We start from the raw sequence: 144,179 nt of genomic DNA on the forward strand, positions 1-144,179 counted from the left end.
GTATGAGTTAATCATCGCCAGAATGCCCCTGGCACTTGCTTTTGGACTGAAGCCAGGGGCTCGCTCAGGAGTGGAAACCATGCAGAGCCCACGAGTCCACACTCGGCACTCCGTTACTATGTGTTGGTGGCAACCGGACGACTGGATTTAGGTAAGAGTTTAATGAGGCGTATTCCAACTGCGTGACAGCCTTAACAAGAGAAAGGGGCAGGACCCAGGAAACTAAACAGGCAAAGGGCTCCTGGCTGCCTGACGCTTCTTCATGCTAGAAGATGAGTCACCGAAGGCAGGAATGTTTGGGGGAATTTCTAGCTGCAGGATATCCAGCAAACTGTGCAAGGGTACTTTGCCTGAAGAAGACATAAGTGTGGCAGGTGTGGAAAACGCAGTGTAGAAACCACAGTGGAGGTAGTCCACACACAGCTACGCAGGAGTCACTGAGGGCTTGAGGAGAGAGGAAGATGGGGAGTCCGGGAAGGTCCGCTTTCAAACGCCATGCAGAGTTGGCGTCCAGTCGTGGAGGTATTATGGAAAACCCCATGGTGGTGAAAAAAAACAAAACAAAACACCCAGTCCAGTGTTGCAGAAACAGAAAACTGAGGCAAAAGCCACTTACTTGCTTGTCTATCGTGTCCTTAAATCCCACTCATGAGAGAATCTTTCATCTGGTGACGTGAGAGTGAAACACGACTGATTCTACTAGCACCAATATTTTAAGAACATATGCCAAAAAGCATAAATGCTAACTTAACATTCAGATTTTTTTTTTTTTTTGCTTTTAATTTAACATTTGAACAGGCAGCACAGTGCCATGGTCCAGGGCACACAATCAAAAGTTGATCCCCCATCGGGGCCACTCTGTTTCCTTCCCTTTAAGCACACCACTGTCACCAGTGCAATATGTATCTTTTCTGTGATACTTCAGTGGGTCAGCTGGTAAAGAAGCCACCTGCAGTGTGGGAAGATCCCCTGGAGAAGGGAAAGGCTACCCCCGGCTCCAGTATTCTGGCCTGGAGAATTCCATGCACTGTATAGTCCATGGGGTCACAAAAGTTGGACACGACTGGTCGATTTTCACATACAGATACATATTCTTCCTCTCTGCTTGTATAAGAATGACACCACTTTGTAAATGTTCTGCTCCTTGCACTTTTTTACTTAATGTATTTTGGAGATCTTCTACTAGTACACAGAAGGACTCCTCCTGTGTGTGTATGTGTGTGTGTGTGTGTATTGTATTCCTTGGGTGTATCACAGTTCATTCAAATAGTCCTCACTGATAGACATTTAGGTGATTTCCAGCCTTTTGGTATTATCAAAAGTGTTGAAATCCCTTCCACTATACATTCTTAATGGGATGATATTGCCCACCCCCCAAGGGGTAAAAGTGGATTCTTGACAGGGGCTGTGATTTATTTACAAAGCACAGCCATGCATGCAATACATAAGACACATATTCAGTCTAGACTTGGATACGGGCCATGGGATTTGAACATCCATTCAACTCACTTTGGTATCAGTAGCGGATCCCAGAACCAATGCTCTATGAATACCAAGGGTTGACTCTGCCAGGGGTATTAAAATTCCATGAGGGCAGAAGGATGTGATTAGGGAAAAAATATCTAAAATGATTCCTTAGGAAGCCAGCAATGAAAAAACCTGAACACTGTGTTGTAAGTTTAATCCCCAAGTCAACAGGATACAGGATGCAGTGACTGGCTTAGACCTGACACATTACTTTGCCAACAAAGGTCAGTCTCCTCAAAGCTATGGTTTTTCCAGTAGTCTGGATGTGAGAGTTGGACTGTAAAGAAAGCTGAGCACTGAAGAATTGATGCTTTTGAACTGTGGTGTTCGAGAAGACTCTTGAGAGTCCCTTGGACTGATCCAACCAGTCCATCCTAAAGGACACTGGTCCTGAATATTCATTGGAAGGACTGATGCTAAAGCTGAAACTCCAATACTTTGGCCAGCTGATGCGAAGAACTGACTCATTGGAAAAGACTCTGATGCTGGGAAAGACTGAAGGCGGGAGGAGAAGGAGACGACAGAGGATGAGATGGTTGGATGGCATCAACTTTTCTTCCAGGCAGTAAGCGTTTCTTTATTTCATGGCTGCAGTCACTATCTGCAGTGATCTTGGAGCCCCAAAAAAGAAAGTCTGTCACTGTTTCCACTGTTTCTCCATCTATTTGCCATGAAGTGATGAGACCAGATGCCATGATCTTAGTTTTCTGAATGTTGAGCCTTAAGCCAACTTTTTCACTCTCCTCTTTCACTTTCATCAAGATGCTCTTGTAGAAAAGAAGGAGGAGCCTAAAATGCCTTTCCCTGAGGAAAAAAAGGTTAGGTTCCGGCTATATTTTGCTTTTCTCTCTCTTTTGTAACATCTTAATGTTTCCTCATGTTGAAGTGGAGAAGGACCCTGTGGTCATGGCCATCACCCCCTCACCCCCACGTCCTCAGCCTGCCTTTTGCCTGTGGGAGTGTTAGCCATTCAGTCATGTCTGACGCTTTGCTATCTCGTGAACGATAGCCCACCAGGCTCCTCTGTCCATGGGATTCTCCAGGCAAGAATCCTGGAGTGGGCTGCCTTTCCCTTCTCCAGGGGATCTTCCCGACCCAGGGATCGAACCCGGGTCTCCCGCATTGCGGGCAGACGCTTTACCATCTGGGCCAGCAGGGAAGCCCTGTGGGAAACTTCAGTCAAAGAATAATTTTCATCAGAGAAGTAAGAAAACACAGAAACAAAGGGAAATAGTCAAAGGAGACCTAATAACAATAATAACGTAGTCATCAAGCATAGTCGAGGACCTTTAGTTCCTTCTCAAGGGCTGGAGATAACATTCTGAGTCATATCCTGGGAGTTGTCTTATAGATACTGAATCCGACCCCCTCCCCCAAGGTGGAGAAGTCAACTATTATCACACGATGACCAGACTGTAGCCATGACAGAAGCTGCCACAGTTCTGAGAATTGGCCTCAAGCGAATGGGACCAAACCTTCCATGGAACTGAGGATTTAGCGCACTTAAGACAGGATGGTGCTGGTCAGACCACTGATGACCAATTTCAAGATGCCTCTCAGAGCTGACTGTGCTGTTTCTACATGTAGGCCCCTTCCTCAGCCTATGAAAGCGCTAGCCCCTGATTTTCTGGGTTGGGGGGCATCTCCTCTGCCTTTGCTGGCATCCAAAACAAAGCAGATTTTCCTTTCCACCAACCCGTCCTCTTTAATGGCTTTTGAGTGGCAAGTGGCTGGATTCCACTTTTGATTACAATGTAATCTTAAAAATTAAAAGTAGCACTGATGTGCCGGGGTCCAGCCCCGACTGATCCAGGGTATTCGAAGGAGAGACAGCGTAGGCGAGGATCAGGAAACAATTGCTTAATTAAACGTTAATCAAGGATATAAAGAGTAATAGAATGAGGATAGCTCAGTGAGGAAATTCAGTGGAGAAAAGAGGCTGAATAATTCAGCCAGCAGGTGAGAGAAAGAACGACATGGGGAGACCAAGTTTCGGTGAACAAGGCCCACACTTTATTTTCCAAAGTAGTTTTTATACCTTAAGTTATGCATAGAGGATAATGGGGGAAGGGGTAGAGTCATGCAGCAAGCCAGGCTTTCTTCCTGCAAAATTATCATATGCAAAAGCTTAGGTGATTTGCATCATCTTCTGGCCTGGAGGCCTGTTAACATTTTAAGACCCTTTCTTCAGAAAACTTATTTTTCTCTAAAGGTGATTGGTCAGGAGCCACCCTCCAAAAGCATTAGATAAAGTTGCATTCCTACAGGGCAAAGGTGTGGTGGGCTATAACAAGAAAAAGAATTAACTCAAGGGTCCCAGGTTACAAACATTAAAGCTACTACTTACACCAATTATATTAATCAATACACTGCCAGGGACACAGCAGGTAAGGGATATGGAGACTTAGCAGCAAACATTGGCCCAACAAGTGAAAAGCCCTTCACCAATACAATTTCTAATTAATCTTTTAACTGCTCAAAGGAATCTGTATTTAGACAGTTTAGAACATCTCCTGCCTCTCACAGTTGGGAGGCTCTGAGCAATCACATTTGGCCGGAAAAACCTATTCAGGCAGGCTAGAGGACTTCCAAAGGAGTTTGTAGGTTGAAACACTGTCACACCCAGGAATTATTAACTGGAGCTGTAAGCTAACTCTTTTTTTTCAGAGAGAGGTAGTGGGGGACAGCCCCCCGTAAAGTCAGAGGTGTAGGTGAAAGCACAAAGCAGAAAGTAGGCAGACTCTGGTTTTGGGGGTAGATGCTCGAGAATTTCCAGGGAGACTCCTGAGGCTTGATCCCGCCTTTGCGTATGCCAAGCCTCCTTCCTCAAGACCTTTGCCACGGGCGGAGCTCGCTGCCCGCACTGATGTGTGTGCAGCATAAGTGTAGAGGAGTGATTTTCAGCGTGGGGAAAAAATGATCATTCCCATAAGGAGCCTTGGTTAGATTTTGGTTTTTTCCCCTGGTTTTATTTTTTTTTAGTATCACAGATAATGGTGGCTCAGTCGGAAAAGGATCCATCTACCATTACAGGAGAACTGGGTTCGATGCCTGGGTCAGGAAGATCTCCTAGAGGAGGAAATGGCAACCCACTCCAGTATTCTTGCTTGGAAAATCCCATGGACACAGGAGCCGGGTGGGCTACAGTCCATGGGGTTGCAAGAGTCGCACATGATTTAGCAACTAAACCACCCACAGATAGACTGCATATCTGCTTGTATACTGAGGTCCTTTGCAGGGCGACAAATCACTGCAGTATCTCAGATTTATTCATGCATTCCCTGCCCCCTTCCAAGAAACAATTTCCTCCTCCCTGGGGGCCATTTCACCCCCTCTGAGAATGTGCAGTATGACTATATTCGTCTTCTAGGATTGTTGTAACTTATTACTACAAGTTGATGGCTTGAAACAATAGAAATTTATTTGCTCATGGTTCTGGGGCCCAACAGTCCAAAGATCGAGGGGCGCTCCCTCCAGGGAGGGCCCCGGGGAGACTCCCTCCTTGTCTCTTCCAGCTTCTGTGGCTCCAGGTGTTCATGGGCTTGTGGGTGCATCCTCCAGTCTCTGCTTCCGTCCTCATGTGGGCTCTCTTCCCTGTGTTCCCTCTTTTGTCTGAGCCGAATTTTCCTTCTGCCTTTCTCTTATAAGGACTGCTGTCATTGGATTTAGGGTCAGCTCCAATTATCCAGGAAATATCATCTCGAGACCCTGAAACTTTTCCAAACAAGGTCACACTTACAGGTGCTAGGGCTGGCATGAAAATGTCTTTGGGCAGCCATCACTGGGCCCCCTACAAGGACTGAAATATTTGGGGGAGGCTGGGGACATCATTCGTGCCAGTGACACAGCAAGAAAGCTTGGTGTGCATTTCACAACCCACACTGCTGGTGCAGGGCACTTGCTAAGTCCTGTGATGCTTCTAGCAGTTACAATGGTGTCACTGTGGAAAGCATGGGAGCAGACCCCTCTAGGATCTTACCTGGCCAAGAAAGGACTTTTCCAGCCTTCATCTTCCATCAGATGTAGCCCTTTGGCGTCCTCTAGGGGAACCTGTGTGAACTGCAAAGTTAATTTTCAGAGGAAATTTTCGATAGATTTGAAATGATTAGCTAGGCAGGACATAGGACAGAAATGAAACAACAAAAAAACATGACTTAGAGAGTCTGAATTATAACGCAGTTCAATTTACCATCCACCCTGGAGACAAGTGATACCAGGCACAGTAGGAGGAGATGCCTGCGTGTGAATTCAGGTTCTCCTGGATCTTGCCCTCCACGTTACACAAAGAAAACCAGTCAAGGGAGGTTACCTGCAGGAGGGAAATAGGATGAATATGGCCGGATAACCGCCCAATATCCCTGGAGAGGAGTGAGGCGCTTTCAGTCATAAAGAGATATTTGCAGACTTCTTCATTGTCAGTGATTTTGTTGTTGTTGTTCCTTTCCTTTTAATGTTTGTTTTTATTCTATTTATTTGGCTGCGCTGGGTCTAAGTCCCAGCGCGTGGGATCCAGGTCCCTGACTAGGGATGGAACCTGACCCCCTCCATTGGGAGCAAGGAGTCTTCGCCACTGGACCAGCAGGAAAGCCCATTTAGCCATCAGGTTTTCATAGCAATGTTACTTGGAAAGACTTCTGAAAAAAACCCGAAGTGAATTCCCTACCTGTTTCCTTTGCCAGGTTTTTATCATCATGTTCTCATGATGATATCTGTCTATCGGATGAAGGAAGATTCGTGGGGAAAGGCCCGTTTCCCAGACAACTGTATGCAGGTGGACCTGAGACAGCAGCAGCCCAGGGAGCACCAGCGGCCCAGTTACCCCCCTCCCCCACATCTGAGCGCTGCTCTCTCCTGGCACAGGGTCTCGATGAGCGTCCAGGTAGTGAGCGGACCTGCCCCTCGGAGGACACTGTGGTTTCTTTTCAGTGGTGGCTTGTGAACTATGGGCTTCCCTGGTGGCTCAGATGGTAAACAATCTGCTTGCAATCAGATTGGGAGATCTGGGTTCCATCTCTGGGTCGGGACAATCCCCTGGAGGAGGGCATGGCAAACCCCTCCAGTATTCTTGCCTGGAGAATCCCTACGGACAGAGGAGCCTGGCAGGCCGCAGCTGATGGGGTCACAAAGAGTTGGACATCACTGGGCGACTAACACTTGGGCACTTTCACCTACTAACATTTCCTGCTTCGTCACTTCCCGTGAGCTGCCCCCAGCGTAGAGCTCTCCTGCCTCTGTTTCTGGGGCACAGTTCCCCCCTCTGCAGGGTGGGAGTTTGAGGACCTTCCATGGGCCACAGAACCCAGTTCCAGACAGACCAATTTTCCTCTTGCTCACTTAGAGCTGTGTCCCAGCAGGGATTTCCCCTCCCTGTGTGCAGATGGGAAGAACCACGAAAGAGAACAGGGAAAACTTAGACCATGCGGGTGAGCCACACGGTAATAAACCTTTCACATACGTCTGCGTTGAGGCTGGTTTTCTCAAGACTGGCTCTGGATCATAACTCTTTTCATAATGTTGCTTTTAAGTCCCTCCACTAACTCAGTTCAGTTCAGTTCAATCGCTCAGCCATGTCTGACTCTCTGCAATCCCATGGACTGCAGCACGCCAGGCTTTACTGTCCATCACCAACTCCCGGAGCTTACTCAAACTCATGTCCATTGAGTCGGTGATACCATCCAACCATCTCATCCTCTGTCGTCCCCTTCTCCTCCTGCCCCCAATCTTTCCCATCATCAGGGTCTTTTCGAATGAGTCAGCTCTTCACATCAGGTGGCCAAAATATTGGAGTTTCAGCTTCAACATCTGTCCTTCCAATGAACATTCAGGACTGATTTCCTTTAGGATGGACTAGTTGGATCTCCTTGCAGTCCAAGGGACTCTCAAGAGTCTCCTCCAACACCACAGTTCAAAAGCATCAATTCTTTGGTGCTCAGCTTTCTTCACAGTCTAACTCTCACATCCATCCACGACCACTGGAAAAACCATAGCCTTGACTAGACAGACCTTTGTTGGCAAAGTAATGTCTCTGCTTTTTAATATGCTGTCTAGGTTGGTCATAACTTTTCTTCCAAGGAGTAAGTGTCTTTTAATTTCATGGCTGCAATCACCATCTGCAGTGATTTTGGAGCCCCAAAAAATAAAGTCTGACACTGTTTCCACTGTTCCCCCATCTATTTGCCATGGAATGATGGGACTGGACTCCATGATCTTAGTTTTCTGAATGTTGAGTTTTAAGCCAACTCAAACATGTACCAAATTGATTGCTATGTCAGGCATCATGCCAAGCTCTGGGTGTCCACTGGGGAATGAGACACAGATGGTGTCTGTTCTCTAGGGATTTACCAACAGGGAGACCAAGATTAAACAGTGTGAATAATCAATAAGAAGTGCTATAAAGGAAAGACACAGGGGGTGCCTAACAGGTGCACCTGATTTAATGCGGAGACGAGAGGAAAGTGGGCTGGGACAAAGGGCAGAGGGAGGCAGGCAGGCAGTGTGAGACCTGAACAGCCCTGCCGGGATGAACACAGCACATGCACACGCGCCTCCACTAGCTGTCATGACTTTTTGCTGCTGCTGCTGCTGCTGCTGCTAAGTCACTTCAGTCGTGTCCGACTCTATGTGACCCCATGGACTGCAGCCTACCAGGCTCCTCGGCCCATGGGATTTTCCAGGCAAGAGTACTGGAGTGGGGTGCCATTGCCTTCTCCTCGACTCTTTGACTAGCTCAGCTATTTCAGGTAAATGGACGTGGGAGGTCTTGTTCTAAATTTATACACAGGTTGGGGTGGTGACAGTTGGGGTTAACTTAGAATCACAGAACTCATGGAAGCCGCTTTGGTCTTCAAAAGCTCCTGGAGGCCATTTTTAATTTTGTCTTTTCTAGTTAGAGGATAACTACTTTACAATATTGAAAGTCCCTTGGACAGCAAGGAGATCCAACCAGTCCATCCTAAAGGAAATCAGTCCTGAATGTTCATTGGAAGGACTGATGCTGAAGCTGAAACTCCAATATTTTGGCCACCTGAGGCGAAGAACCAACTCATTTGAAAAGACCCTGATGCTGGGAAAGATTGAGGGCAGGAGAAGGGGACGGCTGAGGATGAGATGGTTGATGGCATAACTGAGGCAATACACATGAGTTAAACTCCGGGAGTTGGGGATGGACAGGGAGGCCTGGTGTGCTGCAGCCCATGGGGTCCCAGAGTCGGACACGACTTAGTGACTGAACTGGACTGGACAATGCTGTGATGATCTCTGCCACACCTCAGTAGGAATCGGCCATAGGTGTACATATGTCCCTTCCCTCTTGAACCCCCTCCCGCCTCCCTCCTCATCCTACCCTGCTAGGTGGTCACAGAGCACCAGCTTCTGACAGGTTCCCGACGTCATACATCAAACTCCCCCGGCTATCTATTTTTATCTATTTTACACACAGTAATGTATATGTTGGGCTTCCCTGGTGGCTCCTGCAATGCAGGAGATGCACGTTTGATTCCTGGATGGGGGGAAGATCCCCTGGAGGAGGGTGTGGCAACCCACCCCAGTATTCTTGTCTGGAGAATCCCATGGACAGAGGAGCCTGGCGGGCTATAGTCCACGGGTCACAGAAAGTCAGACATGACTGAAGTGACTTAGCATGCCACATACAGGGAAAAGCCTGTGCGGCAATGAAGACCCAGCATAGCCAAACATAAATAAATACCTACAATTATATAAAAAATAACCAGCCAACCAGTGAATTAAATGACCCTTTGACATTGTTCATTTGCTCCGTCTCTGACCTAGTAAAGACTTGAGTCTGGAAACGCTGATCATTTGTGTCCACTGAATCAGCTACCCCATTCCTTGTGGGCAAAATCTCCAGTTGATATGGGCAAAATTTGCCCATCCCATGAAGATTCAAACAGATCCTGCAAAACTTCGTTCCAGAATTAATCGAGATCTTATATAAATAAAGAAGCCCCTCAAGGCATAAAGCCCATAACGGAAGATTGCAAGACTCAAGGCCGCATAATCCACCCTCCTGACCCTTGTAACGCTCTGCTCTCCTTCTCAAGTCTCTTCACGGGAAGGCAGCATTCACTTGCTGAAGCTTTCAGTCTTGAAGGGACATAAGGTCCCGCAGAGAAAAACTGCAGTTTGCTCAAACCCAGGTTTGATATTTAGGGCATCCGATATTAGAACAAAATGCACACCTACATCTAGATGGACTTCATGGTGACCTGTTCTCCAGAACCCCAAACTGAATGCCAACTGTGAGGCATTTTCTCAGGCTGGTTGGTTCTTGGAAACATTCCTCTTCAATTGCTTTTGGCATTGAAGACCTCCAAGGGCTGGCAAGACCTGAATGAACACCCAGGGCCACCAACCTCACCATATAGTGAGTGGTCTGCCCAAGGCCATCCAGTCACTGTGAGGACCAGAGGCCAGGCCAGATCTCTCCTCTCCCTTGCTGTGGTGTCCTTCCTTTCTCCCTTTGCATATCAGGGCCACTCAGTGGGGGCTGGACTGACCACTAATCTTCTACGAAGGGCTTAGGCAACTCAGGAGGGTCAATGGGAGAGGCCCGCCACAGGCCATGGAGGTTGAGTGGGGGTCTGTCCCATTTATCATCGTGACTCAGCCACTGGATAATGACTCGTGATTAAAATGGCCCTTTCATTGGTGACGTAGGTCTGATGGGTGCAGTGCAGATTTTCTCTGGCTAAGGTTGGCCTTTCATCCCAGTTCGTAGGCCTTTCTTCTACTTCACTGCTCTCAGGTTAAGCAGTATTAACCTATTCCTGAACCTACTCTACTGTGCTGGGAGAGAGCTACGAGATTCCTTCTTTGGTTTAGTGAACTTGAGGACAAAAAATATTGCTTATGCCGTTTTGATTACTTTTAAGTCTTGAGTGAGCGATGAAATACCAATGAACACATTTAAGGCTTCTTGAAGTACTTTTTTCCTTGCCCTTGAAATAACAGAGGCTGTTGTTCACAGCTCTGGTGTGGACAGTTCCATTTACAGCATTTGCTTCATCTGGAGTCAAATTAGGGACTGTAGGGAAAACAGTGTGCTCTTCTCACCTGTCCTGGCAGTAAATTTCCACGCAGTGCTCACGATGCTACCAAAGAACATTGTCTAAATGGTATGCAAAAGAAATAACAAATGTGGAGGCTGAAAAACATTCAAGTAAATTCTGTACTAGTACCTAAGAGACAAGAGCAACTGGATGGGCTCCCTTTACTACCTCCCCCTTCCTTGCACGATCAGCATTAGTTTTTATTTGTTTAAAAAAAAAATTTCATTTAGAACAACAAAAAATTCAACTAATCAAATTTTCTTAAGGGGGAGGAAAATATAGGCAAAGCATGGGTGAAGAATGGGGAAACCCAGATGCACAAGCTCTGAAACCAACAGCTGGGCTTTAACATCTTGAAATAAATCTGTTTCCGGCAACCGAGGTTTCTGTTGTTCCCATTTAAATCCTGAATCACATAAAACTCGATGACCACTTTATTTTTCAAAGTCAGAATCCTTGTTTAGGATACTTAAATCTCTATCTGATACATGTAAGGCTTAGGAGAAATTCTTTTCAATCCTGAGAAGCTAAATAAGAGAGTTGTATTAGGTGGTAGAGAGAAGGCACAAGGAAACTGGATTTGAGCAAAACCTGAAAATATTTAGATAAATGTTCTTGGGTCAATTAACTGACCACATTCTCAACTTATATGAGAAAAAAAATCATGTGGGATTTTTAAAAGTTGGATTTAACACATAATTCAGCATTAGCACTAGGTCCTGTTTAGAAGAAATTAATCCAGATGGAAAACATTTGGCCACTAGGAAAACCAGAGTTTTGCTCAAAATGTAATCCTAACAGTAAATCAGAAGGTTGGCAGAATTTTCAGGATCCCATAAGGTTGTTCAGCGTGATGGCTTTCTCAACAGTGGTGGGAATGACACTGGAAGAAATAGACAAGACCCGTAACATAGAGGCACCTCTCCTTTTGAACTGGTAAACTCTAAAGCTCATTTTATTTTTCCCTTGACTCTTCAAGTGATTTGCAAAACATTCAAAAAGTGAAAAAATCCTTTTCCCCCCTATAGTTTCTACTACAGAAACTATTTGTAATTTCTTACGTGCATACATTCATGTATGCGTCATGACATAGGATAAGCAAATTTCAGGGTTAGTGTGGCCAATCAAAATTAGTGTTGTACAAGGAACAGGGAGAGGCTGTTTCTCTCCAGGCTGGATCCAGTGAAGCCCCAGGACTCGTTTTACTGACTTGTCAGAAAGGGGTGAACTGGCAACCAGGGATCATGCCCATCGCCAGGCGGAATGGACACACTATGGACGTTTCAGCTGATGCGCAACTTCCTCACGACTCTGATTTCAGTCAAAGTTAGTCAAGGTCACCTTGGGTGGCTGACTGTCTTTCCAGAAGTAAAATCTGAGGTGCGACTTCTCACCTGCCACAATCTGCATCATCCAGACTTTTTAAAAGGATCTGCTGCTTCTAAGCTGAACAACTTCTTTTGAGTTGGCTTCGAGGACGTCAGGGCTGTGTCTGTAGCCCAGCTCTGACGTGCATCTCTGTACAGTGTTCACTCCTGATTCAATACTGTTTTCTCCTTTGTTTCCCCTTTACTGAGCTCTTACTCATGCTATGCACATTTCACTGTGCTGCATGGTATGCAGCTCTGTAAAAACCTTCTGGGAAAAGGCAACGCCTAAACACACTGTAGCTAAGTTTTAGTAAAATCAGGATTAAAGTGAATCACGCTTACTATCACAGGCCAACTCAGGTCCAAGATCTCAGGGATTTAAACATGGAAACGCTTCTTGGCAAGTGTATATTCTCTGTACTCCGGAGGATAATACTCAACTTACAGAAATCTGAATTTCAATAGCTAAAAGTAAATTTAAGATGGATTCAAAGCGCCCCCAATGAATGTTTTTCCAGAAGCTTCTGAAAATCCAAAAGGTTCATTAAAAAATTGAATCATTCAGGTTTTTAAAAAAGTCTGTGTGGAGTGGTGCCTGGCCATGGTACATGATTAGCATACAGGATAACCAGAGGTGGAATCTTTATTTCACAAGTTTCAAGATACAGTACAAAACGAATCTGTACATCTCTCTATTAACAGGATTTGTTTACACAATTATATTACACTTCACCAGCCTTTATACTGAATTTAATTAAATACAAAATAAATTTACAAAAAGTCTACCATGGTGTTCTTTCCAATGTCAGTTTATGGTCTTTTAAAATGTCTCCTAAGTATCAATAGTGGTTACACCTTGATCGTATCAAATGTTATGATTTTTTTTTAAATCAAAGAGAACAGTGTCATCTTATAATTCCAAACAGGAAAACTGGTGCTGTGAGATGACTCTACATATAACCAAGACATCCTTCTCGTGCACACACAGGCTTTTCACTTGTGCAAATCATTTTTACGTGGAATATTTTCAATCTTCTTGAAATACCAAGTGGAAGGAGAAATTTAGCTTCTTTTTACTACACATTTAAAAGTCAGGTAGTGCCTCAGACAGTACAGTATTCAGAAAGTTTGTATTTTCACTTATATCTGAGACCAATGACTGATGAAAAATACTTTCATGAAAATAGAAGTTCTTTTGCTTTATTTCTTGCACAGTGGTAGTCATAATATTGTATAACATATAATTAAATTCACTTTTAAAACAAACAGTAGCTGTTATTGGGGTAAATGTAGCCCATGCTGCTCTTCTTGGTAAGGGGGGTGTTTAACGGCTGAAAAACTTTTGTTTTGAAATGTGCATGTGAAAAGTTAATCCAAACCTCTGAATAAGGTGTTTGCAGATGTAGCTAGACACTATAATACACATGCCACATACATGAAGACCTGTGGTCTCCATTTATAGGCTTGCATGCATACTTCCAAAACACTGGTTTGAAGAACATGAGGAGCAAAGAAAGGAGGTGAAAGAAAAAAAAAAGCTCATACAAAATTCTTGAGTTTCCTGGAGGCAACAGCAGCTCCTTAAATAAAGCAACAGATCATGGGCAGAAGTTTCTACAACTTCCCAGTGATAGAGAGATACAATGGCTTAGCAGTAAAACTCACAAATTAACCGCATATGCAGAAGGGGAACACATCCTCAAGAGTATTAGGATTAATGATCCGCAAGTTAATCTCCTTTAAGTGCTAAATCATTTTGGAAGAAAAGAAACCTGATTTTTCTGTGCCATTGAATAGAAACTAAGAACAAGGTAAGCCTTACCCAGAAAACAGAAACAAAAGCTCCAAGAACAAAAAGGAAAAAACAAACAAAACAAAACAGAAAACCAATAGCAAACCCCAAACACCAGTGCCACCTTCTTAGCAGAAAATAAAAAGCTAAAGAGTCTCCAGACTCTGGAACGGTTGGATAAGCAACAGACCAAACGCACAAGAGAACGGAAGCTGAGCAAAGGCCCTGCTGCCGCTGCCCCAGAGGCAGGAAGACAGCCTCTCACAGGGACGGGGAGCGGGGCTACCGCGGAGAGGTGAAGCCTGAGCAAAGGCCCTGCTGCCGCTGCCCCGAAGGCAGGAAGACAGCCTCTCACAGGGACGGGGAGAGCTGGGCTACCGCGGAGAGGTGAAGCCACACTCTACCTGCTAACTCTAAATCCTAACAGTAAAACTCCTGAATCCTGGAGTTGGTTTAATGTCACTGACATTAACTAGCTTGAGTTACTGTCATTGTATTCAAATGGATGCCATTTGATTAGGTTAAGTATTGAGCGTTATTTTAGGAGAAACCCCGTTCCTATTTGTTTAGGTATCAGGTCCCTTGTACAGGCCGAGGAAGGGAGCCAAGGATTTCAAGACAAGTCTTTGAATGAAGTCACAGGAACTAAACTATTTTAGGTTTACCATTCAAACTGCCAGTAGCAAATGAGCCTGTGTGAAACAGGAGGTGGACAAAGGCCAACAGAAAAAAGATCGATTTGGAAGATGAATGAAAAGGACATGGGCAAGAGGTACGCCAACAGGAAGTCTGTCATCACCTGGAGAACAAGACCGGCCTTTCCCGTCTGCCTCGGGGTAGAGGCCACTGTTGAAGAATTGTCTTTTTCCAAGTACTAAGAGGGAAGGAAAGATAAAGAGGTAAGAATACTGCTAAAGGAGAAATTAGGTGGATGACAGAAAAACATAGAAGTTATTTGTTAAACATTTAAATAAAATGAAACAGTTTCTTTGAAACGGAGAGTGGCTCTGACCGTGGATCATACTTATTTTGAAGGGTGGGGAGAAGAGGCAGGGGTGAAGACATGAACATCCTGTACCAAATGCAAGCGAATCTCTCACATAAGAGAGCGAACAGAAGTCTCAGTATTTACATGAGCTGCCCAAAGCAATATTACATTTCTGAGGGTAAAATGGCCTACCTTTCAGATGTGCATTTACACATGGTTCTCGCTGTGACCACCTCTTCAGGTTTAGAAGCAACTATCCAGGAGGAAAGTTTGCTCACCAGGTTTCTCATAATACTCTACACACACACACACACACACACACACACACACACAAAAGCACACAACTTCACATTTAGAGCCCTCAGCTTCCTTACGGACTGATTAGACCTAGTTCTAAATACAATCCCCACTTCAAAAACCAAAGTTTTATAAGTCTACAGGTAAGGAACTCTTCCAGTTTTCTGGCACATGAGGGGTTATGAAAAGAGTATAAAGATTAATAGAAACAGACGGAGGTCAGCAAGCGCAGAAAGCCTGCTCAGACGCTCAACGGGCCTCAGATTGGATACAGGCTGGCGAACGCTGCCATCCAACTGTAAAACAGAGTATGGGTTTGGCTGACGTGCTTCACTTGTGTATGTGATGTTCTCAGTGGTCTTTGTTGGTGCCGTGGTGGCTTTTCTCCGTACTCCTTAAGCAGACAGTTCTGAAGTGTAACAGCCTCGCTTTTCCTCCTGTTAACAGTGGGATGGTGATGAAACACGGTAGCTACGCAGGTGGTTGATTTTCTCCCATTACATCAAGCTGCAGAAATAAAAATCTATCTGAACAAGGAGACTTTAGTAGCTTTCTTCAACCACTGATTTTAATGCATCTCTGACTCGCTAGAGTTTTAGTATTGTAATGGTAGTTTCTGTCTGCCATAGCCTGGCAAGGATATTTCACATTTAAAGAATTCAGGAGGGTGGTCTGTTCTTTTGCAGTAAGAAATGCAAAGTATTAATAAAATGAATCCTGGGAACAGAAGCGTTAACTTTTGGGAAAGTGTGTCTGTGATCCTGGTACCCCACCCAGAGTCCTTCAATATTGCTTTCTAATTCTCCCGTTCAGTCCAGCCTCTGGCTCCAGATGAAGGCTCTGCATACTTGTAACAAACAAGCAAATTACAGTGAGTAGGTGGGGCAAGTTCATGTGTTAGCTCAAGGAGTCAGTTCACAAAGTTTTCTATATACTCCACTCCAAGGAAATGAAGTTCACATAAAACTCTTTAACAAGGCCTTTCAGTCTTTGAAGGAGAGAAGTATGGTATAAAGTATGACAATCAATCACCAATAATAAGAAACCGCCCAACCTTCCCTTTTAAAGGAACAAATACGCTGCATATGTATACTTGCACATGGACTGATCAAAGGTCCTTGGTTATCACAGTTCTGGAACACTTTGAGGACTTTTTTTTTTTCTTAACTTAAAAGGCAAGTTCTATTTTCAGACTTTCAAACATGTTAAGGTTAAATTTGCAACTAACTGGGTTTTCCTTTTTTCATTGATCAGTTCTAGTGTCAATGCATAAGACCTTCAAGACGGCTGACAGAACGGGAAAGAGTGACTGAAGGGACCCAAGAAAGACAGCTGGACACAGCGGACATGACCACTGCGAGTGCCTTGCAAATGTTTCCGGGGTGAAAAAAGGGGGGCGGGGGAAGCCACTGAGAGCTGTTATTCCGTACGGCACTGAAATGGACATTCAACTTAGTTTAGGTAAGAGTTACTTATCCCTGAAAATAAAGGCATCAGATTCCAAGCAGCTTTAGGAATTTAACGCTTCCTTGTGCCTCTTCCAGGAGGTGGCGATCACTGATCCAAAGTCCTACACCGAATGCAAGCGTTCTCAGCAAACCCTTTCCTTGTCTGTCACCGTCGGGGGGACGCGGCGGGTTACTGCGGCGGCGGCTGCTCTGGGGGCCCCTCCTGCTGCGGTGGGGCCGGCCGTGGCCCCGGGGGCCTGGGGACAGGCATGTCCTGGTGCTGCCGCTGCCTGTAGGCGATCACTGTTCCCAACAGCAACGCGATGATGGTCATGAGGTAAAGGTCCCACTCGGGTCCCAAGAGCTGGTCCATATCAAGTTGGGTGAATATGTCTCGAATCTTAGTGAGAATAATATAAAAATCATTATGATCACTTAAACGTAAAGCTAGGAAAGTTACCTCACAAATTAGGAGATAAATACAGAATTTATTCAAACAATTGGTTTTAGTAATATTTTGCAATGTCTTTTTTAGAAAAAAGATTTTACTATAAAAACTACCACATGACCCAGCAGTTCCACTGTTGGCTATTTATCTGAAAAAAACAAAAACACTTAATTCTGAAAGATACATGCACTCCGATGTTCACAGTAGCATAATTCATAATTGCCAAGATATGGAAGCAACCTAAGGGCCCATCAATTGGTGAATGAAGATGTGGTGCATATACACAATGGAATATTATTACTCAGCCATAAAAAGAATGGCATTTTTCCATCTGTAGCAACGTGGATGGACTTGGAGGACATTATGCTAAGTGAAGTGAGTCCGACAGAGAGACAAATGCTGTATGATATCACTGATACGTGGTATCTGAAAAATTTACAAACTAGTGAATACAACAAAAAAGAAGCAGACTCAGATATAGAGAACAAAGTAGTGGTTACCAGCAGGGAGAAGGAGTGGGAGGGGCGATACAGAGGTCCGGGATGAAGAGACACAGACTGTTACGTACAACATAAGCTACGACACGGAGAACGTAGCCACTAATGTCTAATAACCATACGTGGAGTGCAATCTAAAAAAATGATGAATCACTGTATTGTATATGTAACTCTAGAGTGCTGCACATCAAATGTACTTCAGTAAGAAATAAACTAAAAATTAAACCCCGCCAGACTTTAACACAGTAAACAATCTAATAAAATTAAGGACTAGACAAAACAATCAGTTCAACTGAAGAAATGAAAAGAACTTGGGTTTGATCTCTGGGGCAGAAAGATCCCCTGGAGAAGGGTATAGCAACCCACTCCAGTATTCCTGCCTGGAGAATTCCATGGACAGAGGAGCCTGGCGGCTACAGTCCATGGGGTCGCTAGGAGTCGGACAGGACCAAGTGACTAAACAACAACAAAGTATCTTTCAGGACTCCTTCCCGTCAGTAACAATGCGCTAATTTCCAACCATTTTCACAGGAAATATCTGAAACAAACACTAGGAACAAGGACGGGGCTGGGGAAGCAGTGTATGGGCACAACTATAACCTGTTTCCAGCGATGACTCACTCGCTACCAAAACGCTTTCTTCTAATGACGGCAGGGCTATTTTACTACGGTCGCCCGTTTATTGTAACTGAAGGTGTTAGTTCTGTATGTTTCATATGAATCATAGTTAGATTCATGTTTAACAGCTGCACAAATAATGATTTTAGTTAGGATTTAACTGTAATTGACTGCTAAAACTGAACTTTAAAATTATGTTCTTTGTATATCATATTTTAATGTTGCTTAAGTTATTCCTGGTATTTTCTGACTGCTACTTACCCACCAAGAAGAAAGGAAATATGGGGCATAATCCTTAATGTTTAAATAAAACTACATTTAAAAGGTCCCCACAATATACATTTGTAGGTATAGAATCTAATTTTTTCTGGAAAAAAATTATAAGAAACTAATAGTTTCCTGGGGTAGGACCTACAATAGGAGACTGTTTTTCTGTACTGTTTGACTTTCTTACCATCAGTACTTCTTACTCCTTTCACAGGGAAGGTGGGAGAATATCCAAGTGGTAAGATTATGGGGCATCTGATTGTTTTCCTATACCTTATTCCTTATTTAGGAGTAAGTTCCTAAAACACAACTTATTATGGAGTATTACACAACCAAATCCTAGACTGTGCTCAATACTGATAATTAGGTAAACATGGATAATAATGTAATACACATTTAATCAATAGTTTAGTTGAAATAGTCCTGAGAGAGTAAGAGCTGGTGGCCACACTGTTAGCTTTTCAGTGAAAGGAACAAAGGTCCTTTGAGTTACTGATAGCAGAGTGCACAGTGTACCCTGGATCCTACTACCAAACAATCCTACGTTGATTACGAGTGTATAAGCAGAGGACAGGACAGACGCCAGCACCTTCAGCCCTCAGGAGCCCTATAGGTGGAGAACCTTGGTACATCGCTAGGATTGCAAAACGAATTTCGTCTTCTGGATGCTGAAGCCCAAGGCCTCAATCTACATATGTTAACACTGAGTGAGGCCCCTTCTGGAATCTAACGGTGAAAGGGTGCATCAACTCGTCCTGAAAGATGCCAACAAAAGGTTGACATCATCCCTTCCTGGCCTGGAGTGAATTAAAGTTAAACAGCCCTTCTTTCTGCATACCTTTTAGGACTTTGAGAGTTAAATGCTGCACCAGTGAATCTGTTATGAGGAATGACAGGTACTGTAAGCAAAACAGACACCTGGAGAGCCCTAGAGCCCTGTGTTGGAAACTAAGCTGGTAGTTGTGAAGAGAATGGGTAACCCACCCACCTCCTAGCAAGGATCTACCGTTGAGCACATTTAAATAATTCTAGGTATTTTTAGAAAACACTTCCGGTGCTGTTTTTAACATGTTTCACTAGCAGAAGAATCTGAAGTACAATAGCCTGGGCAGGCTCTCAGGTTCCACTTCTTTCCATGTTTTAAATTCTCTTTTTAAGTGCTTGGTCTGAGTCACTGCTAGGCAGTCATCTGAGTAAATGCTTTTGAACTTAGTTAACTACTATTTCAAGTTGTCATGGGTTAGTCTCAGATTCCCCTAACCAGAAAACATCTGCACCAATGAAATGCACTAGCAATGGGCATACATGCATGCACGGTCACTCAGTCGTGTCTGACTCTGCGACCCCATGGACTGGAGCCCGCCAGGCTCCTCTGTCCATGGATGTCCTAGGCAAGAATTCTGGTGTGGGCTGCCACTTCCTATTCCAAGGGATCTTCCCGACCCAAGGTTTGAACCCGCGTCTCTGGCGTCTCCTGCATCGGCAGGCGGGCTCTTCACTGGTGTACCGCCTGGGATGCCCTTTAGCACCGGGGACCCGTCAGGCGCCCCTGGCACCTGTAAATGCTCTGCGGCACCCTCATCCCTCATCCGACGAGGTCCCTCTACCCAGGAAGAAGGGCAAAGACCAGTCACTTACTCTCCTCTCCCCCAACTGAGCAAAACCAAACCTGTGGGTTGAGGTTATAGCATGTGTATTTTCATTAGGAGATTCGTGGACCACTTACATTTGTTTCCCGTATGTACTGCAAGAAATAGACAACGCCCAACTTGCAGAGTGCCAGGAAGACTGGTACTTGAGCATCTGGGCTGGCTTCGGCTGCCATGTCATAAAAACGCTTTGCAAGATGAATATCCTATAACAGAGGTAATAAGCCAAGATTCATTTCTTGTTAAAGTAAAAATAATTACTATTTACATGTTCGGAAAGTTTATTTTACCTTTCAAGTTTCATTTTAAAATTTCCCTTATTCAAAGAAAGAACTCAAGCTTTAATTAGGGAGAATTTCTTTTAATTATCTAACTGCTTGCTTTTGAAGAATCTAATGGAAACAATTTGAAAGGTCACCTGTGTGTCCCTGACCTGACACCCCCTTGCTGGACACAGTTGTATGTGAGGTCTGTGCAGAACACTGTTAACCCGGAGACTTCTGGGGTGACCTGTAGGTCTCAAGTTAATTTTTTCCTACTTATAAACCAGTCAGCGTAAGGAATTTCTAGTTTCTGTCTGGAGTAGAGATCTTTATCCTGGGGTGGACATACTCAAAAAAGTTTTCTAAGGGGTGGTAGGGGTTTCTCAATCCTCTTTTTCCCTGTCTTAGATGTATTTCTGTAAAGGGGGAAACAAATTATTACTAACTGTGGCCCAGATGAGGGCGCTCTGCCTTCAGATAAATGGTAGAATGGGATGGTGTGAGTTGCAAAAATCTCATTTAACAACCTCACTTCTCTCATGCCCTGAGTATTGTCAAAGAATACTAAATTCGTAGGTAAGAATTCCATGACACGGCAAAGAAAGGCTAAACACTAAGACTGACTTTTTCTGCACAGTTAAATAGAAGCAGTTACTTCCGGCTCTTCTCTGTACTTGTCCCCAGGCAAGTCATTAGTTAAAAAGAAGAGAGCATCAAACAAAAGTGACAGGATGGTGAGTGTCTTTGATTTTTTTAAAAAAGTAACACATTTTACTTGCACTGTCATATTTTTCAAGATCACACATCAAACTTTATGTGATCCATGGCCTGTGTGTGGATGATTCGATAGAGAAATTAAATCTTATCAATCAAATCCTGAATTATTTATTCCAATTATCACCAATCCTCATCTTAATTTAATACTTAAATTTTTCTATCTATATTGGATGCTGGATTGCTTAGTTTTTAGAGTATGAATATGTCATTTATTTAAAAAACAGAAAACAAATAAGAAAAGGTGATCATAACGCCTTATTAAAACTAATGGAACTCCTTAAAAAATTAGGAATAAAACCACCACATGACCCAGCAATCCCACTCTTATACATATACCCTGAGGAAACCAAAATTGAAAAAGACACACGTACTCCAATGTTCACTGCAGCACTGTTTACAATAGCTAGAACATGGAAGCAACCTAGACGCCCATAGACAGATAAATGGATAAAGAAGTTGTGGTACATACACACAATGGAACATTACTCAGCCATAAAAAGGAATACATTTGAGTCAGTTCTAATGGGGTGGATGAGCCTAGAGCCTATTATACAGAGTGAAGCAAGTCAGAAAGAGAAACATAAATACTGTATATACTAATGCATAGATATGGGATCTAGAAAGATGGTACTGAAGAATTTATTTGCAGGGCAGCAATGGAGAAACAGACATAGAGTACAGACTTATGGATAAGAGGAGAGGGGAGGAGAGGGTGAGATGTATGACGAGAGTAACATGGAAAGTTACATTACTATATATAAGATAGATAGCCAATGGGAATTTGTTGTATGTCTCAGGGAACTCAAACAGGGCTCTGTACCAACCTATGGGGTGGGATGGGAAGGGGGATGGGAGGGAGGTTCAGGAGGGAGGGGGCGTATGTGTACCTATGGCTGATTCATGTTGAGGTTTAACTGAAAACAACAAAATTCTTGTAAAGCAATTATCCTTCAATTAAAAATAAATAAATTAAAAAAAATTATGGATACCAGCAGTCTCTCCCCTAACTCTAATCAAAGGAATACTATGCATTTCATTAGTCTTTATTCGTAAGAATTTGCATAAGCTTTGTATAACATTACAAATTAAATTTGTATAACATTACAAATTAAATTTGTATAACATTACAAATTATGACACGAAAAGCACTGATTTTCTTGTTGTACAGCTTATTATACAGATTTTTTTAAAAATTAAGAGTTTCATCACTTTAATTCTGATTGTCTTTGCAAATTATTACTAAATGTGTAAAAACCACAACTTATGTGTGATCTTTTTAGGCATCAAGCCCATTAATTTTATTTGAATTAACAAAGTCAGGCCTTCTGATAGAAACCGAGTCGGATTTGGCCGACTGGTTTGACAGGGCAAGGAGGCTTCAGCAGCTGTGCTATTCAGCAGACTGTCCACGAACTGAACGCACAGCCTGCAGCTCCGGATTCTTGATAAAACTATATTCAACATCTAATGTTCATATAAATGTATCAAAACTTACACACTGGAAATAAAATACTCAAATTCAATAAAATAAGCACTTTGACAAAAAAGCAGTGCATTAACAAAGTGAAATGAACCACCTTCTTTTAAGCACAAAAGGTCTCTAGGAGACTGAATGAGTAAGGAGTATCATTAGCTCCTTATCAGCCCTGGGAAAGCCTTTCAGATGTGACTCCCAGAAACTGAGAAAGCGTGAGTCCAGTGGCCAGGGAACACCTCTTTTTGCAAGTCTCTAGTTTCTAATTTGTTGTTTTCAACAGAACTGAAGGGGGGACCTACCCAAGTTATCCAGTGATGGATCATTAGAAATAACTTCGATGACAGATTCATCTGATTTTTGGCATATGTTACAGACTAAGTGTTTGCATTATCCCAATATTTATATGTGAAACTCTATGCCCTAAGGTATGAAGAAGTGAGGGCTTTGAGAGGTTATCGGGATCTGATGAGGAATTAACGTCCTCATCAGAATCCTCAAGGAGCTTGCTGCTCCTTTCTCCCTCTTTCCTCATGAGAGGCCACAGAGAGGAGAGGGCCTTCACCAGACACCAAACCTGCAGGCACCCTGGCCTTCAACTTCGCAGCCTCCAGAAATGGGAGAATAAACGCCTGCTGCTTAAGCCACTGCTCTGTGGCACTGTTTCAGAGCCCACACTGACCCAGACAGCACAGCACTCTAAAGCCATTTAAAGAGCCAATAACCTTGCTATGGAACTCTTCCCATTCCCATGTACTTACTTATGTGAACGAGGTTCCACTCATATATTTATAAAACAGAAAATAGAATGCTAAATCTATTCTACAATACTTACAATAATTTTTTAAAATGCTCTATTCATCTCAAAGATGCATTAGAGAAAGTAAAATTTTATAAAATCATGAATTTGATGAGATCAACAGTATATTCATAATTGACTATAATAATATACCCATAATATTTCTTAAAACAGCCTATAATCACAGGAAATAAAATTCAAATTCGAATTTACATACTTTTTGTTTCAGATAAGCATGACAGAGTGATCAGTATATTACACTGGTATATAACTTTTAGGAATAATGGACTAAAATATAAATTCAGGGAGAAAAGTAAAGGATACAATTTTTATTAACAAATTTGCCATGCTTTTTTTAAAAAGTTAATAATGAGGGTATCAAATTATTTTGGGATTTAAAGTAATTTAGTCATTCCATTTATAAAAATTTTAGTGTTTAAAATAGCTAGAACTTAGACTCTTTGAAACTTAAGAGAAATTTTAAATGTCAAATTAAAAATGTGTAAGAGGATACGTTTCTCAAAGTTATTTTAACACAGGTAGAAACTTGCATGACCACGGGTCTAAAGGATGACTTCAGTAGGAAGGTGTAGGAGTGAGAATAAGTTCAGCACTAGCAAACACTTTAATTCATTTCAAAGTAATTTAGAAATGACAGAATTTGGCTGTTGATGGACAGTTTCTCAAACAGGAGTTAACAGCAGAGGCAGCGATGGTTTTCCACTTTTATGGATCTGTCTTTGGCCTAATACCCTAAATAGCGTACGCACGTATGCTTGAGGGTGAGAGAGGTGGAGGGTACTCTTTCGAAATACTACAAGACTGGCTTCTAACTTAGCACCTAAAACGTGAGCACACTCCAAAGGAAGCCTATTTCCTATAAAAACGAAGATGCTTTCCCCCAAATCAAAATGGCAGCACGCATACATCTGAAGTCACGCCCACCTGTTTAATGCCCAGTCCTTTCTCATGCATGTAGCCCAGGTTAAACATGGCCTGTGCGCTGTGCTGCTGCTCAGACGCGAGACGATAGTGGATAAACGCAGTCTCGTAATCCACATCCGTGCCGAAGCCATAGAAGTGGTAGTCTCCAAGCTTGATTCTAGCCACAGTATAGCCTGAAATAGCGGTTAAATGTAAAACTGCCAATCAGAAACTGTGTTTAAAGCAGATGAAACTCTTATTTCTCCTCCTGCTAACATGCTTCCATAAAACAGAATGTTCATTTGTAACACAGCGTGCATGTGCACATTCAGTCATGCCCAGCTCTTTGCGACCCCATGGACTGTAACCTGCCAGCCTCCTCGGTCCATGGGATTTTCCAGGCAAGAATACTGGAGTGGGTTGCCAGTTCCTGCTCCAGGGGATCTTCCCAACCCAAGGACAGAACGCGAGTCTCCTGAATTGGCAGGTGGGTTCTTTCTCACTAGCGCCACCTGGGAAGTCCATCTTCTAACACACAAACTTTATAGCAATTTCTTCAGCCAAGCTACAAATTCAGTAAAAAATTAAAATCAGAAGAGTTGCCCTTCTGAAGAAGGCTTTTTAATAGTCAGAGAGAGACAAAACAAAGTGGGTGTAATCTCTATTTCACTAACAATACTCTTCAAATGATCACTGTATTCTATTGTGTCATCTAACATTTTATATAGTTCAACTGGAGCCAAGATGGGCAGATAACGTTGAGAGTAGTATGCATGAGAAAGAAATAGTCAAACAAAAAAGAGTGGGGAAAGGCTGAAATCTTACGTTTTACACCTATATTCTATTACACATTTTATTCAATTGTCATTTTACACAACACGCTAGACTCAAACTATAAATCAGAGTAAAGCATAGGATGATATAAATGTCCAGTACAAAGATCCTGCATTTCAATTTAAAAACCCTGGGATTAGAACTCATTCTAAGAATGAATACCAATCAGGCAAACAAGTTAAGCAACAGTATCTCTGTTTAAAGTCACGAATGAATCCTTATTATGGAAGATAAAAACAAAGATACAATAAAGAAAGGCCCCCAGGTTAAACTCTTATTCTAGAACTAACCAACCACTCACCTTGTGAGGCGGCCCGGTTCCAGTGAAGCAAAGCTCTGGGATAAGTTTCATTCTCACCTACAATGGTCGCTTCTCCTGCAAGGAAAATGAAACACAAACCAGGCGTTTAAGCAAAGGCACTCGAGTTTTAGGCTTCATCTGCAAACCAGGGTGGATACATGCAGCATAATTTAAATAAGAAATGGGATACAAAATATTAAATGAAAAAATTATTGACATTAAACGAGTATGGGAATAAAATACTGAGTTCAAAGGAACCATTGCATTCAGGACAATACTACTTTCCGAGGCATGTTCTGACCACAGAATTAATAATGAGACTAATTACTGAACCACTCAGTTCAGTTGCTTAGTCGTGTGTGACTCTTTGCGACCCCATGGACTGCAACATGCCAGGCTTCCCTATCTATCACCAGCTCCTGGAGTTTAATCAAACTCATGTCCATCGAGTCAGTGATGCTATCCAACCATCTCATCCTCTGTCGTCCCCTTCTCCTCCTGCCTTCAACCTTTCCCAGCATCAGGGTCTTTTCAAATGAGTCAGTTCTTAGCATCAGGTGGCCAAAGTATTGGAGTTTCAGCTTCAACATCAGTCCTTCCAATGAACATTCAGGACTGAATTCCTTTAGGATTGACTGGTTGGATCTCCAAGGGACTCTCAAGAGTCTTCTCTAACACCACAGTTCAAAAGCATCAATTCTTCGGTGCCCAGCTTTTTTTATAGTCCAACTCTCACATCCATGTGTGACTACTGGAAAAACCATAGCTTTGACTAGATGGACCTTTGTCGGCAAAGTAATGTCTCTGCTTTTTAATATGCTGTCTAGGGCTGCCATCTATGGGGTCGCAGAGTCGGACATGACTGAAGCGACTTAGCAGTAGCAGTAGCAGCTAGGTTGGTCATAGCTTTTCTTTCAAAGAGCAAGCCTCTTTTAATTTCATGGCTGCAGTCACCATCTGCAGTGATTTTAGAGTCCAAAAAAATAAAGTCTGTCATGGTTTCCATTGTTTCCCCATCTATTTGCCATGAAGTGATGGGACCAGATGCCATGATCTTAGTTTTCTGAATGTTGAGCCAGTTTTTTCACTTTCATCAAGAGGCTCTTTAGTTCTTCGCTTTCTGCCATAAGGGTGGTGTCTTCTGCATATCTGAGGTTACTGATATTTCTCCCTGCAATCTTGATTCCAGCTTGTGCTTCATTCAGTCTGACATTTCACACTGAACCACTAGGAATCTCTATGCCACTGGAAAAACAATATTTTTATATTTGCTGTAGTTTGACAAATGTATTTAACTGAAAGCAGTTAATTTTATGATCAATGTTGGATCTATTTCTAGTGTCAACTCCATAAAACTCACTTTGATGGCTTAGAGATCTGAGGTAAAATAACTTGAGCATGTGGGCTGTCCAGTTCAATAAAGAAGTATCTTTGTGGCTTTTCTGTTTAAACAAGTTAACTTGATGTCTTAAATTGATGCTTGTGAACTGTGGTGTTGGAGAAGACTCTTGAGTGTCCCTTGGACAGCAAGGAGATCCAACTAGTCCTTCCTAAAGGAGATCAGTCCTGGGTGTTCATTGGAAGGACTGATGTTGAAGCTGCAACTCCAATACTTTGGCCACCTCATGCGGAGAACTGATTCACTGGAAAAGACCCTGACGCTGGGAAAGATTAAGGCGGGAGGAGAAGGGGACGACACAGAGGATGAGATGGTTGGATGGCATCACCGACTCAATGGGCATGAGTCTGAGTGAACTCCGGGAGTTGGTGAGGGACAGGGAGGCCTGGCGTGCTGCGATCCATGGGGTCGCAGAGAGTCGGACACGACTGAGCGACTGAACTGAACCTGACGTGCACCCTGTGTTCCCACACCCAGGCAGGACGGGAGTGGGCCTCACTCTGGTCGAGGATGAAGGCTGCGTTGCTCTGTGCCACCTCGTAGCCCTGCTCGGCCAGCAGGAGGTACTGGGTCACGGCGGCGTTGGAGTCCCCGTCCTTGTAGCTGCTGTAAGCAGTCATGAGCCGCTCGGACCACCGGCCCCGCTCACATACATTCTTAAACAACTGTGAGAACAGGAAAAAAGACAGGTGTGTCAGAAATCATTTTTTGCACGTTGGCTACAAGCAATTGTTAAGCTTGCTGTCTGAATCTCTGGCAGTTTTATTAAAAAAAAAAAAATATATATATATAAATCTGGGATACTAATTTGAACAGTAACTCACTCACTCCTCCTGTGAGGGGCCACCCTCTTATGCGGTAAGTTCCAGTAACAGCTCCACTTTACGAGGAAGGAAACTGAGGCATAGAGAGGTTTAGAAACTCTGTGTGTGCATGCTCAGTCCTGTCCACCTCTTTGCAACCCTGGGGACAGTAGCCCGCCAGGCTCCTCTGTCCATGGGATTCTCCAGGCAAGGATGCTGGAGTGGGTTGCCATCACCTTCTCCAGGGGACCTTCCCAACCCAGGGATCGGACTCACGTCTTGCATTGGCAGGTGGATTCTTTACCACTGTGTCACCTGGGAAGCCCTGAGAAACTGTGCTAAGCGTTGAACAATGTTCCTCTGACGTGCCAATCATGAGAAAGCTAAAGAGGAAAGGCTCCAGCTGGGAGATATCAGCATTCCCCCTGCAACATTCATTTAACATATACTTTTTGATGCTATGTCTCAGATACTGTCTGAGGTGCCAGAGAGACCGCAGACAATAATATCCGCTCTTATGAAGGCTAATTCCAGGGGGACAGACAAACTGAATCAGTAAGTGCGACAGTCAGAGCCTTCCCTCATTGTCTCAGTGCCAGTCGACCGAGTCTGTCTCTACTCTAGAAGAAACCATACGAAGAGAACCAGAATCAGAACCGCAGACTCTCCTCCCGGGCAAGCGCAGAAGAGCCCTCACCTCCACCGCAGTGTGACACGATCGCATGACTCCAGTGCCACTGGCATGCATCTGAGCCAGGTTGTAGAAAGCCAAGATATGGCCTCCCTGCGAAGCTAGGTTAAAATACTTCAAGGCTTGTTTGTAATCCCTCTTGACTCCAATGCCGTCTGTAAGGAAAATCACATGAGAGGTCAGGAACAGTGTTAAGTGAGGTTTAGCTAAAGCATCAGAGAAGCCCTACCTAGGAATAAAACTAAATGAAACTCAGAATTCTTACTCCAGAATGATATGAATCTTATTAACATAGATTTGCACATTAATACAGATTAATACATTCTACAGGGCAATACAAGATGTACACAAATTATTGACTTGGAAGGACATTCATCAGATAGAAACTCAATAGCTCTCACTTCCACATCACAGTGACATCTAGAGGAAAACAGGGAATTTAGATGTGGAGTATCCATCATTACTTACTATAGTACATGGAGCCAAGCTGCAGCTGCCCGTCCACCCAGCCTTGTTCAGCAGCTTTCTGGAAATACTTCAGTGCCAAATCATAATTCTGGAGAAAAAGAGGTCACATGATCACACGATGAGAAGGCTCGAAAGGCTGACATATTCTGAAGTCAGGAGATTCATTCATAAAAAGAATTCACAAAGCACACAATATTCCTGAAGTCATTAAAAGACCTTCTTTTTAATAATACACAGATGGTAATATTTTTTCAGTCATGGTGGATTAACATTTAAGACCGTGCAGAAAAACAAATACATTATTTTGTGAAACAACTTGTATGTCTGCTCTCAGAAAACATAAAACAACACTACTAAAACAGCAGACCAAAAATTAAGAAACAGTCACAGCTTTTCTATTAATCAACAAACCCTTTTAAACCTCAATTTTTAAACATTAAATAAGAAAAATTATTCTGTCCTTATTAGTTCCTTCCCTGAACAGCTTATCAAACATTATTATCATATTTCAAATATACATATGCCCAGAGAAAAATGAAACAAATGACACTCCTGGATTCTACTACCCTAAAATGACTAGAAGGAAATCAGAATGAGACCACATCCCTGTCTTTAATGCTAGGGAATATCTACAGACTAGAATACTCTACCGAGCTCTTAGTCTGGGCCCAAATTAAAAGAATACATGGCTTGGGAGATCGGACAGAGGTGGGGACGGTGATGAGGATCCAGGGCCTCCAGTGTGAGTAAGAAGCACAGAGGAGTGAGGCGCAGTGGCCCCGGAAAACCCAGATGGCCCCGAGGAGGAGAGAGTCCAGGGAGGCAGAACCAGCGCCGTGTGGGCTGACACGGAGGTCACTGCTGAGCTGTGCAGCGCAGTGACAGGAGGTAGAAGCCTGACTGCTGAGAGCTGAGGAGTGAACGGCAGCAGCTCACGGAGCTCCTTCTCTGGAGAAACCTGGACTGAAGGAAAGGGCTGGAAAGGAGAGAGGTGGCAGCTAGAAGGGCAAGGGGTAGCACAGAGAGCTTTCCTCACTCTACACGACAGGACTTGAGAATTTTCTTAGGCCCGAGTGAAGATGCGGCCCGGAGATACTGAAGCCTGAGAGAGATGGGAGAGTAAGTGAGGCGAAGAGCAGAGATGGAAACATGAGAAACAGTTTCACGCCCTGAGAAGGCACCAGAGACACAGCCATGCCAAGAGGCAGCTGCTACGGTGGGACGGGGTGAGCGGTGGCAGGGAACCAAACCTAAGAGAGAATGGCCCAGGTTGAGCTCTGGTTACAAATGGAATGGCCTCACCTGGGCTGACTGGGAGCTAGTTAAGGAACACTTCCTACGTCACCAGCTGACTGCTTGTTGAAGTCAGAACATTAGGACTGAAAACTTACAACTTGAACTCCTCTCCCGTAGAGGTAAGCCATTCCAAGCCCACTCTGTCCAACTGGGTTGCCCTGCCAACCAGACCAAAATGAAAGGATTCATTAAAAAAAATAGGCAAGAAAAAGTGACTGCAAGAGAAATAATTTATAAGCATATTCAGAACATGTCTTAGTAAGTTTTTCAATTCAAAACAGAATTTCCTCCTTCCCATCAGACTACACAGGTTACTGAGTTTTGGAGACCTAACATTCAATATTTGCTGAAAAACAGTAACGAGTAAATTCACTTAGAATTAAATTTTGGTGACTTACCTTATGAATATCTGGCTCACAAATCTGTGATATGAAACATGACTGATATGTTTAATCTTTCCAAAATTAAAAGTAGGTCACTTTTTTTTGGTGGGGGGGGGGTTGGTTTTCCACTGGTAGCCTCCCACCCCAACAAAGAAGATGCTGCCACAGGGCAGAATCAACACATTGAGATCAGTGGCAAGGGTATGCTTAAGGTTGTTGGACTGTGTGGAACAAAGACAATCACTGCTTTGAAACCTTAAAGAGAAAAATCTAGTATCCACCTAAAACTCAGGAGAGAAGCATCTTTAAAAAAAGTGTCACCATGCCCCTTCAGGAAAAACTTAACTGTCGTTGTCGTTTGGGACAACAAGTACTAGTCGTACTAATCCACTTAGTAGTAGTACTACCAGCTAGTAACGTGTACTAGTTGACAGAGAGGTAAGCGCACACACTGGCGTCAGAGGGTCTTAAATACTCAAGAGGCAGCTTTCTCGGGGCCAAAGAAAGTCTAACTTGTGTGTTATAATGATCAAAACTAGTCAGTGAAGCTTTAAACCTCAAGTTGCAATACAAACAGGGTAAATTATATAACTCCCATTCTATTACTAATTATATAAATTATATATTTTATATATATATTTTAATATATATTAAATTATATATAAATTTATTGTATATATAATATATATTTTTATATATACTATATATATTAAATATATATTTATAATATACATTATATATAATATATATAAAATATTATATATATATGTATAATTATATAGAAATATATATATTAAAAATTATATAATTCCCATTCTATTCCTGGCCAGGAAACTTCTCAGTAAAACTGAAACAGACTTAATATTCAATGATCTGGTCCCTAATATACACATACATGCACGCACGCACACACACACATATATGTATATAGCTTTTTATTGAGAAGGTTTCTTCCTAATCCATTCATCCAAATGAATCAAAAGCACTTCCAATAATTTATAGAATAAGTTGATTATGATTAATTCCTTTAAAAACTTATCTCTTAAAGTAACAGGAATATGGCACACGTTTCAATACACTGAGTCAAGAAGGCTTACCATGTCAGCAGCCTTTTTAAAGTAGTGAAGAGCCGTCTCGTTACTCTGAGGTACAATATCACTTCCTTCTGAGTACATCTGGAAAACAGACAGACCCCAATTTCAGTATGAGCTGTAATCATCTCAGCAATTACATTTTCCCTAAGTCATCTCATGGTTTCATGAAATCTTTCAACAAAGGGTCATAGTTTCCCACAGGATATTTTAGAATTAAAAGCAAAATCTTAACAGTAGATATTTTTAATATATTCTTGGTCATGCCAAATTTACGACTTATCTATAAACATGACTACATAAAATCAGTTCACTAATCAATCTCAGGAGAAGTAATCTTAAACCCCAAGATAAATCTTTCTTCTCACGCTGACCGAGGGCAGTCAAATGGTCAATCAGTTGTTAGGAATAAGTGATTACATGAGAAAAAGGAGAGCTGAGAGCAATGTTGTCCACTGCTTTCCCCATAATAAGATGCAAGGACAGTCTTAAACTCAGGAAAAAAGGTAACTCAAAAAGTTATTTTAAAAGGTTCCAAGCACTGAATGATTACAGAGTACCAGGTATGGGACCTGATAAAAGGGCCAAGAGAAAGGAAGATTGAATGACCAGTAGTACTGTTTTTATCCATGTGTATATTGGGGAAATAAGGAAAGGAAATATTTTTTTGAGATAGGGGAAATCAGAAATTCAGAGCAAGAATCGAGAGGGCTGAAAAGAAAAGTTCTTAAACGCTAACAAAAATAGACGGGTGATACAAATTTCTACACTGCAATAGTTAGAATGTCTAAATGTAAAGTTCTCAGGCCCCAAATGACCGGTTGTGATCGTGTGGCAAATACTGATGAGATCCTTCTCTTTGTAAAGGCTTCTGAGACATATTCTAGCTGAGCCTCCTAACCCTAGGACTTGGCCAAAGATGAAAATACCCATTGGTTTACACTGTGTTAGTGTTCAAAATAATGAAAAAGGAAGTGGTGAGAATATGCCGTGACATATAGAATCTGTTCATTAATCTCTAGACTTAAATGCTTCCTTGGCTGAAAAAAGAATAGCACTGAGAAGTGGGTGATGGCTATCATACTTAAGACATTAAATAAGGTCTGCAGATAAATTTCAACACACTCTGATCGTCTCAATTCAACACGGAAGTGAACAGGCAATTATGACAGACTTAGCAAAACAGCACAACGTAAAGAGTAAATCCCTTATTACTGCATATCATACACCAAAAGCAGGGCCACAGACAGTGACAGTTAGCGTCAGTGGAGAATTAACATACTGATAAACAAATGCTACGTTCCCTCTAAGTTACCTAAGAAAATGTCTCAGGGTAGCACTTTAAAGGAGAAGGCAATGGCACCCCACTCCAGTACTCTTGCCTGTAAAATCCCATGGGCGGAGGAGCCTGGTAGGCTGCAGTCCATGGGGTCGCTAAGAGTCGGACACGACTGAGTGACTTCACTTTCACGCATTGGAGAAGAAAATGACAACCCACTCCAGTGTTCTTGCCTGGAGAATCCCATGGACGGAGAAGCCTGGTGGGCTGCAGTCCATGGGGTTGCGCAGAGTCCGACACAACTGAAGTGACTTGGCAGCACTTTAAAATATAATATGCTTGTATTGGAAATTTTATTTCCAGCTTACTTTTGTTAAATTGTAGATGATGAACACCATATGTGCTTACTAGGTGAGCACCTCCTGCTATCAAAGAAAACGCTCACAGGACGTACAGTACCTTTCCCAAGAAGGCCATGGCGTGGGAATTGCCAGCATTCGCTGCTAAGTTGAAGTAGTCAAATGCTCTCTGCGAGAAGGAATTTATGAAAAGAATCAGTTATTAACAGAATCTGCCCTTGGCTTTTAACCAGAATAGTTACTTCAGAAACATTAAAAAAAAAAAAAAAAAAATCTTGTTACACTGAAGCATACAAGTTGAAATAAATGGCAAGGCAACATTTGCTGGTTGCCATAGGTGCCCCCCAGTCCCTCTGGCAGCCAATCCAGCCCCTAGTCCTGTTTCCTTCACCGCCGAGCACGCCTGGAGCGCGTCTACGACCCTCCCTCCCCATGGCTCCAGTCGAAGCGGCGTTCTTTCCTGGCAAAACTTCTGCAAAGCACCCATCCCTGATCTTTCTGCTTTCATTGTTGGGGTCACCCAAAGCGACTGCTCTTAAGTCTCAACAGGCTGGACCTTGCGGCTCCTTGAAGCGCTGTAAGGAATAGATCAGACCCTTTATCTCAGCACTGTCTCACCTTTTGCTCACTGCTCTCCAGGTACACCAACACCATGTTCCTTCCTGCCTGACGACCTAGACACATCTGTTCTTTTTGGCCTGGGATGACCTTACCGCCAAGGTTCAACTTAAATGTCAACCACATTTCTTCAGAGACAAGTGCTACTTTCCAGTCAGGAACCTACCACCGGACACTTTAAGTCTCCTTTGTAACAATAATCACAATTTACTACACATTTGTTGGTGTGATTGTTTAAAAAAATAACTAATGCTTCTGTTAAACGTGAAGCTCTGCCAAGGTAAGAACCAAAGGTAAGGTCCAGCGTTGTATCCTGAATGCCTCGGGGGGAATGGGACACGTGGTACTACTCAGTGCTGGCTGAGTTCATGCGATTACGTATTGGGGATGCCTTCTCTTCCGTGAAAATCTATCCCTGTGTAACTGCTTCCCAGGCAGGTAGCATACAGCACCAAGAATATCCAAAAACTTGCTGTATAAAGGAAAGCAGAAAATTCTTAACCAGATTTCTGTTCTCTCACCTGACATTTTTACTCATCAGTTCATTTGGTGTGTTCACTGGCCTAACATGAAATTTTAATGACCGAGACACACTGAAAGTTGTTAAAATGCTGGCTGAATAGTAATTTTTAAAAAGCATCAATATTTGGTATAGTTTCAGTGATAAGTGCATTTTGTTATGCTCTAATTCTTAAAGCTGATGCATCATGGTGTATAAAATAACCTTAATTAGAACATATAACTGGCATGGCAGAAAAACAGGGTTTCTTTAGTAAGCATCACCAGCTGCAGGCAATGAGGTGGCAAACAAGGCAGACACAGCCCGTGCTGTTTCGAACCTCATATTCCCGCAGGAGAAACAACTATACTACATCCCTGACTAATTTACAGTGACAAAGGCCGTAGGGAACACAGACTTGCAGAACTCCTAACTGTGGTACACGACCTGTTCCTGCAGTGCGGTAGGGATCAGGGGAGATGTGTTAGGGGACGAGACACTGGACCTGACTTCCAGAGGATGAGTACGAACTGTCAGGCGAAGAAAGGAGGTGGGATAACAATATTCACTCTAGACAGAGGGACTGGCCTTCCAGAAGTTCCCAGACAGGGAGCTTCTTAGTATTTTCAAAGACCCGAGTAAAGGTCTCTGTGCCTGTGACTCAGAAAGCAAGGGGCTGGCGAGGGAAACAGCCATGTCCAAGGCCTTGGAGTTCAAGCTGAGGGTTTTGGCTTCCAAACTATCGGAAATCACAGACCACTCGGAAGAAATTAGAGCAAGGGAACTGCACCATCAGATGCCGTTTATATCTGCAGTAACCTGTACAAGTTACTGCTTAGGAAACGCAGGCAGGAAATTACTCATGTAAGTGACAGGTGTATGCGGGCAGAAGGGAAGAGATGAGCGATACACAGGACAAAAAGCTGATAAAAAACAGATTAAAAACTGGGGACTGGAAATGGATGTGGCTGCTACAGCTGCACACGCCTAATTTATAAAAAACTCAACACTGAGGTCTCCTCGGTTCTAGGAAATACTTTCCAGTAGGAGTTTTCAGACATATGTCTATCACATTCCTATAGAAAACCAAGACGTTGTTCTATGCATTTTTTGGCAGCACCGACCACTAGTTTTGGAATTAATAAAACCTTCTGCATCACTGCAAAGTATGACCACGTTTTTGTTCTTTAGGTTCCTCAGGGGTTAGATCTTGAAAGCTCATTTGTGATGGTGACTCAATTTCAAAGCTTGATATTGTCACTGACTTTGCAAGAAATACAACTGGAGCGTCACAGCTTGCCATGGCATGAAAAGCTAAGCCCAAAGATCAGGAAGGGTACCTGATGGTTTTGTTCCACTCCACGGCCGCCGTGCAGGTGCAGCTGTCCCAGACCAACCTGAAAATGAACAAAAAGGAGGCAAGGTTTGTAAATCACAGCACCTGCATCTGGCCTGTAATTAAATTAGCTCAACAAGAAACATTTGGTCACAAAAAGGGTTCTGTCCATAACACTGAATATTAAACACTTTTCTTAATTCTTTAAGATGCTACTCTACTTTAACTATATTTTTTAAAAAATTAAAAATGTCTGCTTTTAGTTGCAAAACATCCTTCTGAAAGAGGTGAGAAAACGCATTTCCACACAAACTAAAGAAAAGTTGACATCTTTTGAATTACAGGGTGTTCTTCAGGAAGTAAGAAAATTATCTTAGGAAGCTTGCAGATGAGACAAGAAATAAAGAACAACAGAAAGGTACATCTGTGAGGAATGCTATACTTACTGGATGGACTGTATTAAAGAATAATTATCTCGTGGGGTTCAAAAATACACAGGATTAAAATACAGACAGTCTCCAATCAAACAAAGGAGGGTATGAAAGGAGAGAAAAGGAAACACAGAAAAGCAAAATAAAAACAAGATAGAAAATTAAAACCCAAATGTGTCATTAATTACTCTAATTAAAAGACTGTCAGAATAGATTTTTAAAAATGAACAAAACTAGTCATATGTTACTCATAAAAAACATACCTTAAACATTAGAAGGTTGAAAGTACAAGACAGAAAAGATATTCCATGTAAATACTAACCAAAAGAAAGTAGGGCACTATGTCAGTATTAAGCAAGTTAGTGAGTTAAAGTTGCTCAGTCGTGTCTGACTCTTTGCAACACCATGGACTATACAGTCCATGGAATTCTCCAGGCCAGAATACTGGAGTGGGTAGCCTTTCCCTTCTCCAGGGGATTGAAAGCAAAAATATTTCTGGAGATAAAGAGGACATTTTACGATACAAAAGTTAGTTAAACAGAAAGATAACAGTATTCAGTCTGTATGCACTTATCATGGCTTAAAATATAAAGTCAAATTGACAGAACTGAAAAAAAAAGAAATCCACAGAGTGAAAAACTGCAATCATGTCGTCTCCGCGCCACACAGAAAAAGCAGACAAATTCAGTAGGGATTCAGAAGAGTTGAATAAAGAATGAAGAAACCCGATTCAATTGACACACACAGAACACTATACCCGACTGCAGAAATTCATGTTCTCTTTAGCATACGGACTATTTGCCCAAACTGACCAAGTGATGGGGGCATAAAGCAAGTCTCGAGAAATCCCAAACAACAAACAGCAAAGAGCATATTCTGACTACAATGGATTAAGAAAGACTCCATCAACAAAAAAGGCAAATAGAAAATTCATGTCCAGTCATCCCTTGGTATCCCCAGGGAACTGGTTCCAGGACCCCCCTCCCCTGCACAGACACCAAACTTCTCAGATACTCAAGTCTCTTGCATAAAATGCGTATAGCCAACACACAACCTCCTGTACATGTTAAATCATTTCCAGATTACTTATAAAATTTAATGTAAATGCTATGCAAATAGTTGTGAATACTATGTAAAGAGCTACTGAAGTGTAGCAAATTCAAGTCTGCTTTTTGGAACTTTCTGGGGAAAAAAAAACTTTTTCTGAATATTTTTGATCCATGGTTAGTATACAGAGGGCTGACTGTATACGGAAATGAAGCAATTCATTTCTAAATTATATAAGAGTGAAAAAAATTAATATCAGAGCTAAATATGATGAAAACATGATAGTGGGAGAATGTATTTATATCAGATATCAAGTTCTATAAAGCTATGAAAATTTGAGACAAGATTTGCAGAAGACGTATTATGCATGTGTGCATAATAATGCTGTGTGTGTAATAATGCTGTGTGTGTTATTATTTGTAATAGCCCAAATCTGGGAAGAACAAAATGGATAAATTGTGGTAGTTTCATACAACAAAATACTATATAGCAATGCAAATCAATGAATTATAGCTATGCGAAAACACATGGATTGATTTCAGAAACAATACTGAACAAAACAAGCTGATACCAAAAAAATGCCATAAGACTTTTTCTTTTTTTGCTTAAGACTCAAAACCTGGCCAAACTAATCTACAGTGTTAGCTTCTATTAGTCTTAAAATTAATTGGAAAAGTATCTACTGCTCATCCCTATACGTTTCTAAATCAGAAAAGAACTGTCAACTTAAAAAAAGATGGATGGTGAAGTTCTCTCTTTTAATATCATCAAAACCAACCATGACACAACAAATCACACATGCCACTTTGATGTACGTCACACAGTTCACATTAAACAGGCCTACTTCGGTCCCTGACCTTGAGAAAATTATAGATAAGATACGCAAAGGAAATGAATGGTAAATAGCTCTGAAGAGCATCTGAAATTACAAGTGTTCCAGAGACTTTCTGTTTAGAGGAAGTGACAGTTCTTATCTTGGTGACTCCAGGAAGAGCCTTCGTCATCACTGTAATGTCGCTCCACTGGAGCAACAGTTTCCAACCTCGGAGCACGCTGGAGTCACCCGGCCAGCTTTTAGGGCCCCATCAATGCACGGGTCACAACCCAGACGAATCCAAATGGAAGGTCTGGAGACTAAATGGGACTCGTTTATAGCTAATAATAGCTCAGTGAAAACGTTATAGCTCCGAGTGCTTGCCCCCGGAGGCTTAACACACAGGCAGTGAACCTTGCATGAGACCTTTAAACACATACCTGGGCTTGCACATCCCCCTTTTCAGCTAAGAACTGGTAATACTGAATCAAGTCTTCCTCGAGCATTCCGCTGTTCATTCCTGGGTTTTCGACCTCATCAGGCAGCCGTATTCTCTGCACCACTGAGCCTCCCGTCAGCGAGATATCACTAGCAACTGAAACAGGGGCAGAGCAACACGGGGATGAGTCAGAGGGGTGGTCCCACAGTGAGAAGTGCCGTTCCAGCTCCAAGTGCCAACAGACACGGTGTTAAAGGAACTTCTTCTATTGTGGTCTACGGAGTACGAAACAGTCATCTCAACGAAATTCAGTTGCTTTCCCACACAATATTAAGAAGTGGAATCCAAAACAGACTTTTTATTTTATTTTATTTTTTTTTTCAAACAAACTTTTTAAAAGTACTTCCTAATCAACTAGTGTAAAGACGATTCCACTTGAGTAAGCCAGTCACAGTATTTCAAGTAGTACAACAGATTTAAAATTAACTCTGTTTTTTTTTTTTTTTTGGTAACATCAAAGGCAAAAAAAGCAAGTACCATGATTGGCCACAAGACGATAATGAGTCAGTGCGGATTCACAGCTCTGGAGGACCCCGATGCCAGCCCAGTATCGGTAACCCTGTAATAAATACAACCTCAGTGAGAAGAGGGCAGTTTCACGTGCTCCAGTGGCATTCTAGTGGGAACAGATAAAGTTAACCACTCGCAGAGGGGAACAGTACTATCCTTTGATACAAACACATGGCCACCTCATTTATCCTGAGTGCCACATTCTGAGGTAACTTATTCAGCAACTTTTAACAATCAGACTACAGCTAAGACCTGGGAAATAGATACTAAAGTTCTGAGAGCAATCAAAATAGATGCCATCAACTTTCTATATGCAGTGTGTGCCCGTTTACCTATACGAGAAAATTACCTAGGCGCTTGCTTTTAGACAAGATTTTAATCTTGCTTCAGACACAATTTTAACAAAAATCGATTAATTTTCCAAAGCATTAATAACTCTTAAGGAAGCAACCAACTAGCAATCTAGGGAAGACAAGAAACTACTAGAGACAGACACAGCAGTACCAGGAATAAATGACTTCAGAATAAGGGGAAGACAGCCAATTATGAAGAAGAGAAGAGAACAGAGCTCTCTGGAGTCACACAGACTCATGTAACTTCACCAACTTTAACAGTCCTCAGGGCAGAAGTATACAATAACACGTGTAGTAATACCTGGATTCTCCAGGCAAGAACACTGGAGTGGGTTGCCATTTCTTTCTCCAATGCATGAAAATGAAAAGTGAAAGTGAAGTCGCTCAGTCGTGTCGGACTCTTCGAGACCCATGGACTGCAGCCCACCAGGCTCCTCCGTCCATGGGATTCTCCAGGCAAGAGTGCTGGAGTGGGGTGCCATTGCCTTCTCCAGAAGATTGGTAAACAGCTTTAAAATGAGATTTCTGTCAAAAATACTTCATCTTTTCTGAAAATTCATCTAAAAACAACGTTTCAATGACTGTGGGAGCAATAACATTTTTGGAGATGAGACGAACAAATGGAAAAACTTCAAAGTTAGCGAGGAATGTTTCAGAAGGTTAGAGCGACACTCTCACTTTTCCCGTATTAGAAAACGGTTTACCTCTGTAACAGGACCAAGTCCAAGCTCCCTGGCGTGACGTCCAGCCCTTTACACGATCCCTGTCGGCCTGTCCTGGTGACGATCTACCTGGCATTCCCTTCTCCACCGACAGCTGCTGCTTTCTTCAGAAGGCTCTCCCTAACTCCCTCTCCTTCCCATGCCAGCGTGGGCTGGGGGCCTGTCCGTGATTCCTTGATGTTCCCATGCTGTACTGTAATGGTCTCCCTACTCATGTCTCCTTCTCGAGAATAAACGCTGCTTGTGGGCTGGCATTAGATCTTATTGTACTAGAAGCCCAACAACAAGTATTCAGTGTTTTAGAATACACAGAGGGAAAAGTATCCAGGATCCACCCAGCTGGCCAGAAAACCAGATTTTCCTTCTTTGTTAAGTCTCACAGTCCTATCAGTGACCAGGCCTGTTGACCCCTTCCAGATTTTGGACTTGTTTCTCTGCTTTTGGTCTTATTTCTGCTCAGTCTATTCTTTTTATTTCTGCAAGAACTTAACACCTTCATTTGGAACATAGTAATATGGGCCAGGGGCTTCCCTCAGCTCAGTTGGTAAAAAAATCTGCCCACAATGCAGGAAACCTGGGTTCTATTCCTCAGTTGGGAAGATCCCCTGGAGAAGGAAATGGCAACCCACTCTAGTATTCTTGCCCGGAGAATCCCACGGGCAGAGGAGCCTGGCAGGCTACTGCCCATGGGGTCGCAAGAGTCGGACATGAGTTAGTGACTAAACCACCACCACCACCACCACCCATATGGGCCAGAGGTCACATGACTCTCTTAAAGTCAATTTATAAAGCAGAAGGCAGATTAAACACCTCAGAAGAAAAGCACGCAGAGGTCAGATGCTATGTTTTACCACAAGCCATGTAAATGATCAGCACTGTCAGGTAACATATAAAGAATACTCTGGCTCTTTCTATAGTTAGTCCATCATCGATTTAAACGTAAAATCTGCCATAATCCAATCTAAAAAATGATTCTGGCAAACAATTCCAACTTAGAGAAAATTGGGAAAGAGTCATTTATCAGATTCTTATTTTAAGGGCAATCAGCCAAACTAATCATTTTAATGAAAAATCATGGACTCTACCAATTTTCATCCACATGCAGATTCAACTGCTCTATCCAGTAACAAGAATTTTAAGGACATTCAATTGAATATTGGGTCTTAATAAATGTAAGTAAATTGTAATCATGAAAGCTAGAAAAGTGGTGGCCACTTGCAATTATTAATGTTATTATAATTGTTAGCAATTTTTTTACCTTCCATTTAAATCTTACTTACCAAAACCATGTGGGCTATTAGGTTGCCCCCAAGAGCTCCGAATGTGTAATAAACAAGGGCCTGTGAAAGAACAAAAGATGCTTAACTGAACACGGGTGCACAGTCACCCAGTTCGCACTGTGTATACAATGAAGTCTCAACAAGAGTTACCTTTGCCTGACTTGAATTAACACCAAGTCCAGAAGCATAGAGAAAGCCAAGAGCCTGAAACAAAATGATAAAAGTCATGAGCTTTAAGAAGATGCAAAGGTCTTTAAATGCTAAAAAATGTGAAAGCTGCAAATATGCACAATTGTGGAATTAAAAAGCCTCAGAAATGCATTAAAGGTTTTACAAATTATACAATGAAATGTAAGTTTAAACAAGTAAAAAAATTTAGCTTGAAGATTAAAGACAATTTAAGAAAACCAAAGCTGAACACACTTAAATATGACTTACTTGATTGCTGGGGAACGGCTACTATGAAAACAAAATGCCTCCTATATCATTACATTAAAATATTATCTATTGGACTTCCCTGGTGATACAGTGGGTAAGAATCCGCCTGCCAATGCAGGAGACATGGGTTCCATCCCTGGTCTGGGAAGATTCCACATGCCACGGAGCAACTAAGCCCGAGAGCCTAGAGCCTGTGCTCGAAATAAGAGGGGCCACCGCACTGAGAAGCCCGAGCTCAGTGGAACTACAGAAAGCCTGCGTGTGGTAATGAAGACCCAGTGCTGTCATAAATTTAAAAACAAAATTTTCTTTCAATATATTATCTATGTAGAGGGTGGTACACAATGATAATGGGTGAGTGAAAGTTGTTCAGTCATGTCTGACTCTTTGCGAACCCATGGACTGTATAGTCCAGATTCAGGCCAGAATACTGGAGTGGGGAGCCTTTCCCTCCTCCAGGGGGTCCTCCTCCTGGGTCCCAACCCAGGGATCGAATCCAGGTCTCCCGCACTGCAGGTGGATTCTTTACCAGCTGAGCCACCAGGGAAGCCTGATAATGGGTAAAGGAATCATTATCCTAGGAACAAAAAGAGGCAGCAAGGGGCTAAATTTAAGGGGCGAAGGGAAAAAGTCACCTCTCCTTGCTAGAGCATATACAACTTCTTAAAAACAAAACAAAACAAAAACACCAATCAAGCAAACAATGCACTGGTAAGGTTATACCCTCTGCTCTCTGAGGATCAGCCTTGATGACGTGAAAGCGTAAGCTAAAGTTGTAAAGGCAGGTGCTATTCTCATCCAAATCCCTGAGCTCTTCTGTATTGCCCAGTCTCCCTTGAAGTTAGGGAGGGCCACTACCTTGGATGTGACCAGAAGGGACGCAAGCCAGTTTCAGGCCTGGCCCTTGAAAACATCCTGGGCTCCTCCAGTTCCCCCTTCTCCCTGATCGACGGCTTGGAAGTCCTGTGCTCTGGATGGAGGACAGCTACACGATGGAAGCAGCCTGGATCCTGAGCCATCATCTGAAGACTGGCTCAGGCAGGAGCACTGCACGGGACCTGGCGTGAGCAAGAAATAACTCCTCGTTGTGTGAAGCCACTGTGATTCTGCGCTTTGTTTCATCAGCGAGCTTTAATTACAGTGGACAGAGTGCTTTGCAAGTGTAAAAAAGCACTGTAGTACTGTAAGGTTCTATTATTAAACAGAAAGAGGTCTTAAAAGTAAGGCCATTTCTCGGAATGGAATGTGTCTGAAGATGAAGAATGTATCTGTGTGTATATTATCATATGTGAAATAGATCACCAGTCCAGGTTCGATGCATGAGACAGGGTGCTCAGGGCCAGTGCACTGGGATGACCCTGAGTGATGGGATGGGGAGGGAGGTGGGACGGGGGTTCAGCATGGGAGACACATGTGCACCCATGGCAGATTCATGTCAATGTATGGCAAAAACCACTACAATATTGTAAAGTAATTAGCCTCCAATTAAAATAAATGAAAAAAAAAAAAAAAAAAGAATGTATGTGTGAATTTCACCTAAACTCATTTAGAAGGGGGAAAAAGCCTTGAAAACACAGGGGAGCAATTAACACATTACCTGTTTATAAACCAAAACCAAGACTATCTAAGAGTTGCAGACTGGTTACCAGTCCTGTAGAAAACAATGGTCACAATGCTTATTATTACTTATATAGCCTGAAAACAGACTTCCTCTGTGACCAGAAATTTTACCTTTAAGCAAACCCCACACTATTGCTAAATCTTTATTGCTGAAGGCATTTTTTTTAAAGTGGGCAAAATACCTTTATAAGTAGGACAAAAGACCCAGAAACCATAAAAAAGATGAATAAACTCAACTACATAAAACTGCTTATTTTACACGAAAACACATAAACATAATGAAAAGACAGTATAAAGCATATAGATAAACAACTGGGTGCAGAGGTACTCAGGTCAAGGCCTATAAGGTTCCTAACCACAGGAGCGTCCATCCCCACAGAGCTGGGTGCAAATATAATTCTGGGAAGATACAATTGCAAAAATGCCTTCAGATAAGATCAGTCGCTCAGTTGTGTCTGACTCTTTGTGACCCCATGAATCGCAGCACGCCAGGCCTCCCTGTCCATCACCAACTCCTGGAGTTCACTCAGACTCATGTCCATCGAGTCGGTGATGCCATCCAGCCATCTCATCCTCTGTCGTCCCCTTCTCCTCCTGCCCCCAATCCCTCCCAGCATCAGAGTCTTTTCCAATGAGTCACCTCTTCCCATGAGGTGGCCAAAGTACTAGAGTTTCAGCTTTAGCATCATTCCTTCCAAAGAAATCCCACGGCTGAGCTCCTTCAGAATGGACTGGTTGGATCTCCTTGCAGTCCAAGGGACTCTCAAGAGTCTTCTCCAACACCACAGTTCAAAAGCATCAATTCTTCAGCCCTCAGCCTTCTTCACAGTCCAACTCTCACATCCATACATGACCACAGCAAAAACCACAGCCTTGACTAGACGAACCTTTGTTTGCAAAGTAATGTCTCTGCTTTTGAATATGCTATCTAGGTTGGTCATAACTTTCCTTCCAAGGAGTAAGTGTCTTTTAATTTCATGGCTGCAGTCACCATCTGTAGTGATTTTGGAGCCCAGAAAAATAAAGTCTGACACTGTTTCCACTGTTTCCCCATCTATTTCCCATGAAGTGGTGGGACCGATGCCATGATCTTCGTTTTCTGAATGTTGAGCTTTAAGCCAACTTTTTCACTCTCCACCCTCACTTTCATCAAGAGGCTTTTGAGTTCCTCTTCACTTTCTGCCATAAGGGTGGTGTCATTTGCATATCTGAGGTTATTGATATTTCTCCCGGCAATCTTGATTCCAGCCTGTGTTTCTTCCAGTCTAGCGTTTCTCATGATGTACTCTGCATATAAGTTAAATAAGCAGGGTGACAATATACAGCCTTGATGTACTCCTTTTCCTATATGGAACCAGTCTGTTGTTCCATGTCCAGTTCTAACTGTTGCTTCCTGACCTGCATACAGATTTCTCAAGAGGCAGATCAGGTGGTCTGGTATTCCCATCTTTTTCAGAATTTTCCACAGTTTATTGTGATCCACACAGTCAAAGGCTTTGGCACAGTCAATAAAGCAGAAATAGATGTTTTTCTGGAACTCTCTTGCTTTTTCCATGATCCAGTGGATGTTGGCAATTTGATCTCTGGTTCCTCTGCCTTTTCTAAAACCAGCTTGAACATCAGGAAGTTCACAGTTCACATATTGCTGAAGCTTGGCTTGGAGAATTTTGAGCATTACTTTACTAGCATGTGAGATGAGTGCAGTTGTGTGGTAGTTTGAGCATTCTTTGGCATTGCCTTTCTTTGGGATTGGAATGAAAACTGACCTTTTCCAGTCCTGTGGCCACTGCTGAGTTTTCTGAATTTGCTGGCATATTGAGTGCAGCACTTTCACAGCATCATCTTTCAGGATTTGAAATAGCTCAACTGGAATTCCATCACCTCCACTAGCTTTGTTCGTAGTGATGCTTTCTAAGGCCCACTTGACTTCACATTCCAAGATGTCTGGCTCTAGGTCAGTGATCACACCATTGTGATTATCTGGGTCGTGAAGATCTTTTTTGTACAGTTCTTCTGTGTATTTTTGCCATCTCTTCTTAATATCTTCTGCTTCTGTTAGGTCCATACCATTTCTGTCCTTTATCGAGCCCATCTTTGCATGAAATGTTCCTTTGGTATCTCTGATTTTCTTGAAGAGATCTCTAGTCTTTCCCATTCTGTTGTTTTCCTCTATTTCTTTGCACTGATCGCTGAAGAAGGCTTTTTTATCTCTTCTTGCTATTCTCTGGAACTCTGAATTCAGATGTTTATATCTTTCCTTTTCTCCTTTGCTTTTCGCTTCTCTTCTTTTCACAGTTATTTGTAAGGCCTCCCCAGACAGCCATTTTGCTTTTTTGCATTTCTTTTCTATGGGGATGGTCTTGATCCGTCTCCTGTACAATGTCACGAACCTCATTCCATAGTTCATCAGGCACTCTATCTATCAGATCTAGGCCCTTAAATCTATTTCTCACTTTCACTGTATAATCATAAGGGATTTGATTTAGGTCATACTTGAATGGTCTAGTGGTTTTCCCTACTTTCTTCAATTTCAGTCTGAATTTGGCAATAAGGAGTTCATGGTCTGAGCCAAAGTCAGCTCCTGGTCTTGTTTTTGCTGACTGTATAGAGCTTCTCCATCTTTGGCTGCAAAGAATATAATCAATCTGATTTCGGTGTTGACCATCTGGTGATGTCCATGTATAGAGTCTTCTCTTGTGTTGTTGGAAGAGGGTGTTTGTTATGACCAGTGCATTTTCTTGGCAAAACTCTATAGTCTTTGCCCTGCTTCATTCTGTATTCCAAGGCCAAATTTGCCTGTTACTCCAGGTGTTTCTTGACTTCCTACTTTTGCATTCCAGTCCCCTATAATGAAAAGGACATTTTTGGGTGTTAGTTCTAAAAGGTCTTGTAGGTCTTCATAGAACTGCTCAACTTCAGCTTCTTCAGCGTTACTGGTTGGGGCATAGACTTGGATTACTGTGATATTGAATGGTTTGCCTTGGAAGCAAACAGAGATCATTCTGTCATTTTTGAGATTGCATCCAAGTACTGCATTTCGGACTCTTTTGTTGACCATGATGGCTACTCCATTTCTTCTGAGGGATTCCTGCCCGCAATAGTAGATATAATGGTCATCTGAGTTAAATTCACCCATTCCAGTCCATTTCTAGAATGTCGATATTCACTCTTGCCATCTCGTTTGACCACTTCCAATTTGCCTTGATTCATGGGCCTTGACATTCCAGGTTCCTACGCAATATTGCTCTTTACAGCATCGGACCTTGCTTCTATCACCAGTCACATCCACAGCTGGGTATTTTTGCTTTGGCTCCATCCCTTCATTCTTTCTGGAGTTATTTCTCCACTGATCTCCAGTAGCATATTGGGCATCTACTGACCTGGGGAGTTCCTCTTTCAGTATCCTATCATTTTGCCTTTTCATACTGTTCATGGGGTTCTCAAGGCAAGAATACTGAAGTGGTTTGCCATTCCCTTCTCCAGTGGACCACATTCTGTCAAGTCTCTCCACCATGACCCGCCCATCTTGGGTTGCCCCACGGGCATGGGAGAGTTTCACTGAGTTAGACAAGGCTGTGGTCCTAGTGTGATTAGATTGACTAGTTTTCTGTGAGTATGGTTTAGTTGTGTTTGCCCTCTGATGCCCTCTTGCAACACCTACCGTCTTACTTGGGTTTCTCTTACCTTGGGCGTGGGGTAAAAATGCCTTACTGACTATAAATGTTCTCAAACAAAGAAAAAAGACTGTCCAAGAAGACTGGTAAAATAATCTGCCACAAAATTAATATTTACAGTCTTACTTGTTAAAGGAAGTCAGGGCAACGAGAGTATCAGGCTGTTAAAATACAACAGCACTGTGTGCAGAGAGATCTCCATAGAAAGTACACTCACAGTTTGTCCCTTGGGAGAGCCTTCCTCGGTCAGCTTCTCAAACATCTCTTTTGCTGCCTGGATATTCTGTGTCAGGTAATCACCGAACAAGAGAGCGTAGGACACTCTCTCCAGGGCCTTGGTGTGGTTCATGCTTGCTGCCTTCTGAAGATACCGATAAGCTCTGTAAACACAAGTAATGAAAAAACAAATTAGCAACATTTTGGAATTACCATTAAAATTTGTTTTCAAGATCTAGTAAAATGTAGCTTAATTTCCTTACTGTACAGAACCCTTTTGATAGTTTTACTAAAGCAGTGTTACTTACAAAACATTCTGGCTACTTTCGTTTTTACGTAGGATACCAGTTCTGTTGTTAGAGTATCTTGGAATTCTAATTACATTAACAGTAATCCTAAAACGTTCTATTAAGAAAGTTAACTTGATTTGCAGTGTCAGAACAGTAATAATATGGTCTCCAGTAAAAAAATCCAATGATGACCACTACAACTGTCTTTAAAATCTTTGCACAGACTATAGCAAAAGTCAGCTGAAATTAGGGGACACAAAATGTTAGAGGACAGTCACTTGTTTTATGTTCCTTCATTTCTAAATTCTAGACTTTGTCTGTATGAAAATTACAAAGCAAAAACAAAAACCCCCAGAAAACACCTGACAACAATTCCTTTTGTTTGTTTTATGTCACTTTGAATTCTGAATAGTATGTGTTCCGGGCACTGAGAAATGACTACAGCTTAATCATATACAGCCATTTGCTCGCAGTTCATTCTTAGGACTGGTATTTATGACCTGTTTATCCCAACAAGCTAAAATCTAATAAAAGTAATGTCCCCAATGTCCATATATATCATATTAAGTTTTCTTGTAATGCAACTTAGGAAATCTTTTTATCTCTGGCAGTACGTTCCATTTAAAAAGCACTCAGCCATTATCTCAGCAAGGGCCTAGCTCAAAGGAAGGATGGAGTGGGCTGTGCAACCTACTCTCTTTTTTGGCTTTTCTTGTTGCTTCCGTTGAGGATTTTCATCCCGGTCTGGTACATCATTTCCGCTTCCTGCATTTGCCGTCTTCTTGCAGCCTCTTCTTCAGCTGAAAACAAAACGTCAGTTGCATTTACATGGGTAATTCTGCACCAGTTACTTGTCAGACATCAGAACACATTCCTTCTCTTGGGTGGGCATGCAAACACAATTCATGATTGTTCACCATTTCAAAATCTGACTCTAAAGATACATGGTTGTAAGTATGGCCTTTATCTGACAAAAGATAGGACTCAGGGAAACAAAATTTGTTGAAATCACTTTCCTTCAGAGAAAGCACTCTCAGTCTGCTTTTGGAGGTACTTTTCTGCTAGTAATTCTAACTTTGTATTCAATTTAACTAAAATTTCACAAAGAGCTTATGATTATATATGCCAAGGTCAGCTAAAACCAGGACAGGAAAATAAAGTCAGAAAAATATTATTATTGTCAAAGAACACTTCTGCCTCACCTGAAATGCTGTATATTTTTACAAGGAAAAAGTATTTGACTAATTATGCTAAAAAAATTAATAAAAAATTTTTATTTTTATTAACTATAGATCCCAATTTAATGTTCAAGTTGTCTATTTTCTCCTATACATTAACATTAATACAACCCTGAAAATAATAGAATTATCATAAATTTCGCAAAAGTTATTTTGCTATTGTAATATATCATTTTAATAGAAATCTGTAACTCATCAAATGACAGACATATGGATATTTCATTAGAACTAATATTTATAGAAACAGAAGTGAGTTGCTTTTACAATATTAAAAAAATCTGATGTATTAAACTGGAGCATTTAATCGTATTGGCCTACCTCCAAAGATGGACCATGTAAGATGCCATATTCTAGGACAGCTTAAATATTCTACCAGAGCCACTATTCTGAAAATGTCATTTGGTATCAACTGAGATATGTTCAAGGTTTTCTGTTGCTCTTTATCTTCAAGTTTTTCCTGAAAATACAGCTTGCCTTGAGAAGTCAGCCCCTTTGTACTGACACAGTTAAATATACTGTACTTGTCAAATGTTAACCTAGCACAGTGCATTTCACTCAAGTATTTAGAAAAGGAATTCTCTGTATTTCTTTTCACCACTATTAGTTAACCTTTACTGTAATGTTCTGTTTCCTTTGTTGCCAAAAAAACATTTCATGTTAATTAATTCAGTAGCCTGCCTACGAGTCTTCAGAACAACCCACACACACCCTGGAAAACCAGCTCAACATAAGGCAGGAGCGTGACAAGCTGCTGGGTGATGGCCTGGAAGTAGGGACACGGCCCGCTTCCTGTGCTGACGTCCAGGCTTTAAGGGACAGCCACAGCATCAGTGCTGACGCTGCTCGGCGAGGGAGAAAACAGACAGCTACCAAAAGGCCTCTGAACTGCTGGCCAAGACGCCACACGACGTGGACCTGTCTTCTGCTGAACGACACTCACTCTCGCAGAAGCCCCACTTCTCGTCCGCCTTGTAGTCGTAGGTGGTGGCACACCACAGTCTGCCGTCTTCCCTCCCGTCCGAGGTGCACTCGTCGTATTCCTTATCCAGGAACAGGAAAGGGAAGTGGCAGGGCTCCCCGTGCGCTGTGCCTTCAATGGCGGTCAGGGCTGCAAAGGCAAGGAAAACATGGAAGCACAGGCAGCACCTCTGCTATTAACACTGTCGATTTCAGCTATGAGAACCCAGAGACACAGACATGTGATTTGTAATGGGGAACATAAAGAGCCAGCGCTGATTTCTGTTCAGGGACAACGAGGTCAGTCAACTTAGTGAGCATGGCTAGCTACCTAGCTCTACATCTAGGTTAAAATTCTGTCTTGAGATAACAACCTTAGAAGGTCAAAAGTACAGCCGCTCAACTAGTGAGCAAATAAAGCAAACACAACTGAGTCAATTCCACTGCTCAGCACAACTCTTTTTTTTCCCCCATCTGAATGCTGTCAGTTTCTTCTATAATATAAAGTTACACAGTGAAACTGCTCCCCCAGGCCAAGTTAATCACTCACATAGTCCTCTGTGATCCCACAGCGTTTTATTACAGGACTGATCATCGGCACTGAGCTTCTTTCTTCACTATACTCTGGCTCCCACTAGACTCTGAGCTTGTTAAGGGAGAAACCGTATCTCTAATTTGTTCTCTAAGTTCTTTCCACGTATCTCCCAGGCGCTGGGAATTATGCCAGGGGCTGGAAATGAGGTGGAACTGAGGTCTCCGCTACGGAGAACCTGCTGCCTTACCAGGAAGGGAGACATTAAACGAACGTATGACCGATGTTTTGGAGGGGAAAGCCTCCCCGCCAGTAACTGAAGTTTACACTGAACCTCAAGGGTGTCCAGGAGGAGGTGGTGGACGGAATGCTCCGGGATGGGGTATGGAGCAGCACTGCAGGCCAGGGGGAAAGTGTGTAAGAATCAAATGAAAGAGAGCACAGTGCGTAAGAGAAAATCAAGTTCATCGTCTCAGAACATGTAGAGTGAGTATCAAAGGGGACAAAAGAAAAAGCCAGAGGAGCACCAAGAAGCCAGACTAGAGAGGTCCTGACAAACCTAACTAAGGAATTCAGATTTCATCCTGAGAACAATGGAAACTCAAGAGTTTAATGAAGGAGTGACATGCTCATCCTTACACTTTCGAGAGTGGACAATGGAACGCCAGGCTGGAGGCCAAGTGACCAGTTTAAAGGCTATGACAATGGTCTAATCGAGGGGTGATGACAGCCTCAAGAAGACAATGGAATGAAAACAGCGGATGCACTCAAGTGATGCTAAGCAAACAGAGATGGTCCTACTTACTGACTAGATGCGCAGATGAGCACAGAGAGAGGCCAAGGGAGGTGCCCAGGCTCCGAGGCTGCAGGATGAGTACCGGGTTGTCCCTACCAGGACAGAGCACACTAGAGGAGGAGCAGGTGACTGGGCAGGGATGGAGTGGATCAGGAGAGAGGCTGATTAAGCTTTGCTCCTGCTACATTCAAGGCAGCTAAACAAAACAAGAGAAAATATCTCAGACATCTTCTCAGCTGTAGCCCCGCAAAAAAAAGGCCTCCAGGTCACAGATAAATTTCAATGTGAGAGTGTGCGTAAGAATGCCAAGTGAGAAGTGTAAGAGCATGCCAAAGGGCTAGGCCTGAGCCTGGTCTCCAACCACACTCGATGAGTATGCGTACATACGTGTCAGCGTCCACTGGTTTGCTTTTACATGGAAAATTTACTTAAGCAGCAGAGCTTGTAAGTAACAGTATAGGTTCTGGAGTCAGAACACCCAATTCAAACCCTACTGATTATTACCTGTGCACTCTGAGTAAGTCATTTAATCTCTCTTATTCATAAAAGTATTTGCAGACAACTTCCTAATCTACAAATAGGGACAGCAGTCCTTGCCACATAGAGTTACTCACAAAGACGAACTGACGCAGTACACGTAAGGGGCTCCTCACGGTGCCTGCCACTTAAGGTGATGAGTCTAAGAGATGGCACATCTGTTATTATTACTGGCATGTCTGCTCTGAAAGGCTAGAAAATGTACGCTCCTTCTTTCCAATGTAAAGAAGAATACATCCTAAGGCTAATTTGAAAACTAGTTTCAGTAACTTATGAGAGGCAAATGAATTTCTAACATTTTATACCAGATAAAAGTCACTCACCATCCTGATAATTACTGACCAGAGGCAGTAACTTCTTCTTTGATCTGTCTACTTTTTAAGAAATGATCTTTAATTCAACCTATAAGCAAAGCATCCTTTATCAACAGCCTCAGAGGGGTCACTATGACTATAGAACCCGAAAAAGGTACTCCTGTGCACTGCCAACGGGGTCAAATCTGCTTTAGAAAGACGCTATTTGTATAACTGCAGTTTGTAAACTTGAACTTCAAACATCCAATGGTTTAACGAATATTTAATTTTTTCCTATGAAAACTGAAATTTCTGTTTTAAAGGCAAATAGCTTGTCATAAGAATTCTAGTTTGCCAAAACTTGTACTTTTTAAGAAGTTCAAATATATGAAAGGATTCTTTCATGTGATGGAACGATACACCAGAAAAGAAACTAAAGAGAATCCAAAGGCAATACAAGATTTTAATCCACTACTGAATCAGCATTAACTTAAGCTAGAAGAATACCCAGGGTACACCTGCTTCATCAGTTGGGTTAAACTGAAAAATCTTGGTCAAATTATACACTGGTCAAGTAATGTGATTATAAGTAAGTTAACAGAAAATCTGTATTTCTCAGTTATCTTCTCCAAGCAAAGCCACCATAAGGAAACTGCTATTACCTAAAGTCTTCCAAAAGTTACTGACTGGGGCTTGCTAGTTTCAAGTCAATTATCTCAGGTATTCCTCACAATAGGGTTAATTTGAGTTAATTTTCTTTCCATGGAGAAATTCTGTAAGAATTTAAATTTTAAAAACAGCCATGAAAACAGTACTAGTTTTAAAAACAATGGTAATCACTGCTCTGGCATATGGAAGCTGACTGATTATGCAATCTGAATTAATGACAGCCAGCAATCAAATCTGATACTCAAAAGGGAAAACTGTGCCATTAAGTCAATTCTGAACCTTCATGCAAAAATGACATAGCATCACAATTTATTTAGACTGTGGGAGTAAGATATTAAGCTTATGGTATTTGAGAACTTATAATGATGAACAGAACACTTTATACTTAAACTAGTAGAAATTTGCTCTCTCAATTAAAATCATTTAGGAAAGCTAGAAAGGTATTATTTTCCCCCTAAAAAAACCTACCCTACCTGAATATGTAATCCTTCAGCGCTGGCCAGAATATAGGTAAATGGCAGGAACGTAAATTTCGTACTATTGGCAGGGGTGTAGAGGGACATTTAATAACATCTGTTAGAAGTGAAAAGTTCCATACACCTTTAGATCAGATTTTTTCAATTGTGGGATATTTACTTAGAGAAGCATTCTCACAAGGATACAACAGAGAGGTATGTCCAAGGAGTGTTTGCACATCATCATTATTTTAAAAATATAAACCCCAGAAGAACTCAGAGAGTTAAGGAAGAGAGGGTTGGTTAAATCAACCACAGTGCAGCTGTTACAGAGGGGCGTCCACACCGATGACTCAAAGGTTACCAGAGACTAGTGGAGACACAGAAGACGAAAGCTGAGTCCTTGGGGCAACCTTCTATCTCAACAACGGACAGATTCTGAGGAACCGCAGCTAAGTGAAGAAAGCGTCCTCAGAGAAAGGAAAAAAGAAAAAACGCTTGAGGGGCCGGGAAGATAAGGACCAAGGACTGCCCAGGTCTTCAGCCATCAGGATGTGCCTGGAGGGGTGTGGATTTAATGGTCTGGCGGGGGACCGGGGCCTCACTCCACTCAGACTCAAGAATGGAAAGAGAGGAACTGAAGTCAGTGGACAGAGACCCCTTTTCCAAGCAAGACTGCTATGAGGCAAGAGTGCTGGAGCGGCACTGGGGGTCAGGTTTTGGTTTCTCTGATGTTCAGATATTACAGCATGTTTGAATGTTGGTGAGGACAGAGGGTGGAGAAAAACAGGACACTGGGTCTATCAGGTACCATGCGCATCTCAGGGATAATCTCAACGAGCCCAAACTCCTACATCTCCTCAAACACAGAAAAGCACTAAAATCATTAACTTGAGAAGTTCAACTTTTGTGATTAGCAGTAATTTTTTGATGACTGACTACCCGCATTCCCTCCCCACCCTGACCCTGCCCAACAACAACTCCTATATATCTTGGCTCTGCCCTTGCCTCTTTGGAGCAGTTCCTCAGAGCGACCTGAGAGGCTGTCTCCCACACTGCAGCCCTCAGCAAGGTCCCTGAATAAAGTATTATTTGCAATCTGTAGGTTGCATGTTTTAAAACAACAAACGTGGCTAGAATTTTGCTGTTGGTTCTGAATGAAATACCCTGGAATACTTACATCTTTTCCTCATTTTTATTTTAAAATTCAAAACAAAAACATCAACTTCTTGATTCACACAAATAAAGGCAACTGTTCTGGCTTTACAAATTTCTTCATTTTTAGAGCATTTACGCTATTAAAGTGGGCTTCCCTGATAGCTCAGTAGGTAAAGAATCTGACTGCAATGTAGGAGAACTGGTTCAATTCCTGGGTCAGGAAGATCTGCTGGAGAAGGGATAGGCTACCCACTCCAGTATTCTTGGGCTTCCCTTGTGGCTCAGCTGGTAGAATCTGCCTGCAATGTGGGAGACCTGGGTTTGATCCCTGGGTTGGGAAGATCCCCTGGAGAAGGGAAAGGCTATCCACTCCAGTATTCTGGCCTGGAGAATCCCATCGACTGTATAGGCCAGAGGTTGCAAAGAGTCAAACACAACTGAGCAACTTTCACTTTCACGCTATTAAAAGTAGTACAAACAAAACACGGGTACAGATGATTTAAAGCAAGCATACGTGAGATAAAGCAAATGGTACAGGCCGCATATTTACTGCTGACTGAGAAATATGGTATATTAATCTTCTAAGGAAAAGAACAATTTTATGTTAGTTGCTACAGGAAGACTGCTTTCATCCAAGGTTGAGAATTGCTAACTACAGTTGAGAAATTACATGTTAATGAAGGGAGGACAGACAGACACACACACTATACCAAGGAAGGCACTGCTTTAAGGACTAAGATGATTTTTCAGAAGAAAAATGAAACGCAGTCAGATGGAGAATGAACAAAACATTAAGTCAGAGGTTATACAAGCTCAGTTCTCTCTGTGAAAACAATCACTTAAAAGAAGAAGAAGCAAGTACTGGCCCATGCACCCAGAGGAAAGGGACAAACTTCAAGACACTTAGGTGACAGGAACTGTCAGAAGCCATGCACAGTGAAACCTCCTCAGGAAAACTGCTACTGAAGGACAGCGAGGGCCTCCCCTGGGGGTCCAAGGGTTACAAATCCACCATCCAGTGCAGGGTCAGTTCAGTTCAGTCCAGTCGCTTAGTCGTGTCCGACTCTTTGCGACCCCAGTGCAGGATACAAGGGTTCAATCCCTGGTCGGGGAACTAAGCTGTGGGGCAACTAAGACACGATGTAGCCAAAAAAAAAAAGAAAAAAAAACAAAAAGAACAGTGAGTTTCACTAAATAATGACTGTAAAGGTACTTGAGTTTCAAAAGCGCTGGTGGGGCGCTGTTCCACAGGACGGGCTCCCAGAGGAGTTTGCGTCCACAAATAACTTGCTGGACGACAGAACAAAGAAACACCGATGACAAAGAAATCCTTAAAGTCGGACCTGTTGAGGGTCATGACCTGCTTCCTTAACCATCTATCCATATTCTGTTTAGTCTGAGTACTAAGTTAAGGTTTGTTTATTCCTTGCCACCCTCTTGCACGTGACGATGAAGCAAAAATGCGATGCTATTACTCAGTCAACTTTCACACTCCAGAACCCAATTTTAAGCACGTTTAGTAAGTTTCAACGCTATGCCGCTCAAAACAGAGAAAGATGCTGGTTATTTCTCCTTTTTGTTTTTTAGACTATTAGGATAGCGTGCTTATTGCAAAAAAGATGATTCAAGTGATGGGAAAGTATACAAACTTTAAAGAAAAATCACACTTGAGTTACCACTGAAAACTACCTTTTTCTCCAAAGGTAATGACCGTTACTAGAAAAGAGATTCATTTCTCAAGTGCGAACATGTTGGGGGGAAATGGTTTTCTTTCACATAAGGGACCTATGATGGTTAATGGTGCTTCCCTGGTGGCTCAGATGATTGAAGAATCTGCCTACTACTGCTAAGTCACTTCAGTCGTGTCCGACTTTGTACCACCCCATAGACGGCAGCCCACCGGGCTCCCCCATCCCTGGGATTCTCCAGGCAAGAACACTGGAGTGGGTTGCCATTTCCTTCTCCAATGCATGAAAGTGAAAAGTGAAAGTGAAGTCGCTCAGTCGTGTTCGACTCTTCGCGACCCCATGGACTGCAGCCCACCAGGCTCCTCTGTCCATGGATTTTCCAGGCAAGAGTACTGGAGTGGGGTGCCATCGCCTTCTCTGAAGAATCTGCCTACAATGCGTTAATTCTGTGTATAAACTTGGCTAGGCCACAGCGTTTCAGGTGTCTGGTCAATGATGCTAGGTTTCTATGATGGCGTTTTTGGATGAGATTAACACTTAAATCAGTGGATTTATCTGAGTAAAGCAGATTACCTCCACAATGTGGGTGGGCCTCGTTCAATCAGTTAAAGACCTAAAAGAAGAAGGGCAAGAAGGAATTCCGCCAGCAGAGCCTTCAGTTCTACTTCTCTGAGGAACCCTGACCAATACAGGATCATACTAGGTGAATTATTTACGACACGGCATTTTCACTTACCACTGACGCTCCCTCCAGTGGCAGCCAGTGCAAACTGGCTAGTAATTCTTAACACCTTCCTCACTGCTACGGGTTTCCAGTAGTCAAGTATGGATGTGAGAGTTAGACCATAAAGAAGGCTTAGTGCTGAAGAACTGTGGTTTTGAACTGTGGTGCTGGAGAAGACTCTTGAGAGTCCCTTGGACAGCAAGGAGATCAAACTAGTCCACCCTAAAGGAGATCAACCCTGAATATTCATTGGAAGGACTGATGCCAAAGCTGAAGTTCTAATACTCTGGCCACCTCTGCGAAGAGGGGACTTGTTGGAAAAGATCTTGATGCCGAGAAAGACTGAGGGCAAGAGGAGAAGCGGGTGACAGAGGACGAGATGGTTGGATGGCATCACTGACTCAATGGACATGAGTTTGAGCAAGCTCCGGGAGTTGGTGATGGACAGGGAGGCCTGGCGTGCTAGTCCTTGGGGTTGCAAAGAGTCAGACACAACTTAGCGACTAAACAACTCGCTTCTGTAGAGCGAGGGATGGACAGGCCAAGTGATAAGTTCTGACATTTCCTCTAGTGACTTCTGAAGGGGGCTCCTGCTCCTTTGACGCAGGCACATCTTCCTAAGGACCCGGGACCTGGAGGTCCAGCAATCACCAGGTGTGATCACTTGGGACAGACATGACAATGAAGTCAATTCACAGAACAGGAGAGAAAAGAGCTGGAGTCCTTGATGGCATGAGTCCTGAACCACCTTCTCTATGGAGTTCTGATTATGTGAGTCAAGCAAACTTCTGCTCCTGCCAGGGTTTGGTGGATTTTCTGTTATTTGCCAACAAAACATGTCCCTTTTAAAATAATCGTGAGTGTCTGGTAACGGGAATACCACAGTGTGAACCATTTTGCCTCTTAGTGGCCTTTTTTCATTTATTTTCAACAAATGTTTATTACTGAGATGATATGCAGAAAACAGATAACACAACAGACATGACTGTCATCCTTTGAGAGGCTGGCCCTCGGCTGGCATCTGGGAACTTAAGATGTGGGGAGGGTTCCTGCCACCCCAGTGACTCACTGGGCCTAAACCACTTGGACAAACAATGTGGTTGATGCTCAACACCTGTGTTCCTCTGGGAATCTGTAATTTCAGCGGATGCCAGGCAGACAGTGACTACACGGTTAGTCCACTGGACACTCCCGGCTGGGTTGCTGAGTTCCCTGGCAGATGACAGGCACACAGTGTCACCTGTGCTGGGGAGCAGTGAGGCCTTCCCTGTGGCTCAGCTGGTAAAGAAGCCGCCTGCAATGCGGGAGGCCTGGGTTTGATCCCTGGGTTGGGAAGATCCCCTGGAGGAGGGAAAGGCTACCCGCTCCAGTATCCTGGCCTAGAGAATTCCATGGACTGTGTAGTCCATAGGGTCGTAAAGAGTCAGACACGACTGAGCGACTTTCACGTCACTTCACACGACTCTGCTGGGAAGAACCTTTGCGCCTGTTTGCTCTGGACCTCGCCCACACTGATTTTGCTTTGTACCCTTTTGCTACAATAAATCAGAGCTGTGTGGATAACTACATGCTGAGTCCTCCCGGCAAATCACGGAGGCCAGGGATGGTCCTGGAGACCCCCAGTTTCGGCTGGCATCAGACGGGCTTCTTTAGTTTGGGGGAGAATGGACGCACGTATCTGTACGGCCGAGTCGCTGTGCTGTCCACCTGAAACCATGGCAATGTTGGTAACTGGCTATGCTCCTATTAAAAAAAGGAAGAAAAAAAAAAGCGTGGTTCCCTAAATCACACCTGACCCACTGAACGAGGGTGCAATTTTGGGAAAAGAAGGGTAAGGGGCCGGGTACGACGCTATCTCCGGTGCCCAGGTGGTGATGGAATTCTCCGTGGTATGCAACAACAGCCGATCTGTTATCTGTTCTGAGAAATAAAAGCTACCTGTGGAATTTGGAAATGAGAGCTCCAACTCCTGGAGTGGGCTCGCTGGGTGCCACCACCTGCTTCCAGCCAGGCCAGCTAAAGTCATGCCTTTAGGGTCTGAACGGACCCCACTAAATGCCCGGAGGTGAATATGTTAAAATGGAGGCCAAAACGTTAAAAGTTTGCATTGCTCTCTTCTCCAAGAGGAGAGGGGGTGGGGCTGAAATCGGATCCCAGGGCTAGAACTACACTTCAGATAAACTAGGAAAAAAGTGGGGAGGCGGGCAGAGGGAGCTGACTCCAGTGACCCCAGGGATGGCAGGGATGCCAGTTTTTCAGCCTGGCTGCTGAGGCAGTCCCTATCTGACCCCTGCCCTTTCTGCATTCCAGCCTGGATCTGCCCTGGCAACGGTGACGTCACACTGCAAAACACTGAATTTACTGCTAGGAGTTTACATAAACTTGCAGTGGGGGAGGGGGAACAGAAATTTTTTTGTGACTTTAGATTTGTGGCCATGACATCTGGATGTATAGTAAAAATGGACATAAAACGTTAAATGCCGTAACTGCATGCATGGTAGAGGAGTCATCCTGATCAAGGCAAGCTCCAAAAAAGAAATGTGTTAGTGGGACACAACTTCGTTGCTTTCTGCCGCCAGTGGGTGGGCTGGAATTGAAACTCTGTGTACTGGAAACTGAACCAGCTTCCGTAACTGATGAGTTCTGCTATGGAAGACAGGGGTTTTTGCTTAATTGGAGCCTCTGGGAAAATGGAGACAAAAAAACAGAAAGAAAGGTGCTCTACAGATGGAGATGTCCTTTTGGAGTTCTGAAAAGCAGGTTTCAGTTGACTGATGGGAGCTGGTGAGAGTAGAGATCTGTCCCTTGAAGGCTGATGTGTGTATGTGTGAGTGGGGTTGATCTGGACTTCAGAGGGACAAAACCAAAACCTCTGTGGTCTGTAGCATCTAGGCTTTGCTACTGAAGAAAAGCCTCTACCTTTTTTTTTTTAAACTCCTGAATTCACAGATCCTAACTACCTGGACTTGATTCTAAGCTAAGGCCCCACACGTCTGGTATAAGCGTCCAGCCTCAATGGGAGCCGGGGCTGAACTGAAAGCCGGCATGGCTGGCTCGTAAACACAGCTCAGGCCCTCTGGCCTCTGAGCATCAGGCCGCCTCTCTGCAGTGCATCACGGCTGCTTGGCTGGACTGTCTGGGTCCCCTACAAAGGCCCACAGGAAAGGACTTTGATCTTTGATGGGACCATCCAAAATCAAGCTGCAGGTAGAGGCTGTATGGTTCCAATACAGAGCCTGACTTACATTCTTAACTTGTGGCTGGAGCCGCAAGCTGTAACTGGGGAGAGGGGACATTACACCAACGGTGACCTCTGATCACTCTGGACTGGCTGAGTCAACTCCGACCCCTCCGGAGCACGTCTAGCAGAGGTCAACTTCCCTGGGCTGTTCAAGATGACGGACTGATGTCTGACTTTGCCTCCCTCACTCTCTCCGGCTGTGGCGTACGCCTTAGTGCAATCTGATTAGCCAATGCAGCCGTCCTCAGAAAGGGACCGGTCTTTTCTAGGCTGGTCACTGGGGAAGTGATGTTCACAGGGTGAAAGGGCTGGGGGGTTACATAAAACCATTTTTAATTTTTTTTTTTTTTGGAAATTCAGGAGTTTTGTCCTGACCAATCTGTGCATTTGGTATTTTTCTGGTTCGGCTATATTAACAGTGTTTTTTTTTTTTTTTTGGTAATGCCATGTGGCAAGTAGGATCTTCCCCGACCAGGGATCGAACCCAAGTCCCCTGCGATGGAAGGGTGGTGTCTTAACCACTGGACCCCCAGGGAAGTCCTTAAAGGGGTATTTCTAGGAAGATGTTTCGCCACCTCTTTCCCACAATCCCTCCAGACGGAAGGTCAGGACGAGAGTAGGGCATGACCAAAAAACATAAAATGACTGCTGAATGGAAGCACGGATTTTGTAACCACCCAGGAAAACGAGCCAGAGCCCCTGCACCTGGAAAGGCACAGGGGAGGGGTGGGGCGCTACGATCCTTGCCTTTCGAAGCTATTTCTGGAAGTGCCTTCCTCTTCGTGAAGGAACACCCTCTGGGGCCCTCTTGCAAGCTGTTGAGAGTGCTGTGAATTCAGACTCAGCCTACAATCACACCTGGCAGGGCTGCTGAGCGGCAGAGGGGCTGACCCAGGCGCTGCACTTTCCACGCAGAAGACCTCCAGATGTCGATCACACTCGTGAGGTGGACCAACTGTTGTCACAGACAACAAAACTCTAGGGAACTGACTGGCGGTCCCTTGGAAACCAAGCACTGAACTTAAATGACCTGGGATGGACCGGGAACTCAGGACAAGAAACCCACGTGGGCAGCTGCATCGTTAGTCAGTTCAGTCGCTCAGTCGTGTCCGACTCTTCACGACCCTGTGGATCACAGCACGCCAGAACTCCCTGTCTATCATACTGCTAGTTAACGTCTTGTTCTGGGTGCCCGGCGATCATAAACTGTTTTTTTGGGATTCCGTGGGAATCCCGGCAATTTCTTCTGGGATGGGACTTCTGTATGTGCGCCCTGACTATCACGACACTGCCTCAGCCCTAGAAGGCTTTCAAGCCAGCTTCAACTTACTGGCCAGACTTGTACTTGGCCTGAACTCATGCTGCTGGTGGTGTTTAGTTGCTCAGTCATGTTTAACTCTTTTGCGATCCCATGGACTGTGGCCCACCAGGCTTCTCTGTCCATGGGATTTTCCAGGCAAGAATACTGGCAATTCCTGGTTGCCATTTCCTTCTCTACGGGATCTTTCCCAGGGATTGAACCCATGTCTCCTGCATTGGCAGGTGGATTCTTTACCACTGGGCCACCAGGAAACTGATGCCTAGAGTCAGGTAAAAAAGGCTGATACAGAAACTTGAGGAGGGTGCTAACCCGCCTTTCCAAGGGAGATCTTTACGATTAATGGGATTTCTCAGTTGGCTAAAACATGTTAAAGAACACAGCTGAAATCAATACTGCAGGGGGTCTCCTTATTCTTGCTGTCTGGGTCACACTGATAATAATTTTGCTGTAAAGACAACCTGGCCAGTGACCAAGGGGGTCTGCGGGGACACAGAGAAGAGTGAGCACGGCAGGCCTGAAGTTCTATCCTTGAAAAGGCCTGTTTACCAGGCTGGCCCTTGGCTCGTGTCTGAGAACTTAAGATCATGGAAGGGTTCCCACCACCCTCACAGTTACCAGCAACTCACCCCAGCTGTATAAACAACATGCTTATGCTGAACACCTGCTTCCCTTCTGGGTGAACGCGAGGCATGGAGCACTTAAGTGACCCGGCCCCTGCAGAAACTCCGGGTCCTGGGCCTCTAACGCTTTCCCTGACACTTCACACGTGTGGTCACAGCTCCTTGTAGGGAAATTAAACACGTCCCGTGTGACTCCCCTGGGGGAGGACCCCTGCAACTTGTGTCTGGCTTCCCCAGACTCACTCTGTGCACCCTTCCCTTTGCTGATTTTGCTTTGTATTCTTTTCCTGTAATAAACTATGGCTGTAGGTATGACTATATGCTGAGTCCTGTTGAGTCTCTCCAGAGAATCATCAAGCCCAGGGGTGTAGTCTTAGGGATCCCTGACAGCTGTGAATTAAGTGTGAAAGGTTCAACACGCAGCAGAAGGCAAGTGTGACTGTGTCACGTGAGTGACAGAAGATGAGGTCAGACAGGAGGGGCCTGATCATTCAAAGCCTTGTTTGGATTTTATTCTCAACGTGGCAGGAAGCCACCTGTGGCTTGTGAAAAGGAAGGAAGACCAGTCTGGCTGCTGTTAGATAACTGACCTCAGCGGGAGAGTGCAAATGGGAGCACTGGATAGGAAGTCTTTACACACAAGAGACTCTCAGCTACCCTCAGGAACTGCTTCAGAAAAGAGAAGCCTAAGTTTGGCTTTCAAGATGAGCAGAAATGTGACACATGGATCTGGGCAAGGAGTTGAGCAAGGAATCCCAAGCGGTGGGGCGAATTTGTACAAAGGCCCAGAGGCACACACCTCTGAAGAAGGGTGATGGGCTTAGTCTCCTTGGAAAAAGGCACATGGAGGGGAAGGTTCGGGAGATGAAGCCACAGAAGGTGGCGGCCACGCGCATAGAGAGGCTCTGTCAGTCACCCTGGGAGCAAGGACTTCATTTCACAGGTGAATGGGAGCTAATGGGAGTTGTAAACAGCGAAGTGACAGGATCACATTTGGGTTTTAGTAAGATCAGTATGGCAGAGACATGGATGAGAGGCTGCCAGAGGAAGCAAGTCTGGAAGTTAACTGTCATATAACCCAGTTCTAATCCAACTGCGACCACACGCACACACCAAGCCATGCAGACACAACGCAAGTTTCGTGTACATACGTAAGTCCTCTCACGTACTGAGAACACATTAAAAACAAGCGTGAATGAAAAGAAAAAAACAATTACTGAAAGCTGAACAATCTAAATGTTTAAAAAGTTCTTGGTATGACCACACACAGCATTACTGAAGTGATTTTAAAACACATCATGTTACAAATCACTAGTAAAATATACACCAAGAACAAAAAGAACCACAACGAAATCTTAAAATGACATTCAGTGACCTTACTGTTAGCGGTACGGTTGCCATTGTTATTTTGAAATGATATATACTTTGTTTGCTTGTCTGATTGAAGATAACATACATATTGTTAGATACCAGCACCAGGGCAAGGAGACCCCAACATAAAAATAAAGCAGCAAAGATCCTGACAGGTAGAAATCCCCTGAAATCCATTCTCTCCTTTCACTGTCTGAGAAACAGAGAGACAGCGAGCGGTGGGGGCAGATCATCTAAGAAACACGCCACGAGGCCTTCCCGTTACCACCGGGAGCGCCCCTACTTGTGCACTGTAGCCGGCTGCAGCTGGTGTGATCAGACTGCTCACTGTGTGGAGACCCAGGATGTCAGTATCTACCAGGCACAACTTCCTAGAGAACACCACACAAGTCATGCAGTTATCAGGGAATACCCTGAAGATGTCTGATAACCGAAACAGCTCCCTACTGTGGGGCTGACACTCCACAGCATCGGTCAAAGCCGTTGTAAGTTAAAATCGCATGTGAAAATCAGCCAGGGCACATCTTAAATGAGGCAAGACAGGACCTGGGAGCGGCTCTGGTGGCCTAAGACCTGTGACTTGTGTCTTGTGATAGTCACATCTATGAAAATATTAGTAAAGTCGGACAGTAGGTAGGATCTTGGATTCTTATGAACTCAATTTGTCAGTCTGATCGTTTGTTATCTCACCTGTAATATTTAATCTGAACTGGAAAAAAATCAATATGAATGTTATATTTCCTAAGCCTTTCACCAAAAAAAAGCCTATTAGTAATGATAACGCAGCTGCAATGCATATCCTTGGTGTCTACATTATACTCTCCAAAATAAACAAATTTCCCACTAAAAGGAAGGCTGAGATTCATTTTTAGGTCAGGAAACATATAAGGTGAATTTGGGACGTTTTGTGCCGCCTAAAAAGAAAAACACTTTAAAAGTTACCTACAATTAGTCAAAAGCACAAAGGAATAAACTTAAAGGGACTCTCAATAGCCAAAAATGGAAAAATGTAAACAATAAAAAAGAATGATTACAAAAGAGTAATGCATAGATATATAAAACCCATGGATTTCTAATGATGCTCAAAAGCAAAGCAAAACAAACAGAAATGAAAACATATTCACAGGTCTCTTTTGCAGGTTGCTAGGGTACCAAATCCAGAGAAGGCAACGGCAACCCACTCCAGTACTCTTGCCTGGAAAATCCCATGGACGGAGGAGCCTGGTAGGCTGCAGTCCACGAGGTCGCTAAGACTGAGCAACTTCACTTTCTCTTTTCACTTTCATGCATTGGAGAAGGAAATGGCAACCCACTCCAGTGTTCTTGCCTGGAGAATCCCAGAGACAGAGGAACCTGGTAGGAGGCCGTCTATAGGGTCGTACAGAGTCGGACACAACTGAAGTGACTTAGCAGGAGCAGCAGCAGCAGGCTACCAAATCATTATTTGAAAATATTTCAGGGGAAAGACGGAGAAGGCAATGGCAACCCACTCCAGTACTCTTGCCTGGAAAACCCCATGGATGGAGGAGCCTGGTGGGCTGTAGTCCATGGGGTCGCGAAAAGTCGGACACGACTGAGCGACTTCACTTTCACTTTTCACTTTCTTGCACTGGAGAGGGAAATGGCAACCCACTCCAGTGTTCTTGCCTGGAGAATCCCAGGGACGGGGGAGCCTGGTGAGCTGCCGTCTATGGGGTCGCACAGAGTCGGACACGACTGAAGCGACTTAGCAGCAGCAGCAGCAGGGGAAAGAATCGAGCATTTATCCTACTGTATGGACTATATTTCTGGGTAACCAAATAGTTGATGAGGAAGAGTTCTTTATGAAAGAATCCCAGATAACAAATGCAGAAGGAATAAGTTAGAAAGCCATATTCTGCAACTCCCAACTGAAAAAAATGGATCCATACAAAGAATGCAATGGTTCTCAAAACCTCTGGGTGAAAGGTCAGTGAGGAAGCTTCCAATGGCTGGATCAGCTGACAACACCCAAGCCTGCTGACAAATCCCTGAAGTGGGACAAATACTCCATCCCTCCCAGGTAATGCGACGGCAAGTGTGTGGCACTGTCTATGAATGTTATCGGTTAAAACAGTCTCACAGAGATCAGAGAACAGACTCTACATGGCTGCAATGCCTTTAGACCATGAAATGTGTGCACTGTGTTTCATGTCGCTGGATACGTTCCCGTGTCTCCTAGTTTACAGTATACGGGAACTTGAACAGAACCTGTATCCTACTGTTGTGTGAAATTACAAAAATCTTAATTATGTTGAATTAGTTCATGGTGCTTTTCAGGTCTACAATATCCTTCTACTTTTCTGTATATTTATTGTTATTTTTTGAGTTTTATATTGAGATTTCTACTAAAAAATCTCAATTTATCTACTGGAAAAAATAGTGGAACTATATGTAACTTTGTTCTGTATTTTCTAAGTCTCCTGTAAATATGTAATCATACTTTCATAATTTAAAAAATAAAAAAAGATTCTAGATAAAAAATAATAAATTAAAAAACTGACTTCAAAGATATACAACACATTGAGTATAGTTAACAATACTGTATATCTGTAAGTTGCTGAGAGAGTAGATCTTTAAAGTTTTCTTCACAAGAAAAAGAATTTTAACTATGTGGTAATGGATGTTAACTAAATTTGTGGTAGTCATTTCATAACATAAACATATATTAAATCACACACACACACACACGACTAAATCTACCCAAGACTTTGGATTGAATTTCTAGTTCACAGACCAGACAGCAGATAGTGGAATAAGTTCGATTACGTTACATAATATGATCCACTAGATCTAGAATGCGGGAAATCCTATAGGACAAAGGACATTCTTTCTTTAGCAAATAAAATAGCACTTGAAAACAGGGAGGGAGACTTGTTACAGAATAAGAGAGATCTAAGCTCTTAGTGTGGATCCTGACTGAAAGACACCAATTCCAAGAAGACACTGGAAACAACTGGGAAAACAGAGCAGAATCTGGGTGTCGGGGGATAGGAATAGGAATAATAGATAATCCTGTGAGTGTTTTAACACCTATAATTTTTGTTTTGTTAAAAAAAAAAATTTCTTACTTTTAGAGATATGTATGCAGGTAAAACAGTGTGGCATTTGCTTACTACTCCAGGAGAAAGAGAGAGTAAGTGGACACGGAGTAGCAAAGACACAGCGAGCACAAGCGCTGACGGCTGCTGAAGCTGGGGACTGGGCACGCCGGGCTCAGTACACGCTCTACTTTTGTACTTGCTGGGAAGTCTCCCTGATAAAAAAGAAAGCAATGAAAAGAAATATTGGGCAAAAACTTAAAAATGGTAATACACATCTGACTGAGGGAGAAGAAAAGGAGTGGTTTCAAAGAAACTAAAGAGACTTATTTTTCTGCAGAACTGAGCAATATGACTCAAAAATGTCTTAAAATTTTATATTTTACTTTCAAAGTTTACTTTTAACAACTCTAAGGAAACTTTCCATTCCCATAGAAAAGAAGTGCAAAAAAGCAAAATGGCTGTCTGGGGAGGCCTTACAAATAGCTGTGAAAAGAAGAGAAGCGAAAAGCAAAGGAGAAAAGGAAAGATATAAACATCTGAATGCAGAGTTCCAAAAAATAGCAAGAAGAGATAAGAAAGCCTTCTTCAGCAATCAATGCAAAGAAATACAGGAAAACAACAGAATGGGAAAAACTAGGGATCTCTTCAAGAAAATCAGAGATACCAAAGGAACATTTCATGCAAAGATGAGCTTGATAAAGGACAGAAATGGTATGGACCTAACAGAAGCAGAAGATATTAAGAACAGATGGCAAGAATACACAGAAGAACTGTACAAAAAAGATCTTCACGACCCAGATAATCACGATGGTGTGATCACTCACCTAGAGCCAGACATTCGGGAATGTGAAGTCAAGTGGGCCTTAGAAAGCATCACTACGAACAAAGCTAGTGGAGGTGATGGAATTCCAGTTGAACTATTTCAAATCCTGAAAGATGATGCTGTGAAAGTGCTGCACTCAATATGCCAGCAAATTTGGAAAACTCAGCAGTGGCCACAGGACTGGAAAAGGTGTTTTCTTTCCAATCCCAAAGAAAGGCAATGCCAAAGAATGCTCAAACTACTGCACATGCTAGTAAAGTAATGCTCAAAATTCTCCAAGCCAGGCTTCAGCAATATGTGAACCGTGAACTTCCTGATGTTCAAGCTGGTTTTAGAAAAGGCAGAGGAACCAGAGATCAAATTGCCAACGTCTGCTGGATCATAGAAAAAGCAAGAGAGTTTCAGAAAAGCATCTATTTCTGCTTTATTGACGATGTCAAAGCCTTTGACTGTGTGGATCACAATAAACTGTGGAAAATTCTGAAAGAGATGGGAATACCAGACCACCTGATCTGCCTCTTGAGAAATCTGTATGCAGGTCAGGAAGCAACAGTTAGAACTGGACATGGAACAACAGACTGGTTCCAAATAGGAAAAGGAGTTCGTCAAGGCTGTATATTGTCATCCTGTTTATTTAACTTATATGCAGAGTACATCATGAGAAACGCTAGACTGGAAGAAACACAAGCTGGAATCAAGACTGCCGGGAGAAATATCAATAAGCTCAGATATGCAGATGACACCACCCTTATGGCAGAAAGTGAAGAGGAACTCAAAAGCCTCTTGATGAAAGTGACAGTGGAGAGTGAAAAAGTGGGCTTAAAGCTCAATGTTCAGAAAACGAAGATCATGGCATCCGGTCCCACCACTTCATGGGAAATAGATGGGGTAACAGTGGAAACAGTGTCAGACTTTATTTTTCTGGGCTCTAAAATCACTACAGATGGTGACTGCAGCCATGAAATTAAAAGACGCTTACTCCTTGGAAGGAAGGTTATGACCAACCTAGATAGCATGTTCAAAAGCAGAGACATTACTTTGCCAACAAAGGTCCATCTAGTCAAGGCTATGGTTTTTCCTGTGTTCATGTATGGATGTGAGAGTTGGGACTGTGAAGAAGGCTGAGCACCGAAGAATTGATGCTTTTGAACTGTGGTGTTGGAGAAGACTCTTGAGAGTCCCTTGGACTGCAAGGAGATCCAACCAGTCCATTCTGAAGGAGATCAGCCCTGGGATTTCTTTGGAAGGAATAATGCTAAAGCTGAAACTCCAGTACTTTGGCCACCTCATGCGAAGAGTTGACTCATTGGAAAAGACTGATGCTGGGAGGGATTGGGGGCAGGAGGAGAAGGGGACGACAGAGGATGAGATGGCTGGATGGCATCACTGACTCGATGGACGTGAGTCTGAGTGAACTCCGGGAGATGGTGATGGACAGGGAGGCCTGGCGTGCTGTGATTCATGGGGTGCAAAGAGTCGGACATGACTGAGCGACTGACCTGATCTGAAGGAAACTTTCAAACATTAAAAAAAAATACTGTTACGGTACATTTACATGAAAAAATATTTATAGGCATTAACCGTCAAATTGTAAAAGAATGTTGAATAATATGGGGAAACGTTCAAGATTAACTGTTATGTGCAAATGCAGGCTGTAAAACAGTATACACATTCTGAACCAATTTAGTCTTAAAACCAAACATCTAGAAAAAAGCCTGAAAGAGTCTCCATTATGTTAACGGCTGTTACTTCTAATTGATGGGATTAAGGTACTTTTAATTTTTAAACAGTGGTTTCTCTTTTTGTATATTTGCAATAAACTGTATTTTTAAAAGGTCAAATCTGGACCAGTTCTCGAGACTGCCTGCTAACAGAGTAAGCGCAAATGTTGCTGATCTTTGAAATGATGAACTAAATGACAGAAGGGGGGTGGGACAGGGCAGCAGGGACACATTAACAGTGAATTTTTAGAAGAACAGGTTATTTAGCACACTATTGTGAGAAAGAGCAAGTCGTAAATTTAAAAATTACAGTGTCAAGAAAGTGAAAATTAGAATTGGATTAAAGTTTTTATGTAGGCTTCAACTAGAGAGGGATAAACACCTAAATCAAATAATCCAGGATGACTGAAAAGATTACTGTAGTGAAAATCCTAACACAGTTCTGAAAGTAACCAAAGCAGAACATTAGACAACCCTCCCTGTCTGAGTTTCTATTTAGTGTACCACCCTGCTTATTTAACTTCTATGCAGAGTACATCATGAGAAACGCTGGGCTGGAAGAAGCACAGCTGGAATCAAGATTGCTGGGAGAAATATCAATAACCTCGGATATGCAGATGACACCACTCTTAGGGCAGAAAGTGAAGAGGAACTCAAAAGCCTCTTGATGAAAGTGAAAGAGGAGAGTGAAAAAGCTGGCTTAAAGCTCAACATTCAGAAAATGAAGATCATGGCATCAGGTCCCATCAGTTCATGGGAAATAGATGGGGAAACAGTGGAAACAGTGTCAGACTTTATTTTCTGGGGCTCTAAAATCACTGCAGATGGTGATTGCAGCCATGACATTAAAAGACGCTTACTCCTTGGAAGGAAAGTTATGACCAACCTAGATAGCATATTCAAAAGCAGAGATATTACTTTGCCAACAAAGGTCCATCTAGTCAAGGCTATGGTTTTTCCAGTGGTCATGAGACTGTGAAGAAAGCTGAGCACCAAAGAATTGATGCTTTTGAACTGTGGCGCTGGAGAAGACTCTTGAGAGTCCCTTGGACTGCAAGGAGATCCAACCAGTCCATCCTAAAGGATACCAGTTCTGGGTGTTCATTGGAAGGACTGATGCTAAAGCTGAAACTCCAATACTTTGGCCACCTCATGTGAAGAGCTGACTCATTTGAAAAGACCCTGATGCTGGGAAAGATTGAGGGCAGGAGGAGAAGGGGGACGACAGAGGATGAGATGGCTGGATGGCATCACTGACTCGATGCACATGAGTTTGGGTGAACTTCGGGAGTTGGAGATGGACAGGGAGGCCTGGCATGTTGTGACTCATGGGGTCACAAAGAGTTGGACACGACTGAGCGACTGAACTGAACTGATGGATTATTACATACTGAAGTTCTGAATATTAATAAAACACAAGTGCAATACTGACTGTCAAATTCAGCTTATGTAACACACCCTGTAAAATTATACTCTACACATTATATGTGATGAATAGTCAGTAAAACAGGACTTCTATACCCTCTACACTAGCTTTAAAATTTCAGTTGCCTCCTTGCTAAATCAGACAAAAGCAAACAAAATGTCGACTACCTGGTTTCCGTACTTTCGTCAGCTCTTCATAGTCCTTGTTTTCTGGATTTGGAGATTCTAGAAAGCTGATTTCTTCTGCAATGCTTTCCCCTTCTTGGCTTCTGAGGTTGCCTTCCTCTTCTTGAGGAGGTGATTCCAATTCGGACTCTTCTGAATCAAGGAATATCTGACCAGCGATTACTCTGCTTGCTGGGCTATGGTTCTCTACCGACTCATCTGACGGCACAGAAGTCTGAGAATATAAAGTATTTTCAGTTACCAATAGTAATCAGACTCCTTCCAATCTAATCTGACCATTACTTTCACTAATCCAGACATAGCTCCTTCAGCTCCTTGAACGTGTCCTACTTACTTGCCTCTTCAGACTTTGGTTATCTGCCTATCATGTGTCCTCGTCACCTGCCTAAACCTGATTGTGCGGATTTCAACTTGGATGTTACCTCCCCTGCAAGAAGCCTTCCTTAAATCCCTTAAGTCTTGGTTCCCCTCCTTACTCCCAGTATATCTCATACTTCCCAGTATGACAGCCCTGTACAACTTCCTGTTTCTTACCTGCATTCCTCCTAGTCTAGAGATCAGGGATCATCTGTGACTGGTCTCTTTGAATAGGCAATAATCAACCTCATTCATTCAACCAATCAATTTAAGGGCATTAATAGATTTTGTTTTTAAAGAACTTATATAAGTGGAAACAATGACAGAGGTTAAATCTTCAAATTAAAAAACTAAAAAAAATGAATAAAATCAATCTCTCATTAGGCAGTAAAACATAACTACCTTAAGGCTCTTCAACACACAGATACATACACATTTAAGTTGAAATTAAACCTAGTAACCAACACTCTTAACAGAAATATTTATTATTCTCTGGGGGCTTCCCAGGTGGCTCAGTGGTAAAGAATCCACCTGCCAATGCAGATGCCACAGGAGATGCAGGTTCGATCCCAGGGTGGGAAGATCCTCTGGAGGAGGAAATGGCCACCCCCTCCAGTATTCTGGCCAGGAAAATTCCATGGACAGATGAGCCTGGTGGACTAGAGTCCATGGGGTCACAAAGAGTCGGATGTGACTGAGTGACTGAGCACTCCAACAGGTCAGTGATTTCCACCCTTCCCTGCCCCCAGAAGAATTAGTAATGATGCTAGCTATCTTTTTCTTTTTGAAATCCAATTCTGTTCCTCATAAGATGCAGATTTCATATCCTTTCTAAGATACATAATTCATGCTTTTAAATTGGGCATCAAACACTGGTCAATGCAAATCTGAGTACACACCTTGGAATCTACGGATTCATCCTGGTTGCCCTCTTCATCTGTAAAGAAATTTTAAGACAATTTAGTCGTCTTTCTTGTTTGGCAATCACAGGTATTACTAAGTGAAAGCAGTTGATAAGTATAATAAATAATAATCAGACACTGGATAATCTAGAATTATTTAAAAATTTGTTGTATTCAACAACTGTTCAGAAAAAACTAAGTGAAAGGAAAAAGGGGTGTTGGGGGTGGTATTTCTTCCTCTTTATCCAGGAAGGACAGTAGCTTCATCTGTTACACAGACAGGAAGACCAAGACCACCACCACCAAAACCAGGTATTTCTTCAGATACCATCCAGTTCTTTTGTATACAGTTAGTCCACTATTGAGCATGAGTTACTAAATTTATAAAAATAGAGCCCTCATTGTGTGGTTTGGGATTCCACTCCTTCTTTTCCTCTGCTCAGAATCTGAAGTTACTGTAGCTTATTTTAGTGATGACTAGCATTTTAGTATTCACTAAGACCACTTTCACTAATGGGCTTCCCTGGTGGCTCAGAGGTTAAAGCGTCTGCCTGCAATGCGGGAGACCTGGTTTCGATCCCTGGGTTGGGAAGATCCTCTGGAGAAGGAAATGGCAACCCACTCCAGTATTCTTGCCTGGAGAATCCCATGGACGGAGGAGCCTGGTGGGCTACAGTCCACGGGGTTGCAAAGAGTCGGATACAACTGAGCAACTTCACTTCACTTTCAAGACTACTAAAGATGGACATCGAGAATGATTAGCGGAGTTGCCAAAGACAGTTAGGATCTGTGTTTGACTTCACTAAAGATATAACCAGATAACATCACACTGTCATGTATCCATTCACATGAGATCTAATTATTAGGAAATCAATAGCCTATATTAACAATAAATCCAATCACTACTTGTATCTTTCTTCCAAATTCATATTAGCTGTTTTGGCTTTGTCAGATTAGATTAAGATTACTTCTGTTATTCTCTCTGTATTTCTCTGTTAATTCTATTCTAGCTGCTTCTTATTCTTTTTACTGCCTTATATAAACACATTCAGCAACCCAACTGGCCATTCACAAATATTTGATCTTTGTATTCCAATTAAAAAAACAAGTGTCAGATGATCTTTAAATTTCCTTCTTACTCGCTTCAGTACTGCCAGCTCCACAAGTTATGTGAGAAATTAACCATAGGCAAAAATGCTATAAACTATGTGATTTTTACTAGAAAATGTGGTGCTATGGTTGCCATTTACCTTTACTTCATATGATTATAACCTAAATATTATTGGTAACTTGTAACTCTTCAAAGTACAGCAAAAACATGTTTTGGAGTTTGTGTTAGCAAAGCACTGAACTAAACTTTAAGAAGTATAAGAAACTCATTATGTACCAAATACTCAACTCTATTTCAGGTTTTGTCTCCGTTGAATATTTCAGAAATCGGTCTAGTGGTGAGGTTCTGCCACATATAAAGGTGCTATTAATTCAAAGAAAACTTAAATGATCATTATTTTCACATTCACTACTTTTAGATTACCTTCCAAATATTTTATTTCTGGTGGGTGGGGAAAAGAGGAGAACAGCATATATCAGTCCCATAGGGCCTATAACTTTTAGGTTTATGAGTAGTGATGTCAATTAATAAACAGTCATTCTTTAGGCTCACTTCTTCACAAGTATTACCCAAAGCCCAAGTTCTAACATATGGTTCAAAGTCCATTTTCAGCAAATCTTTGGAAAAAGGAAAAAAAATTCACCTCTATTACACAACTACATTGTATGTGTGAATGTATTTAATTAGTTACAAATTTTAACTAGTTAATATATCAAGGGCAGATATTAAATGTGAAATGTATAGGGTATACCCCCAAATTCTGAAACTTATTCTATTAGTCAGAACTCTTAAATCATTAACCACCCAGCTGAGTACCTTGCCACAACAGGTCATGTATGTAGCTAATAGGTAAATAATATAGATGCCTATAAATAAATTATAAAAAATGTATATTTGAGACACTACAAGCTGTTAGGCATCAGAGTAGCAGGGTATGTTTTTGAACTCCCAGAGACATGGAAACTTGTGACATCAGGGTATTTCATACGAATTGCATCATGCTTCTCTTTCTCTTCTAACAAACCAGGAATATATACTCGGGTTACTGGAAAATTAAGAAAATTCTCACTTACTAAACTGGGAAAGCCTACTCCAGATGGTAATCTGAAAGCATCAGCTATTTTCTTTGTCAAACTAATAGGTCCATTCACATAATACTTTACAAATAAGTTTCTCATAACCTAGAAACTTCTGATAGGCAGTCAGGTAAGGATGAAAAATACTGAAGTTACATATAAATAAAAAGAATACAGTAGTGCTTTTATCAGATTACATATATCAAGCAAGAAGAAAAATGCAAAAAGGATACAGCGAAGAGTTAAGGATTTCTCACTCAACAGTACTGTATCCAAATATCATGGTTTACATTACTTTGGTAATCATATCCCCTGCTTTGAGAAAGACCAATTTTCAGTTTTATTATATTAGTTAACAAAACTGCTTAGTATCAAGGATCATCTTTCAAGGGAAAGTGGTCACTACAAATTCATCTTCTAATTGTCATGTAGATTAAACAGACAGACGGATACACTTTTAAACACAGAAAGTCTGGAAAGTTTAGTGAAAAGAGATCAGACATCCTGTTTTCGGATTTGCCACTGAATCTGTGCAGATCCTAGGATACTGTTGATTCTTAACTACTCCAAATCCAAGGCCTGGCAACTAGGCTCAAAACCTGGCTTCATGGCATGTCAGTGTTACACACGCAGTTCAATGCGGCAAGCCTGCTCAGCTTCTTATCCCAAGTGTCAAAGGGAAGAACATCACCTGCCCTGTTGACTCTCGATAAAGTTTTAAGGAACAAAGGAGAGTGAAAGGAAACATATTTTGCAATCTGAAATATATGGCGTGACTATTACCTGAAATACCTAGCAGTGGACCTAATTCACAAGACTCCATATTATTATTTGGCATTAAAAAAACAAACAAAACCAGAAACGAACAGTAAACTATTTTAACCAGTAAGCCACTTCCTGTCAAAATCAAGAAAACATGTGAGAAGTTAAAGCATGTTTCATTATAATCTGGAGAAATTGAAGGAGAAATATCTTTTAAATCTCCTCCTTTAAATTTATTTATTCAGAAGGAAAAGAAAATGTTTATAATAAAAGTACAAAATTTTTACACAGCTTCAAGGTAAGTTATTAGATAATAGCTACTAACCACGACAGGACCAAGATTCCCTTTGCTGGCTGATCAAATTCTACCTGGCAAAAATGCGACTCGCCCCGGGTAACTGCTAACAGTCAAACATTTTAAGTCAACACTAAATTGTGAACCTCATTTTTAAATAGGAGCAAAACTTTTTAAGCTAAAAATGAGGCCAACACGTTGTATAAATAAGCTATTTAATGAATAAAAAAGCCAACTGAAAGTCCATGTACTCAATTTATAAAACTATCTCACTTAAGTGTCTTATCATATTTGCTCTTCATGTCAGCATGCACATCTAACATTGTTCTAGTTCGAGTTAAGTAAGGCTTTAGCCTCTACCAGAGAAATGTTTCTGCAGTTTAATATAATGGAAATCAGAGCAGACGTTTTGTGAACCTAGTCCTTTGCTTGTATCAACACAACCCAAAGATTTAACAATTTTATTATTAACAGTCTTCTATTATAATCTACTGGGAATCCCAACTGTTGATTAAAAGACTTCTTCAGTCATCATCTCCACTGAAATGACACTTTGGATATGTGAAATCTGGTCAAAAGAAAATGCAGGAAAATGTTTATATGCTTTTTCTTTAAATTCTGCAAACTGAATTCAGAGGGATACACATTGTGTTCTTACCTATTTCTTACACTTTAGTGTGAAGAATCACTTGTGCAGCTTGTTAAACAAACAGATCTGCTAACCCATTCCAGACCTAAAACTGCATTTTTAACAAACACATAAGACAAATCATGATGCAGGTGGCTCCTGGACCACAGGGACTTCACTGCACTGATTTCATACTTCCTTTGATCAAATAACTACGAGCAGTGCTTCAGGAGTTACACCGAGTTTTAAAGATCTGGTCATGAACACAGATTAACAAGAAAAGGGGAGGCGGGGGCAGACTTTAAAGCTTGATGTTGGCAGTAAAGGAACTGGCATATGCTTGCTTGTTGCTTTTGAAACGGTGTCTTACACCACATTATGGATAGAATTTTAGGTTTAGATCTCTTATTTTAGAAGCAGAATGACGTTACAACACTGACTTACAACTAGGACAGATAATTTGAGGATTCAAATAACCATCTGGGAAATTTTCTGTTGGGGAAAAAAAAAAGCGTTGACATTTATACCCTGCCTTGTTCCAAAAAAATTTAAAGCCACGGAACAGCTGTTTCGTTAACTGAAACCAATTAAAATTCAAAAGCTTTACTGTACTAATTCTTTCTTTACCAACACTTGGAAACACTAAGTGCTTCTTTACCAACACTCTCAAAACAGACGTTTTCAGATGTTGGCAGATTAAACTATTAAAGAAGGGAAATGATAATTTCCACAGCCAGGGTATAAATTAGCTAATTGGGAAAACAATTCAAAGGCACATGAATCTATTTATGAAAAAAAAAAAAAAGTTAAATCTAGAGGCTATACATGTTACACTGATGGAAAAAAAAAAAAACAAGTTTTTTCTTTTCTTGAAAAATGACCGTCAGCAAACATGGGTCACAGCTCAGAAACCCTGTGACACAGTGAAAAAACAAAAACAAAAAACCCTTTCTCAGGAATTTTTTCTTTAAAAGGGGTACCAGACTAGGGACGATCAGATCAAAAGCCTTCGTTCGTTGTTTTTTTTTTTTCAATAAACAGAGACAGGATCATCTGAGGTGCCATGCAAACCCAACCAAACACTGTCAACATCCTGCTTTTTTGATGGACCTGGCTCTGCCCAGGGGACAAGCTCAGGTTGTGCGAAGTTTCTAAAGCGACGGAGCACAGCATCTCCGTGGCAGTCGTGGGTCCCTAAGCTGTCGGGGTTCACGCCCATCGAATCAGTCCTCCTTCCTAAGGAGTCGTGCAAGTTTGTCAAGTGAGGAGAGGCGTGGGCAGTGTGTTGGGCGGGGGGGACCCTTCTCTTCCTTCCCTCGCAAGCTCCCCTCAACAAACACTCTGGCCCCGGGCATCCCAAACCCAACAGAGGACCGTGAGTGACAGGCGAGGGCGAGGCTGGAGCCCCCACGGCCCTGCCACGGGAAGGAGGCCGGAGCGGGGGGCGGTGGCTCCCGGCCTCCAGTCCGAGGGGGGCGGATACTGACCCGAGGACGCCAAGGCCGAGCCCAGCAGCACTGCCCAGAGCAGCAGCGTCAGCCCGACCCAGACCCGCATCCTGCTCCCAAGGGCCGCTGCCACCCCCTGGTGCTGTCTCTTCCGCCTCGGCCACCACCAGCTCAGCCTCCTCCTCCGCCGCCGCCGCCGCCTGGCCGCTGGGCTTCCTGCTCTGGTCTCCTTCCTCCACCCCTTCCCAGACCTCCCTGTCCCAGCGGGCAGCCAATCCACGCCCGCCGCCGCGTACGCCTCGCCCAATCGTCGCGGCCCTCCCCGCCCGCCTAATTTCCCCGCCCCCTAGGTCAAGGATTCGACCAATCGCTATGCGCGATTCTCACACTGGCTGTCTCGGTTGGACCACGGCCTCAGCGACATGGCCCCAGCTAATTGGTAAGCTCCTTGGTTTAACCATCCCGGAATCGGAGCGAGAGCCCGGAATTGGACGAGGGTAGTCACCCAGGAGACTACAATTCCCACAATGCACTTCATGGGCCTCTCTCTCCGGTGTGGCCTCTTGGGAAACGTAGTCCGTTGTGGGGCAATATCTAAAAGCGCCGGTTCTGTAGAAGTTAAGAGAACTTAGCTAACACCTGAACCAGACGCCCTCTCAAGGCCATGAACCCAGAGGTTGTTGTTTTATTTTTTTGGGCGCCAAGTAATTATCAAGAAGGGGCTTCTCCGGTGTGGTGCTAGTGGTAAAGAATCCTGCCAATGCAGGAGACCTGGGTTCGATCCCTGTGTCGCAGAAGAACCCCTAGAGGAGGAAATGGCACCCTACTTCAGTATTCTTGCCTGGAAAATTCCATGAACAAAGGAGCCGGGCAGGCAACAGTTTGTGGGGCCCTCAAAGAGTCCCCCGGGACTAAGCGACCGAGTGCACAAATATTAAGAAACACACATTATAAGATTAATAAGAGTTTGTGGTGTGTTAACTCATTGGAAAAGACTCTGATTCTGGGAGGGATTGGGGGCAGGAGGAGAAGGGGACGACAGAGGATGAGATGGCTGGATGGCATCACCGACTCGATGGACGTGAGTCTGAGTGAACTCCGGGAGTTGGTGATGGACAGGGAGGCCTGGCGTGCTGCGATTCATGGGGTCGCAAAGAGTCGGACACGACTGAGCGACTGAACTGAACTGAACTGAAAGCTCTTCTTCCTCTTAGTTTTATTTAGAGAGTTTGGATTGGGCTTAGTGATAACAGCACTGAGGAAAAAATACAATGGCTAGACTGAACGCGAGGTATTTCTTTTTAACTTAAATGAAACAGTACCTGGTATAGGGATACCAGGTTGGCACTCACTAACCGGCCTCCTTTCCCCTACAAAACAAAAGGAAATAAATCCTACCCAGTATCAGAAAAACATCTACTTCTGCTTTATTGATTACACCAAAGCCTTTGACTGTGTAGATCACAACAAACTGTGGAAAATTTTTCAAGAGATGGGAATACCAGATTACCTTACCTGCCTCCTGAGAAATCTGTATGCAGGTCAAGAACCAACAGTTGGAACCGAACATGGAACAACAGACTGGTTCCAAATTAGAAAAGGAGTACATCATGGCTGTATGTTGTCACCCTGCTTATTTAACTTACATGCAGAGTACATCATGTGAAATGCTGGGCTGGATGAAGCACAAGCTGGAATCAAGATTGCCAGGAGAAATATCAATAACCTCAGATATGCAGATGACACCACTCTTATGGCAGAAAGCGAAGAAGAACTAAAGAGGCACTTGATGAAAGTGAAAGAGTGAAAAAGCTGGCTTAAAACTCAGCGTTCAAAAAACAAAGATCATGGCATCTGGTCCCATCACTTCATGGCAAATAGATGGGGAAACAATGGAAAGAAACAGTGACAGACTTTATTTTCTTGGGTTTCAAAATCACTGCAGATGGTGACTGCAGCCATGAAACTAAAAGATGCTTGATCCTTGGAAGAAAAGCTATGACCAACCTAGAAAGCATATTAAAAAGCAGAGACATTACTTTGCTGACAAAGGTTGATCTAGTCAAAGCTATGGTTTTTCCAGTAGTCGTGTATGGATGTGAGAGTGGTACTGTAAAGGAAGCTGAGCACCAAAGAATTGATGCTTTTGAGCTGTGGTATTGGAGAAGACTCTTGAGAGTCCCTTGGACTGCAAGGAGATCCAACTAGTCAATCCTAAAGAAAAATCAACCCTGAATATTCATTGGAAGGACTGATGCTGAAGCTGAAACTCTGATCCTTTGGTCACTTAATGCGAAGAACAGACTTATTGGGAAAGACCCTGATGCTGGGAAAGATTGAGGGCAGGAGGAGAAGGGGTCGACAGAGGATGAGATGGTTGGATGATATTACCGAGTTGATGGACATGAGTTTGAGCAAGCTCCAAGAGTTATTGATGGACAGGGAAGCCTGGCGTGCTGCAGTCCATGCGGTCGCAAAGAGCCAGACACAACTGAGCAACTGAACTGACTAACAGATCATGTCAATACTAGTTATTTTTACAAGGGTCACCAGATAATAATAATCTTGAAAAGGGGGCCAACAGTCTTTGAAAAACCCTTTCACGTATTTGTGCTCATCACTCTCCTTTTGTCAGTTACATTGTTCTCTTCATTGACTACCTAGGTCTTAGGTTGACTAGGTTCAGGTATCTAGGTTGACATATTTGGAGATAAAGGTGACAGTGATTACATTGCGGAAGTGGAAATAGTCTTGTGTATTAAGTACCAACTCCAGCATGCTCTCATGAGGTAGCAGGGCAGTGGCTTAATGCTCCTGCTCCTTCAAAAACTGGGTCATTCTGTTTTCCTTAGCATTCACCCACAGGCAACTCTTAGGTCTGGAACCTAGACATTCTGAGTTCGGGATTTTGGAGAAGTTCACTCTGGACAAGAATCTTCATACCATTTCTGTTCCATCTTCTCTGATGAAGAGTCCTCTTTTCCAGGAAAAGGATAAAAAAAAAAACTTGTTCAACATTCACATTGGAGAGGACGAAGGACAAATGCTGTCCCATGAAAAAGAGTTCTCTTTTCTAATACTAAAAAGTATTAGCACGATTCATCTCTATTTTTGTCACTAAGTGCTTCCTTAGAGTTCCTCTGATTTTTAAATTATAGAGTAAAATCTAGTATATTATGTGGCCATTTTCCCCTTTCTCACTGAAAACTTCCCTGCTGGCCCTCATTTTCCCTTACCTGCCTGATGCACCTGAGTTCTAGCCATATTCACCAACACCATTCTATCTTCTCTCTAACCTAAACTACATACCACAGCCAGATTAATTTCCCTTAAACACTGCTTTCATCTGCTTTTCCAAAAATTTCCAATGGCTGGCTTTGTCATAGAATAAAAAAAAATTAGAACATCTGACAAAATAGAAACTTGTACAGATAGTTCTACTTTCTCAGGAGGATTATTGGGAAAGAAACTTCTGCCTTCCACAAGAGAAGCAGTGATTATCTGATTGATAAGATTGAGGAAAGCTCACTGCTTGGTTAAAATCTAACTTCATCTTTTTTCATCTTTTTTCTTTACTGAGTGCTTCTTACATTGCAAGCCCTGTGCTAGGCACTGCACTGATAAATTGCCAACTTCTCCTTTACTATTTTCTCGATTTCTGTATTAACACTCTCTTGTTTTCTCTTGGGCTCCTTTGCTGTCTGCCCACTGCTCTGCTGCTGCTTCTTAGCCACAACGCTGGCATCTTCCCAGTTTCACTGGCAGTTCATTTTAGCTGAGCCTTCTCCTTTCAGGCCAGTCTTCATTAATCCTTATTTCTCTGAGTGTCTGCAGAACAGTCACAAACTTGCCTTTTAAATTTGTGGTAGTTTGCTGAGACCAAAGACAATTATACAATTAAGTGTATAGGTATATAGCATTGAACATCTACTAGCCTTAGATGATCTTTGATTAATGATGTGTGTGTGTGCTCAGTTGCTCCATTGTGTCCAGCTCTTTGTGAGCCCATGGACTATAGCCTGCCAGGCTCCTCTGCCCGTGGAATATTCCAGGCAAGAATATTGGAATGGGGTGCCATTTCCTCCTACTCCAGGGGAGCTTCCAGACCCAGGGATTGAACCCAAGTCTCCTGCATGGCAGGTGGATTCTTTACCACTATTGCCTCCTGGGAAGCCCTGATTAATAGATACACCTTACCGATAAAGTGTTCTAACAATATTTTCAAAGCACATGTTGTGTACCGTAGATTAGTCTTAAAATATCTACCATAATTTTATCTTACAGGAAATATTAAGGAGCCCTTGTGCCCCTATTACACAGGAAATTCACCTCACTCCTATTCACCTCATCTGAAAACCAGATATGTTGTTCATTCCCTCTTCACCAAGTCACTAGGTCTATCGTGAAGTTCAAAAGAGATATGGGGTGAGGAGGAGTGATTTCTTCGTTATAGAATTGCCTACACATGTTATTTCTTACTGATTCTTTGAGGCAAAGGAGCAAAACAAGTTAAAATTAGTTTTTATTAAGACTTATAAAGTTAACTTTATTACCTTAATTTGAAAAGGGTTTAGAGCTGCTAAAGCTATTGTCTTAGGCCAGCAATGAGTTACTGACATGTTCTGAGACCTTAACACCCTGGGGAAATTCTAAGCCTCCTGAGCAGGTCTTTAAAATGGTGTGGGAAAGCCAGGTTTATTTTGTCAGTCTGCTACCTTGCATGATGATTAATTAGTGAAAAGGTAGTAGATTTTCCATGGCTTTATCCAGACTGAGCACACATTCCTCAAGGTTTCCTGCCAGCATTCCCAGTTAAGTTGTGTACTCAGTCAATTTGCACAAAATGTTAGCATTATTTATTAATTCATAGACTGCTTTACTATTTGCTCAGCTGTCTGTACCCTGTTCTACTTGCTAATGTCAGTGTTCTAGTTCATTGTTACAGATTTCCAAGTTACAGAACACCTTTTTGCTCTGCATTACGACACAGCATAGGACCCAGAGGAGGTAGACAATAAGTGGCTTGTTATTCCGTTGAAATTGATGTGACCTTATTCTATTGAAATGAATCAAACAATCCATAACTATTCAGAACCTCTGCAATGTGTTGAGCATGTGAATTCAGCTTGCTCTTCGTTTAAGGATGGTGAGATAGCCTTCAGAGCCTTTTCCTGAGAACAGAGTGATGATCAGTATTTCTAGTCAAGTATCCTTACCCATGTTATTTTTAGAGATCTATTTGAGTTGGCAAAAATGTGTGAAGGCTGCCAGTGCTTGAATTATTGTATCTGCCAGTGCAGGATTAGGGAGAGAGGAGGAATTGTAGGTTTTCCCCTCAGGGCTTGGAAAAGAAGATATTTTCTTTCAGGTAGATGAGGGGAATCAAAGTCATTATTTTTATGTTTGTTTTTCATGGATAAATGAAAATATAGGTCTTTGCATCGTATTGTAAGGTAGAACCTGGCATCTCTTTCTGCACATTCTGAGCTCCTTGAGTAAGTGGATAATGGTTTTATATCCCATTGTATCACCTGGAATTCCAGATTGTATATGGCAAGTCAATAATTAGTAATCAAAACAAACAAGCTTTAAATGTTCCACTCACTTTCTATAACTGTCTCGTAGAAGTCAAGTGTAGATCCAAGATTGCAGAGAAGTGTATGCAGTATACTACCTAAGTGTGTAGCAACAGAATGAATGGGGTTGGGTGTGTGAGTGTAAGGCTCTGTTTACCAAGTTTCATCCAGAACTGACATTTACTTTGGAGGTGTGTATTCTTTCTGAGCAGCATTGACTCACAACAGATAAAGGAAAAGTCAGGATAGCTTTATACCTTGAATAAACAGACAGGCATCATTTGACCTGTTTTTTTTTCATAAATTTAACTTCCCTGGTGGCTCAGACGGTAGAGTGTCTGTGTACAATGCAGGAAACCTGGGTTCGATCCCTGGGTTGGGAAGATCCCCCTGGAGAAGGAAATGGTAACCCACTCCGGTATTCTTGCCTGGAAAATCCCATGAACTGAGGAGCCTGATAGGCTGCAGTCCATGGGGTTGCAAAGAGTCGGACACAGCTGAGTGACTTCACTTTCTTTTCACTTCTTTCTGGAGAAAGTCTGGGTTATAATTAAATTTCAGTAAGAATTTGATTAAGGGAATCTTAGAAAATGGAGATAAACCAATGGGAGCTCCCATTGTTAGCTCCTCTGTAGATGGCAGTGTGTTTCATTTGTGAATGTTGGGTTAGGAACATTATGTTCATAGGATAATCTTTCCTTTCTTCCTTCATTGGTTCAACAAATATTTGGGTGGCACAGTCAATGGCCTCCAGCCAAAGATCAACCAAAGGAATACACCAGTCATTGAACATACTGGGTTTAGTACTTACTGCAATGAGGAAGAACACACACACTGAAGGGTGTTTCAGGATGGGGGATTTAAATGAAAACTGTTATAGGATTTGGGATTTAGCTGAGTGATTTGTGGGAGAATCCAGGGAAGCCAGGTTTACTCTCGACTGGATGCTATTAGAAGTACCCCTGATTTCTATAATTTGGTAGAAATCTATTGATAAACCCCCTTGGACTGCAAGGAGATTCAGCCAGTCCATCCTAAAGGAGATCAGTCCTGAGTGTTCATTGGTAGGACTGGTGTTGAAGCTGAAACTCCAACACTTTGTCCACCTGATGCAAAGAGCTGACTCATTTGAAAAGACCCTGATGCTGGGAAAGATTGAGGGCAGGAGGAGAAGGGGACAACAGAGGATGAGATGGTTGGATGGCATCACCGACTCGATGGACATGGGTTTGGGTGGACTCCGGGAGTTGGTGATGGACAGGGAGGCCTGGCGTGCTGCAGTTCATGGGGTTGCAAAGAATCGGATATGACCGAGCGACTGAACTGAATTGAACTGAATCGATAAACCTTATCTTAAGGGAGATGAGACTAGAAGGAGGATAAAGCTGTCATTGGTGAAGAAGCAGCAGTTACTCATTTGGGCCAAGAGAGGACGTATTTAGTGTTTTGCGAGTGGCACAGGGAACTTGTTTTTGTTTGTGTTTGGGTAAAATTATGAAATAATTGTATCTTGGTCTCAGGGTAACCTGTCTGCGGGTGGTATTCTGTGACACTGTTTATGTCCAATGGGAGAACAACAGGGCCTAGGTGTGCGAGCCAAGGGCGGTTTCTGAATGCCGTGGGCTGCTCTTTGTTTATCCTTCTCAGCCCTTCCCAGGAGGCCCTTGATGCTGGGGATTCTGCAATGCACACAACACACAAAAGTTACGGAGTTTATATTCTAGTAGGAGGAGAAAAAAAGAATATACTATATTAGAAGATGATAAATGCTCTAGAGAAAAAACATAGAACAGAAGGAATTAGGATTCGAAGGGGAGGGTTGGAACCACTTAAATTTAAAGAAGGGAGGTCAGGAGGTTTCCCTGTAATACACATGTTTGAACAAAGATTTATATTGATGAGCGTATTAAGCCATAAAGATGTGAGAGTGAGGAACCTTCGGGAATAAGGAGAAGGAAACAAAGATTCCAGGGGAAAACCCCACCTGCTGTGCTCTAAGAACAGCAAGAAGGCCAGTGTTGCAGAGGGACTTGCAAGTGAAGGGGAGGTCAGAGAAGAGATGGGGCCGGATGGTTTAGGGATTTGCCGTCAATGTTAAGGGGTAATCAGAACACTACTATTTAATACTCAGAGACTGACTATCTGGAAGTGTGGCTTGAATAAGGGCCTAGAGTTTTCCCCTGTGCCGCGCTGCAATGACCAATTAATTACACAAAGTCTTTGTTCATCGTTTGGCCATATGCTACCGTGGCCGTTTCCCTCGTAGCTCCGTCGGTAAAGAGTCTGCCTGCAATACAGGAGACCCGGGTTAGATTTCCGGGTAGGGAAGATCCCCTGGAGAAGGAAATGGCAACCCATTCCAGTATTCTTACCTGGAAAATCCCGTGGACAGAGGAGCCTGGTGGGCTATGGTCTATGGGGTTGCAAGAGTTTGTCAGGACCAAGCGAATAAGCACGCAGCCATATGCTAAAGCAACCAATTAAAACAATTGTATTCAAAAGTTTGATTCATAGGAAGTTCTTACACTGGTTAGAAATTGAGATAGATAAGTGTAAAATAGCCATTATCAAGAGAAGGATGGTCAAATAAGTATTTTCAAAATATTGAAGTAATACTGTAAATACAATCCGTTTTGAAGTAAATTAGGAATTTTGATTATCTCCTATACTTGAATAGGCCCCACCTATGCTGGGATGACTTTGTATAAATCTAACTCATTATATGTTACATATATTAAAATAACAATCACTAAATATCAATATCAATAAATTTAATAATTAAACAATTAACTAAATAAATGTCAATAAATTAAATAAAAATAGTAAATTAAGTATATATTAAGAAATCAAATATATATTCATATATTCATGGTAAACATGTGTATACATAAACACACATGTATATAATTAAAACAATTGAGAATGAATTGCAGACATGATACCTCTTTATCCCTACATGTATTAGTGTGTATTTTTTGAAAACAAAGCCTTGGAAATCCCATGGAGAGATGAGTGTGAGCGTGGCAGGCTACAGTCCATGGGGGTCACAAAAGAGTCACACCACATACCTATTAAACAACAACAACAGATAATCACAGAACTGTTAACAAAGTTAGGAATTTACCACTGATTCAAACACTGTCATCTAATCTACCAATGTTATTCAGATTGTCCTGGTTTGTCATGTCCCATTACTGCTGCTGCTGCTGCTGCTAAGTCGCTTCAGCCGTGTCTGACTCTGTGCAACCCCATAGATGGCAGCCCACCAGGCTCCTCTGTCCCTGGGATTCTCCAGGCAAGAATACTGGAGTGGGTTGCCATTTCCTTCTCCAATGCACGAAAGTGAAAAGTGAAAGTGAAAGTGAAAGTGAAGTCGTGCCTGACTCTTAGCGACCTCATGGACTGGAGCCTACCAGGCTCCTCCGTCCATGGGATTTTCCAGGCAAGAGTACTGGAGTGGGGTGCCATTGCCTTCTCTGCATGTCTCATTAGTCACCCTTTAATGTGGTACATTTAACGTGGTACATCCTTTAATGCCGTAATCCTTTAATGCGGTGCAGTTCTTGAAGGTGTGTGTGCTACTGTGTTTCCCTGAACCTCACTATATTGACGTTTTTAAAGTGTTTAAATAAGTTATTTCCTAGAATGTGCCCTAATTTCAGTTTGTGCCATTACACACACTTGGTAAGAATACCTTAGAGGTGATGCTGAATTCTTCTCAGTACATCACGTCAGGAACCAAATGCTGGTGGTTAGTCCAAATCCTGGCAATAATAACTTTGATCAATTGGTTAAGGAGAGATGCCTCCACTATATTTTTGATTTGTAATTAATATGTATCTTGTAGAAGGTACTTTGAGACTTTGTAACCATCTCATTAGCTCTCAAACATTCACCTACTAGCTTTACCAGTGTATTCATGTTTCTTGCCTGAATCAATAATTACTATGGTGATTGACAAATGGTTATTTTTTAATTCCATCATTCTTTCTGTATTTATTATTAGCTTTCTAGTGTAGGCAGAGCATTATCTTTTATTTATTCATTTAATTAATTTACATTGGTACAGACCCATGTATTCTTTCAGTTCAGTTCAGTTCAGTTCAGTCACTCAGTCGTGTCCGACTCTTTGTGACCCCATGGACCGCAGCACGCCAGGCCTCCCTGTCCATCCGGAGTTTACTCAAACTCATGTCCATTGAGTTTGAGATGCCATCCAACCATCTTATCCTCTTTTGTCCCCTTCTCCTCCCTTCAGTCTTTCCCAGCATCAGGGTCTTTTCCAATGAGTCAGCTCTTTGAATCAGGTGGCCAAGGTATTGGAGTTTCAGCTTCAATATCAGTCCTTCCAGTGAACACAAGGACTAATCTCCTTTAGGATGGACTGGTTGAATCTCCTTGCAGTGCAAGGGACTCTCAAGAGTCTTCTCCAACACCACAGTTCAAAAGCATCAATTCTTCGGCACTCAGCTTTCTTTATAGTCCAACTCTCACATCCATATGTGACTACTGGAAAAACCACAGCCTTGACTAGACGGACCTCTGTTGGCAAAGTAATGTCTCTGCTCTTTAATATGCTGTCTAGGTTGGTCATAACATTCCTTCCAAGGAGTAAACATCTTTTAATTTCATGGCTGCAATCACCATCTGCAGTGATTTGGGAGCTCCAAAAAATAAAGTCTGCCACTGTTTCCACTGTTTCCCCATCTATTTGTCGTGAAGTGATGGGATCGGATGCCTTGATCTTTGTTTTCTGAATGTTAAGCTTTAAGCCAACTTTTTCACTCTCCTCTTTCACTTTCATCAAGAGGCTCTTTAGTTCTTCTTCACTTTCTGCCATAAGGGTGATGTCATCTGCATATCTGAGGTTATCGATATTTCTCCCAACAATCTTGATTTCAGCTTGTGCTTCTTCCAGCCCAGCATTTCTCATGAGGTACTCTGCATAGAAGTTAAATAAGCAGGGTGACAATATACAGCCTTGACGTACTCCTTTTCCTATTTGAAACCAGTCTGTTGTTCCATGTCCAGTTCTAACTGTTGCTTCCTGACCTGCATACAGATTTCTCAAGAGGCAGGTTAGGTGGTCTGGTATTCCCATTTCTTTATTCAATAGCTTATAATCTTCATTATCATTATTATTTTGATGTTCAGATCGCCTCAGATTTGGCCAGTGAGTACTCCTTCAAACTGACTCCTACATCTTTTTGACATGTCCCCATCATTTTTTTTTTTTTTGCTTTTCCTAACCCAGTACTGGAACCAGACATTTCTCCAGAGAAGCCTGCTTTCTTTCAGTGGAGAAGGTGTTTACATTCCAGGAATACCCATCGCTATGTGGCGTTAAATGTTTCTAAAATCTCTGAGTGGACTCAGTTGGGAAGTGAGTGTCTGTGTGTCTTTGTATGTGTATAAGCTTGTGAATGCACACACACACCTATAATTCACATATACATAGCCATACACATCTGTACCTGTTTCTGTATTTATCTTTCTATATATTAAAACCTCTGAGGAAATGAACATCTGACATCCAGAGCTGAGCCGTAGAAAAAATAGAAGAAAGTATCTGTAGTACTGTACTCTTGAAAAAAATGATCCAGTGATATCAGGGTACTAGCTCTTCTTTTCTCGACATAGATGACACGGTAGCAATGGATTGCATTCTGAACAGCTGCTTCAAACTTCGTGCACCGGCCTGCACTTGGGTCTTGTGCTTCAAAAACTCACAGCGCCTCTTCAAATAAAGACAACTCCCCTGCCCTTTGCTGCATCATGACTCTGCAGTTCTTCAGTTGCTTCTCCTTTCTCTTCTCTCTCTCTGTTCTTTCTCTGGCCCTCTACTCACACCAGGCCTTCATTAGTGAGCTCCTCACGCTGCACAGCAAGGAATTCGTGTGCACCATCTTTTCACCTTGCCCCACTCTCTCAATGATTTTCACCTTAGTTTCCATCGTTATCGCTTGGTGCTTCTTAGCAGGACCAGCTACATCACCACTGCTTTTGTGCCTGCTTCTAGACATCCTGGGCTGAAAGAAAGATACTATACTATTGTATGCTGTACAGTATTATACAGTAAAGTACACAAAGCAAAACCACTCACAGAGGATGCATGCATATGTCAATGAACGCCAGACACGTGAACTAACTTATCACGATTGGACATAAGAACATGTGTTCATATCTTTGAAAGTTTGCAACCCGAATGTTCACCTGTAGTGCAAGTGTTGTAGATATGTTTTAAAGTGGATATAACTGGTGGGACTGCAAAGGCTTTCAACTGCTGAGGAAAATTGTTTGATAGTAGTTCTTATACATCAAAACATACACTTTCAAAATACCCACCTTCTGGTGAATGGATAAACAAATGGAATACTACTCAGCAAAAAAAAAAAAAGGAAAAGACAGACTGGTTTGTACACATCATTGATAAATCATAAGAATCTTATGTCGAGTGACAGAAACCAGACAGAAAAGAGAGTACATCTTTCATGATTTTATTCATGTAGAGCTGAAGAACAGGTGAGACTAATTATAGTGAGGAGACTCAGAATAGCAGCTGCTTGGTGTAAGGGTGGGTAGGGCCACTGGCAAGAGGCAGGAGGGAAATTTTGGATAATGGCACCTTCAATAGTCTAATTAGTGGGTAGTTCACATGAGTAGATACATTTGTCGGAATTCACAGATCCATACATTTTACTGTATGCAAACAATACATTGGGGCAGGCAAAATAAGGAACCCTCCCAGAAGGTGTCCTAATCCCCAAACCTATGACTATGTTACCTTATAAGGTGTAGGGCTTTGCTGATGGATCAAGTTAAGGGTCTGGAGATGGGAAGATTCTCCTGGATTATCCGGATGGTCTAAATCACAATCATTCTTACAAGAGGGAGGCAGGAGGCTCCGTGTCAGAAGGAGAAGATGTGACGATGGAGGCAGGGGTGATGCCATTGCTGAAAGGGAGTCATGTGTCCAGGGGGAGACAGCCTCTAAAAGCTGGAAAAGGCAAGGGATGGGTTTTCCCTTAGAACCTCCAGAAGTAACACGGCCATGCTAGTTTCTTGATTTCAGCCTTAGAAGGTCTAGTTTTGGACTTCTGACATCCAGAACTGTAAGAGTATAAATCTGTGTCCCAAACCACTGAATTTTTGGTAGTTTGTTAAAAAGTAAAAGTGAAAGTCAGTCAGTCATGTCCGACTCTTTGCAACCCCATGGACTGTAGCCCACCAGCCTCCTATGTCCATGGACTTCTCTAGGCAAGAGTACTGGAGTGGGCTGCCATTCTCTTCTGCAGGGGATCTTTCCAACCCAGGGATCTAACCCAGGTCTCTCGCATTGTGGGCTGATTCTTTACCATCTGAGCCACCAGGGAAGCCCACGAATACTGGAGTGGGCAGCCATTCCCTTCTCCAGCGGATCTTCCTGACCCAGAAATGGAACCGGGGTCTCCTGCATTACAGGTGGATTCTTCACCAGCTGAGCTACCATAAAGTCCATAGCCACAATAGGAGACTAATTTATACCTCATTTTAAAATTTATTTAAAAATACAGCTCTTAAAGAGCAGTCTCAGATGGTACCAAAAAAAAAATCCCCATTGTAGAACAGACCTGGGTTCCATTCTGGACTGTGTCACCTGCTAGCTCAGCCAGGGAACCTTTGCCAAGTTATGCAACATCCCTGAGGCTCAGTTTCTTAATCTACGAACTCAGAATCACTAAATCACTATTGCCTTGCTTCTCAGACTTGTCATGAATACTATAAGCAATAAAATAAGAAAAGATTCTGTCCACAGAAGACCGAAAAGGTAAACTTCATTATTGCTGGACTTGTCATTCATCACAAATGCATGACTGACTAATGGTGATTGGGCAGTTTGAATTTTCCCTCTGGTACGAAAGATAATTAGAGTAGAGGGGCAAAGGTCACGTGGAGAACTTATCAGGCTGTTCTTGTTCATTTTTTAAAAACAACTTTTTATTTTGAAATACTTTAAGACTCAAAAGACATTGCAAAATAGGTTATCTATTCATTTTCAAAGGTGCTTATTACTTCTACTTATTACACTCCTTGGAGAAGGCAATGGCACCCCACTCCAGTACTCTTGCCTGGAAAATCCCAGGGACGGAGGAGCCTGGAAGGCTGCAGTCCATGGGGTCGCTGAGGGTCAGGCACGACTGAGTGACTTTGCTTTCACTTTTCACTTTCATGCATTGGAGAAGAAAATGGCAACTCACTCCAGTGTTCTTGCCTGGAGAATCCCAGGGATGGGGGAGCCTGGTGGGCTGCCATCTATGGGGTTGCACAGAGTCAGACACGACTGAAGAGACTTAGCAGCAGCAGCAGCAGCAGCATTCCACTCCTACTGGCAATCTGGGCGGATCCTAGATTTGCTCAGTGTCCAATCATATTGGAGTAACTAAGTAACAAAAGTAACTAAGGTTTGCTGTGAACTCCCACTTTACACACTTGGTTGTCATTTACACTTGATGCTAATGGTAACACGAGAGGGGTGCTTCCGTTTTTCCTATTTTGTAGACAGAGAAACTGAGGCATAGAAACGGTTAGTAACTTCCCCAAGCTGGGTGTGGGCACCAGGATTTCAGCCTGGCTCCTGACTTTAGAGACCAAGCACAAACAGGAAGAAGGTATCTTCCCCATATCACAGAATCACTTAGAGACATTTCTATATTTTATACACAAATATACATGCAAGAGAGCTTCCTTGGTGGCTCAGTGGTAAAGAATCTGCCTTCCAATGCAGGAGTTGTGGGTTCTATTCCTGGATCGGGAAGATCCCCTGAAGAAGGAAATGGCAGCCCACTCCAATATTCTTGCCTGGAAAATCCCATGGGCAGAGGAGCCTGGCGGGCTACAGTCCATGGGGTCATGAAGAGTAGGATGTGATTGAGCAACTAAACAATGATAGGTGCAAAAGGAGTGCACGCACACATATGAGGGGTGGGTTTTTGTGCTAAGTCAAGGAATAAAGGCAAAAAAGGATATATGATAAAAAGAGGGGAGGAAAAAATTGGAGACCATCTGAAAACAGTAAGCAACTTTAGCAATTTTTCAGAAGCCCTTGGGACTTTCCTGGCTATCCAGTAGTCAAGATTTCGCCTTCCAATGTGGGGCGTGGGGGAGTGGGGGATTCAAACTCTGGTCAGGGAGCCAAGATCCCACATGCCTTGGGGCTAAAAAATAAAACAGAAGCAATGAGGTAATAAATTCAGTAAAGACTTTAAAAATGGTCTGCATCAAAAAATCTTCAAAAATAAAAATAGAGGCACTGATTAGTTGGCAACTAAGACAGAGGGTGACCTGGGTGTTTTGTCCTAGGGCAGTCTCACTCAGTTCATTTCAGTTCAGTTCAGTCGCTCAGTGATGTCCGACTCCTTGTGACCCCATGGACTGCAGCACGCCAGGCTTCCCTGTCCATCACCAACTCCCGGAGTTCACTCAAACTCATGTCCATTGAGTTGGTGATGTCATTCAAGGATCTTATCCTCTGTCGTCCCCTTCTCCTCCTGCCTTCAATCTTTCCCAGCATCAGGGTCTTTTCAAATGAGTCAGTTCTTCACATCAGGTGGCCAAAGTATTGGAGTTTCAGCTTCAACATTAGTCCTTCCAATGAACGTTCAGGATGGATTTCCTTTAGGATGGACTGGTTGGATCTCCTTGCAGTCCAAGGAACTCTCAAGAGTCTTCTCCAACACCACAGTTAAAAAGCATCAATTCTTCCGGCCTTAGCTTTCTTTATAGTCCAACTCTCACATCTATACATGACCACTGGAAAAACCGTAGCTTTGACTAGATGGACCTTTGTTGGCAAAGTAATGTCTCTGCTTTTTAGTCTCACTAAAGATACCTGACACCATTTTCAGTTATTCATGAATTCTCCAGAACACCTTGGGAGTTTAGTTGGGGAGCAGGCAGAACAGGGGCCTCTAGGAAAGAGGGCCAGGTCCCTATGTCCACTCCTCTGTGCTCATTGGCCAGGCCTCCACCATTTTCCTCATCAGAATCTCTCACTTGTCAGGCTTAAGAGATGAGTTCATTGCTTAATAGCAATTAATTTCATCTCCAAGTTCTGGCAAGTCTTGTCCCCTAATGTTTCTTTAAAGTTTTGCTCCCTTTTCTATTTCAGTGGCCACCGTCCTAGTCACAACTCCCATTACTTCATGCTACATAAACTAGCCGATGGGACCATCACTCATCAGATGTATTTTCCTCAAACTCTCTTGCTTAAGAAGTTATAAGGGGGCGCTTCCCTGGTGATTCAGTAAAGAATCTTCCTGACAATGCACGACACATGGATTCAATCCCTTATCTGGGAAGATCCCACATGCCACAGAGCAACTGAGTCTGTGTGCCACAACTACTGAGTCTGAGTTCTAGAACCCGGGAGTGGAAACTACTGAGCCCATGGGCTCCAAGTACTGAAGTCCACACCCCCTAGAGCTCGTGCTTTGCAACAAGAGAAGCTACCACAGTGACAAGACTGTGCACTGAAACTAGAGAAAAGTCCATGCAGCAACGAAGACCCAGCACAGCCAGACATAAATAATTAAAAAAAAAAAGAAGCTATGAGGGTTTCCTGTAATCACAGGCAATGAGTTCAAATTCCCCCATGTGACCACCAAGCATCTTTTTTCTCTCCTGCCCTCTACATCTCCAATCTTATATTTTTTCCCCTAATATATTTGGATTAGGGCAGCTTGGGCTGCTGTACAAAATAATATAGACTGGGTGGGTTAAGGGACTTCCAGGGGTCACTGGTGGTAAAGAATCCACCTGCCAATGCAGGAGACATAAGAGACTAGGGTTCAACTGTTGGGTCAGGAAGATCCTGTGGAGGAGGGTATGGCAACCCACTCCAATATTCTTGCTTGGAGAATCCTATGGACAGAGGAACCTGGTGGGCTAAGAGTTGGACATGACTGACATGACTTAGCATGCACACAGGGGTGGCTTAAAGAACAGAATTTACTTCTCACAGTTCTGAACACTGGAAGTCCAAGATTAGGGTGCATGCTGCTGGGTTCTGGTGAAAGCTTTCTTGCAGACAGATGCCTTTTTGTTGTGTCCTCATAAGGCACGGAAAGTGAGTAAGCATGCCCTCCAATTCTGATGTCTCTTTTTAGAAGGGCACTAATTGTTCCACAGGACCCCACCCTCATGTTCTCATCTAACCCTAATCACCTCCCAAAGTCTCCATCTCCAAACGCCATCACATTGGAGGTTTAGGGCTTTGACACATGAATTTGGGTGGCAGGGGCACACAACTCAGTCCATAGAACTACATTCTGCTTCAGGTGCAATAATACTGTGTGGACTCTCCTGTACTTCCCCTATCTCTCCTCTAGCTGCATTATTTGCCCTTATTTTCTGATAAACTTCCTTTCCAAAGATAAATTCTAAAGTCTAAGAATCATTGCTGCTACTGCTAAGTCACTTCAGTTGTGTCCGACTCTGTGCGACCCCATAGACGGCAGCCCACCAGGCTTCACCGTCCCTGGGATTCTCCAGGCAAGAACACTGGAGTGGGTTGCCATTTCCTTCTCCAATGCATGAAAGTGAAAAGTGAAAGTGAAGTCACTCAGTCGTGTCTGACCCTCAGTGACCCCATGGATTGCAGCCTACCAGGCTCCTCCGTCCATGGGATTTTCCAGGCAGGAGTACTGGAGTGGGGTGACATCCAGTTTAATCCATCTCTTGTTGGACGTCTCCCTTTTCATAAAATATTCCTTTGTGCTATTTTAGTTTGCATGTATTTGATCTTAAGCATTTTGCTACATATTTTATTCCAAAATTATAACTGGGTTGTAATGAGGCAAGTGCCATTTCTTGCAGAATAAATACTGTTATAAAGAGAATCTCTTTATTATGAAAAGATTTTTACAACCTAACTAATGGACTACTTATCTTTAGGACTACAAGACTCCATTATAAGCAAGATAGGGAAAAATGCACAGTAACTGGGAGTCTGTTGTGGCAAGATTCACAATCATAGAATTTTCAAGATTTATCTCTCACATTATGCATTTTTAAAACCTCATGCCTTAAGGAGTGACTTTAAGATCATATAGCAAGTTAATGATGGTGATGTAAACCTTGATCTCTTGATTTCCAGTTTAAAGTTATTTATTAAAATGTTTTTTCATTGGCTAGTAAACAATCTTTATCTATTGCTGATAAACAAATTATAACAAATTTAGCAGCTTAAAAACACATTTATCATCTCATTGTTTCCATGGATCAGGAGTTCTGGAACAGTTTAAATGAGTCTTTTGGTTAGGGTCTTGCAAGGTTGTAGCTGAGGGGTCTGAGGGGTCTCAGACTTGGTTTCCTTCTCTGAGTGCATGTGGATGTTGGTAGAATTCATATCTTTGAAAATGAATGAGAAGTTGAGTAAGGCAGCAAACTCACTGCTTTTTCAAAGCCGGCAGAAGAGTCTATTGCTTCAAATCCCAGTACAGTAAACTTTCAAAGGGCTCACTGGACCAAGTCAGGCCCTCACAGGATAACCCGCCTTTTGATGAACTCAGCGCCAACAGATTAGAGGTCTCATATTGGTAAAAACCCCTTCCCTTATGCTATATCATGTAACCTAATCATGGCAGTGACATCCATCATAACCAAAGGCCTTGCTTCCATGCTCCAGGCCAGGGTAGGTACACAGTGTTAGTGTTTAAAAACTAGGCAAAGCAGCCACAGAGAAAAACAAAGTCACTTCCTGTTTGATTTCCTAAACCAAACACCTTATTGATGCGTTTCTTTCTAGCCATTTGTACTTATTTCTGTCCCTTGTGTCCACTAGGGCTTTGTTTTTCACTATATGACTCACAGAGAGTCACATAGTGTGTGGAATATGGAAAGTGGAAAGTGTCAGTCGCTCAGACGTGTCCGACTCTTTGTGACTCCATGGACTGTAGCCTGCCAGGCTCCTCTGTCCATGGGATTCTCCAGGCAAGAATACTGGAGTGGGTTGCCAGTCCCTTCTCCGGTGAATCTTCCCAACCCAAGGATCGAAACTGCAGGCAGATTCTTTACCTTCCAAGCCACCAGGGAAGCTCTATAAACATAGAGTCGTAGAGTATATACAACTAAACAGAGTCATATAATATATACAACTAAATTTGACACTTCATTCATTTGGTTTTATTTTATAAGAATTTAAAAATGTTGTTATATATTCCATGCCAGCACCCTCCCCTACCCCCTGACCTACTGTTTTCTTTTATTAAAAATGTCTTTCCAGTGGTGGCGGGGGTGGAAAATATAGATAAGCAAAAGAGAAAAAAACAAATCAACTGAAATTGCAATATTTAGAAGTCACATCACTCAGGGAAAAGATTTTGATAGCTCTTTGAGGGGTAAGGTGAAGGCCTGAGTTCCAGGATGTTTGATGATATCAAGACTTCAGAGAAGGGCAAGTACAGTTCAGTTCAGTTTAGTCGCTCAGTCATGTCTGACTCTCTGCGACCCCATGAATTGCAGCACGCCAGGCCTCCCTGTCCATCACCAACTCCTGGAGTTCACTCAGACTCACGTCCATCGAGTCGGTGATGTCATCCAGCCGTCTCATCCTCTGTCATCCCCTTCTCCTCCTGCCCCCAATCCCTCCCAGCATCAGAGTCTTTTCCAATGGGTCAACTCTTCGCATGTGGTGGCCAAAGTATTGGAGTTTCAGCTTTAGCATCATTCCTTCCAAAGAACACCCAGGGCTGATCTCCTTTAGGATGGACTGGTTGAATCTCCTTGCAGTCCAAGGAACTCTTAAGAGTCTTCTCCAACACCACAGTTCAAAAGCATCAATTCTTCGGTGCTCAGCTTTCCTCACAGTCCAACTCTCACATCCATACATGACCACAGGAGAAACCATAGCCTTGACTAGATGGACCTTTGTTGGCAAAGTAATGTCTCTGCTTTTCAATATGCTAGCTAGGTTGGTCATGACTTTCCTTCCAAGGAGTAAGCGTCTTTTAATTTCATGGCTGCAGTCACCATCTGCAGTGATTTTGGAGCCCAGAAAAATAAAGTCTGCCACTGTTTCCACTGTTTCCCCATCTATTTGCCATGAAGTGATGGGACCAGATGCCATGATCTTCGTTTTCTGAATGTTGAGCTTTAAGCCAACTCTTTCACTCTCCTCTTTCACTTTCATGAAGAGGCTTTTGAGTTCCTCTTCACTTTCTGCCGTAAGGGTGGTGTCATCTGCATATCTGAGGTTATTGATATTTCTCCCGGCAATACCACCACCCAATCAGAAAAAAGTCCGTATGATGCAACCCTTACCCAAAATGTTGCCTTTAAAAATCCTTCCTTGAGCTGTAGTCTGAGAAAGTATCAGCTGATGGGGTGCCCAGAGCAAAGGCTAATAGATTCCTCATTGGGCACAGTGGCTGACTCAAGTCTCCTGCATGTTCTGGCTGAAGCCAAGCTGGGAAAGACATGTTGTTGTTGTTGTTTAGTTGCTCAGTCGTGTCTACCTCCTTGTGACCCCAGGGACAGTAGCCTGCTAGGTCCCTCTGTCCATGGGATTTCCCAGGCAAGAATACTAGAGTGGGTGGCCGATGCCTTCTCCACGGGATCTTCCCGAACCAGTGATCAAACCTGCATATCCCACATCAGCAGGGGGTTCTTTAACACTGACCCACCAGGGAAGCCCCGGGAAAAGCATAGTCTCTGTATGAATTCACAGCGTACCGAGGGTGCCCTTGTCACAGGTCCTTTGGAAGGGGGTTCAGCACAGTGCACCCCTCACCTCCATGGCCACTGCATGGGGCCATAGGATGCATATTGCTTTAACACCAACTTGTTTTCCTCACTGGTTGTAGATTTTGGCACACTGAGCAACACAGGTCTTGCTACAGCTGCACACAAGGCCACAACATACCTGGAGAAAGTATACTCTGCAGGCGGTGGGTGCTTGGACCTCTCATGAATATTGCCTTCCCACATGAAGCTCTGTTTCACTCCCTGGCTTCAGAAAGTCTTCCCTGGATGTGATATACCATAAACAAGAATGAAATTCTGCCAACATGGACAGACATAGAAAATAACATGCTTTGTGAGATAAGTTGGACAGAGAAAAACAAACACTGTAGGATATCAGTTATACATGGGATAAAATCCAAAAAATAATACAAATAAATTTATCAGTTCAGTGAAGTTGCTCAGTCATGTCCGACTCTTTGCGACCCCCTGGACTGCAGCATGCCAGGCCTCCCTGTCCATCACCAACTCCTGGAATTTACTCAAACTCATGTCCATTGAATTGGTGATGCCATCCAACCATCTCATCCTCTGTCATCACCTTCTCCTCCCACCTTCAGTCTTTCCCAGCATCAGGGTCTTTTCAAATAAGTCAGTTCTTCACATCAGGTGGCCAAAGTATTGGAGTTTCAGCTTCAGCATCATTCCTTCCAATGAACACCCAGGACTGATTTCGTTTAGGATGGACTGGTTGGATCTCCTTGCAGTCCAAGGCACTCTCAAGAGTCTTCTCCAACACCACAGTTCAAAAGCATCAATTCTTCAGCACTCAGCTTTCTTTATAGTCCAACTCTCACGTCCATACATGACCACTGGAAAAACCATAGCCTTGACTAGATGGACCTCTGTTGGCAAAGTAATGTTTCTGCTTTTTAATATGCTGTCTAGGTTGGTCATAACTTTTCTCCAAGGAGTAAGCACCTTTTTATTTCATGGCTGCAGTCACCATCTGCAGTGATTTTGGAGCCCAAGAAAATAAAGCCTGCCATGGTTTCCACTGTTTCTCCTTCTATTTGCCATGAAGTGATGGGACCGGGTGCCATGATCTTTGTTTTCTGAATGTTGAGCTTTAAGCCAACTTTTCACTCTTCTCTTTCACTTTCATCAATAAATGTATATGCAAAATAAATGTATATGCAAAGCAGAAACAGACACACAGATGTAGAAAGCAGACTAGTAGGTACCAGCAGGGAGAGAAGAAGGAGGGGCAGGAAGGGATGTGGGAGTAACAGATACAAACTACTATGTATAACATGGATAAGCAACAAAGATGCATTGTAAGGCATAGAGTTATAGCCAGTATCTCATAATAACTTTTAATGGAATATGATCTGTAAACATACTGAATTATTATGCTGTTGCCTGAGGAGGATTTACAAACAGCTGAGAAAAGAAGAGACGTGAAAGACAAGGGAGAAAGGGAAAGATATACTCAACTGAATGCAGAGTTTGAGAGAATAGCAAGGAGAGCTAAGAAAGCCTTTTTGGATGAACAAGTTTTTAAAATGTGAAGATTTGAAAGGGATATGATATTTTGGTACTTGATTCGGTTAGTAGAAAACTTTACAATATGTCCCAAACAATTTGTGTGTATAAAAAATGTAGTTTCTCAATTGTGAATTTTATGAACTCTAACTACAAATCAAGGATTTGTGATGAAAACTTAGTATCTGCATTGAGATGTGCTGTAAAAATGTAAATGTAAAATATACAACAGATTTAAAAGACTTCATATGGCAAGAAGAATGAAAGATATTTCAATATTTTAAAATATTAATTACATGTTGAATGATTATTTGAAATGTAATGGTTAAATAAAATGTTATTAAAATTAACTTAAAAAAAAGCCTTCTTAAGTGAATAACACACAGAAACAGAGGAAAACAATAGAATGGGAAAGACTAGAGATCTCTTGAACAAAATTGGAGATATCAAGGGAACATTTCATGCAAGGATGGGCACAATAAAGGAAAGAAATGGCAGGGACCTAATAGGAGCAGAAGAGACTAAGAGGTAGCAAGAATACACAGAACTACACACAAAAAGGTCTTAATAACCCATATATATACAATGGTGTGGTCACTTACCTAGAGCAGACATCCTGGAGTGTGAAGTCAAGTGGGCTTTAGGGAGCATTACTAGAAACAAAGTTAGTGGAGGTGATGGAATTCCAGTTGAGCTATTTAAAATCCTAAAAGACGATGCTGTGAAAGTGCTGTACTCAATATGTCAGCAAGTTTAGAAAATTCCACAGTGGCCACAGAAATGGAAAAGATCAGTTTTCATTCCAATCTCAAAGAAGGGCAAAGCCAAAGAAGGTTCAAACTATATAATTTCATTCATTTCATGTTAGCAAGGTTATGTTCAAAATTCTTCAAGCCAGGCTTCAGCAATACAAGAACTGAGAACTTACAGGTGTACAAGCTGGATTTAGAAAAGGCAGAGGAACCAGGGATCAAATTGCCAACATCCTCTGGATCTAGATAAAGCAACAGAATTTCAGAGAAACATCTCTTGCTTCGTTTGACTATGCCAAAGCCTTTGATCACATGGATTACAACAAACTGTGGAAAATTCTTAAAAAGATGAGCATAGCAGACCACCTTACCTGTCTCCTGAGAAACCTGTATGCAGGTCAAGAAGCAACAGTTAGAATTGGATATGGAACAACAGACTGGTTCCAAATTGGGAAAGAAGTACAACAAGGCTGTATGTTGTCACTCTGCTTATTTAACTTATACATCATGTGAAATGCTGAGCTGGATGAATCAAAAGCTGGAATCAAGATTGCTGGGAGAAACATCAACAACTTCAGATATGCAGATGACACCACTCTAATGGCAGAAAGCAAAGAGGAACTAGAGTCTCTTGATGAAGGTAAAAGAAGAGAGTGAAAAAGCTGGCTTAAAACTCAACATTAAAAAAAAGTAAGATCATGGCATCTGGTCCCATCACTTTACGGCAAATAGAAGGGGAAAAAAGTGAAAGCAGTGACATGTTTTATTTTCCTGGGCTCCAAAATCACTGCAGATGGTGACTGCAGCCATGAAATTTAAGACACTTTCTCCTTGGATGGAAAGCTATGACAAACCTAGACAGCACATTAAAAAGCAGAGATATCACTTTGCCAACAAAGATCTGTATAGTCAAAGCTATGGTTTTTCCAGTAGTCATGTATGGATATGAGAGTTGGACCATAAAAAAGGCTGAGGTGGTGGTGGTTTAGTTGCTGAGTCGTGTCGTTACTCTTGCGACACCATGGACTGTAATCTGCCAGGCTCCTCTGTTCATGGGGATTCTCCAGGCAAGAATACTGGAGTGGGTTGCCATTTCCTTCTCCAGGGGATCTTCCCGACCCAGGAATCGAACCAAGGTCTCTTGCACTGTAGGCAGATTCCTTACCAACTGAGCTACAAGGGAAGGTTGAGCACTGAAGAATTCCTGCTTTCCAATTGTGGTGCTGGAGAAGACTCTTGAGAGTCCCTTGGACTGCAAGGAGATCAAACCAGTCAATCCTAAAAGGAAATCAACCCTGAATATTCACTGGTATACTTTGGCCACCTGGTGTGAAGAGCGGAGAATTGGAAAAGACCCTGATGTATATGGGCATTAAGGAAGGTTCAGGAAAGTGGTAGGGGCTATTTGCCTCTGCTGGATGGAAAAATATTAGTTCAGATATAAAGGACTCAGACCGAGAGTCACCTCAGGACACATTCTGAAGCAGTCTGTTGCAGCACACTTCCAGACAGCTGACTCATTGTCTGTCTCCTAAGAAATGACAAGGGAACGTTATAATCAAGAACATTAGGCTATTAGATAAAACTTGGCAAGAATAGTCTGTATTAATATAACCGCAGAAAACTTTTAGGCAGACGCCACACAGATACTCTGTATGCGTGGCATTTCACTGCATGCGCAATAAACATCGTACACATGCGCAGTTATCAATAAAAGGACACGGCGAGCCTCCACCGGCGCGCCTATTCTGCCTGGTGGATAGGTGGCCACTTCGCTACATCATCTCCGTGTTTTTCTTTGCTGTGACACCACTCCTCATCCCCGACAAATGGTGCTCGAACAGGGACCTGATGGACTCATCCGCCTGGAGCAGGCTCCGGGCGTCGCCCATCCTATATGGTAGGATCCCGGTGAGTCTACATCATGGGAAATGCCCGTTCTGAAAAACAAGACGCGCATAGGCTTGAGTTTCAGTTTTTATTACTCAAGGCAGGGCATGAAGGAAGTCACAAGATACGTGCCCAGCTGTTGATGGAGATCGATTCCCATTGTCCTTGGTACCCCGAGGTGGGTTCCTTGAGTATCAAGGATTGGGAACAAATGGGGCAAAAGTTACATGAGGAGCCTCGTGCACCAGTTGCAATTCTTGCATGGCATCTCTGCCGGGACGCCATTTCTCGTTTTGGTGTCCCTATTACCCCTGCTGTGGAATATCAACCCCCTCTTTCCGTTGCTCCCTTTGTCTCTCACGATCCCTCTCCCAAGCTAATGGAGACGCCTCCTAGGAAGTCCTCCATGACTGGATGCATGCAGGAAGCTCTCAATCAGGGGGATCTATCTCCATTCGCTGTTTGTCCAATACTACGCGCCCCAGGTCGAAAGTCCCTCTCTGAGCATCTTCCTTATTCAGTTTTTAAAGAGTTAAAAAGGAGTATAAATGATAATGGGTTGAAGGCAATGGCATCCCACTCCAGTACTCTTGCCTGGAAAATCCCATGGGCGGAGGAGCCTGGAAGGCTGCAGTCCATGGGGTCTCGAAGAGTTGGACACGACTGAGCAACTTCACTTTGACTTTTCACTTTCATGCATTGGATAAGGAAATGGCAACCCACTCCAGTATTCTTGCCTGGAGAATCCCAGGGATGGGAGAGCCTGGTGGGCTACTGTCTATGGGGTCACACAGAGTCGGGCACGACTGAAGCGACTTAGCAGCAGCAGCAGCAGCAGCTGTTTGACTGCTGGCATTTTGGAGGGAGTTGCAGAAGGATATGAGATGACACCTTGGGATTGGAAACAGTTAATAAAAATGGTGGTGATGCCTGCACAGTACATGGTATGGCAACAAGAATACTCTGAGTTAGCCGCCATTGCCTCCATGAACAATCTAACTGCTGGCATTAATGTGGACCATAATATGTTAATGGGAATTAGGCCATTTGCCAGCCTTCAAAAACAGCTGGCCTTTCCACAGGAGGCCATCCAACAGGCTGCTGAAATAGCTGTTAAAGCTTGGAGAAGGATGCCGAATGGAAGGAGTGCTACTCAATCCTTTTCTAGCGTTAGACGGGAGAATAATGAATCTTATTATGCTTTTGTAAATCGCTTGCAACTCACAATTCAAAGACAAATAGAAAATCCTGAGGCTGCTGAGATCTTACTTAAACGATTGGCCTTTGAGAACACTAATAAAGACTGCCAGGAGGTTTTGAAGGGTATCTATACTAAGCCCGATACTACTCTGGCCACTATGATTCAAGCATGCCAAACAGTAGATTCTGAAACTCATCGGGCTACATTATTGGCGGCCGCTTTAAAACCTCCTGGCAAAACTTGTTTTAATTGTGGGAAGATTGGACATTTACTCTGGGAATGTCGAAATAAGAGAGCTGGTAGACCCAAGACAACCAATACAATATTGTAATTAGCCTCCAATTAAAATATATAAATTTATATTAAAAAATATGTCCCAAATGTGGGAAAGGATATCATTGGGCTAATCAATGCTGATCACCAAGTCAGAATTAGGGAATCAAAAAAACGGAAACATCTCCAGCCCCCGTCCAAAGGAGCCCTCCATACAAGAACAATCAAAGAATTCAGATTTATCCGATAAACAGCTCTGCCCTGGTCAATTCTCCGTCTCTCAATCCATTCATGCCACCCATGGAAGTGCAGGAATAGGTCTTATAAATGGTGAGGAAGTCAACATTCAATTGCCTGGGGGAGTATATTTGATTCCTACTCAGTTACGGGGACCTCTACCACAAGATACGGTGGGACTTTTATTGCCTCGTTCTCATGCACGAAAAAAAGGCATTTTTGTTATCCCGGTGGTTACAGATTGGGATTTTACTGGTATTATAAAGGCTCAAGAATGGACATATTTACCCCCCAAAATAAATTTCAGGATTATCTATATCCCAACTGGTTTTACTCCCTTATGTTTCTGTAAACAAACTGGATAATTATCAGCGTGATCATGGTTTTGGTTCTACCATTGTTGCTACTACCATACCTGTAAAATCAGATAAGCCAGTACTTACCTTGTCAATCAGTTAACAGGAAACTAATCAATGGTCTATTGGATACGGGCGCTGATTTCCCTCCTTCTTGCTGGCCTGCGGCCTGGCCTTGGGAACATACAAAGCCCCTCTGGGGCATTAGGGGCAACACCCTATCTCAACAGAGCACCTTAGGGTCTCATGTGCAGCCGGGAATGAACCCTCTAAAGTAATCGCCCATATACAACCTTATATTTTAAACATTCCCTTTGTGGTATGGGGGAGAGGTTTACTACAGCAATTAAATACAAAGATTATTATGCTGTTTTTGTAGGGGCTTCTGCAGGAGAAAGGACAGCAGTACCTTTAAAATGGCTGACAGAAATGCCCATATGGATTGATCAGTGGCCATTAACATTAGAGCAATTACAAGCTGCATAGGCCCTTATTAATGAACAATTACAATTAGGACATATAGAAGAGACTACTTCTGCTTGGAACACTCCCATTTTTGTTATAAAGAAGAAATCTGGTAAATGTAGGCTATTGCAAGACTTAAGAGAAATTAATAAAGTAATACAACCTATGGGGACACTTCAATGTGGATTTCCTGACCCTAACTTGATTCCTTTAGATTATCAATTTATGAGAATAGACTGAAAAGATTGTTTCTTTACCATCCCTTTGTCAGAGAAGGATCGAAAAATTTTGCATTTACTTTACCAATATTAAATAATATTCAACCTACTAAAAGGTATCATTGGAAAGTTCTCCCTCTGGGCATGCTTAGCAGTCCCATCTTATGTCCATATTTTGTTGCTCAAGCTTTAAATCCTTTTTGATCCTGATTTCCTGATCTTGTAGTTTATCATTATATGGATCATATTTTGTTGGCAGGCAAATCTCTCTCTGAAGTTCACCTTATAACATTACAAAAAATGTCACTTTCTTATGGCCTTACATAGCCATAGAGAATAGAGGAAAGTCAAAGAAATTATCCAGATTTATACTTGGGACATAAAGTTCTTGAAGATGCTGCCACTCCTGCTATTCCTCAACTCACATTGCCTGCCAAATTTTCTTGTGTACAATTACAACAATTTTTGGGTCATCTTAATTGGGCCCGACCCTACATACAAATCACTACTGATATGTTGGCTCCTTTTTACAAATTATTAAAATAATTAAAATCACCTTCAGCTTCTATTCTCAAAACACCCAAATTGGATAGAACATTATCTACTATTAATGCCCATTTAACCTCCCAATTTGTAGATCGTTTTCCTCACCCACATTCTCAGTTGAGGCTGGCCTTGCTACCTGGGTGCCCGTTTGCATCCGCAGTTCTTTTCTCCAAAGACGCTCAAAAAATATATGTATTAGAATGGTTATATTCCCCTCATTTTTTAGGCCGTAATGTACTACCAGATATGCAGATGACACCACCCTTATGACAGAAAGTGAAGAACTAAAGAGCCTCTTGATGAAAGTGAAAGAGGAGAGTTAAAACGTTGGCTTAAAACTCAACATTCAAAAAACTAAGATCATGGCATCTGGTCCCATCACTTCATTGCAAATAGATGGAGAAACAATGGAAACAGTGAGAGACTTTATTTCTGGGGGCTCCATCATCACTGCAGATGGTGACTGCAGCCATGAAATGAAAAGTCGCTTACTCCTTGAAAGAAAAGCTATGGCCAACCTGCTGCTGCTGCTGCTGTTACTTCAGTCGTGTCAGACTCTGTGTGACCCCATAGACAGAAGCCCACCAGGCTCCCCGGTCCCTGGGATTCTTCAGGCAAGAACATTGGAGTGGGTTGCCATTTCCTTCTCCAATGCATGAAAGTGAAAAGTGAAAGTGAAGTCGCTCAGTCGTGTCCAACTCTTAGCGATCCCTTGGACTGCAGCCTACCAGGCTCCTCCATCCGTGGGATTTTCCAGGCAAGAGTACTGGAGTGGGATGCCATTGCCTTCTCCAGATTAGCCCTCCTACTGCTGCTGCTAAATCGCTTCAGTCGTGTCCGACTCCTAGCGACCCCGTGGACTGCAGCCTACCAGGCTCCTCCGTCCAGGCAAAAGTACTGGAGTGGGTTGCCATTGCTTTCTCTGACCTAGACAGCATATTAAAAAGCAGAGACATTACTTTGCCAACAAAGGTCTGGTTGTCAAACATAGTCAAAGTTATGGCTTTTCTAGTAGTCATGTATGAATGTGAGTTGGACTATAAAGAAAGCTGAATGCTGAAGAATTGATGCTTTTGCACTGTGGTGTTAGAGAAGACTCTTGAGAGTCCCTTGGACTGCAAGGAGATCCAACCAGTCCATCCTAAGGGAAATCAGACCTGAATATTCATTGGAAGGACTGATGCTGAAGCTGAAACTCCAATACTTTGGCCATCTGATGCAAAGAGCTGACTCATTGGAAAAGAGTCTGATGCTGGGAAAGATTGAAGGCAGGAGGAGTAGGGGATACAGAGGATGAGCTGGTTGGATGACATCACTGACTCGATGGACATGACTTTGAGCAAGCTCCAGGAGTTGGCGATGGACAGGGAAGCCTGGCGTGCTGCAGTCCGTGGAGTTGAAAAGAGTCGGACATGACTGAGCAATTGAACTGACTGACAGCCCAGGAGAGAGAATGTTCCTTCCCTCAGTGTCTGTAAGGTCAGAGGCTGCTCAGAGGAAAAATGATCTAAGGTCCTGAGGGGTTGCTGATCTTGGTGACATACACACGACTATTTCCTAGACAGCATGTCCATGGCATCAGGGTGTCCGAGCAGGACGGTTTCACAGTCGATGCCTTGCTCTGCCCAGACTAGGCATCTTCTAGGATTATCTGAACCCTGGATAACTCTGTCCCAAGCCCATCCTTCTCTCTCTGGGGTGTCTTCTTATGTTTTCTTTGCTGGCTGTGTGTGTGCTCAGCTGTGTCTGACTCTGTGACTCCATGGACTGTAGCCTGCCAGGCTCCTCTGTCCATGGGATTCTTCAGGTAAGAACACTGGAATGAGTTGCCATTTCCTTCTCCAGGGAATCTTCCCGAGCCAGGGATCAAAACATCTTCTGCACTGCAGGCAGGTTCTTTACCATCTGAACCACCAGAGAAGTCCATCCCTTGCAGGCTAGGAGGCTTCATTTTAGGTCATTTTGTCCTTCAGACACATTCTGTTACATTTTTTAAAACTTAACTTTTAATCAGAATAGTTTCAGGTGTATAGAAAACTTGCAAAGGTAGTACAGAGTTCCCATTGCTGCACACCTGGTTTCCCCTAATGTGAATGTGTTCTTACGTTAACGAGGTACCCTTGTCACAGTGAAAGAACCACCATGGATACATTATTATTAGCTGAAGTTCATAAGACTTCTAAGGTGGCGTTAGTGGCAAAGAACCGCCTGTCAATGCAGGAGATTTGAGAGATGTGGGTTCGATCCCTGGGTCAGGAAGATCCCTTGGAGAAGGAAATGGCCACCCACTCCAGTATTCTTGCCTGGAGAATTGCATGGACAGAGGAGCCTGGAGGTCTACAGTCCATGGGGTCACAAAGAGATGGACATGACTGAAGCAACTTAGCACAGCACATACTTCTTTCAGTTTCCAGTAGTTTTTACCTAATGTCCTTCTGGCCCAGCAGCCCACCCAGGACACCATATTGAATTTAACCTTATCTTACTTGGCTCCTCTTCCCTGTGAGAATTTCTTAGATCTTCCTTTGTTGTTGTTGTTTGTTACTTATTTTATTTTTTTTTGAGATGGAGATATTATTGAGGTAATATCTAGATAACTTGAGATTGAGATTTTTTGAGATATTATTTTATTTTTTTGAGAGATACGGGCAGGGTATTTTGTAGGATCTCCCTCAATTAGGACTCGTCTAATGTTTTTCTCATGGTTAGATTGGGTTTTGTGAGGAAGGTCACAGAGGGCACTCACATCAACTCGATCGATATGGCTGATCACTGAGGTTCAGGTTGACCTTGATCTCACCTGACCGAGGTCATGTTTGTCAGCTTGCTCCACTGAAAGTTTGCTCATTGTTTCCCTTTCTGTACTGTACTCTGAGGAAGAAGCCTTTCTGTCACTTTAGAGTCTCAAAGAAAAGAGCCCGTGTCTCCAGCGATGATTGTTTAACAGGGTTCTCCATAAGCAATTTATTATTTGTGGTGCAAGGAACATTGTTGTTGTTCAGTCACTCAGTCGTGTCCCACTCTTTGCAACCCCACAGACTGCAGCACGCCAGGCTTCCCTGTCCTTCACTATGTCCTGGAGTTTGTTCAAACTCATGTCCATTGAGTTGATGATGCCATCCAGTCATCTCATCCGCTTTCCCAGCATTAGAGTCTTTTCTAATGAGTTGGCTCTTCATGTCAGGTGGCTGAAGTATAGGAGCTTCATCTTCAGTATCAGTCCTTCCGATGAATATTCAGGGTGGATTTCCTTTAGGACTGACTGGTTTGGAACATTACAAAACAATACTTGGACCCATTTTCATGTATGACTAGTGAAAGTGAAAGTTGCTCAGTCGTGTCTGACTCTACAGTCCATGGAATTCTCCAGGCCAGAATACTGGAGTGGGTAGCCTTTCCCTTCTCCACGGGATCTTCCCAACCATGGGGTTGAACCGAGGCCTCCCACATTGCAGGTGGAATTCTTTAGCAGCTGAGCCACAAGGGAAGCCCAAAAGCTTGGTATCCTCTAAGCACAAGAGGATGCGTAAACCTCCCGCCTGGACAGGGACATGAACCCTGGACCCTCAGATTAAAAGTCTGATGCTCTACCAACAGAGCTACCCAGGCTCCTGAAGGCTCTTGCCTTGCAAAGAGAAGATGGTGTATTTGCCTTGTGCTGGGCATAAGGAGGAAGGAAGCCTTCACTGGTAATGCTAAGCCCGTGTCACACTCGTGTTCCTCATTTGACAGACACCAATGGACAAGCCTGCCAGGCCTGTGCCAGGCATTTCAGGGATTGGGGCGAGTAGAAGTGGAGGCTTATAGACTGTGTTTCCAATGAAGTAAAAATTATAAATTAAGCAAACCAGCTGTTGAATTATATTCTATCCTCCTGCCAAAAGAAATACTCCTTCACAAAAACATGTGCAAAGCTAGGGATGTCAATAATTGCAAGCTGGCAAATATCAAAGGCAGCTGAATTTAATTATTATCACACATGCCCAGGTGTTCTGTTGATGGTCATGTTTAGGTGAGTCATAAAGACATAGATAATTTACAAGTTACACATTTATTCCAAAATTTTAATTTTTCCTGTCTTGGATTCAGCAATATCTCCACTTGGGTTGTTTAATCATGATTTTTCACAACATTTCTGCTTTGTTAAAGAGTGCCAAATTAGGTAATCCTTCTTAAGGCATTGAAGATTTTAGAGTTTTTTATTCCAAGTTGGGGAAACCAGTTTGCTGAGGCTATAGCAATTTGAATTGCCAATAAAGTTCTTAAAGCACTACTTAAATTCAGAAATATACCACTAATATTATACAACATGTTCAAATATTGTGATAGGGTTGCATGTGGTAAATTGCATCTATTATAGAAAATATTACATATTTTAATTCATGACAAAATTGCTATTTTAGATCATAATTTAAATTTTTTCCTTAGAGTAATAATTAGGTCCATTCATGGATCTTCTTTCAAATTTCTCAATGTGGAGGTGTTATAAATAGAACTTAAAAGTAGTGGTTAGATATTCAATTTGTTAAAAATCTGTGTTCAATTAACAAAATACCCTGATCTATGATTTGTCAGAAGATAGTGATCATGTATGGACGTGAGAGTTGGACTATGAAGAAGGCTGAGCGCCGAAGAATTGATGCTTTTGAACTGTGGTGTTGGAGAAGACTCCTGAGAGTCCCTTGGACTGCAAGGAGATCCAACCAGTCCATTCTAAAAGGAGATCAGTCCTGGGTGTTCTTCGGAAGGACTGATGATAAAGCTGAAACTCCAGTACTTTGGCCACCTCGTGTGAAGGGTTGACTCATTGGAAAAGACTCTGATGCTGGAGGGATTGGGGGCAGGAAGAAAAGGGGACGACACAGGATGAGATGGCTGGATGGCATCACCGACTCGATGGACGTGAGTTTGAGTGAACTCCGGGAGTTGGTGATGGACAGGGAGGCCTGGCGTGCTGCGATTCATGGGGTCACAAAGAGTCGGACACGACTGAGAGACTGAACTGAACTGAGGGTTTCTAACGTTTGTTTTGAAAATGTTTATATATAGTCATGAAAATATTTTCATTTTATTTTTCTAAATTCTTTATAGTTTATTAGAATCTCACTTCGTTGTCTATTTTATATCAGTTTCTTTCAATTTGGAAAAAAAAAATCTCCGAAATTAAAAATACATAGTTTAAAAGCTTTGGAAGTGGAATATTATAATAGATCTGTTTTGTTTCTTTTTAAAAAATAAGCAATGGATCATTTGTATTCATTCAAATGAATAGAGATAGCACACATTCAAAATTAATTTCAATTTTGATGATTATTCACTTTTTATTTGGGAATATTATTTTACTGAATTCTCCTAGTACATCTTAGTCTTGTCTAAATGGGATCTAGTTACTTTAAGGAGAATGTATTCCACACCTCATATGTAATGAGGTGTTAAATTTTGGTTTAGTGTCCAATTTCATGTTCCATCATGGTAGTCCATCTTTGGGCAGGTCCAGAAAACACTACATTCAATCTCTGGAATTGTTCCAAAGAGCAGCATTCCTGTTGGTTCAGATAAGCCCATTTCTCCCAGCAGTAAGTTCTAACTATGTTCCACACAGCACAGATGCTTCTGGACTTTTGGTAAAAATTCTGGCTGACTCATCTTCTTCTGTGCCAGCTATGTTAGTGAGATTGGGCAAGCCTTTCAACCTGTTTTTTTCATCAGTCTCCTAAGTCAGTCCCTAAAACTGAAAGCTATTTTCTCAGTTTGCCAGTAAAGTCTAAACTTATTTTCACAACTGCTGTAAAACCCAGTGAAATACATAAATGTTGACTTGTTTTCCTTTTCTTGTAGTTCAGCAGCCATACATGTAATGAAGACACATTTCTGTGATATGAATTTTGATGCTTCTACAGCCTGACTGAACTGAGTAATAATAACTTTTTAAAGTTGTATATGTTTTCTTTTCTCACTTTATTACTCATCAGATTCATGGCCTCATCTTGAATTTTCAGTCCTTAAGAATGTTCATTCACTTCATTGTGTTTATCTGCATTATATTTTTGTTTATTTTAGCACCCCAAATTGAAACCATTTGTACTAAACCTGAACATTTTCCATTGTTTTCTGTAAATACTTCACTTTTATTCAGCCAAAAAGCATTATTATGTTTGGCAAGCTTTAGACACAGAGGGTCATTTTTTTAAAAGAACATCACAGTAAGGGTCTCAGTTGGAATCACTTATGTTTACTGAATATTATCAACTGTACTTTATACATCCCTTTTTCAGTGCTATAATTGCATATGTATTTTTTCTGTGTGAGAATTATATTTTGCGCTGTGTAGTTGTACCTTTATTTGGTAAAGAATATGAGGTTGTAGGCCCTGGAGGAGTATTCTTGCCTGGAGAATCCCATGGACAGAGGAGCCTGGTGGGTTACAGTCCATAGGGTCACACAGCCGGACAGGACTGAAGTGACTCAGCACACGTGCGTGCATGAGGTTGTAGCAACTTCATCTGACCTATTCATATTGTGAATTGATGAGAAAAAATTGCTAATTTGCATTTTTTAAATACCAATTACATTTCCATTAGAGAATATATAGTAAATTGTTCAGGAATTTTACGTGAGTCATGCTTGACAGAAATTTGCTCATTTTTTTGGGTTCCTAGCTTAAAAATATTTAAGCAACATGCTGAGTTCCACATTCATATATTTCCTTTCTTTCATGATCTCGATGATCTATAGCATTAGGCAATAGAACTCAAAATATGTAGAATTTAGCCACATTTTCATCTAAAATTTGAAAATAAAAGTTAATATTTTATGTATATTAAACATGTTTATTTTGAAGGACTCAAAATTATGTCAAAATGAAAGGTGATGAATACATTATAATGAATTAATATAAACTTTTAACAAAAAAGAGTGAGAACATTTTAATATAATTTTTCTTAAAATTTAATTATATCACATTCAATATTTCATAAAAATAAAACGAGATGCATTTCCAGCATCCAGTGTCCATATAGCTGCCAACCTAAAGAATCAATATCAAGCTTCATACATGTTATACCTAAACCTATTTCCACAAATTTAAGGGTGATATAAACTACTGAAAATTGCAAAATGCCATTTGTAACTGCTGTGAACATCTTGAAATTTGTGAGACTCTTCTGAACTGTGAATTGGAACAGGAAGTGCATCAGGAAAAAATACGGAGAAGGCACTGGCGACCCACTCCAGTACTCTTGCCTGGAAAATCCCGTGGACGGAGGAGCCTGGTAGGCTGCAGTCCATGGGGTTGCTAAGAGTTGGACACGACTGAGCAACTTCACTTTCACTTTTCACTTTCATGCATTGGAGAAGGAAATGGCTACTCACTCTAGTGTTCTTGCCTGGAGAATCCCAGGGACGGGGGAGCCTGGTGGGCTGCCACCTACGGGGTCGCACAGAGTCGGACACAACTGAAGTGACTTAGAAGCAGCAGCAGCAGGAGGAAAATATAGATGCTTGTCGTTACTGGGAAACAATAGTTTATGTTGAAGGAATCTTAGTCCCTCCTCAGACTGCTTTAACAAAATACCATTAATTGAGTGACTTATATACAGCAAAAGTTTATTGTTCATAGTTCCGGAGGCTTAGAAGTCTGAGATCAGGGTGCCAGCATGTCTGGGTTTTGGTGGGAGCTTTCTTGTAGACAAATGCCTTTCTGCCATATCCCCCTAAGGCAGGGGTCATGCTGGGGAAGTGGAGCCTGGAGAGCGCAGGGAAGACCCAACCCTGGGCGTTTCCTCCATCTGGATGCTCTTGTGTCTTTTATCATGTCCTTTTATAATAAACTGGTGAGTGAAAGTCTCTCAGTCATGTCTGACTCTTTGCGACCCTATGGGCTATACAATCCATGGAATTCTCCAGGCCAGAATACTGGAATGGGTAGCCTTTCCTTTCTCCAGGGGATCTTCCCAACCCTGGGATCAAACCCAGGTCTCCCGCATTGCAGGAGTATTCTTTACCAGCTGAGCAACCAGGGAAGCCCAGTAGACTGGTAGACAGTAAGTAAACAGCTTTCCTGAGTTCTGTGAGCTGCACTAGTGAATTAGTCACACCTGAGGAGTGGGTGGAGCGAGCCTCTGATTTGCAGCTGATTGGTCAGAAGCATGGGTGGCCACGTGGATCTGAGGTTGGTACCTGCAGTTGGGGGCGAAGCAGTCTCGTGGGATGGAGACCTTCCTCTGTGGATCTGGTGCCGCCTCCTGGGAGACAGTGTCTGAACTGAGGTCAGTTGTAGGATGCCCAGATGATGTCAGATAATGTCAGAGGACAGTGCGGTGTGGGGCAAAAGTCTGCATATGTGTGTCAGAAGTGTTGCAAGTGTGAGAGTAAAGGAGAAACACAGGGCTTCCTGGGGAAGGGGATGGTGGGCACAGTGGTAAAGAATCTGCCTGCCAATGCAGGAGATGTGGATTTGATCCCTGGTCAGGGCAGATCCCACGTATGGCGGAGCAACTATAAGCCCAACTATAAGCCCAGGAACTTCAACTCCTAAGCCCAAGCACTGAAAGTACTGAGCCAGTGCTCTAGAGCTTGTGAGCCACAACCACTGAATCCCGAACACTGGTGCTCTGCAACAAAAGAAGCCACCGAAATAAGAAGCCCCTGCTCGCTGCAACTACAGGAAAATCTAGCACAGCCAAAAACAAAATTATAAACCTCATGGATAGAAGAGCCTGGTGGGCTACAATCCATGGAGTCACAAAGAGCTGGACACGACTGAATCGACTTAGCAGCAGTATGTACATAAAAAAGGAGACATGCGGAAGACAGACTGGGGTATTTGTTATACACAATGTTATTTTCCATGACACTTATTCCAATGTGTAATTAATTTTTAATTTTTATATTATCTGTTTACCATTTGTTTTCCTTTTGGGGGTTTGAGGGAGGTAATAAATCCCACCTCCTTTCTTCTCTGAGTTCGGAATCCATTAAGAAATAAAAGACTTAAGTCAGACAGGAATAAAAACATAAGCGTTGATGACACTGTCGGGACAGTTCCACTTGTGCTGATGTTTATGACTCATTCAAAGAGAGATGCCTGAGTTTTCCTAAGTTCATCTGGGTCCTGGGAAGGTATAAGTCGTACTTACAATGCCCCATTCCCCACTTTTTCCAGGAGATGCTGTAAGCATTTCCAGAGGTTAAAATAATTAATCGCAATATCTTTTAATGGGGAGATAAAAAGGCATGCGGTCTGCTGGAAGTAGAATTGCAAGGGGAAAGACTTAGGCGTCTCTGCACCACCATCTGGACTGGGTCAGAGCAGAGGCGCGTGCCGTGTATAGCGTCCTGCGCAGACGCGCATGGGATCACTACGGGCTCCTTTCAGCGCCTTAGCCAGTGTCAGTTCAGCAACCCGGCGCGTTCTCCAGGTGAAATCTACAACTGGCCTGGGTCCCTGGATGGCAAGGAGAGCCGGAAGACGGAAGCAGACACTTCAGATCGGTAGGTGGCAGGTTTAATATGCATGGGGACTTAATCCGAGGTTTGAGTTGGGCGACCCCCAGACTGGAAGATTCCTCACCCCACTGCCAGAATCTTCCAAGTTCATGTCACGACCTTCACAAGGTACAGGTGTGTAGTGCAGTCTGTCCAGGTAGCCTCCCAACCCTTCCCTTTCTTTGAGGCTGCATCCTTGAAAACCACAACCAGAGGGCAGAAGATATGGGGGTGGGGGTGCGTCCCCGAAGACCCGGGTCCGGCTGGTGGGTCGCCCGATGGTCACGTCCTCCAATGACTTCCTGTGACAGCTGGGCCCTTCTTTCTAGCATGTTGAGCTAGGGACAAGGGAGGTGGATATTTAGGTCCGAATGAGGGGGTTCATGGGGAGAGAGAATCACCCAGATTGCAGAGTCCTGAGCCTGCAGGCATCGGGGATCTCTGGCTTAAATGAGAGAGATGCCGGTTTTCACTCCTCTGGAAAAGATGGCTTGAGAGAGTTAGCCTCTTCGTGAGGTCATCTGAGGTCACCAGGGGCTTTGAACTGGGAGACGAGAAGGGGGTGAACAGAATGAAAGGGGGGGGGGTAGCTTGGGATGAATATTCAGACCAAGTAGAAACTATATGTGTTTGCAGAGCGAGGGTGCGCACAGTCAGATTGCTGCTTGAGTGAGGCTGTGGACAGGCAAGGATCAGCCCTGGCTGGGCCCCGGAGGTGACCAGGAGGAGCTGAACCTGGCTGGGGAAGGTAAATTAAGTGAGGAGGTGGGGGCCTCCTATGGGGGCCTCACCTGGCATAGATATTCCCAAATAAACCTCTGTCCCTCGAGTAAAAACAGTGTTACTGCTGAGTCACTTCAGTCGTGTCTGACTTTGTGCGACCGAAGAGACGGCAGTCCACCAGGCTCCCCGGTCCCTGGGATTCTCCAGGCAAGAACACTGGAGTGGGTTGCCATTTCCTTCTCCAATGCATGAAAGTGAAAAGTGAAAGTGAAGTCACTCAGTTGTGTCTGACTCTAGCAACCTCATGGACTGCAGCCTACCAGGCTCCTCTGTCCATGGGATTTTCCAGGCAAAAGTACTGGAGTGGGGTGCCATTGTTACCTCTAATGAAATTGAGATTCAGAAGCCTGCAACTCACATGAAGGGTCCCTGCTGGTGGCAAAAACAGAACAGCTTGTGCTCCAAGGGGAGCTGAATACAAAGCCACTGCTAAAGCAAGGTAGAGAAACTTCTCAATTAGGCCTGGAGGCCAAACTGCCTTCCTGCAGAGCCTTAAGAAACACTGCTGCAAATCCAAGGTTATGTGGAGTTTTAAGTGAGTGCTCAGTGAAAGTGAAAGTGAAGTCGCTCAGTCGTGTCCTACTCTTTGCTACCCCATGGACTGGGGCCTACCTGGCTCCTCCATCAATGGGATTTTCCAGGCAAGAGTACTGGAGTGGGGTGCCATTTCCTTCTCCAGAAGATCTTCCCAACCCAGGGATTGAACCCCGGTCTCCCTCATTGTAGGCAGACGCTTTACCGCCTGAGCCACCAGGGAGAATGCTCAGTAGGGTTTACTTAAGGAGGACATCTCTGCAACGCAAACCAAAATGACCTAAGCACGGCTCAGACAGTGGATTTCTATGTAAGCCAGTCTGTACACAGTCCTTATTTAGTCATCCAGTTTTATGTTGGATTCCATTTTTACCAGGCTGTCATAGGAGATTGAAAATCCAACCCCAGGGACAACGTGGCCTTCAAAATGTTAGTAGTAGCCAAGCAAACAGTACGTGTCTTGTGCAGCTTGGCAGGGAAATAGGTAATGTTGCTGGCCCAAATCCTGGCCTTCTCTGCCCACTGAAGCTGAATGAAAAAATACGGAGACAGAGTTTGGAGGAAATAGAAAGGTGGCTTTAATTCTGTGCTGGCAGAGAGTGGAACACTGTAGCCTCAAGCCTCAAGAAATGTGCCCCACTTCCATGAGGAGTCTAGGGCTTGTATAAGATGAGGGCTTGCAGTCAGGAGTCGGTGATAAGCACAATGGTGATAGGACCTTGGCTTTTTCCTCTTGCGTTGTTTCACAGTCATAGGTGGCATCACTAACCCAGTAATTGAGACGGGACGGGCAGCTCGAGACCCTGTGGCCTTCTTTCTGATATGTAACTACAACCAAGGTGAACACCAGATACAGGATGTATTTAACATAGAGTCAAAGGAAAATAGGTGTGAAGTGTACCTCTTGCAGTTACGGTGCAGAAAAGCAAACTTTGTTACAGACATGCAGAGTTAGGAGCAGTTAACGAAATGGCTGCCCACTTCAGTATTCTTGCCTGGAGAATCCCATGGACAGAGGAGCCTGGCTGGCTACAGTCCATGGGGTCACAAAGAGTCAGACCTGACTGAGTGACTCACACAAAGTAAAACAAACAAACAAACAAACAAAAAAACCTAGGAATGTTCAGATCTGCTTGCTATTCTCTTTGTCATCTTTGTTTTCAGGAAAGGGGATGAAAAAAAAAATTCCTCTTTTTTTTTTTTAATTTCCTTTCCACTGCAGCAGTAACAATGTGTAAATATTTGTAAATCTGCAGCTTCTGAACCATTTAAAGACTAAGGAGTGACCTAAAATGTCAGTTTACTTTTTTTTTTTTAAGGAGAGTTTAGGGTTTGATTAATCCTGAGGTATCATCTGATTCCACCTTCTCTTTTTTCCATGTATGTGAAAAAGCAAGAGAGTTCCAGAAAAACATCTATTTCTGCTTTATTGACTATGCCAAAGCCTTTGACTATGTGGATCACAATAAACTGTGGGAAATTCTGAAAGAGATGGGAATACCAGACCACCTGACCTGCATCTTGAGAAATGTGTATGCAGGTCAGGAAGCAACAGTTAGAACTGGACATGGAACAACAGACTGGTTCCAAATAGGAAAAGGAGTACGTCAAGGCTGTATATTGTCACCCTGCTTATTTAACTTCTATGTAGAGTACATCATGAGAAATGCTGGACTGGAAGAAGCATAAGCTGGAATCAAGATTGCCAGGAGAAATATCAATAACCTCAGATATGCAGATGACACCACCATTATGGCAGAAAGTGAAGAGGAACTAAAAAGCCTCTTGATGAAAGTGAAAGAGGAAAGTGAAAAAGTTGGCTTAAAATTCAACATTCAGAAAACGAAGATCATGGCATCTGGTCCCATCACTTCATGGGAAATAGATGGGGAAACAGTGTCAGACTTTATTTTTCTGGGCTCCAAAATCACTGCAGATGGTGACTGCAGCCATGAAATTAAAAGACGCTTACTCCTTGGAAGGAAAGTTATGACCAACCTAAATAGCATAATAGAAAGCAGAGACATTACTTTGCCAACAAAGCTCCATCTAGTCAAGGCTATGGTTTTTCTAGTGGTCATGTATGGATGTGAGAGTTGGACTGTGAAGAAGGCTGAGCACTGAAGGATTGATGCTTTTGAACTGTGGTGTTGGAGAAGACTCTTGAGAGTCCCTTGGACTGCAAGGAGATCCAACCAGTCCATTCTGAAGGAGATCAGCCCTGGGATTTCTTTGGAAGGAATGATGCTAAAGCTGGAACTCCAGTACTTTGGCCACCTCATGCAAAGAGTTGACTCATTGGAAAAGACCCTGATGCTGGGAGGGATTGGGGGCAGGAGCAGAAGGGGATGACAGAGGATGAGATGGCTGGATGACATCACCGACTCAATGGATGTGAGTTTGAGTGAACTCCAGGAGTTGGTGATGGACAGGGAGGCCTGGTGTGCTGTAGTTCATGGAGTTGCAAAGAGTCGGACATGACTGAGTGCCTGAACTGAACTGATGAACCATGAACTTCCAGATGATCAAGCTGGATTTAGAAAAAGCAGAGGAACCAGAGATCAAATTGCCAACATCCACTGGATCATTGGAAAAACAAGAGAGTTCCAGAAAAACATCTATTTTTGCTTTATTGACTATGCCAAAGCCTTTGAGTGTGTGGATCACAACAAACTGTGGAGAATTCTTCAAGAGATGGGAATACCAGACCACCTGACCTGCTTCCTGAGAAATCTGTATGCAGGTCAAAAAGCAACAGTTAGAACTGGATATGGAACAACAGACTGGTTCCAAATTGGGAAAGGAGTACAGCAAGGCTGTATATTGTCACCCTGCTTATTTAACTTATATGCAGAGTACATCATGAGAAATGCTGAGCTGGAGGAAGCACAAGCTGGAATCAGGATTGCTGGGAGAAATATCAATAACCTCAGATATGCAGATGACACCACCCTTATGGCAGAAAGCAAAGAAAAACTAAAAAGCCTCTTGATGAAAGTGAAAGAGGAGAGTGAAGAAGTTGGCTTAAAACTCATCATTCAGAAAACTAAGATCATAGCATCTGTTCCCATCACTTCATGTCAAATAGATGGGGAAACAGTGGAAACAGTGACAGACTTTATTTTTTGGGGCTTCAAAATCACTGCAGATGGTGACTGCAGCCATGAAATTAAAAGACGCTTGCTACTTGAAAGAAAAGCTATGACCAACCTACACAGCATATTAAAAAGCAGAGACATTACTTTGCCAACAAAGGTCTGGTTTTCAAACATAGTCAAAGTTATGGTTTTTCCGATAGTCATTTATGAATGTGAGAGTTGGACTATAAAGAAAGCTGAGTGCCAAAGAATTAATGTTTTTGAACTGTGGGGTTGGAGAAGACTCTTGAGAGTCCCTGGGACTGCAAGGAGATCCAACCAGTCCATCCTGAAAGAAATCAGTCGTGAATATTCATTGGAATGACATGCTGAAGCTGAAGCTCCAATACCTTAGCCACTTGATGTGAAGAACTGACTCATTTGAAAAGACCCTGATGCTGGGCAAGATTGAAGGTAGGAGAAGGGGACGCCAGAGGATGAGATGGTTGGATGGCATCACCGACCTGATGGACACGAGTTTGAGTAAACTCTGGGTGTTGGTGATGGACAGGGAGGCCTGGCATGTTGCAGTCCATGGGGTTGCAAAGAGTCAGACACGGTTGAGTGACTGAACTGACCTGATTTTATTTTTTAATTATTTATTTTGTTTATTTTTGGTTGCACTGGTCTGCATTGCTGCACATGGGCTTTCTCCAGTTGCAGGCAGTTGGGATGCCTCTCTGCTGTGGAGCACAGGTTCTAGGTGTCGGGCCCTCAGTCATTGTGGCTCCCGGGCCCCAGAGTGTGTGGGTTCCAGTCATTGTGGTGGGCTTCAGTGGCTCCAGGGCATGTGGAATTCTCCCGGACCAGAGATCCAACCTGTGTCCCCTACACGGGCAGGTGGATTCCCATCCACCGGACCACCAGGTAAGTCCCCTTTTAAATGTTTTATTTAATACTGGACTACGGCCGATTAACTGTGTTGTGATTGTTCTACCTTGTCATTTCAGAAAACATAACAGGCCCACACTGGGGCAGAGTTTTGCTAAGGATAACAAGCCCTTGCTCACAATCAGGCAGGCTCTGGTCATCTGAAGGCATTGCCCTCTATTGGACTGGAATCTGGGGAATCTGTCTGTGGCGTTCATGTGACTGGCTGGGCAGCAGGGTGTCCGAGTCCTGGCTAAGTCGCTTTAGTCAAGTCCGACTCTTTGCGACCCTCAGGATTGGAGCCTGCTAGGGCTACTGGGTCCATGGGATTCTCCAGGCAACAATCCTGGAGTGGGTTGCCATACCCTCCTCCAGGGGATCTTCCTGACCCAGGGACTGAACCCTCATCTCTTATGTCTCCTACATTGGCAGATGAGTTCTTTACCACTAGCACCAGCTGGGCAGCAGGGTCTCTGAAGGTGCCCTCAAATCCCCCCACCCTCCTGTCTTGGGGGAGTCTCCTCCTTGCCTGACCCCTGGGCACACTCCAGAGGGCCCCCGGGAGTATAAGTGAATCCCATGCGCACTGTCCTGCAGCCTGGCCTCTGGCTGCCCGCTGTGGCCAGCTAGTTAGGAGAACACAGAGACATTCTCGCCATTTTCTTTCCTTAACCATCTCTCAGGAAGCATCCTTTGTATGCAGTGACACTGCGGGGAAGGAAGGATTGGGTTGGGACCTTGGATTTGAGGAGGAGGAGAAGGGTCAGTGCTTCCCTGGTGGCTCAGATGGTGAAAAATCTGCCTGTAGTGTGGGAGACCTGGGTTCGATCCCTGGGTCGGAAAGATCCTCTGGAGAAGGGTAGGGCTACCTACTCCAGTATTCTGGCCTGGAGAATCCCATGGACGGAAGAGCCTGGTGGGCTATGGTCCATGCCGTCCCAGAGTTGGACATGACTGAGTGACTAACACCTTCCAGGTCAGTGTGTCTGGAGACTGACGGCCTCGCCTGTCCACTTCTCATGACCACTGCTCAGGTGGGAGCAGCCTCTTCAGGTTTCAACTCACTACCAAAGCCGCAGCCTCACTCCCTCTCTGCCATGCTTTGGAGGCCTTTCAGCCTTTGGAAAGCTGCTTACCTACTGTGCGCCCCCTCCCCTTAAATAGGAGAGAAGGACAGAGGCAGGGAGGTCACAGGAGTGATGATGAAGGGAGAATGTAAAGCAGTGATGTCAGTTTCCTTCCCTGTCAAATTCACACCCAGAGCTGGGCTCAGTACTGCCCATAGTGTTATTCAACAGACCTTCGTTGACTGAAAGTAAATTTTTGGGTTAAAAAAAAATAAAAGAAGATTGAGATTTCCGAACATGGTGGAGTATGTTTAACATTGATTCTCTGATCTCAGAGTAAAGAAAACAGAAAGGCAATTTTCCTCTAGTATCAATCGGAATATTTTGAAGATGAAAGGGATCTTAGTGATTATTCGGTCTCCTGGCTGTTTTACAAATAGTTATTTAATGACGTATGTTTCTCACTGTCTGAATCTTGGTTCAGTAACATATACTCAAATATTTTCATTTTTGAGTTGAATATCTGTTGGATGGATACCCAAACAGCCCTTCCCTCAGATTTTCAATTCCTTACTCAGGCTTCCTGAATGTCTGGCTGTCGAGTGGCTCATCCAGTTAGGAAACAGGTGGTGGTTTGGGGTCTTTATGCTTTAAACCTGAGTCTTGCCATGGGCTCCTGAATTCTGAAGCCAGTCCCTTGACAGTGAACAAAAAACTGCCCAAGGTTCAGATTTACAAACACGAGTTTTGCCAGGGCTGTTGTGATGAATGCAATTAACAAACACCACACAAGGCCCGCCTTCCCCTTTTAAAGTACTATTGCATGCTACCGCCTGTTAAGTAATTTAGATGATCTAGGATGTTAATAACGAAGGTCTGTGCTCTGAAACAAGACGCAGCGAAGAGGTGCAGGACTGTGGTTCAGCTCCAGCCGGTAGATGAGACGTGAACGCAGCAGCCATCTGTGAGGCTCGAGGAATGCCACCCGAGCTTCACCGCGGCTTGAACTGTGTTCCACGCATAGTAGGTTCCTCTTGAACACTTGTTGAATGATGAATGCGTGTGTCTCTGAGAGGGTGCTTAAATGCTTTTAAATAATGAGCTAAAAAACATATCAGAACAAGTCACCTTTTGCTCTGCTTGGGTTCGTGTTGTCACTTCAGTCGTGTCTGACTCCTTACAATCGTATGGACTGTAACCCGCCAGGTTCCTCTATCCAAGGGATTCTCCAGGCAAGAATACTGGGGTGGGTTGCCATGCCCTCCTCCAGGGCATCGTCCCGACCCAGGGATCTAACCCGCATCTTATGTCTCCTGTATTGGCAGGTGGGTTCTTGACCACTGATGCCACCATACTCAAATGACATGTGTGCATGGCAGGCACTCAACACATGATGTATATGCTAATTATATGTATGTGTATATGTATGCGGAGAAGGCAATGGCATCCCACTCCAGTACTCTTGCCTGGAAACTCCCATGGATGGAGGAGCCTGGTAGGCTGCAGTCCATGGGGTCGCTAAGAGTCGGACACAACTGAACGACTTCACTTTCACTTTTCACTTTCATGCATTGGAGAAGGAAATGGCAACCCACTCCAGTGTTCTTGCCTGGAGAATCCCAGGGACAGGGGAGTCTGGTGGGCTTCCGTCTATGGGGTCGCACAGAGTCGGACATGACTGAAGTGACTTAGCAGCAGCAGCAGCAGCAGTATGTGTGTGTGTGTGTGTGTGTGTGTGTGTGTGTGTGCATAATGCTGTTGTTGCAAAGTGACGCTGCTGCTGGTGTTACTCATCCACCCAGCACATATTTTGTACCCACTTTGTGTACAGTTGGAGTTGCAGCTATCAGCATCTGATAACAGTGGAAAGCCTATGGACTTTGAAATCAGACACACCTGGGTCTGATTCCCAGCTGTTTCCTTTACTCTCTCCGGTGTGAACTTGGGCGTGCTGACTTCTCTGAGCCTGTTTTCTCGGAGAAGGCAATGGGACCCCACTCCAGTACTCTTGCCTGGAAAATCCCAGGGAAGGAGGAGCCTGGTAGGCTGCAGACCATGGGGTCACTAAGAGTCGGACACGACTGAGCGATTTCACTTTCACTTTTCACTTTCATGCATTGGAGAAGGAAATGGCAACCCACTCCAGTGTTCTTGCCTGGAGAATCCCAGGGACGGGGGAGCCTGGTGGGCTGCCGACTATGGGGTCGCACAGAGTCGGACACGACTGAAGCGACTTAGCAGCAGCAGCAGTTTTCTCACATTTAATGTGGGAATTTTAGTAGCATCCTTGAAAGTAGGGTTGTTAGGAAGATTAAATGAAGTAAAAAGCATCTGTTAAGTTTAGAGAGTCACAGAATATGGTTAGTGTGGGTTTTTCCGCAGAGGCGTTTCGGATAGTATGGCCTTTCACCACCAGAGGGCAGCATAACCACAGTGTTCGGAACTCGCCTTTCTTCCCACACACAGGGCTCAGCGCTGGACACAGCGTTACCCTCTTACTGTGAGTTTAAAGCAACATTTAAAGGCCTAAGCAGCTTCTTACAATGTTTTAAACATGGCAGGTTCTAACCTCCAGGCTTCTGTTCAACTGGGTATCGATGGGAATGATCAATTAAGTATTCTGTATCCCAGATGTTGAGAATATTTTTGCCATTAAGACTCAGCTAGAGCTGGCTTTTTGAATCTTAAAAATTAGGCCAAGTTTATCTAAAAGCATCAGGCTGTTTGTGGGTATATCCAGAGCTTTATGGAGAGTTGGTCCTGCTGTTCAGCCCAGGCCTCCTGGCAGTCATGTAAAAAAGCAAATTCTTTACTCTGTGTAAGACAGTCTTTTATTCAACAGATATTTATTGAGGACCTACTATGTACTGAACTTCCCTGGTGGCTCAGATGGTAAAGCGTCTGCCTACAATGAGGGAGACCCAGGTTCAATCCTTGGGTCGGGAAGATCTCCTGGAGAAGGAAATGGCAACCCACTCTAGTACTCTTGCCTGGAAAATCCCATGGACGGAGAAGCCTGGTAGGTTACAATTCATGGGGTCGCAAAGAGTTGGACACGGCTGAGTGACTTTCACTTTTTCACTTTACTTACTATGTACTAGATGCTGATCCAGGTGTTAAATATTCAGCAGGAGGTTAAAAGAAACACATCATCACTATCAGTAAGCAACATACGAGATTTATTAAATTCCTGAATGAGAGTAAGAAGTGACAAAGAAGCAGCACAATGTGCTGAACCCTGGAACTGGGGCTGTTGTCGATGTCCTTGTTTGAGTGATCCGGCGCTGGCGCTCACCCACGGCGGAGGCCAGACTTTGCCAGTGTGATGTCCAGCAGGGAGCATTTGTATCAGTGCCTACAAACCTATGTGGCACGACACACAGCTGTGTCATTGTCCAGTCACTCAGTTGTGCCTGACTCTTTGCAACCCCATGGACTGCAGCATGCCAGGCTTCCCTGTCCTTCACCATCTCTGGAGCTCACTCAGACTCTCATGTCCACAGAGTTAGTGATGCCATCCAACCCTCTCATCCTCTGTCGTCCCCTTGTCCTCCTGCCTTCAATCTTTCCCAGCATCAGGGTCTTTTCCAATGAGTCTGTTCTTCGCATCAGGTGGCCAAAGTATTGGAGTTTCAGCTTCAGCATCAGTCCTTCCAATGACTATTCAGGACTGATTTCCTTTAGGATGGACCGGTTGGATCTCCTTGCAGTGATAAGTTCATCTCACCGGAAGGAGTTCACCTGCATTCCTATATGCTGAGTCGCTTCAGTTGTGTGGGACTCTTGGCAACCCTATGGACTGTAGCCCGCCAGGCTCCTATGTCCATGGGATCCTCCCAGCAAGACTACTGGAGTGGGTTGCCATGCCCTCCTCCAGGGGATCTTCCTGGCCCAGGGATTGAACTTGTGTCTCTTATAGTTCCTGCGTTGGCAGGTGGGTTCTTTCCCACTCACACCACCTGGGAAGCCCTAGTCTTGTGGAAAACCCCAAATCTAGAAGGAATCTCTTGTTTTTTTTTTAAACAGGCTAGTTTTCCTTCTTTTCTTTTTTATTTATGTAGTCTGCGCTGCATGTTTGCTGCAGCACAGGGACTCTCTCTAGCTGTGGGCGCAGTCTTCCCGTGTCGGCGGCTTCTCTTATTGCAGACCATGGGTTCTAGGGTGTGCAGGTTTCAGCAGTTGTGGTGGGTGGTAGGCTTAGTTACTCTGGGCACGTGGGATCTTAGTTCTTGGACCGGGATCAAACCCATGTCCCCTGCAATGGCAGGTGGATTCTTAACCACTGGACCACCAGGGAAGTCCCTAGAATGAATCCAAAGTGGCTGTTCGCTTTTCTCTTGCTGCATCTCTCTGCCCTCCTTCTCCCTGCAGAGTAAGCACGGGCCAAGCTTGCTGCTCAGGTGTGAGGCGAAGGGTAGGAGGGTGAAAGGAAACATGGGGGGAAGTACCGGTTAATATTTCAAGTCCATTATCCTGCCACGCCAATAATAAAGCACCCACATTTGTGAATGATTTATCTTTTTTATAAATTGGAGTGGTTTCAAGGTTATCCTATAATAACTTCCATCCTATTGTTCCTCTGGACTTCAGCTCAATCATTGCTTCCTCAGGGAAGGGTCTTCTGACCTACCCTCATCTATGCTTTCATTGCACAATTTTTCTCCCTCCCATAATACTTACTCTCATTAAAAAAAAAAAATTATGGCAAAGTACACATAACAAAATCATCCATCTTAACCATGTTTACGTGTACAGTTCAGGGGCATTAAGTACGTTCATATCATCATGCCATCATCACCACCAATCCATCCTCAGAATTCCACCCGTTTTACAAAGTTGAAATCGTTTCACGTTATTTGTGTGGTTCTTTGATTGATGTCTGTGTGCCCTGCTAGGCTCTAAGCACCTCGAGGGCTGGCACTGTGCCGCATCGTCCTCACTGCTGTTTTGGTGGCGGTTATAGTGTGTGCTGGGCTTCCCCAGTGGCTCAGATGGTAAAGAATCTGCCTGCAATGCAGGAGACCCGGGCTCCATCCCTCGGTTGGGAAGGGCCTCTGGAGGAAAGTGGGTACCACAGAGTAGTTTTTCAACTGGTGTTTGCTCACTTGCTTTTCTTAAATGCATTCTTGAGTAGGAAGGAGGGAAGCACAGCTCATGTGCCAGAGATTTCTCACAATCCTGAGCGTACATGGGGGTGCTGCTGTACGACTTCACATCTAGAAAAATTTGAGGACTTTGGTTTAATGTGGCATACTCAAGCTGCATCTTTCCCCCAAAACCTAATGAAATAACAAAATAATGAAGAAACTGTTTTAGGAATTGAAGACAAAACTGATTCTGCAAATCCAAAGGGTATATACTATGTTCGAGGGTTTCCCTGGTGGCTCAGATGGTAAAGAATCTGCTTGCAATGTGGGAGAACTGAGTTAGATCCCTGGATCAGAAGGATCCTCTGGAGAAGGAAATGGCAGCCCACTCCAGTATTCTTGCCTGGAGAATTCCATGGACAGAGGAGCCTGGCGGGCTACAGTCCATAGAGTCAAAAAGAGTCGGACATGACTGAGTGTGCCTAATACTGTGGCTTTTGGCTTTATATTGTGTTCTAGGGAAATTAGAAGCATAAAGCTCGACGCTAAGACACATGTTAGTTAAGAAACTGAAATTCAGTGATCAACAACTCTTTAGGAATTGAGAGAGAAAATAAAGTCCTCTACAAGGAGGAAGAACACCAGATTTCCTCACAATGATAGTTAATGTCAGAGGACAGTGGAACCTGAGCTCTACAATCCTGATGAGGAAATATTTAGATTCTTTTACCTAAGATGACGTTCAGGTGCAAAGCGATTTTGAAGCAAAAAAGAACAGCACCTGTAGGAACTTCTTGGGGAAAAAAAAACTGTCAATACATGCAAATAAAGTTAGCCACTTAATGTGTGAATCAGCATACAGAATACAAGAGTGTTTTAAGCCCTGGTGAATACTGGTGGTGAAAACTGAATTCAGATAAATTTAGAATTAAGCAACTACAGGAAATATAGGTAAAGAACAAAATGTAAATGTTATAAAACATGGACAATGTAAAAATAACATAACTAGCAAATATCAAGAAAGGGGAGGGTAGAAGAGGAAGAAATATGGAAATAGAGTGAAGAAAACTCTACTGAAATATTCAGCCTTAAAAAAGACTAAAATTCTCTGATGTTTTTAATAAATTCATTTCTTAACCTCAGAGACCTTAAAATTGTTATTTTAAAAAGTAAGAAAACATTTGTTTGATGTTCGACAGTTCCTTCTATTTCATTGCAGTTTCTTTTACTTTTGTAAAATCAAAGTAAATTTCAAAGTAATATTTTTTAAATGAAAAACATACATATGTAAAAATAAGCTCATTTTAATGAACACATTTCCCCTCTTTCTCTTTTGCTATTTATCTTTCCTTTTTTCTGTACTTATGCTTAGAAAGACATATATGGTCATTTTAACTTATTAACAGTTATTCCTAGCTGTGGGATTTGGATTTTTTTTTAGCTTTTGGCTTTGTGATTTTTCTACATTCTTTACACTTTTTCTAGTACGTATGTACCATCTTTATCAAAAAGAGTAGATTTTTATTTAAAAACCAAAGAAAGAGAGGAAATTAATACGATGCATTAACAGTGGTTATCTCCAGGAAGGTGGAGATTGGACCACTGTTAGATTTTTCTTTGTACTTGTCTGTATTCTTTTTTAATTTTCAAAAAATTTGTAGAAGTCAGTGAGAAGGATAAGCTGAGAATATCTGCCTTAAATCAACTGAATAGCAATCATGTGAGTGTCGTTTATAGGCTGCCTAAGAAGCTCAAGGACAGGTTGATAGGAGTGGCTAGTCAGAGTGCATCTGTCATAGTAAGCCCCAGGATGGCGGGCTGGCGTGGCACAGGGCCACTCTTGGGTGGCCCAGGAAAAAGGGGACAGCGTCTGGGTGCTGGGAGTCCCTTTCAGAGCACTGGGAGAATCACAGAGCTTTCAGGAGAACACTCAGACCCATTCATCATTGCATGTACTTAAATATGCCATGACTCAATTTTCCCATTGAAGCATAACACCTAGTAAAGTCTGGAAACACTCATAGGTGTTAATTTTTTCATTGACTTTGTAATGGAATTTTATTCTGCTTATTAAGTGTTCATCATGGGGGGTGGAAATGTGTCAATGAAAACTGGTGAAACAAAAGTTTTATACCAAAAATAAGAGCAGATTGATTTTGTTTCATTAACAGGAAGAGGATACGATGCCCAAACAATAAAACATTAAACTACTATGGCTAAAAAAGTAATCGCAAGTTCTGATGTCCTTAGCCACTCTGGAATGACCCTTCCCTTGGTGCTCTAAGACAGGCAGGCAAGGTAAAGTCGAAAGAGCATGAAATTTAAAGTCAAATTCCCACTCTTCTACCTCCAGCTCTTCTATTTCCTACACTCTCTAGGAAGTGGAGAGCCTACGCCCAACTTTGCTGGGTTTGATTCAGATGATGACCTATATGTAAAGAGGAGTGAACAGTTCAAGGGAGGTAATTGCTGTTGAGCACGTGATGAGCAGCTTCCCAGGTGGTGCTAGTGGTAAAAATCCCATCTGCCAATGCAGGAGACTTAAGAGAAGCGAGTTCAACCCAGGGAAGATCCCCTGGAGAAGGGCATGGCAACTCACTCTTGTATTCTTGCCTGGAGAATCCCATGGACAGAGGAGCCTGGTGGGCTACAGTCCATGGGGTCACAAAGCGTCGGACACAACTGAAGCTACATAGCACTCATGCACGTGATGAGCAGGGTAAACCTCTTCCTTTTCTCTGGAATGACCACCGACTAGCTGTTACCTGAAAAGTATGATCTCTTTTCCTTACTGCTGTCTTGATTTCCAAATTGACTGATTACTAACCCACACAGTTGACCTTTGCCACCAAAGGTCTGTCTAGTCAAGGCTATGGTTTTTCCAGTAGTCATGTATGGATATGAGAGTTGGACTATAAAGAAAGCTGAGCACCGAAGAATCGATGTTTTTGGACTGTGGGGTTGGAGAAGACTCTTGAGAGTCCCTTGGACTGCAAAGAGATCCAACTAGTCCATCCTAAAGGAAATCAGTCCTGAATATTCATTGGAGGGACTGAGGCTGAAGCTGAAACTCCAATACTTTGGCCAGCTGATGTGAAGAGCTGACTCATTTGAAAAGACCCTGATCCTGGGGAAGATTGAAGGCAGGAAGAGAAGGGAATGACAGAGGATGAGATGGTTGGATGGCATCACCGACTCGATGGACATGAGTTTGAATAAACTCCGGGAGTTGGTGATGGACAGGGAAGCCTGGAGTGCTGCGGTCCATGCGGTCGCAAAGAGTTGGACACAACTGAGCAACTGAACTGACTAAACCAACACAGGGAGGCCACTGGGGCACCTGCAAAATGAAACCAAATTAAACTTTATTCAGAGGGAGGGGTGGGGTGCTCTAGCCCTGATGCTGTAAGAGAAGAACGTGTGTGTGAGACCCATGTATTAGCTTGGGTACCAAGAGCTGGAGGGAGTGCAGGGATGAGCTGGTCCACCATCCTTGCTTTCTAGGTAAACACACTGAGACCCAGAGGGAAGGAGGCTTGCTTCCTGTATTGCTAACTGGTAGTGATGCTGTGATAAAAGTACTTAGCGTCCTGACTTGGCATAAGCACTTCTCCTTTGGGTTAGGAGGGGAGTTTGAATGGAAGGCTGTGCAGTGCTCAGTCATGTCCAACTCCTTGTGACCCCGTGGGCTGTAGCCCACCAGGGTCCTCTGTCCATGGAATTTTCTAGGCAAGAATACTGCAGTGGGTTGCTCTTTACCCTCCAGGTTGAATGTAAGGCCTGGCTTGTAAAGAAGTTCAGAAGCTTAGAAATTAGATGGAGGAGAGAGTTGACCCTGAACACTCCTCGCATAGCCTCTGGGCCACCCATGAGGATGATGTAATTCCAGCAGCTCATGTCCCTGTGGGAAAAGGGACACTCCCTTGTTGTCTGGGGGCATTGGTGTCTTTTCCCTTCTTCTCAGTTCACCTGCTGATCAGCACATTGTCCATTTCTAGAAGCACCACTGGTCAATAACTGTTCTCTGTGATGTGTCTGTGGAATAGACTTGAACATGGGCATTTCTGAGCCTTGAAAACACATGTGGAGGAATACAGCCAGATATGGCACAAGGAGCATTCCTGGACACAAAAGCAAGGAGCCAAGGACAGGGTGTGATCGGCAGTGAGAGGGTTGGGAGCAGCATCAATTCAGTTCAGCTCATTTGTGTCCGACTTCTTGTGACCCCATGGACTGCAGCACACCAGGCTTCCCTGTCCATCACCATCTCCTGGAGCTTGCTCAAATTCGTGTCCATAGAGTCATCCAACCATCTCATCCTCTGTTGTCCCCTTCTCCTCCTGCCTTCAATCTTTCCCAGCATCAGGGTCTTTTCAAATGAGTCAGTTCTTCACATCAGGTGGCCAAAGTATTGGAGCTTCAGTTTCAGCATCAGTCCTTCCAATGAATACCCAGGACTCATCTCCTTTGGGATGGACTGGTTGGATCTCCTTGCAGTCCAAGGGACTCTCAAGAGTCTTCTCCAGCACCACAGTTCAAAAAAGCATAGTCAGAAACAAAGTGGGTGGCTGGCAGACATAAGTGTTGAGGTCTCTTCTGTGGGTTTATTTTTATAACCTGAGAATGAGAGGATTAGTGAAGAGGTTTACTGAAGGGAATCAACAGGTCCACGGAGGCAGGATTTGTTGTCTCTTCAACCTTCTTAGGGTGCTTCCCAGGTGGCTCAGTAGTAAAGAATCCACCTACTAATGTAGGAGACACAGAAAAGGTAAGTTCAATCCCTGGGTCTGGGAAGATCCCCTGGAGAAGGAAATGGCAACCCACTGCAGTATTCTTGCCTGGGGAATCCCATGGACAGAGGAGCCTGGTGGGCTACAGTCCATAGGGTCATAAAAGAGTCAGACGTGACTTAGCGACTGAACTACCACCATCACCACCACCACCACCTTCCAGATGTAGGGGAATTTAACCGACTGCCATTCCCTCATGTGTGACTGCACCTTGTGTCTTGGAAGTTTGTGCTTCTCGTGAGCCAAGCCCCTGGCGACAGGACTGGGCTGAGGCTTGTGCTTTGCTGCATTTTTATCTTCAGGCCCACCTGTCCTCTTCTCCCCTCACTTCTTTCCTTTCTCCAGGGTCTTCCCATTTGCAAAATCCAGAAAGCACACATTTTGAAATTCCAGGAGCACGGAACAAAGATACTTTATGAAAAGGAGACACGATCTCATGGAAGAGGGATGTTTATTTACTCCAGCCCTGGAGAAGTTCATTTTAAGGGCACAGTTTTAAAGTTGGTGAGACAGACACCTGTGAGGGAGCTGTGTGTGTAAACTAAATTAGGAATAAGAAATGGTCATTGCCCCGAGGCCCTGAAATCTAAAGGAACTATCCCAGATTTAAAGACGAACTCTCAAAGTTACTCTTTCCTCCCCACCAGCTTTAATTTCTATTTTCGTTGTCTTTCTCTTTTTTTTTTCTGAACTTCTTTTTTATGTTTGGAGAGAGGAGGAATGTGTTCTTGGGGATTTGAGAGAACTGAGTAAAAACTAATAGCTCCAGACATCAGGTATTAGTGATGGCTTTCGCAAAGTTGGTCACGGCCGAAGAGGGTGGGTGTGGAGTTGGGTTGGCTCACCTCCATGTCCATTTTCTGCAGAATTTCTCTCTTCCTTAACTTGTTCCCCTTTTGGCCTCCTCCCGAGGCTGTGGCAAGTCCATTGGCCTCTCTGGCTTTTCTGTTCTGAACGAAAGATTCCATGAACAAGATTACCCCTCCACCCCCACTGCTAACTCATTGAGAAAAGGATTGTTGTTAGGCCTGATGCTTAGTAGGTACTTAAGATAGTCATTCCAGTAATAAGTAAATAAGAGCTTCCCAGGTGGCTCAGTGGTAAAGAATCTGCCTGCCATTGCAGAAGACACAGGTTTGATTCCTCCGTAGGGGGGATCCCCTGGAGAAGGAAAGAGCAGTCCACTCCAGTATTCTTGCCTGGATAACCCCATGGACAAAGGAGCCTGGCAGGCTACAGTCCAATCCATAGGGTTGGAAAAGAGTTGGACACAACTTAGCGACTAAAACAACAGCAACAAGTAAATAAGTTCTAGGTTTAACACAAATGGAGAAGGCGAAGCTCCCAGACCTCACTCTCTCTAAGGTTGCATCTTGGCAGGTAGCAGTTCTCAGTCTGGTGGAAGTCAGGGAAAATGCATCTCAAAATAGTGAACTAGAGGGTTCAGGGTCCCTCAGCATCCCAGGATTAGTACAGGAGTTACAGGAGAGGGCGGTGCAGGCTGGAGCCACCCGTAAGACTTCCTGGAGAAGGTGGGGCTTGGACTGAATGAGAAACAGTGAGAAGCGGTGGAAGGAGCAGGGTGTCCCAGGCAGGAGGCAGGCGGTGAGCCAAGGTTGAGAGTCAGGACGGTTTGTGGGTTCTTTAGGGAGCTTCTTGGAGGGAGACCAGTTGGCCGAAGCGGTCTGAGTAGAGGTGCTGTGGTAGATGAGGTTGGAGAAGCCAGCAGATGCCAGGCTGGGAAGCAACTGAGCATCTTTATCATTTGCATCATCCCGGTTCTTGACTTGCAGGGATGAAGTGGCTCTGCTGCCCGGAGGCCCCCTTTGGGACTGAACACGTGTTCCCCCAGCTGTCAGGCGTACTACTTGCTACGAACTCATGTCTGAGCCCGTCCCCAGGAAGGGAACTGGCTCATTCCATGTCTGCCCTCGAGTCAATGACTAGTTGATGTGGGCGTGCAATGGACTGGTCCTCTTGCCCCCAAATGTAGGCCAACTCCTCAGAGCCATTTCACCTTCAGAGCTCCCCTGGGGTAGGCCAAGTACTCTGCCCAAGTTCAAGGTCTCCCTCTGTCTGATCCTGCTCCTCACTCCCTCACAGGTATGGTTCAGGGGAGCGTCCCCAGGACACATGCAGTTCTCCTGCCTCAGGACCTGTTTGCTAGGGAACCTGCCGTAAGCCAGTTGGGCTCAAAGGTGTTCTAGAAAGCAGATTCTAAGAAGGCCGTTTGCAGCGAACATTTGCCGTGGCCATTTGCCACCCTTTGCTGGTGGCAGGTGGAGTGATGCTAGCTCTTGGCATGCAGTGATGGTGCAGTTCTTAGAACTGTCACCAGTGGTAAACTGGGATGGGACCCCAGTGAAAGAGGGCACACTGGTGGGCTCAGTAGCTCAGGCACAGGGATGCTTTGGGGGAAGTGGTTGTTGCAAGAACACCAACGGAATAGCTCTTGCTGGGGGCTGTACACACTGGTGAGAAACTGGGGGTGATCAGTGGCACATTTAAGGTCACCAGCTAGTGAAAGCTAGAGTTCCTCTTTCATAGATGAAATACAGTAAGTCCCCTATATATGAATCTTCAAGTGGCGAACTTTCAAAGATGCCAACATGCCCAGTAATACAGGAATGTATTACTGTATGTTTTAAGGTACTGTAAGATTGCAGATGTTTTCTATATTTTTTTGTATTTGTTTTTTGTGTGTGAAAAGTATGATAAATCTATTACAGTATGCGTATGTGCTAAGTCACTTCAGTAGTGTCTGACTCTTTGCGACCCTATGGACTATAGCCTGCCAGGCTCCTCTGTCCATGGGATTCTCCAGGCAAGAATACCAGAGTGGGTTGCCATGCCCTCCTCCAGGGGATCTTCCCAACCCAGGGATTGAACCTATGTCTCTTTTGTCTCCTATATTGGCAGGCTGGTTCTTTACCAGTGGTGCCTTCTGGGAATCCCCTATTATAGTATAGTACTATATATAGCTGATTGTGTGGGTACCTAGGGTGGGTACCTAGGCTAACGTCATTGGACTTACAAACAAATTGGACTTATGAACATGCTTTCAGAGCAGAACTCTTTCATAGGTAGGGTACTTACTGTATTCTTCTCTGTTGCATCCAGAGGGCAGAAAAAGCTAAAGAGCAGGTTCAGTATTTAATGACAAGAATTGCAGATCTCCAAGAAGGTTGATTTCACAGCTGGGCAGGTGCCTTTCATCAGGTCATGACCCTCACTGGGGGCAGAGAGGACTCTGAGATATAGGATGGGGATGTCTGAACTGATTCACTCAGGATTTTTTAATCCCCTGAGCCCCCTGGACCCCCCGGATCTACAGAAGTAGCTGTTCTGGCCTGCTGTAATCTGAGGCTTGAAGGGTTAAGTTGGGACAAGGATGTTATAGTGCAACTATAAGAAAGGAAGGTTGCGGAGATGATGAGAGGAGATGAGGTTTGTGTTCCAGTGGTCACTAATGCTCCAGTGGCTCCTGGGGTAGGAGGCAATTTAATACCTTGATGAATAAGGGATTGTAATAGGAATAAATATGGTTTATCTATGCACAAGTTAGGTATAGTAAATCTTACATGTCCTCAAGTTCAGAATGTATTTTTCTCTTTCCTCTTTTCCAATTTCCATTTTCAGTTTTACATCATGAAATAATAATAACAGTTCTCACAACAGTGATTAAACTAATAAATAACATTGTGCATTAGTGCGTGAGAATGAAGAATGTACATTATAAATAATAATAGTTTATTTATGATACTGTCTCTACTTACCCTTTCTACTCTCCCCAAGGTGCTTGGGGATCTCAAAAAAGCTAGTAAATAAATACATCCCTCCACACACATACACATAGGTGATATAGTATATAAATATTATATCACTAATAAGAAATTTTCCAAGTGACAATTCATAAAGAAAATGGTCATCCTAGAATAAGAGTCAGAGATGGATATTTATTAAATTTATATACTACTAAAGCTTGTTTTTTTTGAATCTCAAACTTGATTTAGATGTTTCCAGAATAAAACTAGACACAAATCTTAGTGAAACATTATTGATTCTCAGGTAGAAAAATACATTCATATGTTTTTTTTCTCCCTGGCAAAGCTATGCATATCCTATCAATTTCAGTGGTTCACAGATGTCTAAGTTTTTGGACTAATACATTAAAAAAAACCTTTTAGGGATCAACATAGGCAACAATCTATTTTGCCAATTAAATTTATTTGGAAAAAAGTCATTGTTTTTTTACTACTGTTATTCCATAAAAAGAATGTAAATTTAACAGTAAAAAAGGTGCATGTGTACGAAGTTGCTTCAGTCGTGTCTGACTCTGCGACCCTACGGAGTATATAGCCCACCAGCAGGCTCTTCTGTCCATGAGATTCTCCAGGCAAGACTACTGGACTGGGTTGCTGAGTACCTCTCCAGGGGATCTTCCCAACCCAGGGATCGAACACACGTCTTCTCCACTGCAGGCAGATTCTTTACTGTTGGTCCACTGGGGAAGCCCCAATTTCCTTGGTCAAAAAAAGGAATATGCTTTGTGAGAAGGTCTTGGTTTTTTCACTTATTTCATTGGAGATCAGTGAAAAATTTTATCAAGATGAGCATTGATTTTGTACATGGATAGAAGTTTCAGTTCAGTTCAGTTCAGTCGCTCAGTCATGTCCAACTTTTTGCGACTCCATGAATCGCAGCATGCCAGGCCTCCCTGTCCATCACCAACTCCTGGAATTCACTCAGACTCACATCCATCGAGTCAATGATGCCATCCAACCATCTCATCTTCTGTCATCCCCTTCTCCTCTTGCCCCCAATCCTTCCCAGAATCAGAGTCTTTTCCAATGAGTCAACTCGTCACATGAGGTGGCCAAAGTACTGGAGTTTCAGCTTTAGCATCATTCCTTCCAAAGAAAACCCAGGGCTGATCTCCCTCAGAAGGGACTTGTTGGATCTCCTTGCAGTCCAAGGGACTCTCAAGAGTCTTCTCCAACACCACACTTCAAAAGCATCAATTCTTCAGCGCTCAGCTTTCTTCACAGTCCAACTCTCACATCCATACATGACCACTGGAAAAACCATAGCCTTGACTAGACGGACCTTTGTTGGCAAAGTAATGTCTCTGCTTTTGAATATGCTATCTAGGTTGGTCATAACTTTCCTTCCAAAGAGTAAGCGTCTTTTAATTTCATGGCTATAGTCACCATCTGCAGTGATTTTGGAGCCCCCCAAAATAGTCTGACACTGTTTCCACTGTTTCCCCATCTATTTCCCATAAAGTGATGGGACCAGATGCCATGATCTTCATTTTCTGAATGCTGAGCTTTAAGCCAACTTTTTCATTCTCCTCTTTCACTTTCATCAAGAGGCTTTTGAGTTCCTCTTCACTTTCTGCCATGAGGGTGGTGTCATCTGCATATCTGAGGTTATTGATATTTCTCCCTGCAATCTTGATTCCAGCTTGTGCTTCTTCCAGTCCAGCGTTTCTCATGATGTACTCTGCATGTAAGTTAAATAAGCAGGGTGACAATATACAGCCTTGACGAACTCCTTTTCCTATTTGGAACCAGTCTGTTGTTCCATGTCCAGTTCTAACTGTTGCTTCCTGACTTGCATATAGATTTCTCAAGAGGCAGATCAGGTGGTCTGGTATTCCCATCTCTTTCAGAATTTTCCACAGTTTATTGTGATCGACAGAGTCCAAGGCTTTGGCATAGTCAATAAAGCAGAAATAGATGTTTTTCTGGAACTCTCTTAAGTTTAGGAACCAGTAATTTGATGCATTTCTATGAATTAGATTTAAGAAAGCTTTCATTATTTCTACTGGCAAGATGGAGAAAGCATATTACAGGTTGATACTCGCTCTGGGGCAGCTGTTCTCAAACGTTGGCATCAGCGCTCCCTGGAGCACCTTAGAACACTCTGCTGCCCCAGCAATGAAGTTTCTGAGTCGGTGGCTGAGGGCAAGAACCTGTGTTTCTAACAAGTTCTCAGGTGATGTTCATGCTGCCTGCCTGGAGGTCACACTTTGAAAACCACTGTTCTAGATCATTGTTGTTGTTCGGTTTCTCAGTCATGTCCAACTCTTTGCAACCCATGGACTACAGCACACCAGGCTTCCCTGTCCTTCACCATGTCCCAGAGCATGATCAAACTCACATCCATAGAGTTGGTGATGCCATCCAACCATCTCATCCTCTGTCACCCCCTTCTCCTGCCTTTAGTCTTTTCCAGCATCAGGGTCTTTCCCAATGAGTCGGCTCTTTGCATCAGGTGGTGAAAGTATTGGAGCTTCAGCTTCAACATCAGACCTTCCAATGAAAATTCAGGGTTGATTTTCTTTAGGATTGGCTGGTTTGATCTCCTTGCAGACCAAGGGACTTTCAAGAGTCTTCTCCAACCCACCAGTTTGAAGGCATCAGTTCTTCAGTGCTCAGCCTTTTTTATTGTTCAGCTCTTATATCTGTACATGACTACTGGAAAAACCATAGCTTTAACTATTCGGACCTTAGTAGGCAAAGTAATGTCTCTGCTTTTTAATATGCTGTTTAGGTTGATTGTAGCTTTTCTTCTAAGGAGCAAGTGCCTTTTAATTTAATGACTGCAGTCACCATCTGCAGTGATTTTGGAGCCCTGGAAAATAAAGTCTGTCACTGTTTCCATTGTTTTTCCATCTATGTGCCATGAAGTGACGGGACCAGATGCCATGATCTTCATTTTTTGAATGTTGAGTTTTAAGTCAACTTTTTCACTCTCCTCTTTCACTTTCTTCAAGGGGCTCTTTAATTCCTTGATTTATGCCATAAGGGTGGTGTCATCTGCATATCTGAGGTCATTGATATTTCTCCTGGCAATCTTGATTCCAGCTTGTGATTATAGATCATTGTGCTTAGTCACTCAGTCATGTCAGACTCTCTTTGATCCCATGAACAGTAGCCCACCAGCCTCCTCTGTCCATGGGATTCTCCAGGCAAGAATACTGGAGTGGGTTGCCATTTCCTTCTCCATCTAAATCATTAAAAGAGGCAATTGTTCAAACATATTTTCTGTTTGGGGGGCTTGCCAGGTGGCTCAGTGGTAAAGAATCAACCTGCATTGCAGGAGATGTGAATTTGATCCCTGGGATGGAAAGATCCCTTGTAGAAGGAAATGGCAACCCAGTCCAGTATTCTTGCCTGGGAAATCTCATGGACAGAGGAGTCTGGCTAGCTACTGTCCGTGGGGTCTCAAAAGAGTTGGGCACAACTCAGTGACTAAACAACAACAATAGCAGTTTTCTGGTTTTGAGGAATGTTCTACTGATTTTGAAGTCTTCCTCTCATTACTCAGACTGTAAACTCTAGGAAAGAGGAGATGCAAATGTCTTGCCCAAACATAAAGTCCTCGAACACCAACCTTGTCTTTTGAGTAAATGCTGGCACTTTTTTCTAGAGCCTGTTTGAACGTCATCTCCTTTTTCTTTATTGCCCCCCCCCCCCCCCCCCCGGTAGATTCAATCCCCTCTTTTATTTCTCTATATCCCTTATTTCCTCCCTTTCCCCCTCCTTTCCCTCCTCCACTTCCTTTCTTCCTCCCTCCCTTCCTTCCTCCATGGTCGTCCCTATTAGGTTCTGGCTTTGTGAAGAGCAGGTGCTATAGTTCGTTTATTTTTGAATCCTAGAGTCTAGCATTGTGCCTGCAGTTGATTTTGTCCATCTGCTCGGCATATCACAGCAACAACCAAATTAGTCAGTTGGGTAATTATGTAGTTCATGTGCTCTCTATAGATGGTCTGGATTATTCAGGTTAAACACTTTGTCTTCTTCCCCTCACCTCTTGTGCCCTATAATCTATAGTGTGGCGTTATTTTTTAAATCATGTGACAGCTGCTTAAACTGCCCACTTCTGTGTCTACTGTAACCAGGCAACAGGTCAAATATTGGGGTAAACATAGGGGTATCTCCAGTTCCCATATTTGTCAACTGCTAGCCTAACTGGCTTTCCTAGTGTGTGCTAAGTTGCTTCAGTCATGTCCGATTCTTTGTAACCCCATGGACTGTAGCCCACCGGGCTCCTCTGTCCATGGGAATTCTCCAGGCAAGAATATTGGAGTGGGTTGCCTTTGCCCTTCTCCAGGGGATCTTCTAGACCTAGGGATCAAACCCACATCTTTTACATATCCTGCATTGGCAGGCAGGTTCTTTACCACTAGCGCCACATAGGATTATTATCCTATTCAATATATCCCTAGCAAAAATTTGCATACTCTGCCTACCAGTTTTGGGGGAACATCAAAACGTGATGCTTCAGATATATAAATAGCAAAACTATTCAAGGTCATTTTGATTATAAATGTATCAAGTATATATATACTTTGAGTGTTTTTCCAAATTTCCTTAGGTAGGAATAGAAGAGCCTGAGTTTTCCAGTGGTTGAAGGTCCTTTCTCTTCATTTCTTATACACTATGTTTCTTTTGAAATCAGGCAACATTATAATTCGCACAAATACTGACAGGTACAAACATATGCCAGATAGAGAAGCTGAGTAACTGTGGAATAGATAGGTTCTCAACCTGCATTACATTTATCAGTGTCTCCAAGTCCATGAAGGCAGAGATGAGGGAGCAAAACATATTTGGGCTATAGACCTGGGCTAAGAAACAGAAGGGCTTCCCTGATAGCTCAGTTAGTAAAGAATCCGCCTGCAATGCAGGAGACCCTGGTTCGATTCCTGGGTTGGGAAGATCGCTGGAGAAGGGATAGGCTACCCACTCCAGTATTCTTGGGCTTCCCTTGTGGCTCAGCTGGTAAAGAATCTGCCTGCAATGCAGAGACCTGGGTTCAATCCTTGGGTTGGGAAGATCCCCTGGATAAGGGAAAGGCTACCCACTCCAGTATTCTGGCCTGGAGAATTCCATGGACTGGATAGTCCATAGGGTTGCAAAGAGTCAGACATGACTGAGCGACTTTCACTTCATGTCAGGAAACAGAAAGATGTGCAAATAAAAGAATGGAATAGAATAGATCAAGGGAGTTCGGAATCCCAGAAATTTTAAGGTGTTTCCCTCTAGCTCATGTGAAATGTAATATTTTTCTACATGCATGGATTAATTAAATGAAATAAAAAGAATACCATCTTAAAAATTTTTGTCAAAAGATTCCATTTCTATAATATTTCGTGAATCAAGAGTTACTCAGTGCTTCTTGGGCATACTCTCATTTAAGAAAGGTGTAGTGGGCTGCCCTCCAAAAGAACTGCACAGCTAATAAACATTTGTTTAACATGCTTTGTTATAGTTCCTTCAAAGGTGTCTACGAAATGCCACACGCTATTAGGAGCAGCCGTCCTTGTTTTGTCTGTCGACAGTTCAATTACGGAAAATACTCAGAAAGCAGTTGAGAAAAGAATTTCATTAACCAACCAAGCAGCTCTCCTCTCGCGTGCATGTTTCAGAGAGGGAGCAGCTTGTGAATTTGCTGGTAATTGACCGCAGAACTGGGCTGTGCATTGAGCGCGTGTTTGTTGCGATGGCACGGGCTGAGTAGTACAGAGCGGGCTCCCTTGTGAGAATGTGTGAGGGGGGAGAAGGGGAGGAACAGGTTGATTTCTGGCCTTCTGTGATGGGAGGAACTATTTTTATGTTCAAGGCAAAAGCAACTCTGTCAAATAACATCTCATTACCTCTTTTATTATCTTGGTGCAAAGTGAATTCATTCTTCTTTGTTTTATAGTGTTCTCTGTCTACCATTTTCTTATCAGTTTATGATGTATTGTTTCATATTAGCATAGGGGAAAGAGGTGAGATTTCTATCCACCAATAGGGCCACATTTATCAAGGTCAGGGTACCTGTGTGTTAAGAAGGCTCAGGTACTGAACCAGCAATTGGAGAGGCCTTACCCTCCTTCTTCCCCATCTTCTGTGACCCGGCTGTGCTTCTAGTCAGAGGGCATGCAATCCCAAGATTTGGGTTTGGGTTTAGGAAGATGGCAAAGGCCCATTTGACCTTCGGGTAGAACATGGGCACCCTTCAGGCTTCCCACCAACTCGTCGTAGGATTTTAGAGCCTAATTTCAGGTAATTAAAAATGGCACAGTTCTTCAAGTCCTATTTGTCATCGCCCCTCGTGTGAGGGACCTCAAGGTGTGGAAGGAAGGCTGGCAGGATTTGGGTATTGCTAGATCCCTTTGACAAGTGTGTCTTAAGCCCCATCAAAGCCCTGACAATAATTTTAAACTTTTCATTGTGTTTATGTCTGTTTTTCCTTTAACAAGCTTTGATTGAAGACTTAATAGGTTTCTCTGTGCTAGAGTCAGGTGGATTGTAAATTCCTGGAAGGACAAGAGGCTACATTTTTCTCTGCAGCTCTTCTCATCCTTATTTTAGAATCTAGCAATGGGCTCCACACTTCATAGGCACTCGATAGTTATTTCTAGTTAAATGAGACACTGAATAAGGTCCCAGCTTCCTGAGAAGGTTTCAGACTGGAAGAAATTTACTAGGTACAAGAGAGAAACACCTTGTGATGACTGAGCACTGCATGCCGGGGACCTTGCTGGATACATTATCTAAGGGGGACAGGGTCTGGGGTCTCGTTCTAGGAATTGGGAGAGAGACTGTCAAGGCCCTCCATAGCGATAATTCATGAGGGAGAACATTCTGAGGGCATACCAAGTATTTATTGACTCCCGGAATGACAGTCCATGAATGTCCAACTGGAGAGCCTCACAGAAGAGTGAAGTTAGGGTACAGGGGATTCCGGGGACCACAGAAAGACCACAGTGGGAGGCTCTGGGGAGAGGCATGCATGGACCTTGATGAGAAGAAAGATAAGGATGAGTGGTTTGGAACAAGCCCCATGTTTTCTAGTGTTAAAGGAACTAACTGCTGGATAGATAGGATTGCTATTCTCATCATGGTCTGGGTTAAGAGAGGTCTGGGATACACGGAAGGTACAAGTGTGCAAATGACTGAAGAAATGCACAAAAGTATATTAAAAAGTAAGTTTTTAAAAAAAAAAAAACCTTAAAATATGTATCCAAATAGAGATTTTTGAAGACAGTGTAAAGACTTTTTGCGACCCCATGGACTATAGCCTGCCAGTCTCCTGTGTCCATGGCATTTTCCAGGCAAGAATACTGGGAGTGGGTTGCCATTTTCTTCTCCAGGGGATCTTCCCCAGCCAAGGATCGAACCTGTGTCTCCTTCATTGCAGGAGGATTCTTTTCCACTAAACCACCAGAGAAGCCCCTAAGACTCTTAAACGTGAGCCAGTGTTCCTCCCATGCTCACTCTATGAGAGCCCTGATCCTCATATGACTGATAGGGAAACTGAGGCTCAGAAAGAATGAGTGACTGGAAGAAGGTCACACTGGTAAGCTGTAGACAACGGGATTGAACCTGGATCTGTCAGAATCTAAAGCCTATTTTTTTAAAAAAACTCTATCACATAGTCAAAGCAGCACTGGATCAGTCAGCAAGGGCTGTGTTGCTGATCAGAGCATCCAGAACACCCCACAGCTGTATCAGTGTTTGATCCTTGCTCACAGGGCCCAGGGAATGGTGGCTGTCCCCTACCAACACCGATTCCCTGCTGGTCATGACTTTTTTTTCAGATCAGATGAGAAATGTGTTTGAGAGTCTTGTGCATTTTGATTTTGTCAGGCAAAAAGAATCTGCCTTTGCCCCAGAGCAGAACAAAATGTTTCAAAGGGCCACATCAATGTCCTTAATGACTTGATAATGAAGACAACACTACATAAGTATAGTTTAAATGTAAGCAAATGACTTGGCAAGAAAAAAAAGTATAAGCAAACTCAAATGATTTGCTTTGTGTGTAATTAGAGCAGAATCCTTTCGTTTGTCTTTTAAAGCCATTAACAATGGACTCCAAAATGAATTGATGGAAAACAATAGTAATTAAAGACAGCTTTGATAATAGCCCAGGAAGAAAAGCTCAGTGTAAGTTGTTAAGTCAAAGGATACTTGGCATGGGTCCTAGAAGGAGGGATTGTGAGAATGTTCGAATTGTTCTCTTGGTTTGGACTCCCTGAAGCAGAGCTGAGACAAAGAGAGCTTCCAGGAGCTGTTAGTGAGGGGAGGGAAGGTAGGAACGAAGGATCACCATCTGTGTTAGTGAGGAAGCTGTGCTGTGGACCTCAGGGCTTGATCTGCTGGGGGCCCAGGGGGACCGTAGAAATCACTGCTGAGGGGCTGCTGAAGGCGGCGTTTACTCACCAGCCCCTCTTGGCTCAGGGCTCCTCTTGGGAGCATTACTGGGCCCTTCTGAGCTGCCTGACAAGCTCCTAGGCCCCAGAGCAGGCCTGTAAGCTGAGAAGCAGAGGGACATCTCCTTGAGGGGGCAGCTGGGAACCTGTTGGTCTGCATGTCCTTGGAGGTGGCTGGTGAACTCAGAAATTGGCCATGGGGCCACGGGCAGGGACACCAACAGCATCTATTACAGATAGGCTTTAGTAAGATGTGACTTCCCTGGTGGCTCAGACGGTAAAGCGTCCGCCCGCAATGCGGGAGACCTGGGTTCGATCCCTGGGTCGGGACGATCCCCTGGAGAAGGAAATAGCAACCCACTCCAGTATTCTTGCCTGGAAAATCCTGTGGATGGAGGAGCCTGGTGGGCTACACAGTCCATGGGGTTGCAAAGAGTCAGACACGACTAAGCGACTTCACTTTCTTTCATTTTAGTAAGATGTCATCCTTCTGAGACCAGCACCGTACAATGGAAATATAATGTAAGACCCAAATATAAGCCATATGTGTTGTTTTATATTTTCTTTCCCTTTCAATTGACTGCATCGGGCCTTACTTGTGGTGTGCAGAATCTTTAGCTGTGGCGTATGGAATCTTCATTTACTTGTTTATCATTTATTTGGCTGTGCTGGGTCTTCTCTGTGACACGTGGGGTCTTTGATTCTTGTGGCAGGCAGGCTCCTAGTTGTGGCACGTGGGATCCCTGACCTGGGATCGAACCAGGCCCCTTGCATTGGGAGTGTGGAGTCTTAGTGACTGGACCACCAGAGAAGTCCCTAGTTTTACATTTTACATTAGCTACATTAAAAAAAAAAGAAGAAACAGGTGACACTAATTTTAACAATATTTTATTTAACTCTCTATGCCCAAATGGTTATCATTTCAATATTTATTCAGTATAAGGAATTACTAATGAAATATCTTACTTTTTTTTTTTTTTTGCTTACTACAGCATCACCGGCTCCATGGATGAGTTTGAACAAACTCTGGGAGTTGGTGATGGACAGAGAAGCCTGGTGTGCTGCAATCCATGGGGGTGCAAAGAGTCAGACACAACTGAGCGACTGAACTGAGCTGAAGCCTTTGAAATCTCGTATGGATTTTGCACCCATAGGACATCTTGGTTTGGACCAGCCACATTTCAAGTGCAGAATAACCACACGTGGCTCATAGATACTGGGCCACACAGTTCTAGATGATTATAAGAAGGACACTCATTTGGAAATGGCATAAAGCAAAAACCTGTGCTTTTCTTTCAAATGTCAACATTGAAGTCATAATCTCCCCTAAATGTCTTAGGGTTATCCTTTCTTATTTTGTGGCATTACTAAATGATCTCTCTTTATAGACCTTTTTAGGAACTTTCTCTGTCCTTTTGATTTCAGATTCCCTTCTGGTTTCTGCAGTGAAGACTGTCATGATGAATTTTTCTTGAGGACATTGATCATTATTTACAGCTATGGGGCTCTTAGCCAGTACTTGCTGTGGAGGTCTGGAGGAACACTGGGAAGGCAGGGCTCCATTTGACCTGGCTTGTCAAAGGC

General features: G+C 43.2%; 1 protein-coding gene and 1 non-coding gene across 2 annotated transcripts; both read right to left on the reverse strand.

Annotated features, from left to right (window-relative positions):
* Nucleotides 1–12,590: 12,590 nt before the first annotated feature.
* SEL1L (SEL1L adaptor subunit of SYVN1 ubiquitin ligase) lies at nucleotides 12,591–77,072 on the reverse strand. The gene is made up of 21 exons (XM_070797961.1): nucleotides 76,893–77,072; nucleotides 71,531–71,568; nucleotides 70,257–70,488; nucleotides 49,636–49,803; nucleotides 48,152–48,257; nucleotides 47,169–47,331; nucleotides 41,370–41,423; nucleotides 41,220–41,279; nucleotides 38,832–38,913; nucleotides 38,296–38,450; nucleotides 35,568–35,624; nucleotides 33,211–33,279; nucleotides 31,479–31,556; nucleotides 30,094–30,156; nucleotides 28,703–28,790; nucleotides 28,241–28,389; nucleotides 27,240–27,405; nucleotides 25,342–25,416; nucleotides 24,228–24,400; nucleotides 20,047–20,175; nucleotides 12,591–16,890 (listed from the first exon to the last, which is right to left on the reverse strand). The coding sequence occupies exons 1-21, from the start codon at nucleotides 76,960–76,962 to the stop codon at nucleotides 16,681–16,683; spliced, it is 2,385 nt and encodes a 794-aa protein (XP_070654062.1). The 5' UTR covers nucleotides 76,963–77,072; the 3' UTR covers nucleotides 12,591–16,680.
* A 31,094-nt stretch (nucleotides 77,073–108,166) lies between these two features.
* On the reverse strand, nucleotides 108,167–108,239 carry TRNAK-UUU (transfer RNA lysine (anticodon UUU)). Its single transcript has one exon. It is a non-coding gene; the product is annotated as a tRNA-Lys (tRNA).
* Nucleotides 108,240–144,179: the final 35,940 nt, after the last annotated feature.

This window comes from Bos indicus, chromosome 10 (assembly GCF_029378745.1).
Source record: "Bos indicus isolate NIAB-ARS_2022 breed Sahiwal x Tharparkar chromosome 10, NIAB-ARS_B.indTharparkar_mat_pri_1.0, whole genome shotgun sequence".
Taxonomy (NCBI): Eukaryota; Metazoa; Chordata; class Mammalia; order Artiodactyla; family Bovidae; genus Bos; species Bos indicus.

Bases quoted from the DNA above. Each gene is read 5' to 3' on its own strand.
- SEL1L (XM_070797961.1), bottom strand. From the start codon at position 76,962: ATGCGGGTCTGGGTCGGGCTGACGCTGCTGCTCTGGGCAGTGCTGCTG. The intron at 38,451-38,831 runs GTACTTGCTTTT...CCCCTGTTTCAG, and splicing joins TCGTCTTGTGGCCAATCATG to TTGCTAGTGATATCTCGCTG. The intron at 30,157-31,478 runs GTAAGCCTTCTT...TCTGGTTGGCAG, and splicing joins TTAAAAAGGCTGCTGACATG to GGCAACCCAGTTGGACAGAG.